Here is a 112,921-nt window from a genome sequence, read left to right as displayed (position 1 = left end):
GCCTGATCCGCCGTTGAGGTTTTCTGGTCTTCGGATTGTGCTTGGTTTGGGAGTGCATGACTCCGGTGGTTATACCCACACGTTCATTGGAACACGCAAACTCCCTCACCATGACAACATGACAATCCTCAGCAGACTGCAAGCCAAAACCAAGATCACAACAACATCTGTTATAGAACTCCAATATGCTGATGATAACGTAGTCTGTGCGCATTCAGAAGAGGAACTACAAGCCACTCTAAAAATCTTTGCAGATGCATATGAAAAGCTTGACCTCTCATTAAACATTGAGAAAACCAAAGTGTTCTTCCAGCAGGCATCAGCCAATCCCCCTGCAATGTCAGAAATACATCTTAATGGTGTAACATTAGAAAATGTTGACCATTTCTGCTACCTTGGCAGCCCCATCTCCACAAAAGTCAACATTGACACTGAAATACAACACCGCCTGAGCTTTGCGAGTGCAGCATTTCTTCAAATGAAGCAGAAAGTGTTTGACGATCGGGACATCCGTAGGGATACCAAGGTGATTTTTTATAAAGCCATTGTCCCTTCAACCCTGTTACACGCCTGCGAAATGTGGACTGTCTACAGACATCACACTCAACTCCTGGAATTATTCCATCAATGACAGCTCTGAAAAATCCTGCAAATCTCTTGGGAAGACAGGCAGACAAATGCCAGTGTGCTGGAAGAAGCAAAGACCACCAGCACTGAAGCAATCAACTCCACTTGACTGAATGCCACGTTGTCCGAATGCCTGATCACCGTCTCCCAAAGCAGTTGTTATACTCCCAAATCAAGAATGGGAAACATAATGTTGGTGACAGGAAAAGAGACTGAAAGATGGGCTCAAAGCTAAGTTTAAAAACTGTTGCATAGACACTGAGAACTGGAAAGACCTGGCCTTTGAGCACTCTAACTGGAGGTCAGCTGTGACCAGTAGTGCTGTGGAATTTGAAGAGGCACGAATGGAGGGCGGAAGGAAGAAACGTGACAAGAGGAAGGCGCATCAAGCCAACCCTGACCAGGACCGCCTTCCACCTGATGTCCTCACAATGGAAGAACATGTGGATCAAGAATAGGTTTCCACATCCACGGCCAAGACACTATCCTTGGAGGACCATCATCCTTGAGCTATAAGGGATCGCCTAAGTAAGTAAGTAGCCCAAGGCAGCTCCTGCTGAGTGTATTTACTCTGTAGAATTAAACTCCTCTTTAACCACCACAACAAATGGCAGGCCTTGGAAAACTGCAGTTGCCATGATTCCATATAGAGCCAGGACAATTAAAGTGCTGTCGAACTGCATTCATTTGACAGTGTGAATCCACCAAATTTCAGAATACAATGGACAAAGGTATGCATACAGCCTTCCAGATACGGAACTCATTATAAACTGAACTTGGCCAGGACTCATTATAAACTGAACTGGCCAGGACTCTCCAGCCTGGGGCTGTGGCGCAGGCTGGAGAGCAAGCCAGCTGCAACCAGCTGCAATGAATCACTCTAACCAGGAGGTCATGAGTTCGAGGCCCGCTAGGAGCCTGTGTTTGTCTTGTCTTTGTTCTATGTTAAAAGGCATTGAATGTTTGCCTATATGTGTAATGTGATCCGCCCTGAGTCCCCTTCGGGGTGAGAAGGGCAGAATATAAATGCTGTAAATAAATAAATAATAAATAGTCCAACAAGATCATCAAATCATACATTCATAGCGTGGGAAAAGACCCCAAGGGCCATCCAACTCCCTTCTGCCAGGTAAGGAATACACAAGCAAAGCATTCCTGACAGATGGCCATCCAGCTTGTGCTTATGATCTGAAGCTTTTCATGTTTGTGACAGCTTATTAGACATGCAACCTTTTACGACACTGTTTTACTAGCAAGCCGGAAGTTAAACCAACCCCTAATAAGAGTTTCATACAATAAATAATGTTTCATATAAGCTTTAATGTGTAATTGAGTTCTGGACATTTTTCCTTTAGACTTCTTATGTACTACAGTAGATTCTTGTGTAGTTTCCGCTATGGCAGGCACTGGCAAACTTGGGCCCTCCAGGTGTTTTGGACTTCAACTCCCACAATTCCTAACAGCCGGTAGGCTGTTAGGAATTGTGGGAGTTGGGAGTCCAAAACACCTGGAGGGCCCAAGTTTGCCTATTCTGGCTCGAGAGGTGATTCTGTTTCCATTTTGTGAGCAAAATAAACTTCCCGGAGTAAGTGTTTTTGAGTTAAAAACAATTTTATTTTCAAATAAATACTTTCATTAGTGCGGAAAAACAAAAACAAAATCACAGGAGTTATTTGGCTTCGTTCATGTTCCACATTTGTTTCAAAAGCAGCCTGTTCTCTTGCTGTTCCCTTTTGGCTGGTGACGAGGATGCCTCCCACACCGCTTTTTGGCTCAATTTGGTCCATTTAAAAATAATAATCAATCAATTCAGTTTCAGTGCTAGTCAAAGAAGTGTGTGGTGCATTTTCAGCATTGTAAAACAATATGTAAAAAAATATTTTTTTCCTATCTTTGCAGTGGTATTAGTCTTCCTTAAGCAGTTTCCTCCCCCACTTTAACAACATTTTTTGTTTCAGGACAATTCCCTGAAATACACCTTTACACAATATTAATTTTGCCAAATTACATGCCAAGGGAGGAGAAAAGAAAGTGGCAAATAATAACAAGAATAAGTCCAGCGTCCTTGGTGATCAAAGTGGCAAAAAAATTTCAAGCCTGTTGACCTGTTCATACTGGCCAATTACAGCACTATGGTTCCACTTTAATTCCTATGGGTACATGCTATGGAATACTGGGATTTGTAGTTTGCGTTGGCACGAGAACTCTGAACATCTCCCAGAATTCTATAAGATGCATCCACATTAATTAAAGTGGAATCATAGTGATATAAGTGGGTAGTGTGAAAGGGCCCTTGGAGAGAACAGGCGCATCTACACTGGAGAATTAATGCAGTTTGATACCACTTTAACTCCCATGGCTCAAAGCGGTGGAATCATAAAAATTGGAGTTTTACAAAATCTTTGGCTTTCTTTTCCAAAGAAAAGAAAGTCCCAGGATCCCATAGTAATTGAGTCATGGCAATTAGTGCTTTCGAACCGCAATAGTCCTACAGTGTAGACACCCCCAAGGAAAAAAGTTTTAAAGACTTTAAAAAGGTAAACAAGACCTTTTTCCTAGGAGATTTCTGAATTTCATTCACCATCAGTAGAGGCAAAAAATATGTTCAAATGAGGCTCAGAGTCAAAAACAAAACATCACAGTGAAGCAAATAGCATTGAACTATGGAGTCATTGGCAACCAAAGGGATATAACTCTTGGCAGTGAAGATACAGAAGATGCAAAATCCTGTCAATGTGGGGAAATGGTGCAGAGGGCATTGAGAACGAAGGAGTGGCAAGTAGCGTGATTTGTGTGCGGACAGATAAGGCGGCCAAAGAGGGACGGATGGAACAGCTGGATACAGAAAAAGGTGCCGAGAGATCATAGCATGTAAAATGTAGACCATAGCAGATAAAACATCTATTGTGGGAAACCATTGTAGAAAAAATGAGTGAAGCAGAGAAATCATGGAAGAAGGCAGAGAATAGTTGGAGTGACGAATGGGCAGTCACTCAAGAGATTTGAGTCAATATAACTATAAAGTTTCTTGCTCCTGTTGCTATCATTGTGGGTCAATGTCTCTGGTATTGTTAGATAATAATAGATAAAATACAGGAAAAATATGAGGTGAGAAGAGCCAAGATCATGGAAGACAGCAGAGAACAGATGGAGTGACCACGCCGGTGGAATGAATGGACGGAGTGTATTTTTGGGACCCTCGTCTCTACTGCTGCGTCGGCATCTTCCCCACACAGCCCTCTTTTACTGCCCCCTCCATTTCCCCCTAACCTCCCCTTATTGATGGCATCATGTTAATTGCACAGTACATGATCACTAAGATGGGGCTCAGACCGGTCGCCCTGTCCGTCCGGTTCTCCGAGCGGCTGGTGACCCGCGGTTATTGGCAGGAGAGCCCCGGGCCGGAGCAGGGGAAGCCCTAGTTGGAGCGGGTGAGGCTCTGGACACGGCTGGAGAGCCCCGGCGTCGGGCGGGAGAACCTCGGTTGGATGCCGGGGAGGCTGACGGTCCGGGCGGAGGGCCCTGCGTGACATTGACGGTCAGCACCCCGTGGACCTGGGAGAGCTGTGGGCTGTCCAGACTGGCAACCAGTTGGCGCTGGCCGGCGCGGAGCGGGGTGAAGGTCTGTCGCAGCGTCACTGTCTGGTGGGGTCCGATATTCCTGAAAGACGGAGCGCAAAGTATGAAGATACAGGTAGAATCTAAACTTATTGACCTTACTGATGGGACATAGAAGAAGCCCCTTCAGCCATATCTCAAGCCCCAGGCAGATACATATAGTGAGAGGCCATCCTAGAGGTCCAATAGTACTGGAGTAGTACTGGAACTGAATTTTAAACTTGCTTGGTTTATTGTTTTTAACAGTAACTAGCTGTGCCCGGCCACGCATTGCTGTGGCGTATGGGAATCCTTTGTTGGCCAGGTGGAATATCAGTGAATAGTCTTGCTGCCTCAAAGCCTGGCCGTTTTCTTCTTATGGGAATCCTTGTTTGGTGAGCTGGAATGCAACGGAATAGGGTTGCGGCTTGGAAGCCTGGGAACTTGCGTTTTAGGGGAATGGTTTTTCGGGCTGCTAGAATTGCAATGAATAGCCTCACTACTTCAAAGCCTGGCTACCTGCTACCTAGGGGAATTTTTGGTTGGGTAGCTTCAATAGTACAGAGTAGTATCGCCTGGCCGCTTTCTACCAAGGTTAATAATTTGTTGGTCTGGTTGAATTGAACTGAATAGCCTTGCAGCTTCAATGCCTGGCTGTGTTATACCTAGGGGAATCCTTATTTGGACAGCTTGAATTGCACTGAATAGTCTTGCAGCTTAAAAGCCTGGCCGCTTTCTACATATGGGCATGGTGTTTTCTTTTTATTTATTTCTTTCTTGATGGTCACTCCTTGGAAAATGATTAATTTTGTGGCCAAATTTGGTGTTATTTAGTCCAGTGCTTTTGTTGTTAACTCAGTCCTAATTATGCACAGTACATTTTTATATATATACATATGCTGATGTTTTTAGTATGGCTATGTTGTATGTTCTGTGTTGGTAGTTGAATGTTTTACCTAAGTTTCGATGGTCACGATGGGAATTAGGTAGACTTAAGGAAAGAAGGACTACAGTTGAGCATTGTGATAGCATTTCAAAGAGGATCACTCACCCCACGGTCATTGTGTTGGGGGTGGAAAGCCCCGACCCCTCCATGTGGAAGATGGCATTGGTGAGCGTCACGCCCAACGGGTTCTTGAAGACAATCTGGACTTGGGTCTCACATCCAATGATTGCTGGGCCCAGCAGCTGGAGAGGGAGGAAGCCGGAGAGAAAAGAAGTGAGAAATACCATGATTCATACAGAGAAAGACCCTCACATAGAAACATGACTTCCAACATATCCATAGTTATTTCTCCTGTGGATATGGGCTTGTACTGTGTGGTGAAAATATGGTATATATAAGGCAGAGCTTTCCACACTGTGTGTCGCAACGTCAACTCCCACAATTCCTAACAGCTGGTAGGTTCTTAGGAATTGTGGGAGTTGGTCCAAAACACTTGGAGGGACCAAGTTTGCCCATGCCTGCGCTAACATATTGAACTGATAGGATCTGGTTCACTATTTTTACAGCTTCAGTGTCTCCCCAAATACCACCACCTCATCAGCCAGGTCTCAAATCCTGGGGCAGGGCTGTGGTGCAGACTGGTTAGCAGCCAGCTGCAATAAATCACTCTGACCAAGAGGTTATGCGTTCGAGGCCAGCCCGTGTCAGGGTGAGCACCCAACAATTAAAAATAAAATATTGCCCCTGCTCGTTGCTGACCTTTGCAACCCGAAAAATAGTTTCATCTATCAAGTAGGAAATTTAGGTACCACTTATATGTGGGGAGGCTAATTTACAACACCACAAAATCATCCAGCTGCCGTTGGAATGAGGAAGTGCCGTCGCAGGAGATGATGAAGCAGCTGCTCCCCCAGTGGCCGGAATCAAGCATACCCTCAGGAAGCTGGAAGCTGGAGAAGGTTTAAATTGCCTCTGCGTCTGTCTCTGTTCTATGTTATATGGCATTGAATGTTTGCCTTATATGTGTACAATGTGATCCGCCTTGAGTCCCCTTCGCGGTGAGAAGGGCGGAATATAAATACTGTAAATAAATAAAATAAAATCCTAAATTTGTGTCGTACCGTGAGGGTGAGGTCCGGTGTGCGGAGGCGGAAGGTATGCTCTTTGGCGATGACCTGTCCAGTCTCGGCCACTTTTCCAGAGATGCTCAGCTTCATGGCTCCTTGGTCTACCAGGTGTTTCTTGTACTCTGGGTAAGAGATCACCATCGGGACATCCTGATCTGGAAGGAGGAAAGGCAGGATGGGGTGAATACAAAAATGCACCAGACTGAGCAACAATATTCATATTTTCTTCCTTCATATGCTACACAAGGCCTGTTGCAAGAGGACATCTACAACCACTGGCATGGTTGGTGAAGACACATAACAGAGCTGAAGTCCAAAACACCTGGAGGGCCGAAGCTGACCCATGCCTGGTGTAGATCCAGCCCAAGTCTTAGGTTCCTAAGCTGGCATCTCAAGGCTTGAGATGCTCCTGACCTGGCAACCCCACCAAGAGGTATTAGTAAAGCCTTACTTCCACCTGCCGGCACCTGGACTTGCCGACGTTCCTCCTTGAAGCGCTTGCCCGTGACACCCGTGTAGTACATGACGGCCACAAAGAGGTTGAGCGAGACGTTGCGCGGCATGGAGCTTCGGTTCTTCAGGGTGACCCGCAAGGAGACGTCCTGGCCGGTGTAGGCCTCGTCGGTGTCCACGGTCACCGAGATATCCTGTCCCAATTCCTTTTCGGCGTAGATGTGGGCCTTGGTGCCGTGCTTGGCGGCAGTTTCTACCGCTTTGCGCTCTTCTGGGCTGCCTGGTGGGAAGAGCAGAAGGTTTAAAGAGGGACTGTCTTGCTTGCAGTCCCAGGAAAGGTCTCAAAAGTGACATGGGTGAACGAGATTCAATAAGGACATTGACCCCCAAGAAATTAGGGAAATCTTATAAGAACGCAAATACAAACTGTTGGAAATGTGGTAAGAAAGAGGGATCGTATTTCCACATGTGGTGGACGTGCAAAAAGGCCCAAAAATATTGGAAAAAGATGCAAGAAAAATTAGAAAAAATATTAGAAACTAAAATACCATTTAAAGCAGAAGTATTCTTGTTAGGGATACATGCCATAAAATTAGAAAGCAATAAAGATAAAATACTGTTCTTATTAACAACAGTGGCAAGGATCTGTTACACCAAATTATGGAAAGAGGAAGAGATCCCAGAGGAAGACGTTTGGATGATAAAGGTGTTTGATATAAGAAACATGGATAGACTGACTTTCTTACTAGCAAAAAATAAAGGAATACCAATTAAACAGACAAATTGGAATAAAGTGATGGAAGAATGGACTGAGAAGAAAAGAAAAGAAAAATAGAAGAAAAAAGCAGAAGAAAGGATAGAAAATGAGAGAAGGAAAGATAACTCTAACAGAAAGAAAAAGCTAAAAAAAGAAGGAGAATAAAATTAAAAGAAGTTTAGGAATGGAAAAAAGAAGAGGCGAACCACCCTGAAGAAACTGCTGAGAAGTCACTTTTAAAACCTATATGTGTATTTTTTTCTCCTTTTTTCTATTATTCTATTATTCTATTATTATTATTTTCCTTTTTTCTCTTTTCTTCTTCTTCTCTCTCTCTTTCTACTCTTTTCTTCTTTCTCCTATTCTTTATCTTATCTGTGATCTTGTTTTTTATCTTCTCAATCATCCTTCATTCTTATTTTCGCTCCCTACCCGAGATGCTACTTTTACCGATTTGTAAAATCAATAAATACTATTTATTTATTTTTTTAAAAAGGATATTGACCAAGTGTTCTAAGGAAGAGCACCAAGACGGCAAATGTTATGGAAATCAAGACCAACGCGAAATGGTTGAAGGAGTTTAGTCTTGAGACATGGCAACCAACGTTAGACACCTGAAAAACTATGGAAGAAGGAACAAGATCTTTTCTTCTGGTCTAGCAAACCCTCCCACATTTCAGAGATGAAAACTGTTTTACCTGTTTTGCCTGAGCCTACTAGGAAGGGAAAGATGTTTCCCTTTTCTCTCTTCTTTTGCAATTTGAACTCAGTTTTCACCCTCCTGTGCTACATTACAAACCATTGTTTCCAAACTAAGAATTCAGAACAGATCAGAACCAAAGTTATAAAGTCAGAGATGCTTGAGCAGTAGCTCCAGATCCCACGGGGTTGGGCTAGATGCCTCTCATGTTTCTTTTCAACATTATGACCCTTATGGCTACTACATCCTGGGCATGGCCCCATGTAAGCCGCCCCGAGTCCCCATTGGGGAGATGGTGGCGGGGTATAAATAAAGTTTTATTATTATTATTATTATTACATCAAAGTGCCTTCCCTTGGGGGTTGTGGCATGATGACATTCTTGTGTTGCACTGTTGAATCTGCTGATGTAAAAGTCAGCAGTTTGAAGCTGTGGGTCTGGGTAAGCTCCCACTGTTAGCCCTATATCCTGCCAACCTAGCAGTTCGAAAACATGCACACGTGAGTAGATCAATAGGTACCGCTTTGTCGGGAAGGTAATAAAGGCACCTACGCAGCCATGCCAGCAACATTTCCTCAGCTTGGAAATGGAAGAAGAGCACCTCCCCATGGCCAGAGTTGAGCACTGACTCCAGAAGGCTGGAGATGAAAGGGGAAGCTTTCACCTTTGTTCTGTATATTTGTAGGTCATTGTTATCCCACTGTATTAAAGGCATTGAATGTTTGCCTATCTGTGTATGTTGTAATCCATTCTGAGTCCCCTCGGGAAGATAGAGCAGAATATAAATAAAGTGTTATTATTATGTTGGGATTTTATGCCAATATTTATCAGTTTTATGAAGGCATTGAATGTATGCTGTTAGTTGGAATCTGCCCTGGATCCCTTTGGGGAGATAGAGCAGAATAGAAATAAAGTTGTTTATCATCATCATCATCATCATCATCATCATCATCATCATCATCATCATCCTGAAATTGTTCTGAAGATGCACAAAAAAAGAGATCCATTCAATAACATGTTTACAGACAGAGTTATTGTAGTATGAAAACAACCTCGTGCAATAAAGTCTGATGATACGAATGGCACAACCCTGAAAAAATAACGGAACAGAACGGATACATTCCATCTTAGGGTGGAAAAAAGGCTGGGAGCTCAAGGTGTATGCAACTACACACACCCTTTTATATTTCTCTACTCAATAGCATACCTTCTGGGTGTTTGTAGATGGCAGTGATGTCCTGACGCTGGTTGGAGCCCACCGATTTGGTGCTGATCAAGTGGCCGATGGCTTTCTCCTCCACGTAGACGATCTTGAAACTCCCATCTGACTGGCGCTGCCAGTAGACCTTGTCGCTGTTCACCTGGGGAGACAAACCATCAGAGATATAGGGCAGATATAGACATTCCTAAAGAGAACACTTCTCTAGGCATTTGCAGGTCCTCCAGAGCAATTCTATGGTCAACCACCACAGAGGACTTAATTGTAATATTAACAAATATAAAATCCATGCAGACGTACCTCAGCAAAACAGAAGGAGGCATCGTATTTCATGTAGACCAACCCGTTTTTGATGGCCTCAACAGAGCAGGGTCCACAACAGAAGATACCTGGAGGGGAGAAGGAAGGAAATATATATATATATATATATAGATATAGATATAGGTGGTAATGCAAGGCACTCCTTGTTGCATGATGGATGAAAAAGCTATTTCAACCTCAGTGCAATTTTGGACAAAGGGTTACTTTTGTGGTAGAGTCCCCTTGGGTGAGAAAGGCAGGGTAGAAATGTTGTAAATAAATAAATAGAGGAGAAAAAAGGCATCTTAGCTTCAATTTTTGGAAAATTGCATTACATGCCTACCATTGCTGGAGGAAGCTGACCATGCAGTCGTATTGGAAGTCCTAAAGGCAATATTTTTAATCAAACCCATGAAGAATGAAACCCAGAAAAGTCATTCCCAAATGGGACTAATGGGAGGTAGGATCCAAAATTATAGGGAAGTTTTTGAGGTTGTAACTCTCAGATTTCCCTAGATAACTTCTACCAACTCTGATTGTGGGTAAGGATGGATTTGGTGGGACCAGAATGAAGATCTAGGTATAAGCCAACTATATTTATAGGGTCTAATGCAGGCATGGGCCAACTTGGGCCCTCCGGGTGTTTTGGACTTCAGTTTCACAATTCCTAACAGCTGGTAGGCTGTTAGGAATTGTGGGAGTTGAAGTCCAAAACACCTGGAGGGCCCAAGTTGGCCCATGCCTGGTCTAATGGGATCTTATTGAGTCTTACTGCAATACCAGCCTCTGCCACTAGGAGTGCTAGTGAACTAGTAATAAACCCAACCATGGTTCTCAACCAAAGGTCTCCAGATGCTTTGAACTTCATCTCCAGAATCCTTGACCATTGGCCTTGTCAGATGAAGCTTCTGGGAATCGAACTCCCCAAACAACTGGATAAACAAAGGCTGAGAGCCACTGGTTAATATGGTAGTTGCCATAGTGGCTAGAGATCCAGTATCTGGCCTGATAGAACTATGAAATCTTATGTTTGTAGGTCACCATTGCTGTCCTTAGTTTTGAAGAGGAATCGCCCTTTGACTTACCACTACTAGATTCTTGGGGAGTGGCGTCCACCACTTGCCAGCCATCAAATCCCGAAGGAAGATCAGGCCGCTTCATCCAGCAGTCGTTCCAAACGTGGAAATTCCTGCATCAGGACAAGGAAAGCATGGATTTGGGGTTAGATGGCAGCCCTCTCAAATCTGAACTTGATCGCTTAGTGCTACAAAGGTACTATTGTGTAGTAGTGAATCAATGGAACGTACATGGCTGCTGTTGTATCAAATTCCCATCTAGTAAGGGCCAATAGTTGGATTTCCTTACCAGACAGAGTCCGCATTGAGGTGCTCCAGGGGCTTCATGTTCTCGTCAAAGTAGATGTCCATGGTGAGGCTGACGTCCGTGTCATGGGCCGAATTGTAGTTGGTGACTGTCCGCGTGGCAATGCCCAAGCACCGCAGCACTGGGGGGAAAGCAGGATAAACTCAACCAAAAGGCACTCTCTGTTGCAGCATCTCATAAAATATTGCATATACATTTAGGAAATATACATCTGGCTTCTTCTACTTGGACAAGGGCAACAATATGCATCTAACCAGGAAAGTCTGGACAGATAATCAGTTGTCTTTATACTAATATAATTCAAGTTTTGTTGCAAAGGAAACTTCTACAATAGGCATGGGCAGACTTGGGTCCTCCAGGTGTTTTGGACTTCAGCTCCCACCATTCCTAACAGCCTCAGGCCCTTTCCTTTTTCCTCTCAGCCGCTTAAGCGGCTGAGAGGGAAAAGGAAGGGGCCTGAGGCTGTTAGGAATGGTGGGAGTTGAAGTACAAAACACCTGGAGGTCCCATGTTTGCCCATACCTGCTTTAGTCCTTCTGTTCACTTTTCTCCATAATAGTCCTCTCCATCCCACTTCTCCGAATGGTAACTACCTGTGGTCACAACGCCAGCAAAGACCCAACACTGCCCGTAGAGGACAGGGTAGCCGGTCTTGAGATACTTGAGGAGGATGTCTCGGCTGCCCACCCAGGCCGAAGGGTTGGTGCCCCGGGAGTAATCTCCATTCCAGTTCCCGACCAGCACCCCATTGTCGTCCAAAGAGTTCACCTAAAATAGGAGAGGGAGAAAATCAGTCAGAATAATAGAATCACTGAAACACAGAAGAGACTGTTGGGTGAATGGTCTTATTAACAAATGACTCTCCCCATAAACATATAGCAGTATAACTTATTCGCAGCAGCGTGACCCAGCACCAGCAGCCAAAAAGTGATAAAAAGAACAAAAACACACAGACCAATTTTAGATCTTCCTTAGGAAGCTTTTCTTTGTAGCAAAATAATATGGTTGAACTATTTCCAAATAAAGTTCTTTATCCTTCCTTCTTTGCTTCCACGCTGGGCTTCTTTCTCATGCAGATAAACAGCTTCACTCTCACAGAGCCTCCTCTCACATCAAACTTAAACAGGAGTTTCACACAGTAGCTCTACACACAGCAGCCTTCACACTGGAGTTTCACACTTGAGGCCTTCAACCTGGGGCTTCTCTCACCAAAGCTTCTCACACGAGGCCTTCTCTAACTGAAGCTTTCTCACACCAGGCCTCCTCACACTGAGGCCTCCTCACACAGTTTATACACAGCAGCCTTCACACTGGAGCTTCACACTCGAGGCCTTCAACCTGGGGCTTCTCTCACCAAAGCTTCTCACACGAGGCCTTCTCTAACTGAAGCTTTCTCACACCAGGCCTCCTCACACTGAGACCTCCTCACACAGTTTATACACAGCAGCCTTCACACTGAAGCTTCACACTTGAGGCCTTCAACCTGGGGCTTCTCTCACCAAAGCTTCTCACACAAGGCCTTCACACACTGAGGCTTTCTCATATTTCTCAGGACGACACTAGCTTTGGCCCACTAACTCTAACAGGCTTCGGAATACTCACTCTCCTCAGGGTGACGCTAGCTTATTTAACCCTTTTAGTTCTTGACTCACATTTTTGTAATCAAAAATACTTAGTTAATTTTTAATATTTCTGACAGAGACTGCAATGGACATCCAGGATGAAGGAAAATACAATCAAAACACTCCCAAGAGATGGTCATCCAGCCTCTGATTAAAAACCTTCAGAGAAGCAGACTCCACCAGACTCTGATGCAGTACATTCTACTGTTGAACAGCTCTTACTGTCAGGAAGTTTTTCCTAATGTTTAGGTGGAATCTTTTCCCCTGCAAATTCCTCCATTGTGTTCCTTCCTCAATGTGACATCCTTTTAAGTATTGAAACATGGCTATGTTTCCACTCTCAGCCTTCCTTTCTCCAAGCTAAACATCCCCAGCTCTCTGAGCCGTTCCTCGTAGGACTTGGCTTCCAAACCATTGACAATTTTGATCACCCTTCTCTAGACACATTCCAATTTGTTTATATTCTTCTTGAATTGTGGGGTCCACAACTAGACACAGGGTTATTCCAGGTGAGGTCTGACCAAAGCGGAATAGAGTGAGACAATGACTTCCCTTAATCTCAATACTATACTCCTATTGATGCAGCCTAGAATCGCATTGGCTTTTTATTGGACTACTGGATTATGACCTGTTAGGACCACAATCTAATGGGGATTATGATCTATTAGGATAATAACCTATTGAGTAGTAGAGTTTCAGAGATGTTCCTTCAGTTTATTGGATAACGGAAGATTATTGGGCACATAAATATCTTGTTTCTATTCAATGATTTCAGCAGACAAAGATTCAAGCAGACTTCTTTAACATAACATGTTTGTTTTACTCACAACTTCATGTATTTAAATACACAAGTACATTTCTTGTCAGGTTAAACTTTAAAACGTTTCAGTTTGTATCTTTAACTTATAGTCTTTAACAGTCTCTTCAAAACTATATTGCTCTGTACAGCTCTCTTTCATAACCGTCTGCTTCCAAGGGACTCAAGCCTCAACTGTCTTCTAATTCCTAACACTGGCTTCTGTACTCAAACAGACTCAAGCCTCAACTGTCTTCTAATTCCTAACACTGGCTTCTGTACTCAAACAGACTCAAGCCTCAACTGTCTTCTAACTCCTAACATTGACTTCTGTACTCAAACAGACTCAAGCCTCAACTGTCTTCTAACTCCTAACATTGACTTCTGTACTCAGACTCAAGCCTCAACTGTCATTCCTCAACTGTCATCCTTTTAAACTGCATTCTAAACAGTCACTGAACCAGTTACATGGTTTGCAGCCCCCCCCCCACTGCGTCAAGTACATAGAGCTAAGAAAGCTGCAAACCAAAGAAGACATACACTTCAGGAAATAAACCGACACATTATAAAGGCAGACAAAACATTAAATAGAGGAGGCTTGAAGAAGGTTTCTATCTCCAACATTTTTAGCCGTCGCATCACACTGTTGACTCATGTTCAGTTTGTGGTCTACCGAGTCTTCTAGTTCCCTTTGACATGGATTGTTCTCAAGCCAGGTGTCACCCGTCCTATAACTCTGCATTTCATTTTTATTCATAGTATTTCTCTCTGTTGAAATTCATTTGTTAGTTTTGGAGAGAAGAACAGCCGCGATGGGAAACTGTCACTATGTAGCCATGTATAAGCCTAGATATGTTAGTCAAAAAGTCAACCCAAAAACGACAACATTGTCCCCTGAATCTACCGTCGACTTATACACGCGTCTATATCAGACATGGCCAAACTTTGGGACTTTAAGCCTAAAACATCTGGAAGGCCAAAGTTTGCCCATGCCGGATATATACAGTAGTAATGATTCATTTCCAGAATACAAGCTGTGATGACACTGAAGCCATACAGTGCCATTTAAATATGGAAACGAGAGGTAGGGCAATAGGATTAGATGGGGGAGGAAGCCAATCAAGGACCAAAGAAAGGAACGCAAACAGGGAATGAATAGGAAGCCAATGGGGGATGGATGTTGTCTTTCTCAATACAGGAATTGACAGGCTGAAAACACACTACGCCAAGGCTGATTAAGTATTCCTATATGGATCTCTTCCATCTCTGGAACTCCCAACCAAATGGGGAAACAGCCCAGCAGGATGAGCCAGTTGTACAAGTCCGGGTTTCCTTTCAAGATCTGTATGTGTTAGTTAGTTAGATGATATTGGCTAATGTATATTCTTCTCAAATATGTAAAGGACTTAAGGCCATCATCTGGTGCATAATCCCTTGGGGATACGTCCCGATGACCTCGATCGACCTTATTTCTGGGAAAGCATGGACAAGGTAGTTAATTAAAAACAACAATGGTGTCTCTAGATGGCAATGACAATGTAGATTCCATGGCAGGACTGGAAGTGACTTGTGTTTGAAATCTTTTTCAGTACTCAAGGCAGGTATTCCCTTGGATAAGCCTACCTCGCAAGGCTGGCGTGTTGACCAAAAGGGAATGGTGCAAGATCGGGAAAAAACACAGTAAGAGAACGTGGTCCCAGAGCTGTAACTCACCATGGCAGAGACAACGCGGGAGACCATGATGGGGTCTCCGCGACTGGCATGAGGCATCCCACGCTGGTCCAGCATGAAGAGACAGGCATCTAATATACCGTGGTCAAACTATAAGCAGGAAAGAATATATAATTTAGGATCCAAATAAGAGATTTTACACCTTGATGCAGGACTGGCCTCGTTTTTAGGTTAAGAGATGCCCTTCCCAGTAAGTTTAGGCAAAAGCAAACTACTCCGAGATTGTGTGCCATTTCTCATTGGTAATTTTTGTCATTTTGACCACACATCTATGTTGCTCGTTCTGGTTTCCACCTGCAAAATGTTGGAGTATGGGGTTTCCATGGCTTTATGTAACCCAGTACTCAAAGTTCCGGACTTTCAAAGAAAGCCTGTGGGTGCATCTAAACCAGGCCTGGGCCAACTTGGGCCCTCCGGGTGTTTTGGACTTCAACTCCCACCATTCCTAACAGCCGGTAGGCTGTTAGGAATGGTGGGAGTTGAAGTCCAAAACACCTGGAGGGCCAAAGTTTGCCCATGCTTGATCTACACTGTCAAATTAATGCAGTTTGACCCCACTCTAAAAGCAATGACTCAATGCTATGAAATCCTGGGAGTTGTAGTTTGACGAGGCACCAGCACTCTTTGGTAGAGACGGCAAAAGGCCTTGGAAAGCTACAGCTCCCAAAATTTTATAGGCTTGAGTCATGGCATTAATTTAATTGCATGAATTGGATAGTGTAGATGCACCCTAAGCTGACGAAACTGCATTGAAGACAGATTCAATTGCTGTTTCACTTCGAAGGAAGCGAGTTAGTGAATTCCATTGGAAAAACATCTCGTTTCCTTTCATCTCCAAGCCTTTGATTCTTTCCTTTCTTTCCTTGCTTAGTTTTTTCATACCTCAAAACCTCTGAGGATGCCTGCCATAGATGTGGGCGAAACGTCAGGAGAGAATACTTCTGGAACATGGCCACCCAGCCCGAAAGACATACAACAACCCTTTGATTCTTTGTTTCTGCCCCAAAGATTACAAAGATACCTACCTGGGCGTAATTCCACGTTCGTTCCCCGATCTGAGTTTCTGTCCCATAGTAGATCCTTCCAGATTCGTTCAGTACATATTCATCTAGCGAACTGGTCTTGTCCAGGTAAACAGGATCATCTAAGAGCAAGAGAGAAAAGAACAGAGCTTTAGGATGTTTCTTAACTATTCTAGACATTCAGCAATAGAGATGCCTCTAATTCTCCTACACTATTAAGGAATACTTTAATCTACTATTTGTTTGATAGGGTCTCCTTTGGATAGCCACAGATCGGAAATGGCTTGAAGGCACACAACAAGAACAACGCAAGAACAACTGATTCCATAGCATTGACCCATAGCAGTTAAAGAGGCATCAAAAAGCATTTGTTCTACAGCGTAGATCAGGCATGGACCAACTTGGTCCCTCCAGGTGTTTTGGACTTCAGCTCCCACAATTCCTAACAGCCTACCTATCTGATCACCTTGGAGAAGACACTTGAGGTTTGCACTAGAACCCGGAGTGGATCCAAACTGCACTACTGGCTTGGAAGCCACAAATATACCTCCCCATGTCTCCGTATCTTTCCCTATTCCTCCTAGGCAGGCATGGGCAAACCTGGGCCCTTCAGGTGTTTTGGACTTCAACTCCCACCATTCCTAACAGCCGGTAGGCTGTTAGGAATGGTGGGAGTTGAAGTCCAAAACACCTGAAGGGCCCAGGTTTGCCCATGCCTAGGACACACAATGGGTTTGCGCAAGAGCTTCTGGGTCTTTTCCTGTTTCTTCCGGGTATGATCTGATTTATTTCTGGGAACTCTTACTTATCCTTGTCCCCAATATAGACCCCTCCATTGGGCCCCCAATGATATGTCCAACCTCCTTAGCACCCTTTTGTTTCTCTGGAATTATGTATTGAATGAAGCAGAGATATCAAAACCCATGGGACTAGAATAAAGATCTAGGTATAAGTCAACTATATTTATAGGTCTAATGCAGGCATGGGCCAACTTGGGTCCTCTGGGTGTTTTGGACTTCAACTCCCACAATTCCTAACAGCCTACTGGCTGTTAGGAATTGTGGGAGTTGAAGTCCAAAACACCCAGAGGACCCAAGTTGGCCACACCTGGTGTAGACGCAATAGTTGTTCTTGTGTTGTTCTTGTTGTATGCCTTCAATGGACAACATAGATTCATATAATGCAGACCGAACTGCACCTATAACTGTTCTATCTACTAACTGTTCTATTAGTTCTAACTGTTCTATTAGTTCTATCTACACTGACCATATAACACAGTTCAAGCTGTACTATTTACCAGTGGAAATTCAGCCTTGGTCACCTGGAATTCTTTGATGAGGTTCAAATTGAGCAAATAAATGAACAGAAAAATAACTGAATGTACAGCATTTGTTCTCCCTGGTCTGCTTGTTTGCCTTTTCAACCTTGCTTCTCGGCCAAGAGATTTTTTTTCGTTTGTGCTTTTAATTCCATCGCTAATCCACCCAAGATAAAAGGTTTCCTTTCCCACCCAAACACTCCTGATGTTCTGCATGTTTCCTCCGTCGGAGGTCAGGAAGGAAGCTGAGATTGGAAGCATGGGACAAAGAAGACACCCAGCCTCACCTCCTTGTCCTTTCCAGGGAAAACATGGCCTTTCGTTTCAAAGAAAGCAATGTTGACATTTTTCCCCATAGAAGGTACTGTACTTTGTGCCATGGGGCAGGTGAGGACCCATCCCTCTGACCAGAATTTGACTAACAATCACAACAAATGCCTAGCGAAGTGCATTTCTGGGTCATAGAGCTTGACCTAAAGTTCAGACTAAAACCTGGAGCTGATAAAGCATCCCACTGATACAGTAGCAACTAGTGATATCACTTTCCTATTGGGATACTCACCAGGGCACCAGGGGTTGAAGAGGATGTAGATCTCATAGCGAGGATCAAACGGCGCCTGGTACTCGCCCGCTTTGCTCCGCGTCTTGACGCTGAACTGGTACTTCCCAATCACCGCTTCGGGCGAGGTGTTGACCCGGATGGTCATAGTGTTGGTGCCGGTGTCTCTCAACTCCGCTGACCAGCTCAAGTCTGAGAGAGGGCTCCCCAGGGGCACCAAAATGTGGGTCTTCTTGGCGACCTGTGGGTTGGGACCTGCCAAGGAAACAAGGCGTTAAGAGGCCGGCAGAGACAGGAGCGAACTCCTTCCACATTCCTCATAATGCAGATAGAAATGCATCCGTGTGTGACCTTGTGTCTGAATTAGGTACAGGTGCCATGAAGAACAAAACAGAGACAGAAGTTCCCAGTATCCCTTAAAACTAAAATATGAATCAGCATTTTAACAGCTGAACAGAGAAAAGGAATTAAAATGCTGCAATTAAAAAAAATCATGAGTGGATGGGTAAAGCATGTAGAACTGAAAATTTACAAACCAGTTAAAACCTGGAATCACTGATTTCTCAGAAACTACACAGATGGATCATGGGGATGAATGGCAGAAACGGGTAATGAGTGAGGTGGTTGCATTGTCCTAGCTGCTTCCCATTCCACCAGTCTCTGAAGAAAGCCTGACATTAATTAGATATTGACTACAAATTTGAATAGTATGAAAGAGTACCAAGCTTTGCTCATGACAGAACATTGGAATTGACTTAGGAATTGCTCAAAACCTTGATTGGCTACTACTTGCTTGAACTCTGGTAACCAGCTTAACTCCTGATTGAGTTACCTTCTTAAACCCTGACTTGGTACCAGAAAAGCCCCTGATTGGTTACCTTCTGAAACCATGATTGGTTACCTTCCCAAACCCCAGTTTAGTTGCATTTTTAGACCCTGACTGGCTACCTGCATGGTTTCTCAATTAGTTGGGGACCTGCTATAGGCAAAGGATGGACAATTGTGATGAACTGACCTGATCCCAAAGGATGGGGTCACTTGGCTGGCATCTAGCCCAGGCATGGGTAAAGTTCGACCCTACAGGTGTTTTGGACCTCAGCTCCCTACCGGCTGTTAGGAATTGTGGGAGTTAAAGTCCAAAACACCTGGAGGAGGGCCAAAGTTTGCCCAGGCCTAGGCTAGATAGCAGTCAGGTGACCCCATCCTTTGGGATCACATCAGTCCATCATATTTTGCTTTGATGATGGAAGGCTCTCTGTGAGTAAGTCCAAACATCTCACTCCAGCTGGCAGGCCTGGCATCTTTCTGGGCTGACTTCCATGCCCTGCTGACCCAACTCCTTGCCTCCTTGTTGAACTGCCTTCTCCGATTTCAACTCCCGGCTCCATTTGCCTGCCAAGAGGAATGTGCCTCTCCCCTGGGCTCGGCACACAGCCCTCTGAGCGCCTTGGCCCTTTCATTCTCCGGCGGATCCCCACTGTGGGCAAGCCTTCCTTTCTGGCTCGGCTCTTGACATCTCAATCCAGCCACTCTCTCCACGTCCTCATTCCATTCAAATGCTTGCTTGTTTGTTGTCTCCTCCCTAAATGCCACTTCCATCCATCCCTCGGCTCAATGAAGGATGAAGCGGACGCCCAGTTGCCAGAATTTGGAAAAATGATGCATAAAACAAAAGTGATCATTCCTTCCCCACTGAGACATCTCTTGGCTATTTAGGATCAAAGAGACAGAGTCAAGCGTCAAAGGATTGCTGCTATTCTGAACCCCCTCTTCTGTTTTGGGCAGAAATGCTGCAGGTGCAGCTTTGTTTCCCATAGAAATGTGGCAAAACAAGACCCCTGCCAATCATAAGTCCCTGGGTGGGAGATGAAGGTACAAATTCTCCAGATTCTTTTTTGGGTGGGGGATCACCTCCAGGCAGGAAGAAAGGGCCGAGTGCAAATCTCCAGCTCAAACGAGAGAGCAACAGATTGTTAGAGTTTAGAAGGATGAATTGATTTGGTACTGCTATTTGCAAAGATTTTCCAGTCATTGTTTACATTTATTTATTTAGCTGGCTCCCTCCTTCCTTTCCAGAGGTGCCAGGACTCACCCTCCACTCTGCTCTGCATCTACTTTTAATGAGAAGCAAGTCAGCTAGATTACCATAAATGGTTCCTGTTATCCGTACCTAAAAGAACAATTCCCTCATCTGGGAACACTTAGGATTTCTGTCTGAATTTCCAAATAGGGGCATTATGAGTTGCAGACAATGCTTAAAATCAAACATTATGTGGATCTCAGGTTTTGGCTTGAAAATCTCATCCTGGACTGGCAACCTATTGTAATGAAGCAAATCCTATCTTTTCCTGTCCTGAATCTCCAGTCTCTGAGATTAGAACCAAATGATCCCAGAGTAAAGTGTACCTACTTTCTTCACTCCATGTAAACTGTCAGTATCTGCTTCAGTTTGGTTTCAGGACCCCCAATGGATACCAAAATCTGTGAATGCTCAAGTCCCATTATATACAATGGCAGAATAAAATGACGTCCCATATATAAAATGTCAAAACCAAGACTTGCTTTTGGGAAAAATATTTTCAAGCTGTGGATCTAGAATCTGTAGATACTGATTGCTGACTATAACACAGCCCAACAATCTATCTATCTATCTATCTATCTATCTATCTATCTATCTATCTATCTATCTATCTATCTATCTATCTGACATCCCTTATATAAAATGGCAAAACCAAGACTTGCTTTTGAAAAAATATTTCCAAGCTGTGGATGTCGAATCTGTAGATATTGATTGCTGACTATCTAACAATATATATATTGTTGAATATATATAACCCAGTAACAGGCATAAAAGCCTATCTATCTATCTATCTATCTATCTATCTATCTATCTATCTATCTATCTATCTGTCGGCTTTTATGCCTGTTCCTGGATTATTTGGGGTGTCGATTCAGAAAATTACATTCGATAGATCACATCAGCTCTAGTTTCTTATCATGGTTTTCTATGGGCAAGCAGATGAAGACTGGCAGATGGCATATGTTCTGTATCCCAAAAATAAGAGCCGGTAGGGGAAAACTGATGGCATTTTTGGAAGCAGCAGGTCAAACATACATAGAAGCAGGTTCAACATGTGTGTTGGTCAATGTAATCTGATTTCTGCTCAAAAGCAAAATCTTGGTATTAAGGGGAAGCTCAGTATTTTCTAAGTCTATTCTGTGTTTCTTTTAGTGTTTAAGCATCTCTTGGAATCTGGAAGAAGAGCACTCTGTTTATGCTCAGAAACCCTAAAAAACGTTTTTGCACAGTGAACAAGCAAAGGGAATAAAAATCTCAAAACCAGAGGATGCAAATCCTCTCTCGTCCCCTTTCTCTCTCCAACATCCCTTTTCCTGGTTTCCCATCAAAAGAAGCCAAAGGTTGGGCAGATTCTCTGGCTGACCTTTTCCTTGTTTGTTGATAGACCACATTTCAGGAATGGAAGGCTTTATCAAGCCAGACCTGAAACAGGGCAGAAGTGAACCCGTTTTATTGTTTTTTAATCTCATCTTGCTTGAGAAGAGAGGAAGGAAAGGCTGGGAACGGGAGGGTCGGTGGGCAAAGGGCCAAATATGTTACTATGATGACCTGGGTTTAGGCAGTTTTACATGCATTCAACCCAAAATTGCGGCTTTTGAGTCTTTTCATTGCAGCCAGACTTTAAAACAGATTGGTTTTTCTAAAAATGGCCAAACAGCTCAAGCGGCTGAAAGGGAAAAGAAAAGAGCCTGAGGCTGTTAGGAACTGTGGGAATTGCAGTCCAAAAAATCTGGAGGGCTGAAATTTACCCATGCCTGATCTACAGTGTGGAATTAGTAGTTTGACACCACTTATCTGCCATGGCTCAATGCTACAGAAACCTGGGAGCTGTGGCTTTCCAAAATCTTTAGCTTTTCCTTGCAAATAGTGCTGGTGTCCTACTAAACTACAACTCAAAGGATTCCACAGCATTGAGCAATGGCAGTTAATGTAATGTCAAACTGCATTAGTTCTCCAGTGCAGATGCAGCTAGAGACACACCAGAAGGTCAGGGGCAAGTTCAAAGACCCTTCAGCATCAGTTTCCAGAGAATATTTTGAATTGTTCTCCTTCCCAATAGCCTGCTGTTTTTGAGGAGCAGCAGGTCAGGGCAGGAAGGAGCCCAACCTGTTTCCCTGCGGGGTGCGGTCTGCGCCTCCATGACAACGCTTTGCGCTTCCCTCCTACACCGTAGGGTCTGGCCGGCACAAGGTGTCAAGTATGGTATTTGTTCCCTCCCCATCTCCACCTCGGTGATGCCATTTCTTTCCTTGTCAGGGTCTGTTTAAAGTAAGGTCCAACTGCATTCATTCCACAGTGTAGGTGCACCCAGAGAAGGGTATGGGCCTTGGGAACAACCCCTTGCCAAGAAGCAGGAAAATCGCATTCTAAGCACACCCGACAGATGGCCTTGGGAAACTATAACTCCCAGGAACGCACAATATGGAGCAATGGTATTTAAAGTGGGGCCCAAGAGCATTCAGTTCATAGGATAAATGCACCAAGTGAAGGATATGGACCTTGGGAAACTATAACTCGCAGGACTGCATAGTATGGAGTTATGGTATTTAAAGTAAGGTCCAACTGCATTCATTCCACAGTGTACATGCACCCGGATAGGGGTATGGACCTTGGGAAACTATAACTCCCAGGAGGACTTCATCGCATTGAGCCATTGCACTTAAAGTGGGGTGCAATGACATTCATTCCATATTGTAAATGCACCAGGAGAAGTGTATGGACCTTGGAAAACTATGACTCCCAGGAATGCACAGCATGAAGACATGGCATAACAACAACAACAGCAGCAGCAGCATTTAAAATGGGTCCCTACTGCATTTATTCTCCAGTGCAGATGCACCCAGAGAAGAGTATGGACCTTGGGAAACTATAACTCCCAGGAACGCATAGTATGGAGCTATGGTATTTAAAGTGGGGTCCAAGAGCATTCATTCCATAGTGTAAATGCACCCAGAGAAGTGCATGGACCTTTGGAAACTATAACTCCCAGGACTGTACAGTGTGGAGATGTGGAATAATAAACTTTCCCTAACTTTCCCTAACGAGCGTATCTTGGCTCCTCCCACAATTTCCCCTCCCACAAATTGGGGAGATGTCTCATTTCAATCCTGAAAGCAACATTTGCCATCACGTTACTGAACTGGCCATTCATCCGGACCATTCCCCCAAAATCCCCTTCTCCACCACCTCCTGAAATGTTTGAAAATGCTTTAGGAACAAGATAAGGTAACCTGTGGCAATATAGATATTGTTGGACTGCAACTTGAATCAGTGCCACTAAGGGATGATCGGGGTTGCAATGCAACCACTTCTGTGATTTTTATGTTGAGACGGGAACCAGGCAATCAAGGTTCTAGTCCTCATTGAGGCCCTCGTTCCTTAGCCAACTCAAAAGGATTAAAAAGTTGGAAAGAAACAAGGCTATCCTAAAGGGATTGGAATATAAATTGTCTAATAATTATGTAATAAAAACAAATGACTTCCACTTCTCGGTAGTGAAATGACATCAGAGAAACAGAGACCTGTCTCGTGGAATATTTCATCTCTAGGTTAATTAATTTGAATGAAAGGTGTTCCCCCAAAAAAACCATGGGAACGCAAGGATCTTGCCTTGGCCAGACCCGAATTCCTCCATCATTAGTCTAAAAAGTAACTGGAACATCCAAGCGGGACGTTAGGACATCCATCTCTTAATTGTGTCTTGCATCCAGTGCTCTTTGATGTTACTGGAACCTGGAAGTAATATGCCCTGTCTTCTAATTAAAACGCAACCAACTCAATGCTTAATTTCCAGGCAAATCAGTGGGGTGAAAATGCCTCCCTCTAATTTGCAAGGCCTTTTTCCTTCTCCTCCTGATTTTGAAAGATGTGCAAGTCGTTCAGAAGAAAATGGCATTCAGTACATATTATTCCATGGCTTTTGATTCCAAAACCCAGATCCTTTCGGACTTCGGTTTCCAGAAACTCAGAGAGGATGCCATGCAGGAAGACACAATCAAAGCCCTCCCGATAGGTAAAGATAAAGGTTTCCCCCTGACATTAAGTCTAATTGTGTCTGACTCTGGGGGTTGGTGCTCATTTCCATTTCTAAGCCAAAGAGCCGGAGTTGTCCATAGACACCCCCCAAGACTTGTGGCCACTGGCATGACTGCATGGAGCGCCATTACCTTCCTGCTGGAGCAGAACCTATTGATCTATTTACATTTGCATGTTTTAAACTGCTAGGTTGGCAGAAGCTGGAGCTAACAGCGGGAGCTCACCTCACTCCTGGATTCAAACCACCGACTTTTCAGTCAGCAAGTTCAGCAGCTCAGCGGTTTAACCCGTTGCACCACCGGGGCTCCAATGGCTATCTAACCTTGGCTTGATAATCTCTAGAGAAGGAGACTGGCTTCCCAGGCAGCCTTTCCTACTGCCAGACAGCTATTAATGCTAAAGTATAGATGGGAATCTTTTCCTGACAACAATCCACTGCTATGTTGTATGCCTGGAGTAGCAAAAAACTTGCTTGCCCTCTCTTGATTTGACATTCTTTCAAATATTTGAACATGGCTCTCATGTCCTTTTCTCTCAACCTTCTTTTCTCCAAGCTAAACAGACCCAGCTCCTTAAGCTGGGCTTAGTTTCCAAATGTTTGACTCTTTTGGTCACATTTCTAACTTGCCAATATCCTTCTAGCCCAGAAGTGAACACAGTATTATTCCAGATGAGGTCCGATCAAAGAAGAATAGATTGGGACGATGATTTCCCTCAATTTGGATACTATACTCTGACTGATGCAGCCTAGAATTGCATTGTCCTTTTTATCCACTGCATCACACTGTGGACATGTTCAGAATACATTGGGATTATAATTTCTTTCAATTTAGACACTATACTCTGATTGATGCAGCCTAGAATCACATTGGCCTTTTTATTTGCTGCATCACACTGTTGACTTATGTTCAGCTTGTGGTCTAATAAGGCTCCTAGATCCATTTCACACAGACTATTTTCAAGTCAGATGTCACCCTGCTGCGGCCTTGGAGTCTCCTTCTCTGGAGGGTTTGAAGCAGAGTCTGAATGCCCATCTGTCGGGAGGGCTCTGCTAGTGTATCCCTACATGGCAGAATGGGGTTGGACTGGATTCTTTGATGGGACTTGAACATCCATGGACAGTGGTATCCATGTGTGTGTATCCATCCTGGAATCAAACTTCAAAAAATATCAAGGGCGTGTTATAGTGGGGCAAAATGGGTATCCATTGGGTTTAGCACTGACTCCTTGGATACCCAAACTGGGACCTTTGGCATGCAAAGTTACATTGGTTTCTTGGGCATTTGCACCCTCTATTGATTCATTTGGCTTCTAAAATGCCACATCAGCATTGACGGGCGGTGGGAATGTGCTGGGAACATGAACAGTGGCAACAACGTGGAGACCTTTAAATGCTCCCGTCGTCTCGTGTGCCTGGATCCTAGAGCTCACAAATTACAGGGCTGGCCAAGCCTTGCTAGTTAAATCAAAGGGTGGGATTGTTGTGTCTTTGGGGCATTGGGGGAAGAGTGAAAGAGGAAGGGCTCGAGGGGGTGGCAAAGGGGGAAGAAGGGACAAATGCTTCATGACCAGACGATGGGGAGGAAGCCAAAAGAGCTGGCTGTCTCTTAGCCCTGCCCTGTTTCCAAATTCTTCCTCGAAACACATTTAGCAACAAGTCCTCCTCGTTCCGGGGAGGCTGAGAGCCAAATTCCTCACCCACTTGAGCGGCGACAGCGTGATAAGAGAGAGTCCCAAGCGGAGACCAGTTCCACCAGTGAACTGAAAGTGTGCGCCATCATCTTTCGTAGGTCGTTCAATTAAAAGGGTGGGGTTGCCACCTGGTGATTAATTCTTCTGCCTTTTGCGGCAGGTAGAAACTCAACAGAGGCTGGATGGCCATCTGTCAGGGGTGCTTTGATTGTGTCTTCCTTTATGGCAGGAGATTTTAATTGGATAGCGCTAGGGGTCCCTCTTTTCCACTCTGGAGGTTGGTGCTCATCTCCATTTCTAAGCTGAAGAGCCATTGTTGTCTGTAGAAACCTCCAAGGTCATGTAGCCGGCATGACTGCATGGAGAGCCGTTACCTTCCCACCGGAGCAGTACCTATTGATCTACTCACATTTGCATGTTTTCAAACTGCTAGGTTGGCAGAAGCTGGGGCTAACAGCGAGAGTTCACCCTGCTCCCTGGGTTTGAACTGCTGATCTTTTGGTCAGCAGCTCAGTGGTTTAATCCGCTGTGCCACTGGGAGCTCCTATATGAATATATACAGTAGAGTCTCACTTATCCAACACTCACTTATCCAATGTTCTGGATTATCCAACGCATTTTTGTAGTCAATGTTTTCAATACACTGTGATATTTTGGTGCTAAATTCGTAAATACAGTAATTACTACATAGCATTACTGCGTATTGAACTACTTTTTCTGTCAAATTTGTTGTATAACATGATGTTTTGGTGCTTAATTTGTAAAATCATAACCTAATTTGATGTTTAATAGGCTTTTCCTTAGTCCCTCCTTATTATTCAACATATTCGCTTATCCAACGTTCTGCTGGCCCGTTTATGTTGGATAAGTGAGACTCTACTGTACTGCCATATATTCCAGTTCAAAGCAGATAATCTGGGTTTTATATGGCAGTGTAGAAGGGACTTCCACAAGGCAATCTATTCCATCGCAAAAAAGCTCTGATCATCAGGAAGTTCTTCCTAACGTTTAGATGGAATCTTTTCACCTGCTATTTGAATCAATTCAGGCAGCAGAAGAGAAGCTTGCCTCTTCCTAAATAAAACAGTCTTCCAAAATATTTCATCATGGCTCACATGGCTCTCATGTCCTCTTCTCCCAGCCTGGTTTTTCTTCAAGCCAACTATACCCAGCTTCCTAAGCTGCTCCTCACAGAGCTTGGCTTCCAAACCTTGTCCTTCTTTTTCTGTCTTAATCATGAGGACTAGAAGCTTGACTCAAGAGCAGTGACACAAAAAGTTCAAAATCCCGCCAACCCCCAGGAAGCCGAATGATTCTGCTTCCTCGGCACTCACCGACGAGGAACTCGAGGCAGATGCGGTGGTCATCGGGGTCGTAGGGCTGCCGGAACTGGAGCTTCATGTCGAAGGGCTGCCCGCGCCGGATGATGAGGTTCTCGTATTCGTACTCATTTGTGTGGTGGGAGCGCCGGTTGCTGCTGGACGGGCTGCACATCAGGTCAATCCCACTGAGCACCAGCATGCCCTCTGGGCAAAGGGAAAGAACAAGGGTCATCCCTTTGGAAAGTAAGTTCTGTGTCTAACAAAATACAGGAGGAGACTTAAGGAGATCTCACCCATACAAAATTCTCTGGCAAGTCAGGCTTCCTGGTCTCATTTGTTTGTCCCTATTAATGTAGACCCAATAATGAGACCACACTATACATTCAATGGGTTTTATCCAGTTGAGACCGGATTTAGGTCAGGAGTGGGGACTGGGTGGGCATCCAGATGGGATTTGGACTGCGAAGCCCATTCCTGACCATTACAATCCAAAGCCCATCATTCTTGATAATTGTAATCCAAAACTCATCATTCCTGACCATTGCAGTCCAAAACCAATCATTCCTTAACAGTACAATCCAAACCGTACCATTCTTGACCATTGCAGTCCAAATCCCAACATTTCTGACCACTGAAGTCCAAACCCCATTGTTCCCGACCATTGCAATTCAAAGCTCATTATTCCTGACTATTGTAGTCCAATGCCCATAATTCCTGACCATTGCAGTCCAAAACCCATAATTCCTGACTATTGAAATCTAAAGCTCATCATTCCTGTCCACTGCAGTCCAAAACCCATAATTCCTGACTATTGAAATCTAAAGCTCATCATTCCTGACCACTGCAGTCCAAAACCCATAATTCCTGACTATTGAAATCTAAAGCTCATCATTCCTGACCACTGCAGTCCAAAACCCATAATTCCTGACTATTGAAATCTAAAGCTCATCATTCCTGACCACTGCAGTCCAAAACCCATAATTCCTGACTATTGAAATCTAAAGCTCATCATTCCTGACCACTGCAGTCCAAAACCCATAATTCCTGACTATTGAAATCCAAACCCCACCATTCCAGACCACTGCAGTGCAAAGCCCATCATTCCTGACCATTGCAACCCACTGCAGTCCAAAAACCATCGTTACCTGATCAATGCTGCCTAGAAATTCAGATGACAGAAAAAAGCACCTATCATTTTAATTATATCTAAGGTAAGCCCTTTGTTTTTTTGTTTTTTGTTGGAATTAATAGCACAAAATCCCCATGAAAGTGGACAAAACATGAGTTTAAAAACGCGTTAAAAACAAGTCAGGGGATGGGGTCTCATTTTAATGCTTTGAATTGTTTTAAATATTCATTTTAGATAGTTCTATGTTTAATTCTGTGTTAATGTCCATAATCTCTAGGTTTTAATTTGTACAGTTTATGGTTTTACCACTGTTCACTGCTTTGAATCTCTTTACTACAAAAGCAGTATAATAATAATAATAATAATAATAATAATAATAATAATAATAATAATAATCCAGCATATTTATTTTGTTTGCTGTGTCATAATAAAATCATCATCATCATCATCATCATCATCATCATCATCATAATTTGAGAGAACACCTAAGTCTGTAGTTCTTCCAGGATGACTTTGTGGTCGTCTTCCACCGAAAATTGACCACATAATAGTGCTGTAGGGCCTACAGAAGGCATGGGTAAACTTTGGCTCTCCAGGTGTTTTGGACTACAACTCCCACCATTCCTAACAGCCTACCGGCTGTAGTCCAAAACATCTGGAGGGCCAAAGTTTGCCCATGCCTGCTCTAGAGAGAGCATATTAATAAATCTGCTAATAATTAAATCCGCTAATATTAAACCCGAGAATGAGGAGGGCTGACTGTATTTAAAGGTTGGGTTTGTGCTTTATGAATAGCTGCAACTATCAGATCTCAAAATTGAATGGAAAAATTCAAGAATGTGCAAGAAGATCCAGAATTTAAGGCTTACCACTCCAATGATTCAATAGCATTGAGTCATGGCACTTTAAGCTGTACCAAACTGTGTTCATTGTACAGTGTAGACTAGGCATGGGCAAACTTTGGCCCTTCACGTATTTTTGACTTCAACTCCCACAATTTCTAAAAACCTGAAGTCCAAAACACCTGGAGGACCGAAGTTTGCCCATGCCCAATGTAGATGCACCAAAGATTTAACCCATTTTAATCCCTGAAAATAAAGTTTTCTTTAGGAGAAAGGTTTTTACAGTAGTGATTCCCAATCTCCAGATGTTTTGAACTTCAACTCCCAGAAGTTTCAGCTGCTTTGGCCAATGACCAGAGATTTTGGGAACTGGAGTCCAAAATGCTCAAAAGTTCCCAGTTTGGGAAACATTGATCTTGGAAGTTAGCTTCCCAAAATCTCTGGCACCGCAGCCAACAGCAGGGGATGGTGGGCATTGTAGTCAGGAACATCTGGAGAACATTTTCAGAGTCTGGCAGTCGGACTAGAACTCTACATGGTTTTAATTACCCCCATTGGTGGTGTCTAACCACATTCGCTCTACAGTAGGCATAAGCAAACTTGGGTCCTCCAGGTGTTTTGGACTCCAACTCCCACAATTCCTAACAGCCAATTGTGGGAGTTGGAGTCCAAAACACCTGGAGGGCCGAAGTTTGCTTATGCCTGCTCTATAGTGTAGATGCTTCCGAAGTCTTGAGGAGCACGGTGGTATGGAATAATTTCACCCATACATACATATTGTATATACTCGAGTATAACCCTAGTTTTTCAGCCCTTTTTTAGGGCTGAAAAAGCTCCCTTTGGCTTATACTCAAGTGAGGTTTCTGGCCAGCTTCTATTCAGATCGGCTTATACTTGAGTATATAGGTTTTCAGAGTTGGACAGTCTTATCTTATTAAAGTCTTATTATTATCTTAATTACAGTTTTATATAAATATTCAAAAACATTTAACCGACTGATGCCTCAAATAATGCAATTTTATTAATATTTATTTTTATTTTTGAAATTGACCCGTAGCTGCTGCATTTCCCACCCTCATCTTATCCTTGAGTCAATAAGTTATCCCAGTTTTTGTGGTAAAATTAGGTGCCTCGGCTTATATTCGGATTGGCTTATACCATATGGTATATGGGTGAAAATAACAGTGGATTCAAAAATGTATTGTAGAATTGTATTGAATACTAGCTGTGCCCGGCCACGCATTGCTGTGGTGAAGTATGGTGGTATGAGAAATAAAGTATTGAGGAATTGGTGGTAGTTAAGGCAAAGGATAAAGGTGTGGAGTCCAGGTAATCCAGTTAAAGCAGATAATATAAGATTACATGGGTTATATAGCTGTGTGGAAGGGCCTTGAGTCTACACTGCCATCTAATCCAGTTAAAATCTGATAATCTGTATTTTATAGGCAGTGTGGAAGAGGCCTAAGTGAGGCCTAACTCTGCCTGTCCCCTGGGTGAGTGGGTTGCTGGGAGACCAAGTGGGCGGAGCTTAGCCTTCTAACTGGCAGCAATTGGATAAAAACAATTATTCCTCTCCCTCTAATTAGGACTTTATTTTTCTTTTCTTTTTGTTGTATCAACCTAGAGGCATGGATGATGGGTTGTGTTGTCAATTTTCGAGGTTGTGGGATGTTTAGTTTTGTTGTTTTGTCGGTCGCCAGGATTCCATCACTCTTTTATATATATAGATAGATTGAACAATGAATAGTGAACATTATGGGTCTGCTGTATAACAAATGATGTGTAACAAATGTTTTAATAAATATTATTATATATATAAAAAAACAAAGTCTTTTACTCACCGCGAATGACGGCATCTGTTCGCCGAGCCCCGGGCACCTCTCCAGGGGCCGGACCCCAATCGCCGGCGTCCGACTGACCCGAACAGCAGCTGCAACATTTGCGGAACCAGTTCCGTTTCTTCCTCCTGGGGGTGGGCTCTGACTCGTCGTTGGGCTGCCGGACGCGGTAACTGACGTTGGCCCATCGGCCTGTATCTGCTCGAGGGTCTTCGGCTGGCATGGTGGGTCTGCGGAGAGGAGAAAGCATCAGGAGCTGTCAGTGCAGTGCAACTCACCGGCCACTATAGACACAATCCCATAATAAGAATTCATGCAGTTTGAAACCACCTCAATGTGACAGTGTCCTGGGAGTTGTAGTTTTCCAAGGGTCTGTAAAACTACAACTCTCAGGACACCATTGCATTGTGCCATGGCAGTTCAAGTGTAGAGTAGACTAGGCATGGGCAAACTTGGTCTCTGCAGGTGTTTTGGACTGCAACTCCCACCATTCCTAACAGCCTCAGGCCCTTTCCTTTTGCCCCTCGGCCGCTTAAGCGGCCGAGGGGCAAAAGGAAAGGGCCTGAGGCTGTTAGGAATGGTGGGAGTTGCAGTCCAAAACACCTGCAGGGACCAAGTTTGCCTATTTGCACATTTTAATACATTTTAAATGTGGTTTGAACGGTTTTAAATTAATGCTGTAATTGGATCGGTCGCCGAGTGGTTCTTTCCAAATTTGGGAGTTAATTCGTTTTCGCTGATACGTACATCGGGACGAAAGACCGGATGTGAGTTGACGAAATGCCAATCCAACCTGCACACCTGCGCACCAGGCAGTGGCGCAAGGAAAGCATGCGACGGAAGCCGTCACAACCACACCTGGCCGAGGAGAGAGGAGAATCCCACTGTCTCCTTAAGGCAGGGTGGACCCACATTGCTAGTTCATTACGCCTCGGCGGAGGCAGGACCTGTTTGACAGAGCCATTCAAGGAGTCTGGAAAATCCCACGGCTTCTTTCCAGCCCGTTTTCTCCTCTCAGTGTCAGAATAGACACTTCGGAGTGTCTGGGGTGCGTCTACAGTGTAGAATTAATGCAGTTTGGCACCACTTTAATTGCGGTAGCTCAATGCTGTGGAATCCTGGCATTTGGAGTTTGGTGAGGCACTAGCACTCTTGACCTTGTACAACTACAACTCTCACGATTGTGTTGATAGCACTGAAGATGGTTCTACACTGCCATATAATCAGATAATAATATACAGTAGAGTCTCACTTATCCAATATTCGCTTATCCAATGTTCTGAATTATCCAACACATTTTTGTAGTCAATGTTTTCAATACAGCATGATATTTTGGTGCTAAATTCATACATACAGTAATTACTATGTAGCATTACTGCATATTGAACTACTTTTTGTGCCAAATTTGTTGTATAACATGATGTTTTGGTGCTTAATTTGTAAAATCATAACCTAATTTGATGTTTAATAGGCTTCTTCTTAATCTCTCCTTATTATCCAACATATTCGCTTATTCAACATTGTGCCGGCCCATTTATGTTGGATAAGTGAGACTCTACTGCAGGGGTCCCCAAACTAAGGCCCGGGGGCCGGATGCGGCCCATCGAAGCTATTTATCCGGCCCCCACGGCACAAGGGCAGAAGCGGGTTAGACTAAATGACCCAAGGGGTCTCTTCTCTTACAACCCTTATTATTAACATTGAGGCTGGGTGGCCATCTGTCAGGGGTGCTTTGCTTGTGCTTTTGGTGCACAGAGGTAGAAGGGGGTTGGACTAAATGGCCCAAGGGGTCTCTTCCAACCCTCTTTATTATTATTATTATTATTATTATTATTATTATTATTATTATTATTAACATTGAGGCTGGGTGGCCATCTGTAAGGGGTGCTTTGCTTGTGCTTTTGGTGCACAGAGGCAGAAGGGGATTGGACTCAATGGCCCAAAGGGTCTCTTCCAACCCTCTTTGATATTATTATTGTCGTGGTTGTTATTATTATTAATTATTATTATTGCTTGGTGACCAACTATAGTCCGGCCCTCCAACGGTCTGAAGGATCATGAACTGGCCCCCCGTTTTAAAAGTTTGGGGACCCCTGCTCTACTGTATTCGATTCTCACTTATCCAACATAAACAGGCCGGCAGAACGTTGGATAAATAAATATGTTGGATTTTTAAAATTTATTTTGTGTCAAAAGCATTGCATAATAAATAATTTTAAAAGTGATAAAATAAAGGAAATCACAAGCAGCTAAATAGTTTTAGACCAAAAGCGGGCAACAGTGACCGCATTGTCCATAGCTTTAAAGAACTCCTATTCCGTACATGTTGGATAATATGTTGGATAATAAGGAGGTACAGTAGAGTCTCACTTATCCAACACTCGCTTATCCAACGTTCTGGATTATCCAACGCATTTTTGTAGTCAATGTTTTCAATACATCGTGATATTTTGGTGCTAAATTTGTAAATACAGTAATTACTACATAGCATTACTGTGTATTGAACTACTTTTTCTGTCAAATTTGTTCTATAACATGACGTTTTGGTGCTTAATTTGTAAAATCATAACCTAATTTGATGTTTAATAGGCTGTTCCTTAATCTCTCCCTATTATCCAACATATTCACTTATCCAACATTCTGCCGGCCAGTTTACGTTGGATAAGTGAGACTCTACTGTATTAAGGAAAAGCCTATTAAACGTGAAACATTATGATTTTACAAATTAAGCACCAAAACATCATGTTTTACAACAAATTGACAGAAAAAGCAATGTTATGTAGTAATTACTGTATTTACGAATTTAGCACCAAAACATCACAATGTATTGAAAAGACTGACTACAAAAACATTGACTACTAAAAGGCGGACTGCATTGGATAATCCAGAATGTTGGATAAGCGAATGTTGGATAAGTGAGACTTTACTGTAATAACAATAATAATATAAATACTTTATTTTTCTATCCCGCCTCCATCTCCCCGAAGGGACTCGAGAACAAGGTATGACAAGTTGAAACATGTATAAATAACTAAATAAACAGTATCAAAACAACAATCGAGTAAAATAAAACAAATTAAAACACAGTAATACAATATAACAGCATAACAAGTCACAGATATCGGATCACAGATATCGGATCACAACTCCCAGCAGCCCCTAACCAGCATAACCAATTGTGAGCATTACTGGGAGTTGTAGTTCAACACCAGCTAGACAACCAACCCTGCTATAAATGATAGCGCACAATCCTTCCACACTTCTGGCCGGAAAAAAACGAATTGATTGGACTACAATGGCAAGAATCTGGCAGGATTTGAGTAGCACTATCCCCAAAATAGAGCCCTGGTGGTGCAGTGGGTTAAACCACTGAGCCGCTGAACTTGCTGACTGAAAGGTTGGCAGGGTGAGCTCCCGCTGTTAGCCCCAGCTTCTGCTTCATGCAAATGTAAGTAGATCAATAGCATGACTGCATGGAGCGCTGTTATCTTCCTGCTGGAGCGGTACCTATTAATCTACTCACATTTGCATGTTTTCAAACTTTTAGGTTGGCAGAAGCTGGGGCTAACAGTGGGTGCTCACCCTGCTCCCAGGGTTCAAACCTGTAACCTTTTGGTCTGCAAGTTCAGCAGCTCAGCGTTTTAACACGCTGTGCCATTAGGGGCCTACAAAATGCCTACAAAGGACATATTTTGCCAGAGTTGGATAAACAAAGCCACGGGTTCCAGTCCTGTGAATAAAGGGGCCTTACTATAATATCAATAATTGCAATAATACACAAAATTTATGAAAAGCCTTCTTTCAAGGCAGGCGTTACCCAGTCCTGATACCTTTCCGTGAGATTCAGAAAGAATTCAAGATGAACTCGCAGCCTTGGCCTCTCTCCAGCTGACCCTTATGATTTATGGGACAACCCCTGATGAAAACCGGGATTTCCCCTGGCTCCAAGTTGCATTGCAGAGGCCTCTATTTTTTTTCACTTCTCTATCACACAGTCCATCACTTTTGAACTTTTACTGACCACAGCTGGCCATAAATCTGAAAAAGCAAAGCAAATCCCTCCCTGAGGTGCACCTATACCACGTGTGGGCAAACTTTGGCCCTCCAGGTGTTTTGGACTTCAACTCCCACAATTCCTAACAGCCTGAGATCCTTGGAGGGCTGAAGTTTGCCCATGTCTGATCTACACTGTCAAACAAATGCAGTTTCAAACCATGTACTGTATCTGCCATGGGCAGATAGAATAATCTGGTTGTAGTTTGGTTTGGCACCAGCATGCTTTAGCAGAGAAGGCTCAAGGCCTTGTAAAACTACAACCCTGTAGTTTGACACTCATGGCTCAATACCATGGAATCCTGAGAGTTGTAGTTTTCCAACATCATTTGCCTTCTCTTCTAAAGTGTGAGGTACACCACCAAACTACAACTCCTACAATTCCATAGCATTGAGCCATGGCTGTTAAAGGGATCCCAGATTGCATTCATTCTACAGTGTAGAGCAGTGGTTCCCAATCTTCCTAATGCCACGACCCCTTAATCCAGTTCCTCATGTTGTGGTGACCCCCAACCATAACATTATTTTTGTTGCTACTTCATAACTAATTTTGCTACTGTTATGAATTGTAATGTAAATATCTGTTATGCAGGATGTATTTTCATTCACTGGACCAAATTTGGCACAAATATCTTATACGCCCGAATTTGAAAACTGGTGGGGTTGGGGGGATTGATTTTGTCATTTGGGAGTTGTAGTTGCTGGGATTTATAGTTCACCTACAAACAAAGAGCATTCTGAATTCCACCAACCAAACTTGGCACACAGAACTCCAACACAAAATACTGGAAAGGTTTGGTAGGCATTGCCCTTGAGTTTGGGAGTTGTAGTTCACCTACATCCAGAGAGCACTGTGGACTCAAACAATGATGGATCTGGACCAAACTCGGCACGAATACTCAATATGCCCAAATGTGAACATTGGTGGGGTTTGAGGAAAATAGACCTTGAAATTTGGGAATTGTAGTTTGCTGGGATTTATAATTCACCTACAATCAAAGAGCCCCTTGAACCCCACCAATGATAGAATTGGGTCAAACTTCCCACACAGAACCGCCATTACCAACAGAAAATACTGGAGGGATTTGGGAGGAATTGACAGTGATTTAGGGGAGATGTAGTTCACCTACCTATGGAGAGCACTGTGAATTAATGTGTGTTTTCTGGTGGTCTTTGGCAATCCCTCTGACATCCCCCCTTACGACCCCCAGGGATCCTGACCCCCAGGTTGAGAAACGTTGGTGTAGACATACACCCTACAGATACTAGAATGTTATCCAGTGTACTTCTCTTGCTTACTTTTTTTGTGACTGTTCTTTCCTCCATTTCCACATGTTCCTTTTCTATCTCCATCTGTCTTTCCCTTTCTCTCTCATCCATTGCCAAACTCTCCCGGCTGCCTTTCCCTTTGCAGACGTCTTTCGACATCTGAACCCGTGACAGTCGGGAATGGAGGGCTGACACAGCAGGGATTTTTCATCTCTGGAACACATCTTGAGTCTCTCTCCCTTTTCCCAGCCTGACCCTTGTACTTCCAGCTCCATGGCTCAGCCAGGCTGGATCTGCTCTGCCATATAATGCAGTTTCAGAACACAGATTAAATGAACTGTATTGAACTGCATTATATGAATTTAGATTGCCATATAATCCATAATGCAGTTAATTTGGCAGAGAAGTCTTTGCAAAAATAGAGTTCACATGATTCCAAAGCCTTGGGCCATGGCAGTTAAATTAAGTCTATGATAAAATCATAGAATCGTAGAGTTGGAAGAGACCTCATGGGCCATCCAGTCCAACCCCCTGCCAAGAAGTTGGAGGTCAGCTGTGACCAGCAGTGCTGCGGAATTTGAAAAGGCATGAATGGAGGGCGAAAGAGAGAAATGTGCCATCAAGCCACCCCTGATCAGGACTGCCTTCCACCTGGAAACCAATGCCCTCGCTGTAGAAGAACATAGGTAAAGGTAAAGGATTTCCCCTGACATTAAGCCCAGTCGTGCCCAACTCTGGGGGTTGGTGCTCATCTCCATTTCTAAACTGAAGAGCCGGCATTGTCCATAGACACCTCCAAGGTCATGCATGTGGCCACTGGCATGACTGTATGAAGCGCTGTTACCTTCCTGCTGGAGCAGTACCTATTGATCTACTCACATTTGTATGTTTTGGAACTGCTAGGTTGGCAGAAGCTGGGGCTAACAGCGGGTGCTCATTCCGCTCCCCGGATTCGAACCTGCGACCTTTCTGTCCGCAAGTTCAGCGCTTTAATACGCTGCACCACTGGTGGCTCCATAGAAGAAAATGTGGATCAAGAATAGGGCCCTACAGTCACCTATGTATCCACCGCCAAGACACTACACTTGGAAGGCCATCATACTCGGAGAACGAGCAATCACCTAAGTAAGTGTGTGTGTGTGTGTATATATACAGTTCCCATCCTCCACATGTAGAATATAACAAATACAGCTCCCATCCTCCAAATGTCAAGGTGGTGTTGAGGCTCAGATGCGATACCCCCTTTTAAGGAAGGCAAACCTTGCAGAACCCCCTAGTGCCAACTTTCCAATAAAGGAACTAGGAGGCCGGGGAGCTAGAAATGCACAGATTTATTTGCAAATAGTTCTGCAGATGACCATCATGAAAAGGAGTGGCACACAGACTGAGATTTCACATGGGGTATTTATAATATTCTTGCAGGTACAATTTACTTCACAAACATCCTTGTTCTCACGCCCCCTCCTTATTTCATCTTGTTTCATCCTGACATTTATCAAAACAACAAACAACAAATGTCTATCTATCAAAATCAAACTGAAACAAAACACCATCTCTGACCCTCACATCTAGGACTGTTATTTCTAAGGTTTTATTGCCCTGCCTGCATGTGTGGGTTCCTGGTCAATTGATGTCCTTTGCATCCCCAGGAAGGCGATGGGCTTGTTTTATTGCTGGCCATTTGGTGGTGTTTGTGGCAAACATTTCTTACTAACCCCTTCTAGACTATTTATCTAATCAGACTATTCTGAATACCATTGCTATTTATGAATCAGATTGAATCAAATTAAATCAGGCCCCTTGTGTCCCTTCAGTGGTGCAAGTTGTCATCCAACATATCCAGATATTATAAAATTAAATAGTTTCTCCATGTTCACCTGATTTTTCTTTATATTTTAGGATACATCATTCATTCCTCACCTCCCTCTCTAGAGCTGTTTTTGCAGTGCACTCAACATGGTGAATTGGGGAGCAGCTCTTTCTGATCTATGTAATCCTTTCATAGCATATATCTCTCCCCCCCCCCCCCCCACATAACTGCAAGAGTGGAAACCCATGGTTTAGTTCACCTAGTTTTGACAAAGTTTGCACTCTACAGCATTCATGGGCCAACTTGGGCCCTCCAGGTGTTTTGGACTCCAACTCCCACCATTCCTAACAGCCTCAGGCCCCTTCCTTTTCCCCCTCAGCTGCTTAAGGAATTGTGTGAGTTGAAGTCCAAAACACCTGGAGGACCCAAGTTTGCCCATGCCTGGTGCAGATGCAACCAGATTTGATGGGATATTTCAGTGTTCGACCTTTTGTAATATAAGGAAAAATGTTGGCCTCACATCAGATAAAAGTCCTCCTGATCCTTATAAGGCAACTCGTTTTTTCAAGGAGCAAGAATGTCCAAACTCTGTTCATCCAGCTGCCAACTGAGAGTCAATCTAAATATTTCCCTCTCTGTGCTAATTCAAGATAAGCCTCCCGTTAGAGATAATGATATCACCCCTTTGTTTTGCAAATGGCAATTGCCTCCTTGCAAAAGGGACAATCAGAATGAATCATTGCTTAATCTGATTGATTGATTTGTTCTGTTATCTATGACTGTTATAATACATTGCTCCAAACTGATGTGAGACAGTGTAATGTAGCTTCACTTTAGAGCAGGCATGGGCCAACTTGGGCCCTCCAGGTGTTTTGGATTTCAACTCCCACCATTCCTAACAGCCTCAGGCCCTTTCCTTTTGCCCCTCAGCCGCTTAAGCGGCTGAGAGGCAAAAGGAAGGGGCCTGAGGCTGTTAGGAATGGTGGGAGTTGCAGTCCAAAACACCTGGAGGGCCCAAGTTTGACTATGCCTGCTTTAGACTGAAAGTTAGAGTTGATTTTACCATTGGCTTCCTCTGAGGTTGAGAGAGTTTGATTTGTCCATTCTAACCATTTCATTTTCTGCAAGGAATCATAGCGTTTGGGTTCTTAGAGGCCATCTAGTGCAACCCCAAGCCTCTGGAAGAATCCATGGCGCTATTTAAAAATCCTGTATTATGAAAACATCAAAGTTTCTTGGACTAAGAACTGCATTGGGACTTTGCAGAGTTTGTAAAGGTTCCTTCTGCAGATGAAAGGTGCATCTAACATTGTTGAATTAATGCAGTTTAGTCTCACTTTAACTTTCATGGCTCAATACTATAACATCCTGTGAGTTGCAATTTTAGATGTTCTTTAACCATCTCTGCCGAAGATTGCAAACCACAGGTCTCTGGATTCCATAACATTGAGCCATGGTAGTTAAAGCAGTATCAAGCTGTATTCAATCCACAGTGTAAATGGACCTTATAACCCCCCCCCCCTTTTTCTTTTTTTTACTATAGCTCTGTTGTGAACCTTTCCCAGAGTCAATGTACTTTTTGAAGGGCAGTTGAGGCTCTTATATTTATTTACCCTTTTCTCCCTAAAAACAGTTATTTCTATGCAAAACAGGGTTGCTATGAGTTTTTCCAGGCTGTATATGTCTATGTTCCAGAAGCATTCTCTCCTGACATTTTGCCCACATCTATGACAAGCATCCTCAGAGGTTGTGAGGTGAAACATCAAGAGAGAAAACAGGGTTGCTGTGAGTTTTTCCGGGCTGTATGTCTATGTTCCAGAAGCATTCTCTCCTGACGTTTCGCCCACATCTATGGCAGGCATCCTCAGAGGTTGTGAGGTGAAACATCAGGAGAGAATGGTTTTTATTGATGTAATACTGTTTTGGGCTTGTCCCAATGTAAGCTGTCCCGAGTCCTTTGGGAGCTGGAGCTGGGTATAAATAAAGTATTATTATTGTTTTATTTTATGACACAGCAAACAAGATAAATATGCTGGATTTCATATCAAAAAATCACAAGTCGAACACTTCCCAAATGTTGTTATTATTATTATTATTATTATCATTATTATTATTATTGGGACCCTCCGGTGGCTCAGTGTGTTAAAGCGCTGAGCTGCTGAACTTGCAGACCGAAAGGTCCCAGGTTCAAATCCGGGGAGTGGAGTGAGCGCCCGCTGTTATCTCCAGCTTCTGCCAACCTAGCAGTTCAAAAACATGGCAATGTGAGTAGATCAATAGGTACTGCTCCAGCGGGAAGGTAACAGCGTTCCATGCAGTCATGCCGGCCACATGACCTTGGAGGTGTCTATGGACAATGCCGGCTCTTCAGCTTAGAAATGGAGATGAGCACCAACTCCCAGAGTCGGACGCGACTGGACTTAACACCAGTGAAAACCTATACCTTTACCATTATTATTATTATTATTATTATTATTATTATTATTATTATTATTATTATTATTATTCTGGAACATGGCCATACAGCCCAGAAAACTCACAGCAACCCAGTGATTCCGGACATGAAAGCTTTCGACAACAAGATGAAAATAAACAAACATGCTCACTGTAGCCTTCTCCCATGATATGCATTTCATATATTAGTTATTAAAAATCTATATCATTCCCTACCATCCAAAGTAGTATTCTGGAATACTTCTGAACAGCCTTAGCTATACATCTGGATATGCTGGACTACAAATCCAATCATCCCCATCCAAAGGATGGGTTTTGTAGTCCTGTCCATCCAGGAAAGTGACAGTTTGTCAGAAGCTGCCTTACAAAATCCGTTAGACTCAATAATGCGATAGACCAACCCACAAGTTACACAAAGATTACTACCAATAAAAAAGCGATAAAACACGAGAAGCAGAGATGGCCTGTCCAGATTAATCAGTAGAGGAAACACTATGAAATCAGTTGTTTAAACAGCAGTAAAATGAAACCGGTGATAAGGATTAAACAAACCATGTTGCTAGCTGCCAAAAAAGCACTGGGATTTGTCTGTGGTTTTAAAACACAACAGAGACCCAGTGGATACAAACTTGGGCCCTCCAGGTGTTTTGGACTTCAACTCCCACAATTCCTAGCAGCCGGTAGGCTGCTAGGAATTGTGGGAGTTGAAGTCCAAAACACCTGGAGGGCCCAAGTTTGCCCATGCCTGGTGTAGATGTATCCTACAACTAGTGGGAACTGCAACAAAAAGTTTCACTGCGGTGGTGGATTCCAGACATTCCATTCTAGTCCCGCCTCACCGTGATCTGTGGCCACGGCGCATGCGGACTTCTCCATGGGATGTTTTTGGGGTGTCCCACCCTGTCCCCAAGTTTCCCCATAAGGGATTTCGAGCAGCTGAGTGGGAACACCCCTTTTTGCCATGTAGGCGGTGCTGGTTTGGCTATGGAAGCCACACAACTCCACACTGGAATGCCAGAAATGCAAGAAGATCTCATTATGTGTTTAAGTAGTGCTCTTATCAGTGCACAAGTGGATGGAGAGAACTGGTTGCTTGCCCCAAGGAGCTCATAGTGTCACCCACATGCTCAGACCCATCTGGCTTCCCTTAGGATGGATGAACTTGTCTTTCGGAAGTCATATACTGTATACTATATACTCAAGTATAAGCCTAGTTTTCGACTGGAAAAGCCCCCCTCGGCTTATATTCAGGTGAGGGTCCTGGTTGGCTTATATTTGGGCCAGCTTATACTCGAGAATATACGGTACATTTATTATTTTTCTCTATTATTATTGGTATTATTACATTTATTATTTTTCTCTATTATTGTTGCTACTATTACATTTATTTTACTCTATTTTTTATTATTATTATTACATTAATTATTTCACTCTGATCTTATTATTATTATTAATTAATAATTAATTATTATTATTTATTCTTATTATTATTAGAATAATAATATTATATTATTATAATATTATATAATATTATTATATAATATAAGAATAATAATATTAAGAATAATAATATTATTCTTAATAATAATAATAATAATAATAAATTAATTATTCTTATACCCTGTCCCATCTCCCCAAAGGGACTCGGGGCAGCTTACATGGGGCCTTGCCCAGACACAACAATATAAAAGCAGAAGCAAAACAATAAAGCAAATTACTCAACAATAAAACATCAACATCGATAAAAACAGTCATAAAAGGTCAACATACAAAATAAAATGTTTAAACAAGAGATGAATTCACGGATCTGGGCCAATTATTATTGCATTTATTATTTTACTCTATTTATTATTACTTGTAATTATTTTCCTGTATTTATTATTTTTATTCTTACATGTATTATTTTACTCTATTATTATTAAAAGGATACATAAGCACATTTACATTGAAGAAGATGAGAATAATGATTTCATCAGAGTTGGACAGTCTTATCTTAAATTTGAGCTGTAAGTAAATATTCAAAAACATTTAACCTGCTGATGCCTCAATTAATGTAATTTTATTGGTATCTATTTTTATTTCTGAAATTTACCAACCTCGGCTTATACTGGAGTCAATGTTTTCCCAGTTTTTTTGTGGTAAAATTAGGTGCCTCGGCTTATATTCGGGTCGGCTTATACTCGAGTATATACGGTATTTGTTTTATATCCTCCAATTAGAGCCTCAGAATAGTAGTTATTTTGCAAGAACAATTCTTAGAATCCAAGGGAGCATCTACACTGTAGAATGAATGCAGCTTGGTACCACTTTAAAAGCCACAGCAAAATGCTAGTGAATCATGGGATTTGTAGTTTGGTGTATTTGTACTTATTTGGATCATCTACGCTGTTGAACGAATACGGTTTGACATCACTTTAATAGTAACAGCTTAATGGAATCTTTGGATTTGTTGTTTGGTGAGGCAACAGCACTCTTTGGCAGAGAAGGCTCAAGACCTTGGGAAACTACAGATCCTGGGATTCCCTAGCAATGAAGTGGTCTCAAGTGCATTGATTCTATAGTGTAGATCAGGCACGGGCAAACTTCAGCCCTCCAAGTGTTTTGGACTTCAACTCCCAGAAATCCCAGGCAGCTTAGCAGCTATTAGGCAGTGTAGGAGTTGAAGTCCAAAACATCTGGAGCGCCAAAGTTTACCCATGCCTGAGTTAGATCCTATCAAACAAAGAAGGAAGGAAGGAAGGAAGGACGGAAGAGGAAAGAGACAGCAGATGTAGATGCACCTTCAATCTTTTTCGTATTGTTGCTGTATGTCTCCAGGTCATTTCTGACTGATGGTGACCCTCAGAGCAACCCTATCATAGAATATCATTGGCAAGATGAGTTCAGAGGGGGTTCGACATTGCCTTCCTCTGAGGCTGAGAGAGCGTGACTGGCCCAAGAATCACCCAGTGGGTTTCCATAATAATAATAATAATAATAATAATAATAATAATAATAATAATAATAATAATAATAATAATAAAAACTCAGCCGCTATCAGGACCTCAAGACTCTGGCAGAAACCAGTGCAGGTGGTCCCGGTGGTGATGGGCACATTGGGTGCCGTGCCAAAAGATCTCAGCCGGCATTTGGAAACAATAGACATTGACAAAATTATGATCTGCCAGCTGCAAAAGGCCACCCTGCTGGGATCTGCGCGCATCATCCGAAAATACATCACACAGCCCTAGACACTTGGGAAGTGTTTGACTTGTGATTTTATGATATGAAATCCAGCATATCTATCTTGTTTGCTGTGTCATAAAATAATAATAATAATAATAATTAAACAGACTACAAACAGAGGCACAACTATGTGGCCCAAATGATTCATTGGAACTTATGCCTCAAGTACCACCTCCCAGCAGCAAAGAACTGGTGGGATCACAAACCTGCAAAAGTATTGGAAAATGAGCACACAAAGATACTGTGGGACTTCTGAATCCAGACTGACAAAGTTCTGGAACACAACACACCAGACATCACAGTTGTGGAAAGGAAAAAGGTTTGGATCATTGATGTCGCCATCCCAGGTGACAGTCGCATTGACGAAAAACAACAGGAAAAACTCAGCCGCTATCAGGACCTCAAGATTGAACTGCAAAGACTCTGGCAGAAACCAGTGCAGGTGGTCCTGGTGGTGATGGGCACACTGGGTGCTGTGCCAAAAGATCTCAGCTGACATTTGGAAACAATAGACATTGACAAAATTACGATCTGCCAACTGCAAAAGGCCACCCTACTGGGATCTGCACGCATCATCCGAAAATACATCACACAGTCCTAGACACTTGGGAAGTGTTCAACTTGTGATTTTGTGATACGAAATCCAGCATGTCTATCTTGTTTGCTGTGTCATAAAATAATAATAATAGGATTGAGGAGAAACAACTGGAAAAGCTGACACGATATGAGAATTTAAGGATCGAATTACAAAGACTCTGGCACAAGCCAGTCAAGGTGGTCCCAGTGATGATCGGCACACTGCCTTGGTCTGCACTTAAACACAATCGGCACTGACAAAATGACATCTACCAGCTGCAGAAGGGCACCTTACTGGGATCGGCATGCATTATTCGCCTATACATCAAACAGTTCTAGACAGTTGGGAAGTGTTTGACGTGTGATCCAATACAAGAGCCAGCAGACTGTCTACTGTGGACTCATCTTGTTGTGTTTCTAATAACAACAACAACAACAACAACAACAACAATTTCATTTCTTACCCGCCTCTCCTCGTGGTTCGAGGTAGGTCACAGAAGAGTCAAACATACAAATATTGCAAAAGTTCTAAAAACACACATATTAAAATGTAGTTCTATAAAATACATGTTAAATACACAGAACAGAGATAAAGCAGGATATAATAATAATAATAATAATAATAATAATAATAATAATAATAATAATAATAATAATAATAATAGATTACAACACATGGTTGAGTAAGGATTCGAACCCAGGTCTCCTAGGTCCAAGATAAAGCCCACTTCTTGCCCTAGGAAGGCTGCCACATCTCTGTTAGAAGCTACAAGCCAGGCATTGTAGGATTCCTATGGCTACTAAATGGCTCTGTTGCAGCAGAAGCAGGCCAGGTGAGAATCTATATCTGCAAATCCCAGGACATTAAGGCCAAGCAGGTGCCACAGGAAGGGACAACTTCCTGGTGTACTGCCTGGGTTCCTCTCCAATTTTTTTCTAAGCCGAAGAGCCGGCGTTGTCCATAGACACCTCCAAGGTCATGTGGCCAGCATGACTGCATGGAGCGCCGTTACCTTCCCGCCAGAGCAGTACCTATTGATCTATTCACATTGGCATGTTTTCGAACTGCTAGGTTGGCAGAAGCTGGAGCTAACAGCGGGCGCTCATTCCGCTCCCGGGATTTGAACCTGGGACCTTTCGATCTGCAAGTTCAGCAGCTCAGTGCTTTAACACACTGAGCCACCGGGGTTCCTGCACATTCTCAGATGCCTTCTTAAATATTAACAGTTGAGTTCCAGCTGTTAAAATGCGCCCCTGGAACCTGAAAATCCTACAAGGGATTTGGAGAAATTGTCTTTCTGGAAGACCAATACTGAATACCGGCTTATGGATTCATAGAATCATAGAATCATAGAATCATAGAATCATAGAATAGTAGAGTTGGAAGAGACCACATGGGCCATCTAGTCCAACCCCCTGCTAAGAAGCAGGAAATCGCATTCAAAGCACCCCCGACAGATGGCCATCCAGCCTCTGCTTAAAAGCCTCCAAGGAAGGAGCCTCCACCACGGCCCCGGGGAGAGAGTTCCACTGTCGAACAGCTCTCACCGTGAGGAAGTTCTTCCTGATGTTCAGGTGGAATCTCCTTTCCTGTAGTTTGAAGCCATTGTTCCGTGTCCTAGTCTGCAGGGCAGCAGAAAACAAGCTTGCTCCCTCTTCCCTATGACTTCCCCTCACATATTTGTACATGGCTATCATGTCTCCTCTCAGCCTTCTCTTTTGCAGGCTAAACATGCCCAGCTCTTTAAGCCGCTCCTCATAGGGCTTGTTCTCCAGACCCTTAATCATTTTAGTCGCCCTCCTCTGGACGCTTTCCAGCTTGTCAACATCTCCCTTCAACTGTGGTGCCCAAAATTGGACACAGTATTCCAGGTGTGGTCTGACCAAGGCAGAATAGAGGGGGAGCATAACTTCCCTGGATCTAGACGCTATTCCCCTATTGATGCAGGCCAGAATCCCATTGGCTTTTTTAGCAGCCGCATCACATTGTTGGCTCAGAGTTGGAATCCTAGAGTTGGAAGAGACACCCAAGGACCATCCAGTCCAACCGCATTCTGCCATGCAGGAAGACACCATCAAAACCCTCCCAACAGATGTCCATCCAGCCTCGGCTTTAAAACCTCCAGAGGAGGATTCTGGGAGGTGTATTCCAACAAGATCCTGGAATGGGGAAGTGCAGGAGTGTGCATTCCGTGGGGAAGAAGCCTTTGGGAACATCCCTGCCCAGGAAAAAATGTGGCTCATCTTCTTCTCCTTCTTCCCTGCGGCTCCACCCAGGAGCCGGCCAGGGACTCAATGGGCACCGGCTCCTTGATGCCCAGGTGTGCCTTCGATGCAGCAAGGAGCACAGGTGCGCACGAGGAGGAGGAGGAGGAGGCGGCCGCCATCCGGTTTGGCTGGATGGAGCAGGTGGAGCTGGGCTTCTCCTTCAGACATCAGCTGGGATGAGGCTACTACAGAGCAGAAAGCCCTGGAGCCAAATACTCTTGGATCCTCAAGTCATCATACCGATTTCCTACTTGCCCACTTTTGTGCACCTTCTAAGGCACAAAATTGGCATTTATTGTACCCCCCTTTCCATAGGAAACTGTAAACTACAACTCCCAGGATTTCATCCCATTGCACCATGACATTTCAAGTGGGGTCAAATTGCATTAATTTTACAGTGTCGATGCCGGCTGACTGGAAGCCTAAATGGAGAGGCTCCATACTGTAAAATATTGTTTCAGCATCACAAAGGAAACCAATGTGACCAAGAAAACCCCATGGTAAATTTCCTTTAAGGTCCCCATAAGTCAGAAATGACTTAAAGGCATACAGTAACCACAACATGTGGGATTATTCCTCCCAGAGTGGGATTCTGGAAGGCGTAGTCCGAAAAATGTATCTTTTCCAGGTTTTGAAATACAGTAGTCTCGCTTATCCAACATAAACAGGCCGGCAGAATGTTGGAATGGATCAGCGGAAATGTTGGATAATAAGGAGGGATTAAGGAAAAGCCTATTAAACCTAAAATTATGTTATGATTTTACAAATTAAGCACCCAAACATCATGTTTTGCAACAAATTGACAGAAAAAGCAGTTCAATACACGGTAACGTTACGTAGTAATTACTATATTTATGAATTTAGCACCAAAATATCACAATGTATTAAAAACATTGACTACTAAAAGCCAGACTGCGTTGGATAATACAGAACATTGGATGAGCGAAGGTTGGATAAGCGAGACTCTACTGTAAGTCACCCGGGAGGCCCCTTCTTTCCTCCTCCCAAAGAATGCAAAGAGGAACAGAACCAAGAAAATTCAATGCCAAAGATATATTTGTTGTTTCAGTGCGATGATTGCTTTCATTTTTTTGGTTATATTTTGATGCAATCAGCACTTTGCGGTCAAAGAGGTATTGCATACCTGAACTTAAAAAATAAATAAACTCAAGTAAGTTGGAGGAAAGGTAACCAGGACTTCAATTGGATTCCATCAATCCTCCGTTTGCATTCCAGATCTCTGTTGCCAAACCACAGGGAGTAGCAAGGTAGGACACAGTGTTCCTGGGCATGCACAAAGCAGATTGCTACCAAGCAAACCTCACAGTACTACAACAATAAAATAGGGTCCCAATCGGACTTCCTCTATGGCACAAAAAACAAAAGAGGAACCTTATAACTTCCCCTGCCCGCATCCCTAAAACGTAGTCATCATCCCATAGCATCACCAAGGTTAAACAATGCACAAATTCCTCAATGAGTAGGGCTCCCCATGCCAACCAAGCCACAAGAACCAGCCTTGCCCAACCGGGTATGGCTCACCAAGTGGTCACTCCTTGACCAGTCACTGGCCTGACCACTTGTAGCCTCAGGCAGGGCTTCCCCAGGAGATTTTGATGCCTGAGGCAGAAGGATAACAGGGTATCCTTTTACAGAGTTACTTAGAGAAACCAACAGGATTTCAAGGCTTAGTGGGTACAGAGCAGCCTGCCTGGCACTCAGAAGTTTGGCATTTTGGTTCTCTGCTGTTATTGGGCATTATGGTGCTGTGCCATTATTGGGCATTACTTTGTTAGTGTGGCATTACTGCACATTATTCTGTACTGTGCCAGTATTTGCCATTATTTTGATAGTGGTTTACTGTGAGTTTTCCAGGCTGTCTGGCCATGTTCCAGAAGCATTCTCTCCTGATGTTTCATCCACATTTGTAGCAGGCATCCTCAGAGGTTGTGAGGTCTGTTGGAAAACTATGCAAGTGGGGTTTATGTACCTGTGGAATTATGTCCAGGATAGGAGAAAGAACTCTTGTCTGCGTGAATGTTGCCATTGGCCACCTTGATTAGCATTGAATAGACTTGCAGTTTCAAAGCGTGGTTACTTCCTGCCTGGGGGAATAGCTGCAAGGTTATTCAGTGCTAATTAAGGTGGCCAATTGCAACATTCACACTTGCCTCAAACAGACAATATCTCCCGCCTTGGATATTATTCCACAGATATATAAACCCCACTTGCTTAGTTTCCAACAGACCTCACAACCTCTGAGGATGTCTACCATAGATGTGGGTGAAACGTCAGGAGGGAATGCTTCTGGAACATGGCTATACAGCTCAGAAAACTCACAACAACCCAGTGATAATGGCTATGAAATTGTTTGACAACACATTATTTTGACAGTGTGCATTATTTGGGTCCTGTGCCAATATTTGGCATTATTTGGGTCCTGTGCCATTATTTGGGTCTTATGCCATTATTTGGCAATAATTGGGCCCCATGCCATTATTTGGCATTATTTTTTGATAGTGTGCATTATTGCAGTACTGTGCCATTATTTGGATCCTTTGCCTTATTTGGTACCTCGTCATTATTTGGCATTATTTCCGCATTGTGCCGTGTATCCAATGGAGGAGCCAGTCTTGGCAGATTTGATCCTTCAATCTCCATACAAGGACGCCCGTCTTTTGTTTTGTTTCTCCACGCCTTAAATTTCCAAACGTGCTATTTCTTAAGGCTTAAACCTACTCTTGAAATGGCAAACCACTCCCTTGAGAGCTACTCCAAAATCCTTAAGGAAGTCTCTTCAAAATGGGTCCAGCTGTGCCAAAAGCCCACTCCAGGATGTTCCTTCAGATGCCACTTGATAGATCTGAGCCACAATTTTGTTACTTTGACCAAAGGTTGCTTCATTTAATCACTGGAACAAGGGTTTCCTCCTTTCCTTCCAACTTCACTACTGTATTCAAAACCAGTACCTAAATATCTCTTAAAGATCTTGTAAAACTACAACTCCCAGGGTTCCATAGCACGAGCCACTAAGAGTCCTTGGAAATTGAAATTCAGTGGGTTAAAAAACCAACAATACAGTTTGAATATCCCTAATCTGAACTGCTGGCATCCAATGTGTTTTAGATTTTTGTTGAGATTATGGAATATCTGTGTTTGCATTTACACGCATAATGAGATTTCTTGAAGACGGGGCCCAAGTCTAAACATGACATTCATTTGTTTCCTATGTACCTTATACCCATACCCTGGAGCTAATTATGCATAATTTAAAATAATTTTAAAATAATAAATAATCGGGGGGAGGGGGTGATGGCAGAGTGGATTAAATGGCTGAACTGCTGAATTGGTGGTTTGAATCCAGGGAGCGGAGTGAGCTCCTGCTGTCAGCTCCAGCTTCTGCCAACCTAGCAGTTTGAAAATTGCAAATGTGAGTAGATCAATTGCTACCGCTCCGGCAGGAAGGTAACTGCGCTACATGCAGTCATGCTGGCCACATAACCTTGGAGATGTCTATGGATAATGCCGGCTCTTCAGCTTAGAAATGGAGATGAGAACCAACCCCCAGAGTCAGGCACGACTAGACTTAATATCAGAGGAAAACCTTTATCTTTACCTAAAATAATTTTTGTGCATGAAACAAAGTTTGTGCACATCAAACCTTCAGAAAGCAAAAGTGTCACTGGGCCACCCACAGTTTTGTAGCATGTTGCATTTTGGAGTTCTAAGTAAGGGATGATCAATTTATAATACAATTAAATAAACCAAGAATGGGAGTTGAATAATCTTTGAGCGGGAACCAAATTTACAGTTGTGGAAAATACTTGTTTGGAATCATGAAAATGTGACTAAATAGCTCAACACAACTCCTCTTCATAGCTATGACATCTGTGAAACTGGCGAAGTCAATTAAAGAGAAATCTCACAGGATTTTCAATTTCAGAGATTAGTCTCCGTAGGCGGATGATTTAGAAAGGAATGTCTTTCAGGATTTTTTTTAAAAAGCCTTCCTCAAAGAAGACTGACTTGGGAGTTGTAGTTTTGTGAGGCACCAGCCCTCTTTGGCAGAGAAGGATAGAGACTATGTGAAACTTCATCTTCCTTGGGTTGCTGTGAGTTTTCTGGGCTGTCTGGCCATGTTCCAGAGGCATTCTCTCCTGACGCCCACATCTATGACAGGAATCCTCAGAAGTTGTGAGGTCTGTTGGAAACTAGCCAAGTGGGGTTTATATGGAATCATAGGAGCTGTAGTTTAGTGAGGCACCAGCACTCTTGGGCTGGGTTGCTGTGAGTTTTCTGTGCTCTATAGTCATGTTCCAGAAGCATTCTCTCCTGACGTTTTGCCCACATCTATGACAGGAATCCTCAGAAGTTGTGAGGTCTGTTGGAAACTAGCCAAGTGGGGTTTATATGGAATCATAGGAGCTGTAGTTTGGTAAGGCACCAGCACTCTTGGGCTGGGTTGCTGTGAGTTTTCTGTGCTGTATAGTCATGTTCCAGAAGCATTCTCTCCTGACGTTTCGCCCACATCTATGGCAGGAATCCTCAGAAGTTGTGAGGTCTATTGGAAACTAGGCAAGTGGGGTTTATATATCTGTGGAATGATGTCAAGGGTGGGAGAAAGAACTCTTGTCTGTTTGAGGCAAGTGTGAATGTCGCAATTAGCCACCTTGATTAGCATTGAATAGCCTTGCAGCTTCAAAGCCTGGCTGACTCTACAGCATTGATCCAGGGCAGTTAAAGTGGTGTCATTCTGTAGATGCACTCCATTCCAAACCCCCTTTTCGGAGTTTTTGGACCAAAAATCCCCCAATAGGGTAATATGGGAATTCTAGTGTACCACTACTATTGTATTATTATTAATAATAATGGAAATTCCCCCAACTGTTTTCTCAGGAACTTTGTTTTCTGCAATCCTCTTTCACTTTCACAGCACAGAAGGTGGGTGATTTTGGGATGCAAATCTCCCCAAAGGGGTTTTTGGGAGCTGTGATCCATACACCACACAAAGAAGGCTGCTTCTGTCATCACGGTTTTCTCGGGCACCTTGTCCTTTGGACTACAAATCCCTCTAACAAACAGACGATTCTTGGAATTACAGACCCACAGACACAACATTTTCCAGCACGGCTCCTTTAAGTACCTTGTCCATAAAGAGGCAGTCTGGGAGTTCTAGTCCACATATATCCAAGACGTCCCAACTCTGTTCATCCTGTAATTTGGACTGCATGTCCCTCCAACAGAGGATTCTTGGAAGTGTAGACCATACACCCAACACTCCTGAATTCTGCTTTCCCAAGCACCTTCTCCTTGGACTATATATCCCTTTTACTAGGGATTCTTAGAACTTCAGTTTACACCCAATATTTCCCAACTCTGCTCCATGGAGCACATTGCCATTTGAACTACAAATCCCACAATGAGGGAGCCTGGGAGTTCTAGTCCACACATACAGTATCTCCCAACTCTGCTCTCTCTCAAGTGCCTTTGGATTACAAATCCCTCCAACAGACGGGGATTCTTGGAACTATAATTCAGCACCCAACAAACACCTTGTCCTTTGGACTACAAATCCCTCCAACAGATTGTTATTATTATATCGGGATTTTAGTGCAACACCCCATAATTCACAACTTTGTACTCCCAAGCTCTTTTTCCTTTTGGAATATACATCCTCCATTGAGGGAGCCTTGGGTTTGTACATTCCCCAACTCTGATCTCTGGAGCAGATTGGCATTTGAATCCCAAATCCCTGCAAATGAGGGAGCCTGGGAATTCTAGTCCACACAACCAACATCCCCCAACTCTGCTCTCTCTAGTAACTTGTCCCTTGGACTACAAATCCCTCCAGCAGGTGATTACACCATGTAACAACATTTGGAAATAAATGTGTCGTCAAAGGTTTTCATGGCCGGAACTACTGAGTTGCTGTGAGTTTTCTGGGCTGTATGGTCATGTTCCAGAAACATTCTCTCCTGATGTTTCACCACATCTACAGCAGGCATCCTCAGAGGTTGTGAGGTCTGTTGGAAATTAGTTGAGTGGAGTTTATATACCTCTGAAATGCACAGGGTGGGAGAGAGAACTCTTGTCTGTTTGAGGCAGGTATGATTGTTTCAATTGGCCACCTTGGTTAACATTGAATAGCCTTGCAGCTTCAAGGTCTGGCTGCTTAGACCACTGCGGGACCACTCTAACAACCACCATTGAAATCAACAAGTATGTGATCAATTTCAGAAGAAAGGAGGAAACCTTGAATGTGATCAAAATCTGGATAGCAATATTAAAAACGATAAAATCAGGACAGTAAATATAGAACAACATTCAGAAGACAGGGGAACGACTGACAAGATACAATCAGGGCCAGCTACCGCCTCCTAACAAAAGATTCCCCCAGGGAGGAAGCAGCCAGGCTTTGAAGCTATTCAATGGTAATCAAGATAGCCAATTGAAACATTCCACACTTACACATTTACACACTGTATAGTTTGACATGGTAGTTGTTAGAGTGGTCCAGCAGTGGTCTAAGCAGCTAGACCTTGAAGCTGCAATGCTATTCAATGCTAATCAAGATGGCCAATTGAATCATTCACACCTGCCTCAAACAGACAAGAGCTCTTTCTCTCACCCTGGACCTTATTCCACAGATATATAAACCCCACTTGCTTAGTTTCCAACAGAACTCACAACCTCTGAGGATGCCTGCCATAGATGCAGGCAAAACGTCAGGAGGGAATGCTTCTGGAGCATGGCCAGACAGCCTGGAAAACTCTCAGCAACCAATTTGGGGGAAAAAATAAATAAATCTGTGCCTGGTGTGAAAGTGTTAATCCTATTTAATTGTGCGGCACTTACTTTGAAAGTGGTTGTTATATACCAGAAACTTCATTTTGGTTTCTGCCACAATTTAGGTTGAATTGGTTGAGAGTCACTGAACAACTTACAACAAAACGTGCTGCAGGATGATATCCCGTCCCAAAGTTTGGGCAGTTTAACAAACTTTCCCCATGTTTTTAGGACAGAACCAATTAGGGAACGGCATGGATAACAACAAGTCAAGAGCACAAATCTTGCTACCTAATAGTATTATCGGAATTGTAGTTGTCCCAAACGAGCCCCTTTCCCCCCTTTGGGCCAGGCAGCACCTGCACTTACCTGGGACTCAGGCGGACCGGGCGGCCTCTCCGTCTGAGGGCAGGAGGCTCAATGCGCCGCTCCTGTCAAGCTGGGGAGAGACACAGGCAGGCAGGCAGGCAGGCAGGCGCCGCCCCGACTTGGGCCGGGCTTGGAAGGAGCAGCTCTCTCTTGCGACACCAGCCCCGGGTTGCCCCATCCATGCCACCCGCCCACGAGGGGAGGAAGGGCTGAGTCAAGGGGGAGTCAGTGGACCCACTGACCCGGGTGGAAGGGGAGAAAGTTGGGGAAGGGGCTTGAGGATGAGCCAAGACATTTTGCCGCCTGAGGCTGGGCAGCCAAGGGTGCCCTTCTCTTCTTCAACCCAGATAGACCAGGCATGGGCCAACTTGGGCCCTCCAGGTGTTTTGGACTGCAACTCCCACCATTCCTAACAGCCTCAGGCCCTTTCCTTTTTCCTTTTTGCTTAAGCGGCTGAGGGGCAAAAGGAAGGGGCCTGAGGCTGTTAGGAATGGTGGGAGTTGCAGTCCAAAACACCTGGAGGGCCCAAGTTGGCCCATTTGCACATTTTAGTACACAATGCATGCTTAAATGTGATTTGAACGGACGTTCAGAACATTGGATAAGTGAATGTTGGATAAGTGAGACTCTACTGTATGTGTGTGTGTATATATGCGGTAAAGGTAAAGGTCTCCCCTGACGTTAAGTCCAGTCATGTCCAACTCTAGAGTGTGGTGCTCATCTCCATTTCTAAGTTGAAGAGCCGGTGTTGTCCAAAGACACCTCCAAGGTCATGTGGCTAGCATGACTGCATGGAGCGCCATTACCTTCACCTATTGATCTACTCACACTTGCAGGTTTTCAAACTGCTAGGTTGGCAGGAGCTGGAGCTAACAGCGGGCACTCATTCCGCTCCCCGGATTCGAATCTACGACCTTTTGGTCCACAAGTTCAGCAGCTCAGTGCTTTAACACACTACACCACTGGAGGCCCCATATATATATATATATGTAAAATGATCAAAGATCTGGAGACTATGAATCTCCATGAGGAGCATCTTAAAGAGCTGGGCACGTTTATTTTATTTATTTACAGCATTTATATTCCACCCTTCTCACCCCGAAGGGGACTCAGGGCAGATCACATTGCACACATAAAGGCAAACATTCAATGCCATGACATAGAACAGAGACAAGACGCAGGCACCAGACTGGCCTTGAACTCATGACCTCTTGGTCAGAGTGATTTGTTGATTTGTTGCAGCTGGCTTGCTTTCCAGCCTGTGCCACAGCCCGGTCCGTTTAGCCTGCAGAAGAGAACCTGGAGAGGAGACATGATAGCCATGTATTTATATGTGGAAGGATGTCATAAGGAAGAGAGAGCAGACCTTGTTTTCTGCTGCCCTGGAAACTAGGACTCGGAGCAATGGGCTCAAATGACAGGAGAGGAGATTCCACCTGACATTAGGAAGAACTTCCTGACTGTAAGAGCTGTCCAGCAATAGAACTCACTACCTCAGAGTGTGGTGGAGGCTCCGTCCTTGGAAGCTTTTAAACAGAAGCTGGATGGCCATCTGTCAGGGGTACTTTGCTTGTGCTTTTCCTGCATGTCAGGGGATTGGACTAGATAATCCATGTGGTCTCTTCCAACTCTGTGATTCTACCAGCTTTGTTGGGAATGACCCTATACCCACTAATAGAGGGTATGACCCAAGATATTTTGCCACCTGAGTGAGACGCCCATTGGAACCCTTTTGTTCCCTAACCAAGGCATGGCCCAAGATACTTTGCTGCCTGAGACAAAGTTTTCAAAAGGCGCCAGATTGGGCATGACCCAAGATATTTTCTTGCCAGAGAAAAAACATCAACAGAAGCCTTTCAAATGCTGTATTTCTTGATTCCGGCCAGGTTGGGGATGACAGGGTCTGAGACATGGAAGCAAATGGGTAGGCTGGGGATGACCCAAGATGACCTATGCTAGCCAGGTTGAGAGTGACCAGGCAGGGTTGAGGTTGAACCAAGATTGCAACCAGACCCAAGTTTGGACAGTAGTTGGAACCCTTATGTATCCCAACTGAGGGATGGCTTACAATATTTATTTTGGGGGTCAAAACATGAGAATCCCCCTTGCCTTTAATGAATTACTAGTCCCAGGAGAGCTGGCTGGGGGATTCTGGGACTCATAGCCCAAAATAAGGAAGCTTTCCCTTGCTCTGCCTCTGAGGTTGAACGTCCATTCATGCAATCCATGGATGCCAAGGGAACAAAGTCATCCCGAGTGTCATCCCCATTCTCCGTGTACTTTCCAGGGACTTCTCCTGAGAAGCTGAATCACTGCTTTAGTAAAACATAATTGCAGCCGTTTACTCTCCTGCAGACACGGATGCTCCCAAGTGATCACAGAGCTGGAAAGGGTCACAAAGGTCACTTTGCCATTGCTCAATAAGGGTCCTGATTCTGCTCCCTTGCCCTCCGAAAAGGCACAGCATCTTCCTTAGATCTGGTATTAGGACCCAGGAGGCTGGGCCTTGCATTTGGGAGTTGCATTTAGGGAAAGAGTGATGCGAGCGGGGTGTTGGCGCAGGCAAAGGTGAGCTGCGTGTTGGAACAGGTTGAAGGGAGGATGCTCCTCGCAGGAGGAAAGGTGGTGTCCTTTTGGGATTGCGTTCAAGAGACCGATCCCCGGCTTGACAGATAGGCTGGGCCCAGAATGACAGCCCTTGCTTTTTCCCATGAAGCATCCTGTCCCTTTAAGAGCAAAGCAGCAGGCAGGTGTTCCACTGGTGCAGCGTTCCCCTGGGATACATACACCACACACCAATGTTTTTAGTGTTTTCATTTTAATTACATAGTGATTCTGCCACGGGTGGTTGTCACAATGACTGTCACAGCAATCTTGTGAGGGAGGTCAGGTTGAGACAGAAGCAAGGAAATAAATATTCATTTTGTTATTAACAGAGGTTGCATCTACATTGTAGATGTAATGCAGTTTAGCACCATTTTAATTGCCATAGCTCAATGCTATGGAATCATGGAAGCTGTAGCTTTACAAGGTCTTTAGCCTTCTCTACCAAAGTCTCACTACCACTGTTATGATTCCATAGCATTGAGCCCTGGCAGTTAAAGTGACATCAAACTGCATTATCTTTACTGTATAGGAACCCATCTCATCCCCTGAAAATAAAGTCTTTTTTTAGAGAACAGTCTACACAGTGAGTCCCAAACTCCAGTTCTCCAAGTCTTTTGGACTTCACCTATCAGTGACCAGGGATACTGGGAGCTGAAGTCCAAAACACTAGGAAGAGTTTGGGAAACACTATAGCAAGGTCGGGGAAATTTTGACCTGGGTTGTTGTGTGTTTTCCGGGCTGTATGGCCATGTTCCAGAAGTATTCTCTCCTGACGTTTCACCCACATCTATGGTAGGCATCCTCAGAGGTTGTGAGGTATACCTGCCATAGATGTGGGTGAAACGTCAAGAGTGAATACTTCTGGAACATGGCCATACAGCCCGGAAAACACACAACAACCCTGTGACTCCGGCCATGAAAGCCTTCGATAACAAATTTTGACCTTTCCAGATGTTTTGGACTTCCAGAAATCTCTGGCATCACAACGAATGGCAAGGGATTATGGTTGTTGTGATTGAGATCCTCTAGAGAACGTTTCCTGAGTTTGGGGAAACTACTTGGGATACCTCTCCCAAACTTTGGACTAAAATCCAATGCTGACAGGTTGGAAAGGGCCATGTTGTCCGGGGATGATGGGTGTTGTTGGACTTTCCCCAAACTTTGCAACAAGTTTCCCAGCAACAGGCAGAAGAATCCAACTGGTGTTGCTTTCCCTAGACTTGGTGGCTCTCGGTGCCTTCTTCAATTTGTTCCTCCTTGGCTTTGAGAGCCACAACTCTGGCTCCTTTCCCAGTCCTTTTGGCAACTCCAAAAGCCTAGACAGCAAAGAAGAGCCATTGGCTCAAAACCCTTGTCATTTGGGAAGGGAGGAGAAGCTCTTTGGTACAGGGTGAGGATTTCGGTGTGTCAATCTGTTGGGACCGAATGGCAGATGGAAGCCGGGCGGAGGGCACGGTGGTATCTTTCGAAAACAAGTCCTGCCGCCTCGGCAAGAGGAGGGAAGAAAACACAAAAAAGGAAAGGGAGGGAAAAGATTGAACCTGGTGGATCAGATGTAAAAATAACACCCCAGGTGCCCCACCCCGGCCATGCTGACTAGGGAATTTGGCAGCCGGATAGACCGGAATAGCGATGGGGAGAAGGAAGGCACATTGGAATGGAGAACAGCTGGGAAATGCTCATTTTTGGGAACTGCAGCTCCCAGTATCTCTCATCCAACTTTCCTGGGAGTTGCCATGCTAAATAGGAATGCTAAAAAACTCTGGGATGGCTAGATTTAGGGGACGGGATGCAACCTGGGGTGGAGAGGATCTGGGAAAACCTCTCTTTTGGATGGCAACTCCCACAATCCCCTAACTATCTTTGCCATAAAAGGGAATGTTAAAAGCTCTTGGATGTTTGGATATGGGGAAGAGATCACATGGACCAGGGAGTCAGAAGGTGCATCCGCACTGTAGAATTGATGCGGTTTGATGCCACTTGAACTTCCATGGCTCAATGCTATGGAATGATGTGGTTTGTAGCTTGGAGAAGCACCAACCATCTTGGGCAGAGAAAGCTGGAGACCTTGTGAAACTACATCTCCCAGGATTCCATAGCATTGAGCTATGGAAGTTCAAGTGGTGCCAACTGCATTAATTCCACGGTGTAGATGCACTCTAAACTCTGGTTTACAATTGTCTCTTAAGTTACGTAGCAAGGAGTGCATCCACAGTGTAGAATGAATGCAGATTCACTATACTTTTTTAACTATTCATCACCACTTTATGGGATCATGGTTGTTGTATTTTTACATGGTCTTTCGCTTTCTGTGCCAAAGTGTGCTGGCGTCTCACCAAACCCAGGATCCCACTTTTTTTTTTTCGTGTCAGGAGCAACCGGAGTTGCTTCTGGAGTGAGAGAATTGGCCGTCTGCAAGGACGTTGCCCAGGGGACGCCCGGATGTTTTGATGTTTTTACCATCCTTGTGGGAGGCTTCTCTCATGTCCCCGCATGGAGCTGGAGCTGATAGAGGGAGCTCATCCACGCTCTCCCCAGGTGGGATTCGAACCTGGCAGCTTTCAGGTCAGCAACCCAACCTTCAAGTCACTTAGTCCACTACGCCACTAATCCATAGCATTAAGCCATGACAATTAAAGTGGTATCAACTGCGCTAATTCTACAATGTACAGTATATGTACCCATAGTCCTAAAATGTCCCATATCCAAATTTCAGTTCTGGGAAAGGCAGGGCAGGGAAGCACACTGGCCTTGTTCCCATGCGCTTATCCGGACAGGGCTACCCACACATGGGCTCCATTCACATTCCATTCATTCATTCTCACACTCATCCACAGATAAATGAGGATGACGTAGGTGCTCAGAAGCAAAAGCCTTGAAGGAGTGCCTCTAGGAGGAGCTGCCTTTGCATTCTCTGTCCCTCAAATATTGGCTGTTTTGTCAGAGGGAGATAATCGTGGGACCAAAAAGGGAGGTTTATGGACTGGATATTCCCCGAAGTTAGGGATTTGTCATGCTGATTCTAAAAATGGCACCAGTTTTCTCCTTGGGGAGAGAGGGCTGAATATAAACAAAGTATTATTTTTATTATTTTCCTCTACACATCAGCTCTAGATTTTGGGATTCAAAATATAGCCATATGGCTAGATGGCCATTTGTTAGGTGGGGCTTTGATTGTGCTTTTCCTGCATGGCAGGGGGTCGGACTAGATGGCCCATGTGGTCCCTTTCAACTTGATCATTCTATGATTCTACCAGTTACCACCTGCTCACCCATAGAAAATAATGATAAGCATATCTAAGAAATGGTATGTGCTGCAGTCTATCCAATGCAATTTTTTGAATTGGTGATCCAAATAACCCCAGGAACAGGACTAAAAACCAAGACACTAGGATTTTTTTTGGTCGAACAGTATTAATGTTCCTGGGGTTATTTGGATCACTGATTCAAAAAAAATTGCATTGGATAGACTGCAGCACATACCATAATAATAATAATAATAATAATAATAATAATAATAATAATAATAATAATAATAATAATAATAATAATAATGACTCAAAGATATAGTATTACCCAGCATATAGATCTCATTTGCTGTGTCATACTATGTCTTTGTGTTACTAATAATAATAATGATGATGATGATAATAATAATAATAACAACAATGAAAAACAACAGGAAAAACTCAGCCATTATCAGGATCTCAAAATTGAACTGCAAAGACTCTGGCACAAACCAGTACAGGTGGTCCCAGTGGTGATTGGCACACTGAGTGGCGGGCCAAAAGATCTCAGCCGGCATTTGGAAACAATAAACATTAACAAAATTACGATCTGTCAACTGCAAAAGGCCACATTACTAGGATCTGCACGCATCATCCGAAAATACACCACAGCGCTAAACACTTAGGAAGTGTCCAGCATATAGATCTTGTTTGCTTTGTGTCAATAATATCAACACTATGTAACAAAATTTTCTATTCCTGGTTTGAAAGTGTTATTCCTGTTTAATTGTGTGGAACTTTCTTTAAAAGTGGTTGTTCTACTCTAGACACTTTGTTTTTGTAGCTGCCACAAACTATGTTAAATTGGTTGAGACTCTAGGATATATTCATTGAAAAACTATAGCAAAATGTGCTGCAGGATGTGCCTCCTGCCAAAACAATTTTTTTTTTCAGTTTAATACCTATTTCCATATTTTTATGATAGAACCAATTAGGAAATGACATTTATAACCCAGGAACAAAAATCATGTTACATAGTGTAATAATAAATATTATCAAATTGCTTTTCTCTTTAAAGAGACTCAAAGCAACTCATATTTTCTCATTGCAGGCCAAATATCCGAAAAAGTGCCTCTGAATGCCTGAAAGCACTGTCACCACAACTACAAATGGAAATATTTTGATCTGGGTTTGTAGAAGGAAGGGAAAACCCACACTTGACGTAATGAAAGAGGTAGATCTTACTTGACGCATCCTTGAGATGATGCTGCAAGAGCTTCTTAGCAAACACCCTTGGCACAGGAGATGTGGCAAAAGCCCGGCCTCCCATGTGCCTGGCTTCATGCGCACGTCTGGGTCATAGTTCCCCTAAAAGGAGCGTGAAGCAACTGCCGCGTACGTTGAGAAAACATAGTTTTATATCAAGGTGCTGATGGGGAACTTATCTATGAACCCGAGGAACGCAAAAAGTGTAGCCGGCGTGTGAAGCTGCAAAGAGTGGGCAAGTTAAAGCAGGTCCCTTTGGATCAAAGTGTAAACATAGAGAGGAATTCACACCTGAAGGATCAGAGCAAGAAGAGGGCAAATACGAGCAAGTCGGGATCAAGGTGTATGCGCTGCGATTCTTAGCGCTTCCAAGCTCTTGTTCTCTTAAGGAAACTTTCTTGGCAGAGTTTGGGAAGGTCTCTCCTTTGGGGGTGACGACAATGCCCATGATCCCCCAGCCATGCACGCATGGCTGGGGGATCATGGGCATTGTCGTCACCCTCAAAGGAGAGACCTTCCCAAACTCTGCCAAGAAAGATTCTTCTTCTTCATTCACTCAGTCGTCTCTTCCTTTCCTTTTTGGGTATGGAGATATAAATTGATTTTTTTCCAATCTGATGGCCATTCTTGTGTTTTCCATATTTGCTGGCATCCCCTTGACAGCATCATCTTTCAAGATTTTGAACAACTCAGCTGGGATCCCGTCGTCTCCTGCTGCCTTGTTATTAGCAATGCTTCTTAAGGCCCATTGAACCTCACTCCTAAAAATGTCTGGTTCTAATTCACTCACCACACTGTCAAAGCTATCCTCTATATTATTATCCCTCCTATACAGATCTTCTGTATCCACCCTTGAGATTTTCTTGAGAAAGATTGCAGGGCACCAATAGTGAAGAATGACTCGAAATTAAAACCATTATGCCCATGACTCATGCCGGTTTCCAGATCAAACTGCAATATTTGGACAAAATCCCACGGTGTGTTTACTCAAAGGCAAACCCCACTGAACTGAGCTGAAAGGGGTTTAATCACTCGCCTGTTGACACGGAAGACCTGATCTCCAACTTCCTCTCTGTCATTGTGTGTCTAGGATTACAGCCTTAAATGGATAAAACAACCACACTCCGTGAAATATAAGACAATTCATCTTTAGGTTGAGCAAGAGCCTGTGTGCCTCCACACCATATGCAGTTTGGCACCACTCTGACTATGATGGCTCACTGCTATGGAATTCTAGGAGTTGTAGTTTCACAACTCTGCCAATGAGTGGTGGTGCACCAAACTACAAATCCCAGGATTCGATAGCATTGAGCCATGGTAGTTCAAGGTGGTCAAACTGCATTCATTTTAAAGACTAATGCTTACAATATTTGGAAGACAAAAGAGGTTCAGCACATGGAATCGTTCATTTAAAGTTTGGACTGAAACTCCAAGCAGGTCTTTCACTAAGCACGGCTGCTCCTTGGGGTTTGGTTCAAGGTAATGGATCTCAATCAAGTCCTATTAGATTCAATGGCATGGTAAAATGGAACACTAATACTGTTAATACACTATAAATAAAAACAAGAATTTCAAAACAATTTTTAGTTCTCACTACTTTGTTCACATAGTTCTAGTAGTCAATAAGAAAATGCTAAAGTAAATATTCTCATTCAGACAACAAATGTAGTCTGATGCGTGATTATTTTCTTCTTTAGCCTGTGGTCAATACATCTTGTAACAGACTGTAGTATGTTGTTTCAGATATATTGCTATCTTTTTATCTTAGTTGCACTTGCTTGGTTCTGTTCCAATTCAAAGCATTTCAGTGCTACATGTGTTTCTAAATATAAACATATACTAAAATATTTTTAGATAAAAAGACAGAAATATATCTGAAACAGCATACTACAGTTTATTACAAGATTTATTGACCACTGTTACAGACTACATTTAAAGGGACACAACTTGGTGAAGGATTCCCCGAAACAAGGACTATGTACCTGGGATTACCTGTTGTTGTGTCATGTATATATCAGATACTAGAATTTTTTCTGTTGAGATTTATACAGGTTATGTTCAGTAGATGAGATGTATAACACATTCTAGAAATATATTTGGGAATAGAATAGTAGAGTTGGAAGAGACCTCATGGGCTATCCAGTCTACAATAATATATATATACTTTAAGACAAATATACACATTTAGTCTGAATGAGAATATTTACTTTAGCATTTCCTTATTGATTACTACAACTTCGTGAACAAAGTAGTGAGGACTAAAAATTGTTTAGAAATTCTTATTTTTGTTTACATCATTCACTTCGTATTTTGACATAGATATCTGTGCCGGATTGATGGTAAAGTGGAACCCCTTATAGAAAATGGTTTGGCTGCGGAATATGCTGCCTGGAAATTCACTGGAGTCTCCTTCTGTGGAGGTTTTTAAGCTGAGGCTGGATGGCCATCTGTCGTGAGTGCTTTAATATATGATCCTGTATGGCAAATGGTTAAACTGGATGGCTCTTGAGGTCTCTTACAACTTTTCTATGATTCTAAGGTTTGCTTTAAGGGTTTTTTTGAAAATATTTTCAAGCCATGGATAATGGAATCTGTGGACACGGAGGGCCAACTTTATCAAAACTTCAGACGTCTACTGTAGAAAAATCATTCTGCTCCAGTTGAGAGAAAAGGGCAAAGGGAGATTTCATTTCAAACCTGGGATCATGAAATCTCATTCACAATGAAGGAAAGTGGCAGTTTGACCAAAGCTCTCCTCTCTGTGCTAGTTCATACAAATTAAGTAACAATGCTCAGTAAAGTCAAGCAAAAAGAGGAAAACCACAACTAAATTGACTCACCCAAGGATTACCTATTTCTGACACTGCAAGATCTGAGCAGGGCTGCATATGGTATGATCTCTCAACCACAGAACCACTGCGAGTCCAAGCCAATATTACGGTGCATAATAACAACATCTACTACTAAACATTTGCATGGATGCAGGAGGATTTTGTGGACTGCGTTTTGGAGTGGAAGAAGGCAAAACTAGGAAGGGAATGACTGTGATTGAACCAACCTGGAAATAGTATACTATTTGAGAACACAGAAATGCTGGACCACTCTTATCAAGCATCATGCCAGACTACACAGAGAAGCCATCGAAATCCACAAGCATCTGGACAATTTCAAAAGAAAGGATGAAACCATGAAAATGAACAAAAACTCTAAAACCAGAACAGTCAATAAAAAACAACACTCAGAAAACAGAAGAATTCCAGACATGAAACAATTAGGGCCAGATAATGCCTCCCAACCAAGGAATAAGCAGGAATCAGCCAGGCTTTGAAGCTACAAGGTTATTCATTGCTAATCAAGATGAATAATTGCAACATTCACACTTTCCTCCAACAGACAAGAGTTCTTTCTCCCACCTTGGACCTTCCACAAATATATAAACCTCACTTGCTTAATTTCCAACAAATTTCACCTCTGAGGATGCCTGCCATAGATGTGGGCAAAATTTCAGGAGAAAATGCTTCTGGAACATGGCCATACAGACTGGAAAACTCACAGCAACCCAGTGATTCCGGCCATGAAAGCTATCAACAACAGATTGTGATTGACTTTGTGGATTAAATCCTAGAGTTGGAAGAATCCCCCAATGCCATCCAGTTCAACCCCTTTCTGTACGCAGGAATTCACAATCAGAGCACTCTTGACAGATGGTCATCCTACTTCTGTTTAAAAATGCCCATCGTACTCAAAGGCAGCACATTCCACTGTTGAGCAGATCTTACCATCATGAAGTTCTTCCGAATGATGAGATGGAATGCTAATAATAAGACCACTGCTCAATACACCAGTTCATACTCTTCTTTAATTTCCTCATGCCAATAAATTAAAGGTATCAGGGCAGTGGGAAGGGAGAGAGGCAGGGTTCGACACGGCAAGTCAGGATGGTGGCCAGGTCAGGTCAGGATGGTGGCCACATTTGGCAGCAGTGCAGCGAGTTCCGATTGGATGCCGGGGATTCGGCACAGAGGGTTGCCTTGAATGTTGAGGTGGGCAAGTTTGGGGAAAGAGGCCAGCGGTTGGAGGTCGGCAGGACGCCGAAGGCCTGAGAGAGGGAGGGAGGGAGGAGTCAAGGAGAACACTGACCAGAAGAGCCTATCTCTGGCTTCAATGTGGAGTATGGTGCCCCCCACCCCCATTCCACCCAGCCCCAGAATCCATCCCACTTGTTGGGCTAAAGGGCTATTATTTGCCAAGGGTCAAGGATACGGTTGTTGCAGAGGGAGAGCTCCTCCAGCCGAGGGAGAGCGGGCAGCCCTTCCAAGGTCTCGATCCGGTTGTCATCGGCTTCCAAAACCTGAAACAAAGACAGAAAATAGTAAATGGTATAAGCTATAGGGTCAGAGCTCTACATCGCCACTCCAGGCAAATAAAATTGAGTCCCACTCAGTCATATCGAAGAGAAATGTCGCTTTGAGTCTCCTTTGGAGAGATAAAGCAGAGCATAAATAAATATAATAAATAAATCAATATAATAATAAATAAAACAATATAATAATTTGAGTCTCCTTTGGAGAGATAAAGCAGAGCATAAATAAATATAATAAATAAAACAATATAATAATTAAAATAAAATAATAATAATAATAACAACAACAACTTTGTTTTAATACCCCGCCTCCATCTCTCTGAAGGGACTCGGGGCGGCTTACATAGGGCCAAGCCCAAGTGGTTACAGACATAGTTCTAAAAACACATCAATATAAAAACAGATCAATAAACATAATAAAATCACATTAAGATAAAACCTGGTTTAATAAAAAACCTGAGGAAGTTCATAAAAAATGACCTGGACCAAAGAAAGTGCATATAGTGAAGAATGTAAACTAGAGAAAGAAGTAAGTAACCCGGGACGATTATTATTGGTAAGGGGCTTGGGATGAGGTAAACATAGGAACTATTTCCAACTGAAGGGATATAATAATAATAACAATAACAACAACAACAATAAGATCCAATTCCAATTCCAAAAGGGAGTTCCCCGATGCTCCAATCAGTGTTGGAAATAGCAGCCTTCTCAAGCCTCCACTAGTTGTTTGTTATGTATATAATTACTTGCTGTATTGTATGTGTGTGTATTGGTATGCAATTTTACCTTAACTCTTTGTTGTGGGTGGGGCTACAGACCATGTGATCAGGTCTGGGCTTGTTCAGGGCTCAGACTCCATTTTAGAAACAGTGTGCAGTTTGGAAGTACCGTAGAGGATGTATGCTTAGAGACTTCATTGGACTTTCAGATTAAACAGAGGCTCCATTAATAATAATAATAATAATAATAATAATAATAATAATAACAACAACTACACAACTCAGCATTCCATAGGACGGAGCCATGTGTCATGGTTTGCAATGGCACTGTGTGTGTGTGTGTTAACTGGAAAATGAAGTGCATGGAGCCGATTGGCTGAGCCTGCAAATCTGGGATTGATTTGATACTGTTTCTGTTCTACAGCTGCAGAAACAGTTTGGACAAGTTTTTTTTCGGTGCTGACTGAGTACTGCTGGTAAAAGAGAGCAGTGTACTCAGAGAGGCCTTGCAATTTTTGAGGCCTGTTCGCTGCTGGGAAGAGAGGGTGAAGAATCAGGACTGTATTATTCTCTGAAGCAGATTTGTGGACTGAGAAAGGACTATTTATGACTGTAGACTTCTGTAAGTGATTAGAGGGACCACTGTAAACACTACTGTTTTTCTTGATCTCTTGGAATTAGTAAAGTTCCTGTATTTTTATTCTGCAAACCTGAGTGACATGTTCTGCGGGTAACCTTGGATCACAGGGACATGTAAGAGCATCCATTTATCATCAATCCGTAATACCATGGCAGTTAAAGTGGTAAAGTGTTGTAATTCCATAGTTGTAAGAACAGCCCTCTGTTTCAATGACAGAGGGCTGTCAGTACCAAATGCTTCAGGGGATGATGGGATTTATAGTTTGACAAGCCTGGATGGGAGCTAGGCTGGAGAGGCCTCACCTCAAGGCAGCGCATCATGGCCAACGTGGGGGGCAAAGCGCAGAGGAGGTTGTCCGAGAGGTTCATGTGCGTGACCAGCAAGAGGTGCTCCAGGTGGCAGAGCATGGTGAGGCCCTGCAAAAAGGAAGATATAGTATTAGGGCAAGAGAGGGTCAAACTGCGGGAGAGCTAAGCTTTCATGCAATGTAGCTGCTATTGCTCAGTGTGGGAAAAGGTACTGTGCAAAAACACACTGGTGACACCTGAAACATACCTGATAATCCCGGCTCTGACTCCCTCCAGGACCTCCTGCCAAGTCCCATTCCCTTTCCATTATGCCCTTCCATCTCTTACCCTCTGAGACAAATCCACGACCCGAGACTCGGCGTATTCCATCTTGAGGATGCTGTTCTCAATCAGAAACTTGCTGCGCAGATCGTCCAGGTAGGCCGAACGCATAGGGTCAGCGGCCTGAGAGCGGTCAAGGCGAAAGGGAAAAAGAGATCAAAAAGTATTGATATTATAAAACAGGGATGGAGCATTTGATTTACAGTACTGGATGTCCCGTATTTGGGGGGTTTTGAATCCCATTCGAGTTACATAGGATGCACCAAATCTTGTATTCTTTGAGAGCAAGCGTTAACCATGCTTCTGACAGACCAGCAGTTGGGTCTTATCATATCATTGCTACTTATGGCCAGAGACACCAGAAAGCCTTGAAGAAAGGAATATGTCCATGAAAGGGTATTTGCGTGAGCAATTCAGGTTCCGGGACTCCCAAAAACAACAAGCTGGGCTGAAATCTACTTGTCTCCTTTGTTGGCTCACCTTTAGGGTCGTAAAGTAGCTGAGGGTCTCGTGTTCGTAAACCAAGGGGTCCAAGGCTCTCATGAGCAGAATGATGGTTAAGAGGCACCCTGGGAAGAGAGAGATCTGATTAGGAACAACAAAAAGAATACTTAAGACCATGGTGACAATGATAATAGGCCAGGCTGTGGTGTAGCTGTGGTGCAGCTGCAATAAATCACTACTAACTGAGAGGTCATGAGTTCGAAGCCAGCCCGGGTTGGATTGAGCACCCGACCATTAAATAGCCTAGCTCATTGTTGACCCAAGCAACCGAAAGACAGTTGCTTCTGTAGAGTAGGAAATTTAGGTACTGCTTTACGCAGGGAGGCTAATTTAACATTTACAACACCATAAAAACATCCAGCAGTGTGTGGAAGAATGAGGAAGTACTCCATCAAGGACTCAGTGTCACAGTGGATGATGACGCGGCATCTCTCCCTGTGGCCAGAATCGAGCCGGAAGCTGGAAAATGTTAAATTGCCTCTGTGTCTCTGTCTCTGCCTGTATGTCGTATGTCTAATGGCATTGAATGTTTGGATTGTATATGTACATTGTGATCCACCCTGAGTCCCCTTTGGGGTGAGAAGGGTGGAATATAAAAACTGTAAATAAATAAACAAACAAACACTTTAAAATTATACACAGGCAAAGCTATATGTTGTGACCCATATCATGGTTGTAAATCATATCAGGCTTCTTTTTAGTTAAGGGCAGGGAAAGGAACACTTATTCTCTACCTTTACACCCTCGAATTCGACCACTGCTCTTTCACTATCTGTTGCCCATGTGCCGATCGTCTCAACCTTAAAGACTAGCACGCTTAATGCTATGGAATGATGGGAGTTGTAGTGTGGAGGGGCACCAGATCTCTTCAGCAAAGAAGGCTAAACACCTTGTAAAACTACAACTCCCACAATTCCACAGCATTAATCCATAACCGTTAAAGTGGTATCAAACTGCATTAATTCTACACTGTAGATGCATTCTTAACTCAAGACTTCAGGATCGCAGTCTCCTTCCTACAGCTCTTTAAGTGTGGTTTGGCAGGCTTTCAACCTCTCAGCTGGGCACCAGAGGAAAAATCGCCAACTTTGGGGAAAATCCAAGGTATAAAACCTCTCTTTCTGGTCCTGGGATTCCTTCCCTTTCCCCCAAAGTGTCCAATTCTTAGCTATTGCTGTTTTATGATGATGATGGGAGTGCAAAGCCAGCTTCACTGAGAGAGGCACTCTAGAGGCAGCTGAATAAAATATCTATTCTTGACTGACCGGAGTAAATGACCTCCAAAGGACCTGAATGTATGGGGAAAATTATACAGGAGGAGATGCTGCAAGCAGCTAGTAGAGTAACATATGCAATATTCACAAGGAGCATTGATGTGCATGGATCACTCCCCAGTACACATCTGGGTGCCAGCTAGGAGGTGCAAAGCACAATCATAACACCCAATGTGCATCAAAACACTCTTGTTGGCACTGAGGTTTTGTCACATTTTTGCAATGAAGGCATGGGTTTACTGACTGTGATGTTGGATCTTAGCCATGACTTATTATCTCAGATTCTTGGGATGCCAAATTCTGTGCTTAGTAGGTCCACAAACATAGTATGATTATGGAATGTAAACACAAAGTTCAGAGAGTAAACTCTGAAGTGCCAGCCTCAAAATCCTAGCGTTATTCCTCCTCCTAAGAAAAAGGTGCATTTCATAAACCAGAGAATCCTAGAATTGGAAGAGATCCAAAGGGCCATCTAGTTCAACCTTTTACCATATAGGAACACACACTCCAAGCCCCATTTGTGAATTGCGATGGGAGACACACACAGACAGGAACTCACATTTGTTCTCTGGCTCCAGGGCTTGCAGTTCTTTGCAGGATTCCAGTTCAGACTGAAGCACGGTTGATTTCTCAGTAGACAGCTCGCACCTGGAGAAGGGGAAGAGAGAAGGAGCAAAGAGATACGAGGATAAGAAATCATATTTGCTCAAGCTGTGGGCACAGGATCCTCATGAAAGTGGGGAAAACAAGAAAATAAACACACACTTCTTTTAACCTAAGATAATGCCTCTCTGAGAATCGCTAGGTCCTTCAGCGCAATTCTAGGGCCAACTTCCAGCAGAAGATTTTGTTGGGCGTGTGGGCTTATTAACAAAAGCCTCTATAAATGTACAGCAAATTATTAGCAGCAGCGTGACCCAGCACCAGTAGCCAAAAGTGATAAAAAGAACAAAAACACACAGAGCGATGTTATCTCTTCCTTAGGAGGCTTTTCTTTGTAGCAAAATAATATGGTTGCACTGTTTACAAGAACAAGGTTTCCATAACACATATAAAGTTCTTTATACTTCCTTCTTTGATTCCACGCTGAGCTTCTCTCTCATGCAACTTCGCTCTCACAGAGCCTCCTCTCATACCAAACATACACAGTAGCTTTATACACAGCAGCCTTCACACTGGAGCTTCACACACGAGGCCTTCAACCTGAGGCTTCTCTCACCAAAACTTCTCACACCAGGCCTTCTCACACTGAGGTCTACTAAGCTACAGGTACACTTGCTTACACTGAATTGCAGCTTTTGCTGAGACACTGCATCCATTTAACCCTTTCAAGTGCTTGAATCACATTTTTGTAATTAAAAATACCTAGCTATATTTTAATATTTCTGACAGTTTTTCTCTCTATAAATATCTGTGTCCTCCAGTGCGACTCTCTGGTCAACTTCCAACAGAATATGGTTGAACTATTTACAAATAAACAAGGTTTCCATAACACATATAAAGTTCTTTATGTTTCCTTATTTGCTTCCATGTTGAGCTTCTTTCTCATGTAGAAAAACAGCTTTGCTCTCACAGAGCCTTCTCTCACACCAAACTTACACAGGAGCTTCACACAGTAGCTTTATACACAGAGCCTTCAACCAGAGGCTTATATCACCAAAACTTCTCATACCAGGCCTTCTCATACTGAGGTCTAATAAGCTACAGGCACACTTGCTAATGTTGAACTGCAGCTTTTGCTGAGACACTGCATCCATTTAACTCTTTCAAGTGCTTGAATCACATTTTTGTAATTAAAAATACCTAGCTAATTTTTAATATTTCTGACAGTTTTTCTTTCTATAGATATCTATGTCCCCCAGTCCGACACTCTGGTCAACTTCCAACAGAAGTTTGATCAGATTGCAGTCACTTAGCAGCAGCAGCATCAACCACTTCCTATTTGTGTTTCTGAACTCTGGCAGATTTATTTATTTATTATTTACAGTATTTATATTCCACCTTTCTCACCCTGAAGGGGACTCAGGGCGGATTACAATGCATATATATGCCATACGTTCAATGTCATTATTAGACATACAGTGTGTTCCCGCACTACTTTGCAGTTCACTTTTCGTGGATTCGCTGTTTCACGGTTTTTCAATAAACTCTAAAAGACTATTATAAATCATAAAAAAATTACAATTTACAGCCTAAGGAAGGGAGAAAGGAGAAGCCAAAGGGACAGAAAAGGAGTGCCAGGGTCAACGGGAGGAGAAGGAGGCTATTTATCAACACACGATTGGTTGATAAAGACTTAAAATAGTGTATAACTACTAAAATAATGTATAAATATTAAAATAAATATAGTGTCCCTACTCTGTAGATTTTCACTTATTGCAGGTGGTCCTGGAACCTAACCCCATCGATAAGTGAGGGAACACTGTACAACATATAGACAGACACAGAGGCAATTTAACATTTTCTAGCTTTCGGCTTCATGAGGGTATGCTCATGGGATTAGGAATGGTTTTTATCAGTTTCCTACTTACTTTAATAATTACAATAGAAAATTCTATTGTAATGGTTATATTTGGTAGGAATTTAAATTGTATAGTTTTTAAGATTATCATCATCATCATCATCATCATCATCATCATCATCATTTAATTACTTATTAATCGCCCTCCATCCAAGATGCTCTAGGCGATTTACAAGATAAAATTGTAAAGGATAAAAATACATACATACAAATTATGAGCTGCTTGGGATCCCAGTCCTGGGAGAAAAGTGGGATATTAATAATAGATGATAGAGATGAAGCCTCCATGGGCAGAGGCAACTGACCACGATGAGCCCATGTAAATAAATAAATATCATAATCATAATAACATAGATGGAGATGAAGGCTTTGCTCGCAAAGGCCACTCTGACCATAATGACCCTATACAAATAATAGCACGTATTATGATGACCAAATATGACTGCTGTTCAAACTCTAGTTGACTTTGATGATTCAACCACAACAAACCGCTTTACAAAGTCACATTTAAGAAACAGCACCCCGTTGCTAACCCAGGAAATGTTTTGACAGAAATCTTGCTTGCGGTTTTTGCTGGCTTTTACGTCTCCCTTTCAGTCGTGACTCTTAATAGCTTTCATTTCACCTCTTTCCTGTTCTTTGTTGGGCAGAAATATTTGCACCAAAAAAATAACTCAACGGATGAGAAAGAAAAGTTTGAGTGGGATGGTTATTTCCAGGGAGTAAAGGAGCCACAGAGTTCATGTGTCTGGCCTCTTTGCAAAAGCATATTTGGGAATGTGCTTTTTAGATAGACAGTATCTGTTTCGCCAAAGTCACAAGATGGGTTGCAAGACCGAGGGTCACAAGACAGTTCTCAACAATGGCCAAGAATTACGCAGTGCTCCTGTCCCTAAAAGAGGGATGCTAGCATAAGAAATGCCAAGTGACTATCTAACCTAGGCATGGGCAAACTTGGGCCCTCTGGGTGTTTTGGACTTCAACTCCCACCATTCCTAACAGCCTCAGGCCCTTTCCTTTTGCCCCTCAGCCGCTTAAGCGGCTGAGGGGCAAAAGGAAAGGGCCTGAGGCTGTTAGGAATGGTGGGAGTTGGAGTCCAAAACACCCGGAGGGCCTAAGTTTGCCCATGCTTGATCTAACCAGATCACCCTGAACTTGGCTGGGCAGAATCAGAGTCACGTTGTTGTTATATTATTATTATTATTATTATTATTATTATTATTATTATTATTATTATTACAGATAACTGGCATTTATGTCAAGTGCTTATAATTTGCAGACTGCTCAGTTTTGCTCATCCTCACATCCCTTTAATACAGGACACTGTCACACTCATTTATTTGGGTGGGGATGACAAAATGAACAATTATGCCATGAGCAAGGAAGTCCAGGGCTGGATCTGAACATCGTTCTTCTAAATCCACCTTAGTTGGTTTGCATGCTGGGATAAGGGTGCATCTACGCTGTAGAATTAATGCAGTCTGATATCATTTGAATTGTCCAAGGTGTAGGAAAGGCGCTAATATTGGTAGAGACAAGAGACAGGGCTTTCTCGGTGGTGGCCTCTCGGCTGTGGAATTCCCTCCCCAGGGAGATTAAATCAGCTTCCTCCTTCCTGACCTTCCGCAAAAAAGTGAAAACATGGTTCTTTGACCAAGCCTTTGAAAATCGAATGCAATAATTAGATACAAAATGTGTCGTCGACTTATGGAATAGCCCTGGACTACGCCTATGAATCACGTGTTTTAACTTGTTGTATTGGGTTTATTATTATTATTATTCTGTTTTTAAAGGCATTGCCTATGGTGCGAAGCTGCCTTGAGTCCCCTCCGGGGTTGAGAAAGGCAGGATAAAAGTACCACAAATAAATAAATAAATACTGTATATACTCGAGTATAAGCCTAGTTTTTCAGCCCTTGTTTTAAGACTGAAAAAGCCCCCCTCGGCTTATACTCAGGTGAGGGCCCCGGTTGGCTTATATTTGGGTCAGCTTATACTCGAGAATATATGGTACATTTATTATTTTTCTCTATTATTACTGGTATTATTACAGTTATTATTTTTCTCTATTATTGTTGCTACTATTACATTTATTTTACTCTATTATTATTATTATTAATAATAATAATAATAATACATTTATTATTTCACTCTGATCTTATTATTATTATTGCATTTATTATTTTACTCTATTTATTATTACATGTATTATTTTACTCTGTTATTATTAAAAGGATACATAAGCACATTTACATTGAAGAAGATGAGAATAATGATTTGATCAGAGTTGGACAGTCTTATCTTAAATTTAATAATAATAATAGCAACTTTATTTTTATACCCCGCCCCATCTCCCCGGAGGGACTCGGAGCAGCTTACATGGGGCCATGCCCGACATAAAAATACAATAACAGCGATAAAACAGTAAAAACAATTTTACACATCAATAAGACATCAAATTTGAGCTTTATGTAAATATTCAAAAACATTTAACCTACTGATGCCTCAATTAATGTAATTTTATTGGTATCTATTTTTATTTCTGAAATTTACCACCCTCAGCTTATACTGGAGTCAATGTTTCCCCAGTTTTTTGTGGTAAAATTAGGTGCCTCAGCTTATATTTGGGTTGGCTTATACTCGAGTATATACGGGTAAATATTCTTTCACAAGGCTAAAGACCTTGGGAAACTACAACTCCTAAGATTCCATAGCATTGAGCCAAAGGAGTATTCTGGTTTTGTGTGAATGCCTCTCTTTCCACTGTCCAGGTGATCTGGCACCTTTCTTTCTGAGTCTCACCTGAAGATTTGTTCCTCTGTGACCGAATCTTGGCTCCAGCAATCCCTGTGTCCTGTAAAAGAAAGAAAGGGGTGAGAAACGGAGTTGAAGGGGTTTGGAGATGGGTCAGGTGCAAAAAAATGGGGCAGAGGAATGGAGGACTCACCCTTGAAAAGGACACATTCTTTCTGGGACTGGCCCTCGGACCACAGGATTCGGAAGGTGTGCTGTGGCCAGTGGTCATTGAGGGCCGAAGCAGGCAAATCGCACAGCTGGGAGAAGCCAAGATTTAAGGAAAAGCAGACTCAATCAACTCAAGCTTTTGGAGTGTGGTGAAACCTCTCTTGGAGTGTGGTAAAAACCTTCTCAACAGAGTCTGGATGACCATCTGTTGGGAGGGCTTTGATTATGTATTCCTGCATTCCAGAATGGGGTTCGACTGGATGGCCTTTAGGGTCTCTTCCAACTCTACAATTCTATGGCAGCCATAGGACTGTAGGATAGAAAGAACTCATATTTTTGCTAATGTAGTCTCTGTAGAAAGTAGAGGGATTCTGGGAGCTGCAGTCCAAAAAAAAAAAAAGGAATGGCGAACGCATGTGATTCTGGAGCTACGCAATTTTCTTCAAAGGAAGGCATGTTGCAAGAAGGTGACCTTCCGAGGTGCCTCCCAAGTTTCTCATTCTCTATTTAGATTTACGACCAACAAGTCTATTGGTAAGGAAATTACTCACTGCTTGTAAGAATTTACTCGTTGCCTGTCATTCCCAACTATCTGAAGCATAGAGAACTCAGTGTTCTCAGCACTGCTTGGTTATTTTTTGGTGCATCATAAGGTCAGAAGAAGCATTCAGGTTAAAAGGCCTGCATCAGCTTCAGGGTTCATTTTCCACTGTGGACAAATAGATTCTCCGGCTCCCTTGATCATTCCTGTTTGTCTTAGGTAAAGGAAAAGATTTCCTCTTGACATTAAGTCTAGTTGTGTCCAACTCTGGGGGTTGGTGCTCATCTCCATTTCTATGCTGAAGAGCCGGCATTGTCTGCAGACACCTCCAAGGTAATGTGGCCGGCATGACTGCATGAAGTGCTGTTACCTTCCCACCAGAGTGGTACCTATTGATCTACTCACATTTGCATGTTTTCAAACTGCTAGATTGGCAGAAGCTGGGGCTAATAGCGGGAGCTCACCCCACTCCTCACATTCGAACTGACCTTTCGATCAGCAAGTTTAGCAGCTCAGCAGTTTAACCCATTGAACCACTGGGGGCTCGTTTGTCTTATCATTTAATGCTATTATTATCTTTCTGTGGTTGGAAATGTATTTGTTTAATGGGTTGCTGTAAGTTTTCCAGAAGCATTATCTCCTACGTTTCGCCCACATCTATAGCAGGCATCTTCACAGGCTGTTAGGTCTGAGGATGCTCTGAGGATGTCTGCCATAGATGTGGGCAAAACATCAGGAGAGAATGCTTCTGGAACATGGCCATACAGCCCGGAAAACTCACAACAACCCAGTGATTCTGCCCATGAAAACCTTCAACAACATATTTGTTTAATTTTTGTAAGTTGCCTTGACTCTCAGAATTGGAAAAAAGGTGGAATATAAAATAACAAGAACAGCAGGACGACTACTGATAATGCTTGACCATTTGGGTTGCCCTTTCCTGCAGCTTTTTCTAATACAGTATTTCAAATAAGAGTTAGCTCTCTCTCTACCTTTGACTTACTTGATTATTCATGGGTTTGATTTAAAATGTTCTTGAAAATGAATCTCTAGGGCCTCCAAGTGTGACTCTATGTCAACATCCACAGCTGAGATTCCCGAAATTGAGATTCCATTTTTTCACTTTGCAGTTTTATCACTTTTGTACAGTTCCTGTGCCCTAACTCCAGCAAATGTGGGAGGCTGGCTGTATTTTTTAAAGGTGCAGTAACCAAAATTGTGTTTACGATATTCCAAATATGGCCACGCTGCAGATTTTTATATGAACTGTAAAATATTGGCAGTTTCATTTTCAGTTCCTTTTTGACCGCAATTCTTTATATGTCTTTACTTACTCCTTCCCTTTCATTGACCTCCTCCTCCTTTCTGCTGACTTCCACTTTCTTCTTTTCCTTACCCTGAGCCGCTTCTGCTTGCCTCCCTATCTCTCCATGGCTCTGCTCGCTCCTTCTATAAAAAGACCTAGTAACCTTTCACTTACACCCAAGATTAGCCTTTTGGATGCTTGCCCTTCCCAGCTGACATCTGACTTGCAGCCTCTGCTTTGGCCATGGAAGTGTCTCCCAAAAAAACAGTATTTATCTCCTCCAAGTTAGCACTTTTAACTACCTGGGATTCAATTCCCTGCTTGACCATGAAACCCACTGGGTAACCTTGGGCAAGTCACACTCTCTCAGCCTCAGAGGAAGGCAACGGCAAACCTATTTTGAACAGGAATAATTTGCTGATGCTTTCTTGTTTAGGAGAAATATTTCTCTATTATCACATTCTGAGAGCGTGCGCAACACACAACAGGTTTGTGAGGAAATAAAATTGGCCACTATAATGAATTACCTACTCCAAATTTGTCTACAAGCTGAGCTGTTTTTGAATTTTTGTAGAGATCCCGAAATTCTGAGATATGTACATGGGACTGCCACTTGTATGAAATACTGCTCCTTTCCTCCCCAAAAGTAGCAAGTCATACGCAATTTATCTCCATGGCCCTTTCTGTGTACATTCAGCCATATCCACAGATTCAACTATCCATGGCTTGAAAATAATATTTTTTCCAATGTTTGGTTTTGGCATTTGATAGCAGGGATGCCATTTTACTTAGCCATTGTATAGAATGGGACTTGAGCATCCAAGGGTTTTCTTATCAACTGTGAATCCTGGAACCAAATCTTAATAAATCCCAAAGGTCTACTGTGCTAAACAAATCCTCCATCCCAAAACCTGGGACTGAAATGCGTGTCCTATATTGGGAAAATGAAATCCCTGTTTCAAACCCATTCTGGTACCCGTTTCTTCCCACAAACAATGGATGAAAACTGATTTTCCCCCTTAACTGCAGCTTCTTATTCTCTGCCCCATTAAGGGTCTTTAAGGATACCCACATAAATCCCGGCCTGTTCCTTCCATCGGGCGTGCGCCAACGCACCACCAAGGGCGACTCGTCCCCAAAGATGATCAAGTCATGAGATGCTGGAGCAATCTTTTCAAAAAGAGAGAAAGGAGGGACATATTTAAGGTGAACGGAATAGGTTCCTTCGCAGCCCCGATTCTTTCCCCTTCCTGGCACTTACTGCCACGGGATGGGAGAAGGCGACGGCCAAAGAAGTGTCTTCTCGGTTTACGTAAACACAGCGAATTGTAGGTTCAGGGTCAGCTGTTGAGGAAGCAAGACCAAGAAAGAGGAATGCAAAATGGGTCAAAGTACTGGGAAGTCTTGAAGGTCAAAAGCCTTCAAGATCCTAGGCTCCATCTACCTGGTGTGATGGGGCCACAACATGGCCAAATAAAGTACCTTCTGCTGTTCTTACCTCTTCCCAGGAGCCATCGATGATAGAACCACGCACTCTGGTCATTTGGGTCAGTGAAGAAGGCATTCTGCACCAGTTCCAGTTCTGGAGAGAAGAAGAGAAGGTGCCGCAACTTGGACTCTTTCAGCAATTGTCAAGGGTCAATTCACATGATGGGGTTAGAATGCTATGATTCCATTTCCAGGGCCATTGCTGCATCCTGGGATTTGTAGTTTAGGGAAGTCCATTTAGAACTCTCAGCCAGAGAGCTGTAGTAGCTCAAACACTATAAATCCCAGGATGCCATAGGATGGAAACCATAGCAGTTGAAGTGGAATGACAACACTATAATTCTGTAGCATATATGGGCCCATAACTATACAATGAACTAGAATGCAGAATGAGTCAGGGTAAGCAGAGGCTAGATGGCCATCTGTTGGGGTGCTTTGATTGTGTTTTCCTGCATGGCAGTTGTTGTGCTGGATGGTTCTTGGGTTCTCTTCCAACTCTAGGATCTTTACATTATAATTAAAATACGACACAGATCTAAAGGAATGTATTACTAATAACTAGTTATTTAATATTGCCCACCCCATTTTATAGGTTTTATCATTTTATAGGTTTTTTAAGTCCCCTTGGGGAGATAGGGCAGAATGCAAATACAGTTGTTTTTTTTAATTATTATTATTATTTTAATGCGATCGGTTCCTTGTCCTCCCCCGCCCATCTCTATTTTACTCATGGGCTTTACTCAAGAGTTTTGCACTAATCACCCTCTGTACATAGCAATTGATGTCTTGGTTTTAATAACTGTCATGTTATGTTGTTTTATAACTATGTTATTTTATTGTGTTTTAAATTTATGGACTATTTTTCTTATGTAAGCCACCCTGAATCCCTTCGGGAAGATGGAGACGTGGTACAAGAATAGTTGTTGATGTTGTTATGATGATGATGATTATTATTATTTGAAACACAACAAGATGAGTCCACAGCAGACACTCTGCTGGCTGTTGTTGTTGTTGTTATTATTACTATTATTATTATTATTATTATTATTATTATTATTATTATTATTAACTAGTTACTTCCAAGCTCTGATCAGTTCATAACTCTTGCAGGTGATTTTGAGGCTGCAGAATAGAGATGATCTTTTTTCTAAAGCAAAAAGGAAAGGCTTCTGTGGCTCGGTGTTTGTTTGAGGGATTGTGGTTTGTGGTTGAGTGACACTGGGATCTAGATAAACCTTGGGATTAGTTCTCTTTCCAGCAAAGAACATAAGCGGAGATGGTAATAAAATACTTTCCCCTAAATTGGGATATTTTAAGAAATGCTCCAGTTGTATCCAAGCGTGACGACATGTGGAATCACTGACACTTGGCACATAGAGTTGAGTCACCAAAATGCTTAAAAATGTTACTCTTTTTGGAGAATTTTGGTCCAGTTTTTTTGAGTTTTATACCTGGATGTTGGCATTTGTACTACACATGGGACAACATGGGCTGTCCAGGTGTTTTGGACTTCAACTCCCACCATTCCTAACAGCCTCAGGGGGAAAAGGAAGGGGCCTGAGGCTGTTAGGAATGGTGGGAGTTGAAGTCCAAAACACCTGGAGAGCCCAAGTCGACCTATACCTGAGACAGACTGATGCCAGAGGCATGACACTGTCTTTTCAACCATGAAAGATAAACAAAGATGAGCAAATAATGACTCAGGCCAGGGAAGTATCTCCTTTCCGTTGTGCTATGACTTTCTCCCCTTCGTCTGGACCCTTCCCTTTAGCAACAGGGCGCTACCTTTCAAGGTGAGCTTACCTTGTGCCAGGTTCTCACGCCCCAATTGCTGTCCCATTAAGTGCCAAAAAAAGAAGCCAGCAGACGGAGGAATAAACGCTTGCCCTGCCCAAGCGCCCGCCCGTCTTAATCCCCTTGGAATTTCACCTGTCCCAGGTGAGGGGCTGGGTACCTGGGCAGGTAACGTTGTGTACACTTTTACTCACAGCCCTGCTATTTGCCTTCCTGCACCTCTCCTCTCCGGCCCTTTTACACCGGAGATTGGCTGCTGTGATTCACAATATTTCCCTCGCATACGCCCAAATGGTGGAGTTCAAAAGGGAGAGACTAGTGACCATTTCCAACTTATTTCAAGCCTACTTCCTGCAGCTCACAAGACAGCGATCTGTACTGACCATTTAATGCAGTTTCAAACATTTTTTCTTGTGTAGATCATTACACTATGTAACAAAAATTGCAAAAAAAATCAGTTCCTGGTTTCAAAGCGTTATTATCTGTTTAACTGTGCAGCTCCTACTTTAAAAGTAGTATATACTCGAGTATAAGCCTAGTTTTTCAGCCCCTTTTTTAAGACTGAAAAAGCCCCCCTCAGCTTATTCTCGGGTGAGGGTCCTGGTTGGCCTACATTTGGGTCAGCTTATACTCGAGAATATTTGGTACATTTATTATTTTTCTCTATTATTATTGGTATTATTCCATTTATTATTTTTCTCTATTATTGTTGCTAGTATTACATTTATTTTACTCTATATTAATTATTATTAATAATACATTTATTATTTCACACTGATCTTATTATTATTATTATTACATTTATTATTTTACTCTATTTATTATTACATGTATTATTTTACTCTATTATTATTAAAAGGATACATAAGCACATTTACATTGAAGAAGATGAGAATAATGATTTGAACAGAGTTGGACAATCTTATCTTAAATTAGAGCTTTATGTAAATATTCAAAAACATTTAACCTACTGATGCCTTAATTAATGTAATTTTTTTAGTATCTATTTTTATTTCTGAAGTTTCCCACCCTCGGTTTATACTGGAGTCAATATTTTCCCAGTTTTTTTGTGATAAAATTAGGTGCCTCGGCTTATATTCGGGTCGGCTTATACTAGAGTATATACGGTATATTATTATACTCCAGAAACTTTGTTTTTATGGCGGCCATAACCTATGTTGAATTGGCTGAGACTCCATAAGATATTCTTGAAAATCTATAGCAAAATATGCTGTAGGCTGTCCCACACAAACAAAGTTTTTGCAATTTAATAAACTTTTTTCCATGCTTTTATGACAGAACCTATCACAGGTTCTGTGAATTTTCCGGGCTGTATGGCCATGTTCCAGAAGCATTCTGTCCTGACGTTTTGCCCACATCTATGGTAGGCATTCTCAGAGGTTATAAATGTCATTTACTCATTGGTTTTATCATATTAGCATGGAAAAGGTTGTTGAAGGCTTTCATGGCCGGAATCACTGGGTTGCTGTGAGTTTTCCAGGCCGTATGGCCATGTTCCAAAAGCATTCTCTCCTGATGTTTTGCTCACATCTATGACAAGCATCCTCAGAGGTTGTGAGTTCTGTTGGAAACTAGGCAAGTGGGGTTTATATAACTGTGGAAAGTCCAGGGTGGGAGAAAGAAGTCTTGTCTGTTTGAGGCAAGTCTGAATGATGCAATTGGCCACCTTCCAGACAAGAAACAATCAGGGCCAGCTAACACCTCCCAACAAGGATCCCCCCAGGCAGGAAGCAGCCAGGCTTTGAAGCCGCGAGGCCATTCAATGCTAATCAAGGCGACCAACTGCAGCATTCACACTTCAAACAGACAAGAGTTCTTTCTCTCACCCTGGATATTATTCCACAGATATATAAATGCCACTTCCTAGTTTCCAACAGACCTCACAACCTCTGAATTAATTCTACACCATTTGACAACACATTAACCACAGCAGCTCAATGTGATGGAACTCTGGGAGTTGTAGTTTGGTGAGGTAGCAGCATGCTTTGGCAAAAAAAAAAAAATTAAAGACTTTGCAAAACCACAATTATATTATTATTATTATTATTATTATTATTATTATTATTATTATTAATTTGTTACACACCTTACCTAATAGCTCAAAGTGGGTCACAACCCAGCAATTCCCAGGATCCCATAGCAGTGAGGAATGACAGTTAAAGTGGTATCAAACTGCATTGATTCTGCCGTGTAGATGCAACCTGTTTTCCAGATCACTTACCTTTCAATAAGATTTCCTCCGTGATCCGGCCCTGCTGCTGGGGGTCGGGGTAAAGCTGCGGAAGGAGGCGGCTGCGGTAATGCCAGGAGGAGTAGTTGGAGAAATTGCGGGTGATGAGGCTGTCGCTGAAGGCCAGTTCGTCCTGCGGAGGCACCTCCGAATGCTGCACCACAAAGCGGCGATAGTCCCAACAGTGAACTGCAAGGGGCAGCAAAGAGAAATACAAATGTGGAGGGCACAGGGCATGCCTGCCTACCTGTCCATTTGTCAAAGCCATTTAGATGGGCCCATCAAGTTCCACACTTTGGACCCACTACCAAATCCTTGGTAACTATTACTACCATTACAATTGTGGATTTTAAGGTGCATTGTCTTTTAAGGTTGTGAGCTGCTGTGTGCCCAATTAAGAGAGAAAGGCGAAATATAATAATAATAATAATAATAATAATAATAATAATAATAATGCTCACATATCCACAGAGAATATGCTCCAGGACTTTAAATAAATACTTGAAACCATGGTAAATCATGAACCATATTTGCAAACAACTTCTGAAGGTTGCTGTGGGTTTTCTGAGCTGTATGGCTATGTTCCAGAAGCATTCTCTCTGGCATCCTCAGAGGTTGTGAGGTCTGCTGGAAACGAGGCAAGTGGGGTTTATATATCTGTGGAATATCCAGGGTGGGAGAAAGAACTTTTGTCTGTTTGAGGGAAGTGTGAATGTTGTCATTGGCCAGCTTAATTAGCACTGAATAGCCTTGCAGCTTCAAACCTTGTCTGCTTCCTGCCTGGAGGAATCCTTTGTTAGGAGGTGTTAGCTAACCCTGATGTTTTCCTGTCTGCAATTCAGTTTTTCTGAGTGTTGTCTTTTATTTACTGTCCTGATTTAAGACATCCCACAGATGTACAAATCCCACTTGTCTAGTTTCCAACAGACCTCACAACCTCTGGGGGTGCCTGCCATAGGTGTGGGTGAAACGTCAGGAGAGAATGCTTTTGGAACATGGCCATACAGCCTGGAAAACTCACAGCAACCCAGTGATTCCGGCAATGAAAGCCTTCGACAACACAATGGTCCAGGGAGGGCCAAAAACAGAAAAATGGCTCCAATGCTTTTCACCTGAGGTGAAAATATTTTTGGGTTTATTTTGTGGCCCTCCAGGGTCCCTAGATGAGGATCCACTCTGATCTTTTTACCACAATTATTTAAAAAGGCAATTAGGCAAATTTGTAAGGAGCTGTTGCCTTCAGGGCCTGCTTATGATCTTCCCAGAAGCATCTGGTCAACCATCTGGGTAACAGATGGATGTTTATTGTGCTATAGCAGTGTTTGCCTTTTGTTATGCAACATCAGCATTATTGAAGGAAGCTACATTACTTTTTGCCTTGTAGCTCTGCGGCGGAACTACAAATTCTGGCCATTTCCAAGGACTGAGATAACAAGGATAATAATCACACGCCTGTGTAAACATGGGCCCTCCAGGTGTTTTGGACTGCAACTCCCACCATTCCTAACAGCCTCAGGCCCCTTCCTTTTCCCCCTCGGCCGCTTAAGCGGCCGAGGGGGAAAAGGAAAGGGCCTGAGGTTGTTAGGAATGGTGGGAGTTGCAGTCCAAAATACCTGGAGGGCCCAAGTTTGCCCATGCCTAGCTTACAAAGATAGCAAGAGGGAAATACATACAGTTGCGTTCATCAACTTCCAGGAACTTGCCACACAGCTCCAGTTCACGCTCCCAGTCCGGCTCTGGGGTGTGCTCCATCACCCAGCAGCGATGATGCCACGTCCCGTAGGATTTGGGGTTCACGCGCAGGCAAGACTCCAGAAAGGAGAGTTCTGCCTTACACAGGGTTTGCATCTCTTCTGGGGTTCTGTTGTTACAAAAAAGGTGGAGTGAAAAAGTCAGGAATAATCTCATGCATGTAGCATCCAATCAGCCTTACAACCTGCTCCCTCCCTTCCTCTTGGTCTCCACCACCACTTACTCTTCCTGAAAGTGAAGGAATATCTCTCGCCGGAAGTTCCAGAGCGTGGCAAAATCGGGGTTGGCGGCCAAGACCTGGCTGCTCAGATCCAAGGCCTCCTTGTCCAGTTGACCCAGTTTCCTCTGGAAAAGGCACGTTAACATCATGTAAGTCTTTGTGGGAGAAAGAGACAACCCAACCCCACACTTATGGGGTGTTGCATGGTTTCCCAGCTAACATCTGCGTCAGAAGATTTCAGAAAATGCCAGCCACAAATGCAGGCGAAACTTCAGGAGAAAATGCTGCTAGAACATGGCTATTAAAGCCTGGAAACCACACAACACCCTAGTGATTCCAGCCATGAAAGACTTCAACAATAATAATAACACTAATAGAGTCTCACTTATCCAACCTTCGCTTAGCCAACGTTCTGGATTATCCAACTCAGTCTGCCTCCCACCCAGATCCATGGCTGTTTCTCTAGACTGAACTTTTTATAGATTTAACTTCCAACAATGTTGTTACTGTAAGTTCATTTTGTGCAAGTCTGTCTTTATTTGCATTCAATTTTTTAGTAATCAATGTTTTTATAGTCAATGTTTTCAATACGTTGCAATGTTTTGGTGCTAAATTAATAAATACAGTAATTACTAATAACATTACCATGTACTGAACTGCTTTTTCTGTCAATTTGTTGTCAAACATGATGTTTAATTTGTGAAATTGAAACGTAATTTGACGTTTAATAGGCTTTTCCTTAATCATCCAACATTTTCGCTTAACTAAAGTTCTGCCAGCCTGTTTATGTTGAATAAGCGAGACTCTACTGTAATAATAATAATAATAATAATAATAATAATAGCAACAACAACTTTATTTTTGTATCCCGCCTCTATCTCCCCGAAGCGACCCGGGGCGGCTTACATGGGGCCAAGCCCAGATAATTACAATAAACAAAAAATAAAAACACAGCAAAGTAAAAATACAAAATTATACACATTAACATAGTAAAAATAAAATAGTGACCATAGTATAAACATAATTATACATCCACACTTACGTCCCACATTCCTCTGTGCTTTCCCAAAAGAGGATCTAATCCTTTATCACACAGCCAAACTACAATTAAGGCCCCTTCCACACAGCTGTATAAAATCCACATTGAACTGGGTTATATGGTAATGTGGACTTAGATAATCCAGTTCAAAGAAGATATTGTTTATTCTGGGATAAACAGAAAACCGGAGATATAGGGCTTGTCTGGAAGGGCCCCCAGTCTCCAAAAGTTAATTTAAGGAGGAAGACTATGGAAAGAGTCCATTCTTTTCTTTCTTCCTCAGCCTTTTCTTGTCTATTCACCTTCTCAAAGATGGCTTTGGTGGCAGTCACATACTGGTGCAGCTTCTTCTCCCGTTCGAGACGCTTGGCTTCAGCCTGTTCCTCGGTCGTCTTTACCTTCAACCGGCCATGCTGTTGGGAAGGGAGATTAGGGGAGAAAGACCATAAATCAATCAAGAATGCTATAAAAGTTTCAATCAAGAATGTTATAAAAGTTATATATTATTATTATTATTATTATTATTATTATTATTATTATTATTATTATTACTATTATTATTTATTAGCGACATTTATCTCACCCTTCTCACCCTGAAGGGGACTCAGAGCGGCTTACAAGCCATATCTACATACAATATATTATATTATTCGTATAGCACAATATAAGCAATATATATTAAAATATTGTACTATAAAACTATATTGTAATATTAGGAATATTACATATAAATATACTATTATAATAGTGTTGTTGTTGTTGTTGTTATTATTTAAATATAGCTCAGGATAGGAGAACTTCTCTCCTTCAGATACTACTTTGGAAGAAGCATGGCTGTAAAAACATAGGGTAAAGAAAGAGCAAATAAGCCATGGAAATACACAGATATACCTCAGTTAATAAAGTAAATTTACATCTGGGCATTAAATATAAAGTTTGAAACCAGAGATAGAAAAGATACTGAAAGATTTGAGTAGTTCAATGTGTTGCTGCAAACTTTTTATCCAAAACAAAGCAGTATGACTCCTGTATACGCATGGGATACATTCCAGGATTTTATGTTCGTACAAGAAACAATTAATAGCCAATTCCAGTGCAAATCTATAGTTAATTTCCACTATAAGCATAGCAAAGAGTTGCATGAAGGACCTAGAGAATGTCTAGAGAAGGCATGGGTAAACTTGGGCCCTCCAGGTGTTTTGGACTTCAACTCCCACCATTCCTAACAGCCTCAGGCCCTTTCCTTTTGCCCCTCAGCCGCTTGAGCTGTTAGGAATGGTGGGAGTTGAAGTCCAAAACACCTGGAGGGACCAAGTTTGCCCATGCCTGCTATAGATGCACCCTAAGTTTACATTAAGTTTAAGGATTACATAGATCAGAAAGAGCTTCTCCCCAACTCACCATGTTGACCGCTCAGCAAAAACAGCTCTAGAGAGGGAGGTGAGGAATGAATGATGTATCCTAAAATATAAAGAAAAATCAGGTGAACATGGAGGGAGATTATTTAGAAACTATTTTATAATTTCTGGATTTGTTGGGTGACAACCCATGTCACTTTGACATTTGGAGGATGGGAGTTGTATTTGTTATATTCTACATGAGAATGATGGGAACTGTATACACACACACGCTCTTACTTAGGCAATCCCAAGTGTGCTGGCCTTCCAAATGTAGTGTCTTGGCAATGGGTACGTAGATGACTGTGGAGCCCTGTTCTTGACCAGTATGTTCTTCTGCAGTGAGGACATTGGCACATTTCTCCCTTTCGCCCTCCATTCATACCTTTTCCAATTCCACAGCACTGCTGGTCATAGCTGACCTCCAGTTAGAGCGCTTAAAGGACGGGGCTTCCCAGTTCTCAGTGTCTATGCCACAGTTTTTAAGGGAAAGCCCATCTTTAAATCTCTTTTCCTGTCCACCAACATTCTATTTTCCATTCTTGAGTTGGGAGTAGAGTACCTCTTTGGGAGACAGTGATCTTTGGGCATTTGAACAATGTGGCCAATTCAGCAGAGTTGATGGCTTCAGAGCATCACTTCAATGCTGGTGGTCTTTGCTTCTTCCAGCACACTGGCATTTGTCCGCATATCTTTCCAAAAGATTTTCAGGATTTTTCGGAGGTGACGCTGATGAAATTGTTCCAGGAGCTGGATGTGACGTCTGTAAACTGTCCATGTTTCACAGGCATAAAACAGGGTTGGGATGACAATGGCTTTATAAACAAGCACCTTGGTGTTCCTATGGATGTCCCAATCCTCAAACACCCTCTGCTTCATTTGGAAGAATGCTGCACTCGCAGAGCTCAGGCGGTGTTGTATTTCAGTGCAAATGTTGACTTTTGTGGAGAGGTGGCTTCCAAGGTAGCGGAAATGGTCAACATTTTCTAATATTATACCATGAAGCTGTATTCCTGGCATTGCAGAGGGCTTGGCTGGTGCCGGCTTTGGTTGTCTTGATGTTCATTGAGAGGCCGAGCTTCTTGTATGCTTCTGCGAAGATGTTTAGAGTAGCTTGTAGGTCTTCTTCTGAATGAGCACAGACTACGTTATCATCGGCATATAGTAGTTCTATAACAGATGTTGTTTGACACACACACAAAATCAGGGGGTTTCCCAGGTTGGGAAAAATAGCTGCCCTTTAAGACCAGTGAGTCTATTGCCAGTTTTGAACACCAATTCTCTGCCCCATGTAGCACAGCCAATGGTCAGGGATGCTGGGTGCTGCAATCCAATGAAACCTGAAAGCCCTGATTCCAATCCATGCTATAAAGATCCACAAACCACCTTGCTTTTCCTCTCCATAGACTTCTACCCTCTTGAAATAAATGCCATATTTATTATTTGAGAGCAGCTCCCACTCCTCCATTGAAAATCAGGTCAACCACCCACGTGGTCACACCTTCCTGATTCAAACACCCCATTGCACTGTGGGATTGGGCCAAAGTGGCCACCTTTTGGGCAAGGATTTTTCCCCAGACAAATACTGAGAGATGTTTCAACACATCTGTACCTCCAATCACATCTTCCTATCACATTGTCCCCATTTCGTATATATACATATATAAGCCCAGTCTATTTACTTCCTCTTCTCCCTCCCCCCTCTTTTTAGTGACAAAGTGGTGCCTTCCATGAAAATCTGGCGAGGCTCCCAAGGGACCAGACCATTCCAAAGCAGCACATGGGGGTGGGATGGGGGGGAAGCAGGGTAAAACCGCTGCTGGGCTAATCTAAAGAACCTCTAGGGGGCGATACCAACCAGCCTGGAGAGGAGGGGGGAGGATGCGCGGAGGATGCAGCGCCGCCGTCAACCAAGTGGTCTCGTCCGCAGCGGTTCTGTGAAGGAAGGGTGAGCGCCTATGGGCGATACCACTTGAGGCTCTGCATGGGGGGTGTCTGCACGAAATGTTTCGGAAATGGAACCGACTATGCCGCACGCGGAAGCGTCGAGTTGGAACCTTACGTTCTTAAAGGGGCAGCACTATTTATTTTCCTTCTTAAAGGGATGCACATCTGTTTAATCTGGGATGCAGCCTTACTCCCCTTGAACCGTCATAGGCTCAATGCAGTGTAACCATGGGAGTTGTAGTTTCCCATGGACGTCGCCAAACTACAACTTCCAGGGTTCCATAGCTTTGGCTTGGGTAATTAAAGTGGTGTCAAACTTCATTAATTCTGTAGCGTAGATGAAATCTATGTCCTCGCACCAAATCCTATGAACTAAAAGCTTGCTGTAGGATTCAAAAATGTTGGCTAACTGAGAGTCTGCATTTTAGCTTTGTTCTATCCCAACTCGAGGGAAACAACATTAATTTGTGGTCAAAGGCTTTCATGGCTGGGATCACTGCGTTGTGCATTTCTGGGCTGTATGGCCATGTTCCAGAAGCATTTTTTCCTGACATTTCCCCCACATCTATGACAGGCATCCTCAGACACAAATCAAGGAACATGAAAGGCACTGCAGACTAACTCAACCAAAAACCCACATCAGGGCCAGCTAACACCTCCCAAGAAAGGATTCCCTCAGGCAGGAAGCAGCCAGGCTTTGAAGCTGCAAGGCTTTTCAGTGCTAATCAAAGTGGTTAATTGCAGCATTCACACTTGCCTCCAACGGACCAAAGTTCTTTCTTCCACCCTGGACCTTCCACAGATATATAAACCCCACTTGCCTAGTTTCCAATATACCTCATAAGCTCTGAGGATGCCTGCCATAGATGTGGGCGGAACGCCAGGAGAGAATGCTTCTGGAACATGGCCATACAGCCTGAAAAACTCACAGCAACTCATCATCATCATTTTTATTACAGGTCAGGACTTTTCCAGATATTGTTAGATTGCAATCCACTGATTTCCTTGCTATTGACTGAAGCTACTGGAAGTTATACTCAAATGACGTTCAATTGGCATCTTTATTCCCAGGCCTGATTTGAAATACAAATCTGTGGCTAATCTCTGTTTCTGAGACTCACCTTCTCTTTGAGAAGGGCTGTCCCTTTTTTCACCCCAAATGGGCAGCCACTCCTGATGTGTCACAGAAATGAATGTCTTGTTTGGCATTCTTTACCAAGAAAACGTTGAACCATTTTTTAAGCATTAAGTAGTATTTCCCTTTCATTCATCATTCCCATGCATTCGTTCAGAGAGAGAAACCATGAGACATCAAGGCAATCCAGGAAACCTGGACTGTTATTCACCTTTCATGTCGCTCAGGTTTAAGGAAATCTCAAGGGTAGCAATTATCTGAGTTACATAGGAGCCTCCGGTGGCCTAGGGGATAAAAGCCTCGTGACTTGAAGGTTGGGTTGCTGACCTGAAAGCTGCCAGGTTCGAATCCCACCTGAGGAGAGCGTGGATGAGCTCCCTCTATCAGCTCCAGCTCCAATGCGGGGACATGAGAGAAGCCTCCCACAAGGATGGTAAAACATCAAAACATCCGGGCGTCCCCTGGGCAACGTCCTTGCAGACGGCCAATTCTCTCACTCCAGAAGCAACTCCAGTTGCTCCTGACACGAAAAAAAAATCTGAGTTACATAATATATTCTCCAGATTCTCCTCTTCCTGTGGCATTTGGACATTTGCACTATTGGTCATATAGGACTTCTGCATACACCTATAGGGCCTAAATACCCCAAAGGCAACTGATCTTGTCTGACCCTGGATGCTAAGCAGGGTCAGCCCTGGTTAGTACTTGGATGGGAGACCTCTAACAAGTATGAGGTGCTGTAGGCTGTATTTCAGAGGAGAGGACTGGATAAACCATATCTGAATATTCCTTGTCTAAGAAAACCCTATTGTTGCATCTACGCCAGCTAGGAGGTGGCTGTTAGGAATTGTGGGAATTGAAGTCCAAACCACCTGGAGGGCCAAAATTTGCCCAGGCCTGATCTACACTGTAGAATTAATGCAGTTTGACCCCACATTAACTGTCTTGGCTCAATGCTATGGAATCCTGGGAGTTGTAGTTTGGTGAAGCTCCAGCATTTTTGGGCAAAGGAGGCTAGCAACCTTGTAAAACTACAACTTCCCTGCTATGGCAGTTCTAGTGATGTCAAGCTGCACTACTTACCTGTCCTGACATTAAGTCTAGTCAAGTTAACTCTGGGGGTTGGTGCTCATCTCCATTTCTAAGCCGAAGAGCCAGCGTTGTCCGTAGACACCTCCAAGGTAATGTGGCCAGCATGACTGCATGGAGCACCATTACCTTCCCGCCTGAGCAGTACCTATTGATCTACTCACATCAGACTCGAAATGCACCAATTGTGTATATGTATATTTTTATCAATGTTTAATGTATTTAATTTTAATTGATTGAATTGTCTGTAATATTTTTATATTGTGTTTTATTGTAAGCCGCCCTGAGTCCCCTATGGGTGAGAAGGGCGGGATTTAAGTATTGTAATAAAATAAATGTTTTCGAACTGCTAGGTTGGTAGAAGTTGGGGCTAGCAGCGGAAGCTCACCCCGCTCCCCGGATTTGAACCGCTGACCTTTCCAGTATGGGTGTCTCCTAAGAAGGAAAATAAAGAAACATATTAGCTTTCAAGAAATCAGATTTCTCATCCTTGGGAAACTTGACAAAGAGGAAGCAAAAAGTATGACATCAGGACATGCCATAATGTATAGCACTTCATCAGCTGGGACAGCCCAAGAACCTGACAGCCTGCTGTTAAAAGGAATAGTCAGTCATTCATCCAGTCCATAAGATTAATGGTGGTTTTGGGAAAAGAACGCAACACACCTAGATTCCCCATTGCTCAGGATTAGAGGGGCAGCCACACCTCAAGGAGCCCATTCCTATGGGGTCAAAGCTGGGTTGAAGGGCACAGGGCTTTGTATCTGATTGTTGTCTTTTTATTTGGGTTGCATGTTCTACACCAGGGATCCCCAAACTAAGGCCCGGGGGCCGGATGCGGCCCTCCAAGGCCATTTACCTGGCCCTCGCCCTCAGTTTTAGACTTAGGCTCACAAGTACCCAGCCTTCCAAGCAGCAAGCCTATTCCATTGTATTCCAGCTCACCAAACAAGGATTTGCATAAGAAGAAAACAGCTAGGCTTTGAGGCTGCAAGGCTATTCACTGCTATTCCACCTGGCCAACAAATGATTACCATAAGCCACAGCAACACGTGGTCGGGCACAGCTAGGGTTAGGGTTATATTGTGTATACATATAATATTGATAATAATATTATAATGTAATATAATAATACTAAGAATAATACACTATAATAATATTAATTATATATTAAATATAATATTACTAATAACATTACAGTACAGTGGTATAGTACAATATAGTAATATATAATGCTAATTTTTTGCTGTGCTAATAATATAATACATGTTATGTACATACAACTTGTAAGTCGCTCTGAGTCCCCTTTGGGGTGAGAGAGGGTGGGGGATAAATGTAGTAGATAAATAAATAAAATGTTGTTGGGGATTTTTTTGCACTACAAATAAGACATGTGCAGTGTGCATAGGAATTTGTTCATATTTATTTCAAATAATTCGGCCCCTCAACAGTTTGAGTGACCATGAACCGGCCCTCCACTTTAAAAGTTTGAGGACCTCTGTTCTACACTGTAGAATTAATGCAGTTTGGCATCACTTGAACTGCCATGGCTCAATGCTATGCAATCCTGGGAGTTTCAGTTTTATGCAGTCTTAAAGAGAGTGCTAGTACCTCACCATACGACAACTCCCAGGATCCCATAGCATTGAGTCATGGCAATTTACGTGGGGTCAAACCACATTCATTCCACAGATGCACCCCACATTATTTTGGCACACCGGACAGAACATTCCCACAAATCCCTTGCCACATCTCTGGCTGTAAAAGGCCAGATTTTTCAGTTAATCCCATTGATGGAGATAGGCATATTAATATGACTCTGGTTAAACCAAAGTTTTAAAATAATAATAATAATAGGTAAAGGTAAAGGTTTCCCCTGACGTTAAGTCCAGTCGTGTCCGACTCTGGGGGTTGGTGCTCATCTCCATTTCTAAGCCAAAGAGCCGGCGTTGTCCATAGACACCTCGAAGGTAACGTGGCCGGCATGACCGCATGGAGCGCCATTACCTTCCTGCCGGAGCGGTACCTATTTATCTATTCACATTGGCATGTTTTTGAACTGCTAGGTTGGCAGGAAATAATAATAATACTTCATTTATATACCGCTCTATCTCCCCGAAAGGACTCAGGGCGGTTTCCAAAGACTACAAATACAAAACAACATACAATAAAATATAACAAAAATACATCATAGATAAAACACAGCAATTTCAGTTAAAAAACAATCACAGTGACAGCGATAAGAAAATAAGTCATTTTACGTGTTCTAGAAATACATGTACTTTTAGCTGTTTTACATACGCCTGGTTCTTTTTTCTTTCCCAGAACCAAAAGTAATTGAATAAAAATATTTCTTTAATATATTTATTAATCCATCAATGTGATTTCGAAGGCTTTCATGGCCAGAATCACTAGGTTGCTGTGGGTTTTCCGGGCTGTATGGCCATGTTCCAGAAGCATTCTCTCCTGACGTTTCGCCCACATCTACGGCAGGCATTCTCAGAGGTTTTGAGGTATATTGGAAACTAAGCAAGTGGGGTTTATATATCTGTCCAGGGTGGGAGAAAGAACTCTTGTCTGTTTGAGGAAGGTGTGAATGCTGTAATTGGCCACCTTGGTTAGCATTGAATAGCTTTACAGCTTCAAGGTCTGGCTGCTTCCTGCCTGGGGGGAATCCTTTGTTGGGAGGATGGCTGCCATAGATGCAGGCGAAACGTCAGGAAAGAATGCTTCTGGAAGATGGCCACACAGCCCGGAAAACTCACAGCAACCCAGTATTTATATCTCACTTTATCTCACCCAAAGGAGACTTACAATGGCTTAGCATAAAAGCATCAGCATACAATTTAAAATATATAAATAAGCAAACATTAAAACAGGATTAAATATAAACAGTATTAAAAATTCCCATTTAAAAACCACAGCACCCCCCTGAATTGAGATTTAAATTAGTCTGTTTGGATTATGCTGGTTGTTTTAAATTGTGGATGGATTTAAACTGACTTTTTTCCACAATGATATTCTAGGGCTGCAACAGCAATATATTACACCATGCATGGGCAAACTTGGACCCTCCAGGTGTTTTGGACTCCAACTCCCACAATTCCTAACAGCCTACCGGCTGTTAGGAATTGTGGGAGTTAGAGTCCAAAACACCTGGAGGGGCCAAGTTTGCCCATGCCTGCACTACACTGAATGAATGCAAGAGATCAATGCTATGGATTCCTGGGAGTTGTAGTTTTCCAAGGTCTTTAGCTTCCTCTGCTCCCAGGATTCCATAACATGGAGCTATAGAGCTCAGCAAACTACAACTCCCAGGGTTCCCTGGCAGTCAAACTGATGTCAAACTGTGTTAATTCTGCAGTGTGGATAGTTTAGATGGCCCTGTTTCAACACTGATTGCTTGTCTTAAAAAATCCCATCTGTAGTCACATTTAGAATGAATTAAAGGAGCTGAATGAAAGCTGCAACTCTGCAGTAACTCAAGGGTTAACAAGGAATCATTCTATTGGGTGACGTAATGGGACTCAGTCGCGTTGCATCATGGGATACGGTGCGGCCGGAGTCCAATTCCAAAGCATCTTGGGAAGTGTGGCAAGAGCGGTGCATTCTGGGATGCAGTTTATCATCCCATTGGCTTCCTGGTTGACCAGAAGTAGACCACGTGGTTTGTGTTCCTTTCTATCTTTGATGTTTCAAGCAGCAATTGAAAACTACTCGGTGAGATCTTGATCCTTAAATATATTATTACTACTGTTATTATTTTGTAGGATCTGTATGATCCTTTCCCAACATCCCCCAATCACCATGCTTGCTGGGGGATGGTGGGAGTTGTCCTAAAAGTCATTTGCCCAGGAGTGCATCTACACTGTCGAATTAACGCAGTTTGATACCACTTGAACTGCCATGTCTGAATGCTATAGAATTCTGGGAGTTGTAGTTTGGTGAGGCACCACTTTGGCAGAGAAGGATAAAGACCCTTACAAAACTACAAATCCCATGATTTCATAGCATTGAGCAGTTCTATAATGTGGATGCACCCAGAAAGTGAGTCTATAATAAGTGTATTGGGATATGGTAGATTGTCTTATTATTGGAAATAGTTAAATATTAGTTTAATATTTATTTTTTGTATGTGCTAAATCAGGCATGGGCAAACTTGGGACCTCCAGGTGTTTTGGACTACAACTCCCACAATTCCTAACAGCCTACCGGCTGTTAGGAATTGTGGGAATTGTAGTCCAAAACATCTGGAGGGCCCAAGTTTGCCCATGCCTGAGATGCATCCCGAAATTACTATGAGAACTGATTTCTGATTCCTGCTGAATTTCCCACCATAGGTTTTCAATTAAGAGAGGCCTCTCCGTTTCGTCCCGCCTCCAACTATGGGGGTGCCTCCGCACCCCAAGAAAGGGGGCAAAAAGAAGAAAGATCAGCGGAAACAAGCTCCACCTCCTGACTCGGTTGAAGCCAGTGGGAGCAAAGAAAGCAAAAAGGTGTCCATCCCCAAACTGGACCAGGCTTCGGCTGAGTATTTCCGTCGGGCTCATGACACCTTGAAATCGGGGTTCGAATCTGAGGAGGAGAAAGGTAAGATTCTTCGAGGAGAGGGCTATAGATGTGTGAAGGGTTAACTATCGAGCTGTTAAAGTTTGGGAAGGCATTTACATTGTAGAATTAATGCATTTTGACCCCACTTTGATTGACATGGCTCAATGCTATGGGATCCTTGGAGTCGTAGTTTGGTGAAACTTTATCACTCTGTGGCAGAGAAAACAAAGAACATTGTTAAACTACAATTCCCAGGATTCCATAATATTGAGCCATGCCAGCAAAGGTTGTGTCAATTTGCCATAAATCTGTGATATAGATGCACTCAGCTCCAATGTCTCCCCATCCATGATGCTGTATTGGGACACTGGGAGGTAAAGGTAAAGATAAAGGTTTTCCCCTGACATTAAGTCTAGTCATATTCTACTCTGGGAGTTGATGCTCATCTCCATTTTTAAGCCGAAGAGCCAGCATTGTCCGTAGACACCTCCAAGATAATGTGGCTGGCATGACTGGATGGAGCTCCGTTACCTTCCCACTGGAGCGGTACCTATTGATCTACTCACATTATCATAGTCCAATTGAAAAGCATTCCCACCTTCTGCTTGCATGGAGTCAAAAGGGAAGAAATAAGAACGGTGTGGTCTCTTTAATATTATTGACAATAATAGATGCTAATAGTTAGGTTGAGATGTGCTCCAGCTTCTAGTCCAAACTGTAAATGAGAGACGGGTAAGTATTATTATTACCTTTATTTATGTTTTATTATATTGAATTATGTTTATTTATATTTTGCCTTTTCTTTATACAAAGAGGCTCTATTATTATTATTTTATTATGACACAGCAAACAAGATAGATATGCTGGATTTCTTATCACAAAATCACAAGTCGAACACTTCCCGAGTGTCTAGGACTGTGTGATGTTTTATTATTATTATTATTATTATTATTACGATTACTATTGCTATTGAAGCTGTTCACAGTGGTGATTGTATTTAACTGCTGTGGCTCAGTGCTTACAGTCCTTTGGAAAACTACAACTCCCAGGATCTCATATCATTGAGCCATGGAAGTTAAAGTGGGGTCAGACTTCATTAATGCTACAGTGTAGATTGGGTATGGGGAAACTTCAGCCCTCCAGGTGTTTTGGACTTCAACTCCCACAATTCTTAACAGCCTACTGGCTGTTAGGAATTGTGGAAGTCCAAAACACCTGGAGGGCCCAAGTTTGCTCATGCCTGGCGTAGATGCATCCCTGGTGAAGTAGGATCAAGAAATGGAAGGATCTAACTTGGAGATTTGTTTCTCTGAAAATAATCAATGCACCTCTGGTTACTGTTGAATTGCTTTTTACCCCTCAGGTCTGTTTATTAGCAATGTCTTGGAAGAGGCTGAAGCAGTGGCCCTGCCCTTAGCCCTGGATACATCCGGTTCTCTGCTCCTCCAGGCCCTGATCCCCTCCACTTCATCGTCCAGCTTGAGCCGCTTCCTCCAGGCCTTGATCCCCTCCTTGCCCCTGGCTGCTTGCCACTCCTGTGGGGCCCACATCCTGGAGGCTGTCTTGCTGCGCTCCCCGTTACTGATCAGGGATGGTGCCGAGGACTCTGAGACGCTGGAGGACCTCGTTCTGGAACTGGGAAGGACAGTGCAGAAGGAACTGTCCACTTTTGCTTTGGACGCCCATGCCAGTTTTGTGGTGCGGACGCTGCTTCAGGTGCTCGGAGGGGTCCGAGTCGGGTCAGACGGAGGCCGAGGACTCCCGGGTTTAGGTGAGTGAGAACTAACCATATAAGTTGGCCATTCCTTATTTAAAAAATACTCACAAATCTTGAATTTTTTGCTATCAGCACTTGTTTCCACCTTTCAGTTTTTGGCCACAAAACTCCTGCCTGTTTGTTTGCAAGATGGAAGAGGGCAGCTGGTGGGCTCCCTGGAGAGAGACACATTGGAGAGTGTTTGAAATTGAGTTTCAATCAATGGAAAAGGGAAATACAATCAAACCTCCACATTTGCCATTGTTAGGAGCACAGGGCCCCTGTGAAAGTGAGAAACCACCACAACAGTAATAACACTATGTAACACGATACAGATTTTTTTTCCAGATTTTGTTGCATAGTGTAATAATGTGTTACCCATCTCTCTTAATGGCTCATGGAAGGATATAACACAGTCAAAACATGTCAACATAAAATATATACAACAAAATACATATATCAAAACACACAGTTATAAAATACATGCATAAAATACATACATATAAAATACACCAAAGCACAGGGTACAAAGATCAACATGTAGTGACAATAGAATGCAAATCGAAAACTCACGGTTCAAAGTTGACTGGGTAGGCCTGCCGGAAGAGATGGATCTTCAGTTGTTTCTTAAATTCTGACAGCTCATTTAGCTGTCAGATGTCTCCTTGCAGGTCATTCCATAGCCGTGTGTGTGTAAAGTAAAGGTTTTTCCTTGTCATTAAGTCTAGTTGTGTCTGGCTCTGGAGGGTTGGTGCTCATCTCCATTTCTAAGCCGAAGAGCTTAGCCGACGCCTCCTAGGTCATGTGGCCAGCATGACTGCATGGAGCGCCATTACCTTCCTGCTGGAGTGGTACCTATTGATCTACGCACATTTGTATGTTTTCGAACCACTAGGTTGGCAGAAGCTGGAGCTCACCCTGCTCCCCGGTTTCAGACTGCTGACCTTTCAGTCAGCAAGTTCAGCAGCTCAGCGGTTTAACCCGCTGTGCCATCGAGACTCCTCTGTGTGTGTATGTATGTCTAATTAAATACGTAAGTGAAGTAAGTTTTTTTTGTAACCTGGGAGGACACCTCTCTTGGAATTTTTAGGTTTTCTAGCACAGCTCTGTGGTCTACTTTTGCTGGAAGGTGAGCACATTGCATCGTAGGGCCTAGAGATGCCTAGAAAAGTGTTCTCTCTAGAAATCTCCAGGTCTTCCAGCATGACTGGTGGAAGTTGGTCATAGCATACACTGGATGACCAAGAGATTTCCAGATATAGTATTTTAAATCAAGTTTGTGAATAATCACATTTGCAAAAATCAGAACTGCAAACATAGGTGGACAACTGTAATGTAACTTCAGGATCTGCTAGGGTTTGGTTCCAGGACCCTGTGGATCCCAAAATCCCATCATATGTACAATGGTGTAGCAAAATTGCATCCTTTTATGTAAATGGAGTGAAGAGTGAATACTTCTACAAATCAAGGTACTATGTAGAACCTGTAGAAACATTTTGGGGAGAAAATGCCAGCATGCCTGAATATTCAAGGCATCTCTTTTGTCTCTAGTACTTGGAGTGGGCACTTTATTGTTCTTGCAGTTTTCTTTTCCTCACTCTGCCATTCTCTGTTAGGAATTTCAAGCTCTAGAGCAAAGCGGGCCAAACCAGAAAGTGATTTGCCTTTGGAATTTGAAGTCCCGGACTCCTTTATTTCCCTCCTCCATGAATTCGGTGGCTGCTTTCAGGAGCACATTTCAGGTGAGATGGAGCAACATTGTTTTGAAATGTGGACAATTAAATTTCACTTTAGATGCCTTAAAAAATGAAGAGATCACAGAACTAAAGCAGCCTTGAAAAATCCCTATCCGGTGTCTGTTTATGGGGGAATCTTGGGATATTATAGACATGGGCAAACTTGGGCCCTCCAGGTGTTTTGGACTTCAACTCCCACAATTCCTAACAGCCTACCGGCTGTTAGGAATTGTGGGAGTTGAAGTCCAAAACACCTGGAGGGCCTAAATTGGCCCATGCCTAGGATTATATGTACAACCTAAAAGTCTAGGGTCAGAGCATGGTTATAATAAAGGGAGGGAGAGGCACAGGTTCAATGCTGCCTTTTTAATTATCTTTGTTTCTCATCTTCCAGACTTTATTACCAACAAATATTTCAGCCTCTGCCTCCAAGTGGCCCTGGAAGTCTTACATAGGAAGCTGCCTGACTCCTGTTCAGAGCTGTGCTGCTCAGTGATTGGCTACCTGAGCTCCTGCAACCCGACCGCTGGGCAGAGGTAAACCCCATGATGATATTATTATTATTATTATTATTATTATTATTATTATTATTATTATTATTATTATTATTATTGTTGTTGTTATTATTATTTGCCTTGTCAGTGGAGGGGCAGTAGCTCCTGTTAAAACTAGTTGGATTTCATGCTGTATTTCAGTTGAGAGTCAAATAGCAGTCATTGATTTGAAGTAGTCCGTTGTAAATGCTGCTTTCCATTGAGTGTTCTGGGGCTATTTTCCTATGTTTGTCATCCCTGAAAACCTGACTGGGTTCTTTCTCTTCCCCAGTCCTCTCCTGGTGTTCCTAAAAGATGCCACCTGCAGCCGGGTGCTGGACAAGGTCCTAGAAGTGTCCAACCCAAAGGCCTTGCGGTCTTTCTACAAGGCACATGTCAAGGGGCAGCTGCGGGTCCTGGCGGAGCACGGAGTGGCCAATTTCACTCTGCAGCGGCTCATTCAGGCCGCCTCTCGGAAGCTGGTGAGCGGGAGAGCTACATGGATATCACTTGGAGGCTGCATGAAACCTTGTCGTCATTTGTAGTTTTTGATCTCCGTTCTATTCTGTAACAAGGCTTCTTCTCAAGGACCTTTTACCACTACACCATTATAACACCATGAATCCACTGTCACAGCAATATGCAATGGAATCTTAGGATTGGGCATTTTGGGAGGGACATACAGCCTCAGTTTCCATGCCATAATTCATACGAAGCTCATGTAAAAAGTGTTTTGATTTGGATTTAAAATTATCAACAACACAAGGTTTGGAGAATCTGTGGCCCTCCAGACATGGTGGAACTCCATTCGTCCTCCAACCGAGTTGACATGGCCAAGAACTATAGGATTTATATTCTAGACCAGGCCTAACAGCTGTTAGGAATTGTGGAAGTTAAAGTCCAAAACACCCAGAAACATCTGGATTTCCCTTGATCGATTGTTCTTGATGAACTCTCCAAATTCAATGAAGATTGGAATAGAAATTGAGTGGGCTTCTATCCCAATACCCTAGAACATGTCCTTTATTACAAAATAGAGATGGCGATAAAAGAGGCGGAATGAAGGAATCAAGCAGCACCTTCGACATTCACTGCTTTTTAGTCTAACCTTTCAAGGATGTTGGAATAAAAGGCCAGACTGAAATCCATGGAAGCTTATGCTATTCAGTGACAGATCTCCTTTCCAGTTCCAACTCTTGGAATCCTTCTCTTGCTCTCCATTTAATCCCTCCCTGGATTGGGTATATCGGCCCTTATGCATGGACCTGTGGTGGTAGTGTCTGCTGTGGTTAGTATGACCAGCTTTCCACCAAACTGAATATGAATGGACAGAGAATGCATCCACACCAGGCATGGGCAAACTTCGCCCCTCAAATCCCATCCCTATCTGGTTCTCATGGAGACATGCACCTGCCTTTTCCTACATTCTTTTCACAGCATTCCCTGATGGCTCTCTCTTTGTAAATGTTAATCTCTTCCGTGTCTCTCTTCCAGCTGGGACAACTCTTTGAGGAGCTGAGCCCAGGAGTGGAGGAGATCATGGCCCATGAGCATTTGGGTGTCATCACGGCGCTCCTGGGGGCCTGCAGAAAACGTGGGGCGTACCAGCAGGAGGTGCTGCAGATCCTCATGGAGGTAAGGCATCCTCCTGACTCCCCCTTCCCCATTTGCACCACTTTCCTGACTCTGATCGAACTCTTCTTTCTTTCTGCCTCATTTAGGCTTTTCACTGCTGGGAACCTCCCTCTCGCCAAGCGTCCTGTGTGCCTCTGTTTGCTTCTGTGTTGGCCTATGAAGTGTATTACAGTGAAGAGGATGGAGAAGATCCACCTCAGGGTCAGGTAAGGAATGATACAGAAAATACTAATTCTGACACATTTGGCACCTCTTTTTCTTGAACTTATTCTATGTTAGATTGTTGTTTATAAGAGCTGCTGTGCAGCAGTAAGAACCAATGCCTGGTTTACCTTATTTTCCTCTTTCCTCCTCTTTTGCTTTCCTCTTCTGTCATGTCTTTTTGATTTCAGGCAAGAGATGTCTCACGTCTTGTTGACTAAGTGTCTCTTGCCTGAAAGAAATTGCATAAATATTTGAAGAACATAACATGTTCAGTAGGTTGATTACTAATCTGCCATTTATGCCTCACTTTTTTCTGGTAAACAACATAACTTTAGATTTGGAGTAATTAATTGTTGATTATTCAGTTTTACAATAGGATTCCTTGGTTCTTAGTTAGCGTCTTAATCCTACACAAGAAAGAGACAGTAGAACTGTATCATCAGCATATGAAAGAACAGGGAGTGACATATTTGCAAGATTTGGAGGATGCGCACCCTCCTTTTCCATATTTCCAACTAATGAATTAATATATAAATTAAAGAAAATTGCTTTATTCCATTATAGGTCTGAATTTGGTCTCTTAGATGTCCCTGATGGTTGCATCTAATTCATAGCCATGCGTTTAATGTTTTGAACTTCTGGATTTAATGTTTCAAAGACCTCTGATTGTAATGTTAACATTTCAAACTTCTGGTATGAGACTGTAATAAATAAATTCAATTCAACGTTGACTATGTGTAAGCTTTTGGAAGTAGGGGTTAATAATAATAATAATAATAATAATAATAATAATAATAATAATAATAATACATTTTAGCCGCTCGAGGAAGGCCACAACATAGTTAAAACACACAATTATAAAAATATTCACTAAAATGCATATCTTAGAACCATAGAATAATAGAGTTGAAAGAGACCACATAGCCCATACAGTCCAACCTCCTGACATGCAGGAAAAGCACAATCAAAGTACCCCCAACAGATGACCATCCAGCCTCTGTTTAAAAGCTTCCAAAGAAGGAGCTTCCACCACACTCCAAGGCAGAAAGTTCCACTGCTGAACAGCTCTTACAGTCAGGAAGTTCTTTCTAATGTTCAGATGGGATCTTCTTTCCTGTAATTTGAACCCATTGTTTCATTGAGTCCTAGTTTCCAGGGCAGCAGAAAACAAGCCTCCCTCTTCCTTATGACACTCTTTCACATATTTATACATGGCCATCATGTCTCCTCTTAACCTTCTCTTCTGCAGGTTAAACATATTTCTGCTTAAAATATATTTCTGAAGAATCTGCATATTAAAATACTTAGAACAATTTAAAATTAAAAGTTATAATAATAATGAGGAAGAGTAAATGTACTTTAAGTCGAAAGCCATACAGAGAGAACTTCTCTGTTGGGCTGGATGTGGGCTACAAGGTGTTACACATCTATCCCACAAACCTGTGTTATTTTGTGGTCTGTTGTTATTTGCCTTCAAGTTGACTCTAATTATCCTGTTCACGGAGAAGTATTTTCTGTAGGAATTTGCTGTCTTCAAGGCAACTCTGTAGTAACATCTGAGGAATCATGCCATAGAATTACCTAGAGGACTTAGAAAATGTCTACAGATGCTATTCCAGCCTAAGTGCGGATAGGTGAAATTATAGCTAAAATAAAAATAAATATTGACTCATTCTTGTAAGTTGTACCTTTTCCCATTTCTTTCTTTCTTTTAGGAAGCCACATCCCATCCTTTAAGTTCAGTCTCATACCACGGTTCCCTTATGCTCCAGCACTTGCTACACTTTGCTGATCCCTCCATGGTGCTGCGCAGCTTCGGGGCCATGACTCCCAAGGATCTTGTCATCCTGGCTTGTGATCCTGCAGGAAGCCACGTTTTTAACGCTCTCCTGGACAGTCCCACTGTCCCCGAAAAACAGAGGCGGAAGGTGCTGCGGCTCCTCAAGGTGAGCATCAGATGAGCTTCCTGTGTGGATCTGGGTCTAAAAGTGATCAAAATCTGTAGTTCCTCCATTGGTTTTGCCAGCTGTTTTCTGGATAATTTGTACTGCTTTCTACCAGCCAAGACATGCAAATGTTTTTTGACTGGATCACACTGGGTAAACATTATGACAGATCTAATAATATCCAAATCTTTCTGTCTTTCTAGCACCAGGGAAGAATTTAGAACTGGATTTAAGATTCAGCCTTTTGTGGTTTTGATTAAGAAAAAGAAAGTTTACAATCCTCACGGTGGGCATGAAGTCCTGTGTGCCTGTCTTAGGGAAGTGTCAGAAGTTACATGGATCTGAATTTGGATCTGTGGTCTGCAGAGTGGGGTTCAAGTGATCCAGCATTAGCTGGAACAGATTGGATTATGTATAGATGGACGACTTCAAGGGGAGCCATTTTACTCATACCACCTCATTTGTGAGTGAAAAAAAAATCACAATCAGAAGTCACTACAGGTTGTGATTGGCTTAGCACCCAAAGTATTTTGGATTTTTTTTTAGTTTGGAATACTTGAATATGAATATGCATGATGAGGTATCTTGATGAGGTATCTTATAATCTGGAGGTAATTTTATACTCAGTATTTTAAGGTTTTTGGGGTTTTTTTTGCATGAAAGAAAATCAGACTCGAATCATCTGCAAAGGTTTGACAATCTTAGTCACCCATCTGGACAATTTTGGAGCATTTTGGGTTTTGGATTTCCAGATGAGGAATCCTTAACCTGTATTAGTCACAATTCTTGGGTTTGTCATCAGTAATGTATAAAATCTCATTAATTCTGTCTTCTTTCCCCTTTTTTCCCTTCTCCAGGGTTCCTACCTCTCTCTGGCTTGTAACAAGCATGGAAGTCGTGTCCTGGATGCCATTTGGAACAAAGCCAGTCTGCCAGCCAAGCAAGCCATGGCTCAAGAATTGGGTAGGGCTCTTGTTTTCTTCAACCCATTGCCTTGATCTGGGATTGTGGGTGAATGAATTGCTACAAATGGATCCTTAATCCACTCCAATTCCGTCCCTAGTTTGTGCCCCCCTCTTTTTTCCCACCACAGAAGCACTTCTCCCATAGGTGAACCCCCACTTTTTTGAGACTATCTCCCAGCATTATGGTTGTGGAGGTCTAGAGGTTGTCATCCAGAAAAGAGATATTGTTTTCTCACAACTTTAAATCCTCAGTATCCATGGGGTGGGGGGGGTGGGGGTGGGGATATCCTAGGACTTTGCATGGATATGCAGAATTGTGGTAATAGTCTATTACCTATGGTTAATATTGGTTTTACTTGGGTGCCATCCTGAGTTCCTTTGATCCAGATGGGATAGAAATATTAAAAAAGTAAATACAGGCAGTCCCTAAGTTATGAACAAGATAGGTCCTATTTGTTTGTTCTTAAGTTGAATTTATTTGTATGTTGGAACGAACTGGTATGCTTTTAAATGTTTTTTCTAGCCAAATATCTATATTATTTAGCTTTGGATAGCGTAGGGAAGGGTCAACACTCCTGTTGTGTTTCCTTTGTGGTCTGTGCCCCTGTTTAGAAGATTTCACTTTCCTTTCTGTGATAATTGGATTGTGAAAAAATTGGATTATTGTGGAAACAAGAATTGGTGATAAAGCTTCAGTCAAGACCCCTTTCCCCCATGGAATAACACTTTTAGGAGTAAATTTCCCTTCCCAGGGGTAATTTCTCTTACTTCCTATTGTCTCACCCCTGTTCTAAACTATGAGTTTTTTGTAAATTGAAAATTTTGACTTGGGGACTGTCTGTAATAATGGACTCAGATCCTTGGTCCATAGAACTCAGAACTGTTTACTCTGACTGGCTGCAACTCTTCAGGGTCTCAGGCAAGAGAGGGCCTTTCCTACCCCACCTGCAACTTGCTGATGTTTTTTGGAAAGGTGTAGGCACTTTAACCTGAGCAGAACCCTTCCTGCTTTTTGCTCTCTGAGCCTCTAAAATGATGCATGTCTCCCCACTTCCTTCCTTCTAGCTGAGCATGAGCCACAGCTCCGCCATGACCCTTTTGGCCATCATGTGTCCCGCAACTTTGCCTTGACCCATTTCCTCAAGCGCCGCCAGGATTGGGACCGCCATCAGGAGGCAGAGAAGAAGCGGAGGAATCTCTTTGCTGAGATCCTGGATGGTTGAATCAGGTCAAGGATTGGGACATTGCATACTTTTAGTTGCCGCTGTGGCGTTTTGCCCGTGAGAAGAAGCAAAGGACCTGCCATGTGGGTACTTCTCTGCGTTCATGCTCCACACAACAGTTCCTGAGCATAGAAATGCTGGAGGACAATGTACCAGGGGTTGTTGAGGGGCATCCCTATCATCTGCTCTGAAATGGATATAATTTTGCTGGTTATTAAGAACCCCCTTTTATAACATATGGACTGTTGTGTTCTTCCTTTGGGATGGTGCCAGTGAAATTGTTGACTGGGCCATTGACGTTATCATTACCTTTCAATTATACCAATAGCATTTTTGACAAGTTTACTTTTTAGAATGATTTTAGTTTCGAAGGGACATGGGCAGCCGTAGGTGTCCCTGCTTTGTCTGGTGGAAAAGATCAACATGGATCACTCCTTGTTATGCCTCTGTCCCTGGCAATATGCTTCAATCAGTTATTTTGAAAGAATTGCCGCTTCTGGGAACATATCACTATACTGTATTTTCCACCACCGTAATGTCCAATGAATTGGATTTCAATGGCACACCTAAAGAACAAAAGGAGAAACAAAATCTGGCTCATTGGGACAGGTGAATAGTTCAAACATTGTATGGACAGCACCAATACAGGGGTGTAGGTTCCCCAAAGTTGTTGCAATGTGCCATGCAGTTTTGTCACATAGACCTAAGTAGGGTTCCCTTCTATCGGGGTCTAATCCTCAACCTCAGTGCCTGGACTCTCTTCTCAAGGCCAAAGCAAAGGGGAGGAATCTCAGGGTGAGAACACTGCCTTCCTAAGTGTGCATCCTTGTGTTTGTTTCTTGTTGATTACATTTTGTGTGTGTACATCATTAGCAAGCCATGGCTCAGGAATTGGGTAGGACTGTTATTTTCTATAAACACTTTGATTCCTCCCATAGTTTGTACCCCAGCTCTCTTCCCAGTACTGAAGCAGCTTGACTTGTCCTACTATAGGTGAACTTACAGCTGAGTTCCTCACTTTTGGGGTGTGGAGGAGTTACTGTCAACTGGGATAGATATTGTGTTGCATCAAATCCATTGACTCAATACGCCAAGCACACACTTAAGTTGTTTGAAGCTACTATAGCCACCATTTATTGAGCTTGTTGGTGCCCTCTTTTAGTATAAGGGAGCAGGAAGAGTAAAGCAAGTCCCTAGTTTGAGGTCCTCTGAGATTGCACCCATTTAATTGGTGGCCCCAGATGGGTGGTAACCTGGAGCTTTGGCCAGCCGTGGGTGGAGCGCATTGCAGGAAAGAATCTCACTTCTGTGTTGGATGGTAGAAAGGTTTCAGTCTTCGTAGACACGCAGCCTGGCACGATGATGCGAGGTGTCTCCACCGTCCAAGAGGCGACGGATATAATGAGAGGCACCCAGAAGGATGTGCCCAATGCCTTGCATGACGGAGGAGGTCACCCTTAAGATCTCCCTTGAGATAAAGAAGAGAAAAAAAATTATATATAGGCTGAGCATCCCTTATTTGCCCCCAGATAGTGACCCTTTAAATTTGTGATGGTTCAATGTCCATACACTTTGATACACACATTTATTTAAAAAATTGTGCATCAAATTTCCTCTAGTCTATGAATATAAGGTGTATAATAAGAAATATAAATGATTTTATTTTGATTTGGGACCTGATCACATTGGGATATAATCTATTTATATCAGTATGCATACTGTAGTTTTTTGAGGACTGGATGCATACTGTATTGAGACAGGATGCATACTCTCTCCATCACTTTCGAATTATGATTCTTACGATTTGAAAATACTGTGCTTTGATTCATCACACCACAGAGGGTTGGCTCTTCCCAGTCCATTCAAATGCTTCCCTATGTCACTTCTTATAATATTTTTCTCTAATATTGTGCAGTGATACAGCCTGGAGGTCTCAAACTACTGTTCTTGTGAGTTTTTAGCTAATGGAATGCATACTGATTTTCTGATCACACGTAAAAACAGTGCCTCACCAAAATATAAAATTATAGTAAATCACAAAAACATGATTAGAATTTTGTTTGCAATTACTCTGTTTCTGCTATGTTTTGCAGACGGATTACAATGGATTACTAACGGAATGGAGCAAATGTCATGTGATAGGACCCGTTCAGAATTCTGTTCAAAGAGTCACAGAAATTGAGTATATCTCATTGTGATAAAGTCCCACTGCCAATATATATCATTATGTACCTTTAATGGACAGAGGTCTGTATCCTAGGAGGGGGAAGAAAGATGCCTTGCATGCTCACCTCAACACTTTTTTGGGTCCCAGGCACTTGAAGTCACAACTCATGGAGTAAAGCCCATAGAATGTGGCTGAGATGTTAAGACTGCCAAAGAGGTCACGCGGGTTGAGCTTGTAGATGTCGAACGTGATGCGGGCAATGTCCCGGCTGTTTCGGGGCTTTTCACCACTTAGTGCATATGACCGACCACCTCCCTGTCAGTGGAAGAATAGAGAAAGGGTGGGCAATTGCAGACAAGCAGGCTCAGAATACTAATTTCGGGATGAATAATTGGATGACTACCACTGCTGGCCAGCATCTTGGAGGGGTTGATGGAGAAAGGGGCGGTGGAAGGCATGACCATGTCTGGTTATAGAGACATATCCAGACCCCAGGTTCCTTTTGCTCTTGCACAAAGGAAACCACAGGCTGCCTTTATGGTTTCATCCCCCTCCTCACCTTGCTGTGACTCCACTTCTGGCCCTTTTCTAGCACCATCACGGTTGTGTTATCCTCCAAGGCCTCGAAAAACTCTTCAGTCTCCAACAAAGTGCCGTCCTCCTCCAACACCAAGGACATGATGCCTGACACCAGCAATGTCTCTCTTGCCTGAGAAAGAAGGAAACAGGGGTGAACTGATCAAAGACTGGCATCCTGTCAGCTGTAAGTCAACCTTGTGTATATCATTTTAACTTATTGCAAAGATTGGTGTTTGGTCCCTCTCTCCACAACAGTCGTAGATCTCTGACTCACCTGTAAAGTCACGTTTGTCTCCTTCAACAGCCAATCTGTGGCTGGAGAAAAGTGGGAATGGGATTGGGGTCTACCTATATCTCTGTAGTCAGATGTGAAATGATGACCCCATCTACTGATGGATCATGACAGACGGAGTAATGCTTTTGCATCTGGTTATGAAAACTAGGCAAATATTTCTCTGGTTGTGTCTTCCTGCCTGGCAGAATGGGGCTGGACTGGATGGCCCTTGTGGTCTCTTCCAACTCTGCGATACCATGATACCTTACTTGCTCTCCACCAGCCAGCAAAGGACCATGAAGGAAGAATGCATTCATAACATGATAAATTTGGGAACTGGGGAATGGCTACACACTTTCCAACATGGGATAGGTGTGGCTGAGTAACATTGCCCAAGATGGCAAACGCTATGAATAAGGAGGAACACATTAGCTAGCAGAGGCCACAACAATTTGATTTTGGCTGTGACCCCTGGGAAGAACATGGCATTGTATCTCCTCTCCCCGCTTGATGCAATCATGGAAGAAAGGCTACCTACTTTCACCAACAACTCATGCAAGGTCCCTGCCATCAACCCCTTGCGGATGTTGCGTTTGTGGTCGCAGACACGGAAGGGACGCTGTGGTGGAGGGCTAGGGGACCAGACTCGCCGGGTGAGTTCTGAACCTGCATTCGAAACTGACCTGTAAGGAAGGAAACACAGACCAAGATACTGTGTCATCTGACCTCCAAAATCCACCATAAAAGCCAGTCAGCTATTGTGAGTAATTGAATGGTTCTGGTAAGCAAAATGTTATAGGATGACAGGACTGGCCTGCTTCCACCAGCCAGCGATTGTGCGACAGAGTCATCAGAGAGCCACAAAACTATTCCCCAAGCGAGCTGCCTGGTTATTAAGGTGGATTTTGAAGGACAATGCTGCCACAATCATAAAGGTGAATAGTTGCATCGTCATAAGTCTATTTTACATCACTATAACAGGACACCAATTTGGGTGTTCATTGCACACCTACAGCAGGTTCTAGGAAGGACTTTGGATTAGTAGAGGTTGAATATCCCTTATCCAAAAGGCTTGGACTCTACATTGGGTCCCAATCCAGAGAGATAAACAAGGCAACAATAACTACTACTCAATGGCAACAAATGAAATAAACCAGCATACTACTTAGGACAATCCGATAATCTCCACATCAAATATGTCATCATAGCCCAGCTGTTGGAAAGCACTGACAACTATGGGTTAGCATCCTTATGTTTTGTCCATTGTATGAAGCAGGATAGTGGTCAAGCTAGACTTTGGTCGGTTTCTAGGTGGCACAGACCTTCTACGCAATGAAGAATTCTTTGATATCCTAACATTTACATACTTCTTACCATTCCTGTCCAAAATGCCATTTTGTCTCTATTTTTTCTTCTCTTGATGACAACAACCTATCATGCCTTTTTATTTTCTTCTTTGACTTTCTTTTTTCACCAGGCAAAGTCTTATCTCTCACATCTTCATAGATCCATGCAAAATAAAGGTTAAACATCCTTTATCCGAAAAGCTTGGGACCAGAAGGTGTTTGGATTTGGGATTTTGGAGTGTTTTGGAATTTTGAATAATGGATGCTTAACCTGTACTCTCAGAAATCCCCAGCCTGCTTGGCTAGACTGGTTGCAAATTTCTTATTTCAAATATGAGTTGTACAAGAACTAATGTGCTGTTTGGTTTGGAGCCACACTAGAGCTACCACATAAGGAGCATCCCAAGCCTTGTGATTTCATGGCTCAAATCCTGAAAATCTAGAGATAGTCATCACTGGAAATAAAGAAAGTGGGCCAGAAGAGTTTGCCATTTCAAAACAGTCATAGTTCATACGTTGGGTTGTGGGATGAGGGCTTTTGTATCATGTACTGGTCTTATGTATTCCGCTTTGAGTCCCATTTGTGGGGGAAAGCAGGAGAAAAGTAAATAATAAGAGTCTCTTTTTAAGACACTGTTGTTACCTTGAGATTCCTCCCTCTTACCCCAAAGGCTGGGGAAGGACAGTCCAGGCTTCCAGATTTGGTAATCCTACTAGTGTATCATGAATTTATATCCTTCCCACAGTTGCTTTCTAAAATGGTCTTAATTAACCCCCCCCCCCCCTCACCCAGCATAATGTATCAACAGGGTGATGTGGAAGCATTTATTGCCATATCTTTTGGTCCTTGTAGGACGTCAATGTCAGAGTCCAAGTTCCACTATGAGAAGGAAGTGATAGCAAGAACTATCTGTGCACTTGGGCTTGGCTGATAACATTAAAATATAAACATTATCTTTCGAAGAGTCGAAGCTGTTTGTTTCATCTGCCCTTGGTATAAATTCACAATATAAAATGATTGTAAATTCAAAGTTGAAATTGAATGGCTCATTCCATGCTAGCCTGAACAAACGTAGCCCCATCTAATGTTAGAAACTAAGCAGATGGGAAATCACCAGAAAGGAAACCAGGGATCCCCACAGGGCCAAGAAATAATCCTGAGAGCTGTATGGCCTTATCCACACTGCAGCATTATAGTACATTGCCACCAAGCACATAGTCACCACATTAATTGCCATGGCTCAATGTTATGGAATTCTGGGTTTTGTAGCTTTGTGAGATATTTATCCTTCTCTGTCAGAGAGCTCTGGTGCTTCAACAAACTACAACACCCATGATTTCATAGGATGGGGCTACAACAGTTAAAGTGTGTCAAAATGCGATAATTCTACAGTGTTGATGGAGGGGGTTATCTGCCCATAGTTATAGTCCTATCATCATCATCATCATCATCAAATTTTATTTACCGTATATCCCACTTTTCTCCTCATAGGAATCTAATAGCCACACAATCTAATAACAATGTACAACAAAGCAAATACAAAAATAAATAAATAAATATTAGAGTGTGGATATAAATTTGAAATACAATTAAACTTACATTTAAAATTCACTCTAGAATTCGCAGATTAAGAACTCTGGGGCTTCACTACACTATAAATCCCACACTGTGATCTTAGATGGGGTCAAATCTCCTGTCACCCCCGATTTCCAGAATCCATAGCCTAGAGTGTTTGTACATTATAGAATTAATACAATTTGATACCACTTTAGCTCCATGGCTCAATGCTATGTAATAATAGGAGCTGTCATTTGGGGATCCTCTCGACAACAGGAAGGCACCAGCTCTCTTCGGCAAGGAAGGCTGAAGACCTTGTAAGGCTACAACATCCAGGCTCCCATGGCATTGAGTCTTCGCAATTAAAATAGTATCAAACTGCATTAATTCTACAGTATAGAATCCTCCAACCGACTTCCCTCTTTCTTTTTGAGGGCCTGATCCTTCATTATCCCCAAATGCTTACTTTATCAAAGTTGTAGGCACCAAAGCATTGATATACTCCATAATGCAAGGAAAGAACTTCTGTGGTTCTATGAAGATGAGCTTTTTTCCCCACTTCCTTCCTTCCTTTCTTCTTGTTGTTAACGTTGTTGTAAAGAGACAACTAGTTGGTCTGTTTTGTCTACTTGGACTCTGGACTTTACTGCTCATGCGCAGGAAGTTATGGGGGGAAATTGGGGGCAAATTCCAAGGTGAGTCATTGAAAGCAGGGCTGGATAACTGAGTAACTTCAGGCTTCATGCTCTGTGTAACCTCAGAGTTGTCTGTTCAAGTGGCCTCTAGGAATTGTGGGAGTTGAAGTCCAAAACACCTGGAGGGCCGAAGTTTGTAAAATGCCTGCTCAAGAGTTTACTTCTATAAGCACGGATTTCTTTAACAGAGGTTCATAATTTAGGTTTTTTTTTGGTATATCAACCATAAAAATGTGTATGTCATGCATAAGAGATTCTCAGTTTGTATTAAAAGTACAGTAGAGTCTCACTTATCCAATACTCGCTTATCCAACATTCTGGATTATCCAACACATTTTTGTAGTCAATGTTTTCAATACATCATATTTTGGTGCTAAATTCGTAAATACAGTAATTACTACATAGCATTACTGCATATTGAATTACTTTTTTGTCAAATTTGTTGTATAACATGTTGTTTTGGTGCTTAATTTGTAAAATCATAACCTATTTTGATGTTTAATAGGCTTTTCCTTAATCCTTCCTTATTATCCAACATATTGGCTTATCCAACATTCTGCCGGCCCGTTTATGTTGGATAAGTGAGACTCTATTGTAAGTGGATATAAACCTGTTTCTTATATTGTCACTAATGGCTTTGGACTCAGCTCACAACATGTGGGCAAAGTGTCTTGATTTCGTATAGGAACAGGATGTGATGTCCCTTGGTTGGAGTGGAAATAATCTTAAGGCTCGGTTGAAACTTTCCAGGTACTTTTGGGGTTCCCGAAAGCATCAGGAGGCTGAAACTCAAATAATAATGCAAAGTGATGCAAAACTTTTATTCATTTGCATCTTTGTTTTCACACCTCTGGCCCACACTTCAACTCCTTGGCTATTTTTAAGCCCTGGTTTGCAAGAAAGGCCAGGAGGAGGAAGAGCAAAGCTAGATGTGGTCAGCTCTGCCTCTGAGATGGAAACCACATTTCTGGGGTGGCCAGACAATGCCATGAACCTGTAGACTGAGAAGTGTGCTTGGCTGGAAGTGTGCAGATTAGTTGCTGGCTGGCAGGAGGATCAAACAATGCAGTTTTTGTCTTAGTCTTTGCTGTCAGAGCGTCTTGTAAATGAGCTGGACACCCCCGGCTCTGTCAGGAGAGGATCAGAGGACCATCATTGGGAGCCTCAAGGTGTTC

At 42.8% G+C, this 112,921-nt stretch overlaps 4 protein-coding genes across 6 annotated transcripts; 1 reads left to right on the top strand and 3 right to left on the bottom strand.

Annotated features, from left to right (window-relative positions):
* Nucleotides 1-2,219: 2,219 nt before the first annotated feature.
* Nucleotides 2,220-54,015, bottom strand: tgm1 (transglutaminase 1). Of its 2 annotated transcripts, none has more exons than XM_062957270.1 (15): nucleotides 53,906-54,015; nucleotides 31,099-31,325; nucleotides 27,299-27,490; nucleotides 18,161-18,412; nucleotides 16,284-16,402; nucleotides 15,241-15,348; nucleotides 11,703-11,877; nucleotides 11,092-11,230; nucleotides 10,812-10,915; nucleotides 9,727-9,815; nucleotides 9,415-9,568; nucleotides 6,749-7,030; nucleotides 6,292-6,452; nucleotides 5,276-5,412; nucleotides 2,220-4,288 (listed from the first exon to the last, which is right to left on the bottom strand). In XM_062957270.1, exons 2-15 carry the CDS (start codon nucleotides 31,316-31,318, stop codon nucleotides 3,955-3,957), a joined length of 2,466 nt encoding a protein of 821 aa, XP_062813340.1. In that variant the 5' UTR covers nucleotides 31,319-31,325; nucleotides 53,906-54,015; the 3' UTR covers nucleotides 2,220-3,954. The 2 variants fall into 2 exon arrangements, with proteins under 2 accessions (XP_062813340.1, XP_062813341.1); XM_062957271.1 differs by lacking the exon at nucleotides 53,906-54,015 and adding an exon at nucleotides 34,926-35,128.
* Nucleotides 54,016-64,846: 10,831 nt separating this feature from the next.
* Nucleotides 64,847-88,423, bottom strand: rabggta (Rab geranylgeranyltransferase subunit alpha). 2 transcript variants are annotated; one of them, XM_016996993.2, is made up of 17 exons: nucleotides 88,266-88,423; nucleotides 86,412-86,471; nucleotides 85,313-85,423; nucleotides 83,975-84,096; nucleotides 83,673-83,860; nucleotides 81,991-82,188; nucleotides 77,965-78,048; nucleotides 77,728-77,810; nucleotides 77,535-77,636; nucleotides 74,603-74,708; nucleotides 74,458-74,509; nucleotides 69,694-69,782; nucleotides 67,837-67,925; nucleotides 67,363-67,479; nucleotides 67,030-67,143; nucleotides 65,269-65,356; nucleotides 64,847-65,104 (listed from the first exon to the last, which is right to left on the bottom strand). In XM_016996993.2, exons 2-17 carry the CDS (start codon nucleotides 86,412-86,414, stop codon nucleotides 64,956-64,958), a joined length of 1,695 nt encoding a protein of 564 aa, XP_016852482.2. In that variant the 5' UTR covers nucleotides 86,415-86,471; nucleotides 88,266-88,423; the 3' UTR covers nucleotides 64,847-64,955. The 2 variants fall into 2 exon arrangements, with proteins under 2 accessions (XP_016852482.2, XP_062813339.1); XM_062957269.1 differs by lacking the exon at nucleotides 88,266-88,423 and adding an exon at nucleotides 86,648-86,899.
* Nucleotides 88,424-94,166: 5,743 nt separating this feature from the next.
* On the top strand, nucleotides 94,167-105,363 carry nop9 (NOP9 nucleolar protein). Its single transcript, XM_062984367.1, has 11 exons — nucleotides 94,167-94,298; nucleotides 94,919-95,168; nucleotides 96,493-96,900; nucleotides 98,502-98,627; nucleotides 99,016-99,157; nucleotides 99,447-99,636; nucleotides 100,649-100,789; nucleotides 100,876-100,995; nucleotides 102,709-102,939; nucleotides 103,797-103,902; nucleotides 104,970-105,363. Exons 2-11 carry the CDS (start codon nucleotides 94,964-94,966, stop codon nucleotides 105,125-105,127), a joined length of 1,827 nt encoding a protein of 608 aa, XP_062840437.1. The 5' UTR covers nucleotides 94,167-94,298; nucleotides 94,919-94,963; the 3' UTR covers nucleotides 105,128-105,363.
* Nucleotides 105,364-106,234: 871 nt separating this feature from the next.
* cideb (cell death inducing DFFA like effector b) lies at nucleotides 106,235-111,697 on the bottom strand. The gene is made up of 5 exons (XM_003226649.4): nucleotides 111,518-111,697; nucleotides 108,686-108,830; nucleotides 107,854-108,003; nucleotides 107,419-107,609; nucleotides 106,235-106,595 (listed from the first exon to the last, which is right to left on the bottom strand). The coding sequence occupies exons 1-5, from the start codon at nucleotides 111,556-111,558 to the stop codon at nucleotides 106,457-106,459; spliced, it is 666 nt and encodes a 221-aa protein (XP_003226697.3). The 5' UTR covers nucleotides 111,559-111,697; the 3' UTR covers nucleotides 106,235-106,456.
* Nucleotides 111,698-112,921: the final 1,224 nt, after the last annotated feature.

The sequence above is a fragment of the Anolis carolinensis genome, chromosome 6 (genome assembly GCF_035594765.1).
Source record: "Anolis carolinensis isolate JA03-04 chromosome 6, rAnoCar3.1.pri, whole genome shotgun sequence".
NCBI lineage: Eukaryota > Metazoa > Chordata > Lepidosauria > Squamata > Dactyloidae > Anolis > Anolis carolinensis.
The sequence above is the reverse complement of the archived record's forward strand: the minus strand, read 5'-3'. Positions and strand labels throughout refer to the sequence as shown.

What these genes read in the sequence shown, in the direction of transcription:
- tgm1 (XM_062957270.1), bottom strand. Translation starts at nt 31,318, where the DNA reads ATGCCAGCCGAAGACCCTCGAGCAGATACAGGCCGATGGGCCAACGTC. An exon ending in GAACGTGGAATTACGCCCAG is followed by an intron (nt 15,349 to 16,283) that starts GTAGGTATCTTT and finishes TCCTGCTTATAG; the next exon opens with TTTGACCACGGTATATTAGA. An exon ending in CATCTACAAACACCCAGAAG is followed by an intron (nt 7,031 to 9,414) that starts GTATGCTATTGA and finishes TCTTCCCACCAG; the next exon opens with GCAGCCCAGAAGAGCGCAAA.
- cideb (XM_003226649.4), bottom strand. Translation starts at nt 111,558, where the DNA reads ATGGAGTATATCAATGCTTTGGTGCCTACAACTTTGATAAA. An exon ending in GTGCCTACAACTTTGATAAA is followed by an intron (nt 108,831 to 111,517) that starts GTAAGCATTTGG and finishes CCTTCCTTACAG; the next exon opens with GTCAGTTTCGAATGCAGGTT. An exon ending in GGACCCAAAAAAGTGTTGAG is followed by an intron (nt 106,596 to 107,418) that starts GTGAGCATGCAA and finishes CTTTATCTCAAG; the next exon opens with GGAGATCTTAAGGGTGACCT.
- rabggta (XM_016996993.2), bottom strand. An exon ending in GGAGGAAATCTTATTGAAAG is followed by an intron (nt 78,049 to 81,990) that starts GTAAGTGATCTG and finishes TCTTCTCTCCAG; the next exon opens with AACTGGAACTGGTGCAGAAT. An exon ending in TCGATGGCTCCTGGGAAGAG is followed by an intron (nt 77,811 to 77,964) that starts GTAAGAACAGCA and finishes CTTCCTCAACAG; the next exon opens with CTGACCCTGAACCTACAATT.
- nop9 (XM_062984367.1), top strand. Translation starts at nt 94,964, where the DNA reads ATGGGGGTGCCTCCGCACCCCAAGAAAGGGGGCAAAAAGAAGAAAGAT. An exon ending in TGCTGCAGATCCTCATGGAG is followed by an intron (nt 100,790 to 100,875) that starts GTAAGGCATCCT and finishes TGCCTCATTTAG; the next exon opens with GCTTTTCACTGCTGGGAACC. An exon ending in AAGATCCACCTCAGGGTCAG is followed by an intron (nt 100,996 to 102,708) that starts GTAAGGAATGAT and finishes TCTTTCTTTTAG; the next exon opens with GAAGCCACATCCCATCCTTT.